Raw genomic sequence first — 144179 nt, 5'->3', positions numbered from 1 at the left:
AACTACACACTCAACTAAAAATTTGCCAACACTAAAACTAAACAACTCATCGACCTTATAAACAAATCAACTAGGTCGGTAACACAAAAAAAAGCCTAATTCACATAGAGATTACAAACAAGTCAGTTCAAGTATGATCGTTGGATTACATAACAATCTCTACACATCATTCAAGAAAGCCTCAACCACTCCTTGATCACTACTTCATCAAACTTAGTAACTCATCGCGTGCTTTGAATTACATTCAATATACTTGCTCATTCCCAAGACAAAAAATTGTTACCTCAACGCGCCAAAAACACTTTGAAACTCTCTTCATATAATATGCATACATGTCATAATCATTACTGCTCATCATTAGATCATAAACCAATATAACCAATTCACTAGACTTAATCGGTTAGGGTTTATCAAATCAACAGGTAGAGTTTACCGGTTCAACTCTCCAATACTTAGCAATACCGGTTCACTCCACAAACTTACCTACCAGTTACAGTTTCCTTTCACTAGCTCTTCCTACCTATTACAAAACAACATTACAACAATAGCATTACCGATTAATTGACATCAATGACAACATAATATTTCATTAATGTAATCTTCATGTAAATGCCAACAATCTCCCCTTTTGGCATTGATGGAAATACAAATATCAATACCATTGATTGTTGTGATTATGTATAGGAATCCTAGTTTACATTCTACCATGTACTCTCCTTGTCTTCAGCTTGTCACTGGTTCTTCTCCCATGATCACATAGTTATTCTCCCCCTTTGACAACAATGCCAAATTGAAAGTAAAACATGCAATGTAAAACTTCACTATTCAGCATCAACAATCCTGCAACTTGATGCTCCCCCTGTGGAATAACTCCACTCCTACATCAATCCAGCTGTAAAATTCTGCAAGTAGCTCTGGGACTGATGTACTCTACATCATATGCTCAATTCACCTCATGAATGGGTACAACCCCTAGCTGACTTCTAAGATACTCAAAAGTAGTCTTAGGAAGAGGTTTAGTAAAGATATATGCAAGTTTCTCCTTGGTAGAAATATGCTCTAAGATCACATCTTTACTGTACACTTTTTCCCTCAAGAATTGATACTTTAATTCAATATGCTTGGTTTGTGCGTGCAAGACATGGTTCTTTGAAATATTTATGGCACTGGTATTGTCACATAAGATCTTTACAGGTTCTGTAAACTTCATCTTGAAACCTTCTAAAATGTGCCACATCTAGATAGCCTGGGTACAATTCATATAAGCTGCATCATACTCAGCTTCAGCAGTAGACTATGAAATACAACTCTGCTTCTTGCTACTCCATGAAACAATTCTTCCTCCCAGAAAGAATGCTCCACCTGTTGTGCTTTTTCTATCATTAAGATTACCTGCCTAGTCTGCATCTCTGTGCACCTTCAATTTAAATCTTCCTTCATATGGATACCATAATTCATAGTCAACAGTGCCTTTCAAATATTTGAATAGCCTCTTGGTTGCTATCAAATGTGTTTCATTCGGATACTTCTGAAATCTAGCAACTAGACCAACTGCATGAGCTATATACGATCTGTTGTGAATAATATAGTGAAATTTTCCAATCATTGACTTGTACTCCTTCTCATCAACACATGTGGCCTCATCTTCCTTAGAAAACTTACAACCTGTAACCATTGATGTCCCAACTGGTTTATAGTCACTCATACCAAATGTCTTTAACAACTCCTTCACATACTTATATTGTGTGATGAAAATACCACTCTTCATTTGTTGTATTTGCAAACCTATGAAAAATTTTATCTCTCCCACTAGAGACATTTCAAACTCACTTTTCATTTCATTTGCAGAGTCATTTCTCATGTCATCACTACCTCAAAATATGATATAATCTACAAACACTTCACTAACCAATATTTTATCTCCTTCAGATTTGAGATATATGTTTCTATCTTCACTAGTTCTCTGAAAACCTATCTTCATCAGGTGTGAATGAAGCCTTTCATACCATGCTCTTGGTGCTTTCTTTAATCCATATAATTTTTTATGCAACTTACATACCATGTCTTTCTCATTAGTCAAAGCATAACCATCTAGTTGCTCAATGTATACTTCTTCTTCCAGTATTCCATTCAAAAATGTTGACTTTACATCCATCTGATATACTTTGAATCCCTTGTGTGCTGCAAATGCAAGTAAAGTTTTGACACCTTCCAATTTAGCCACTAGTGCAAAAGTCTCACCATAATCTTCTCCTTCTTCTTGTGCATAACCTTTGCAAACCAATCTAGCTTTATTGCGAACTACAACACCATCTTCATTCAGCTTGTTCCTGAAAAACCCACTTAGTACCTATCACATTTTTATTTATCGATCGGGATATTAGGATCCATGTGTTATTCTTCTCAATTTTCCAAGCTCCTCCTCCATAGCTTTAACCCACTGATAATCTCCAAATGCTTCTTTAGCAGTTCTAGGCTCAGTAGTGGAGATCATGCAAGAATTCTCTCTAATTCTTCTTTGGTTAATACTCTCTCATCCTTATCTCCGATAATCTGCTCAAGATTGTGATTGAGTCTCACATACCTCAAAATAACATGATCATTATCTCCAGGTTCTTTTTCATTGTTATCATTATCTTCTTCTGAATCGACCTGTTCTAGTTGAACTAGTACAATAGCATTCTCTTTACCGGTTTCAAATTTCACAGGTTCTGGTTCCAAAAACAAAATGCAAGGATCTTCATCCTTTTTCTCCACACTGATTTAGACTTTAGGATACTCATCCACTTGAACATCAGCACTCTCAATGATTCTTTGTGTCTAGTTGTTATAGCATTTGTAGGCCTTACTCTTGGTGGAATAACCAAGAAATATACCTTCATCACTTTTAGCCTCAAACTTGCTAACATAGTCACTTCTCTTAATAAAACATTTACTACCAAATATCTTGAAATAACTAACATTAGGTGATCTACCATACCAGTATTCATAAGGAGTCTTGTCCTTGCCTCTTTTTACCAAAATCTTGTTCATAGTGTAGACATTGTGCTGGCAGCTTCTCTCCAGAAAGTCTTCACTACACCTCCTTGTATCAACATCGTCCTAGCAGCTTCAATAGTTGACCAAATATTTCTCTCTACAATACCATTCTATTGTGGTGTACTAGGTGCAGAAAGTTGTCATTTGATACCATTTTCTTCACAATATCTAGTGAATTCCTCAAAAGTGAATTCTCTGCCTTGATCATTCCTCAAACACTTTATCTTCTTTCCACTCTCCTTTTCAGCTAAGGCTGTGAATGCCTTGAACTTAGAAAATGCCTCTATTTTATCTTTCAAGAATGTGACCCACATCATTCTTGAGAAATCATCAGTGAAGATCATGAAATATCTGTTACCTTGAATACTTTTAGTCCGCATTGGTCCACAGAGGTCTGTATGAACCAAATCTAATAGATGTTCCGCTGAAAAAAAATTTCTCTTGAAAGTTGAGGGTGTCATCTTTCCCAACTGGTATTCCTTACATAGAGCATTAACCATTTTGTCCAAGTGAGGAAAACCTCTCACTGTCTTTGACTTACTCACTTTAACAATGTTATCAAAATTTATATGACAAAATCTCCTATGCCAAAGCCAACTATCATCTACTATAGAAATTAAACAGTTGTTAACTTTAGGATTCAGGTGAAACAAGTTACCTTTAGTCTACTTGCTAGTTGCAATCAGTTCACTTTTGCTCCCATAGACTATGCACATACCATTCTTGAACTCCAATGGATATCCTTTGTCATTGAGTTGAGAAACACTCAAAAGATTGTGCTTTATACCTTCAACCCAGTACACATCATCTGTACTACTCTTTCCATTAAGATAAATAGTTCCCTTATCTTTAACCATGCAGGGTGAGTCACTACCAAATCTTACAACTCCGCCATCAAATTCCTTCAAAGAAAGAAATTTTCTCTAGTCACTGGTCATGTGATGTGACCAACCACTATCAATGATCCAATCATCAGAAATATCCATTCGTGAAACTAAAGCCTTTTGATCAGATGTTTCCTCTTTAATGGTTACAAACACAATGTCTTTATTAGCATCACCATCAGATTCATCATCAGTGATACCACCATCAACTACAATAAGACAATTTCTTTTGCCTTTTCCTTTGTACTTCTTGAATTTCTCTCACTTGTGCTCATTATCACCATTGGGATAGTTAGCAGCTATGTGTCCAATCTTGTTGCATGCAAAACATTTCAAAGGTAATTTACCACTATATTTACCGGTACCTCCGGGCAACTGCTTGGCCAACAATGCTTCAAGCTCAACCAAACTGTCTTCATCATCAACTTCTCTGCTAGATCTAGATTCATAACCATGACTGACATCTCTACTTTTCCTCATAGATGGGTTAGAAACAGAAGCTCTAAATGTTGATTCAAAATTATGAATACTACCATCATAACCATTTAATTCAAAAGCAGTAAGCTTACCAATGATGGAGTCAATGGTTACCTTAGTTTTGTCAATAGATTTCAACTCATGAATGGCTGCAACTCCGATAGCATAGACCGGTAGCAGGGTTCTCAATACCTTACTAACCACTGTGGCATCTTCCACTTTACCACTAGCACTCTTGATCTCACCAACTATCTCTTTTATCCTCTGACCATATTGTTGGATATTCTCACCTTCAGCCATCCGCATGTCATCAAACTTTCCTCTTAGAATCTCTTCATTGGCAATCTTCACATGTTCATCACCGCTATAAATCTCTTCAAGTTTCTTCCATACCTCATATACAGTCTCTAGACCATGGATGTCTACATACTCTACATCAGACAAAGAACTAATAATAGCCTCAAGTGCTTGATTGTTTTCTTGTTGCTCTTCCTTCTGATCATCTGTCATAATCCCACTAGGTGCAACATATTGAGTACCAACATTTTCCCAGTATTGATTTCCAAGACTCTTGATATAAATTTTCATTCTTTCACTCCATATACTATAGTTCTCTCTATTAAACTCCAGACCTTCCTTCTTCATCATATTCTACAAGATCTTTACCTCAAGTTGTTAGGCTTAGACCTTAGAGGACCTAAGATGATCTGATACCAATTGATGGTATGATGAAAGAACAAGGATCCAGTCAACTACTGAGAGGGAGGGGGGTGAATCAATAGATAGAAAAACTGATAAACTTCACCAATCTCAAAATCAATCTCTCAAAGTAAACTTAGAACTATCAATGCAATATCATTGTCAAGATAAAACTATCAAGCTAAACCGGTTGACTGTTACAACAGATTAACAATAAACAACTTGAAAATCACAAACATCCAAATACTTTTATTGACATAAGTAAAACTTCATTTCATGTTGTTGTCGGTTATCATGACTTATCAAAGTGGATTAAGTAGTTAAGCAAATCAACCATAGAAAACATAACCTCAAAAACATTCACCACTTGACACAATATTTTTGACGTGGAAACCCAAATGGGAAAAACCACAGTGAGATGAGACTCATGAGATAACTATCTGAACTCTTCTGAAGTTCACCCTGTTAGGAGCCAAGCCTGTTAAATCTTTTACAAAAAGTCTTGTTAAGAACAAATCTTGTTAGGGACCACCCGGTTAAGGGATTGACTATAATTCCTTGTTAGAAGCAATACCCTATCAGGAGTAACCTTTGTAAAGAATTTAGAATCCAAGATAATGGATCACCTTGTTATAAGACTTTAATAGCACCAAGCTTGTTAGAGCTTACCCAGTTAGGGGATTTAACTATTGTAATTGTTAGAAAACAACATGAGTTTGCTGATCTGTTTGAATAGCACTACACTTGCTTGTTCAGATCCTTTTCATGCTCCTATCTTCCTTTACTCAAACTGTAGATATATCATCTAGTTTGGCAACCACACACTCAACTAAAAATTTGCCAACTTTGAAACTAAACCTTATAAACAAATCAACTAGGTCGGTAACACAAAAAAAACCTAATTCACATAGAGATTACAAAGAAGTTGGTTCAAGTATGGCTGTTGGATTACATAACAATCTCTACACATCATTCAAGAAAGCCTCAACCGCTCCTTGATCACTTCTTCATCAAACTTAGTAACTCATCATGCGCTTTGCATTACATGCAATATACTTTCTCATTTCCAAGACAAAAAATTGTTACCTGAATGCACCAAAAATACTTTGAAACTCTCTTCATACAATATGCATACATGTCCTAATCATTACTTCTCATCATTAGATCATAAACCAATATAACCAATTCACCAGACTTAATTGGTTAGGGTTTGTCAAATCAATAGGTAGGGTTTACTGGTTCAACTCTCCAATACTTAGCAATACCGGTTCGCTCCACAAACTTACCTACCGGTTACAGTTTCCTTTCACTAGCTCTTCCTACCAGTTACAAAACAACATTACAACAATAGCATTACCGGTTAATTGACATCAATGACAACATAACATTTCATTAATGCAATCTTCATGCAAATACCAACAGGTACATGGCTCCAATTGAGACTTAGATTGTACACATTTGTGCATGGCTCCCATGAGACTTTGATTGTACTAGTATTTATACTATTTATGAGTATTTAGTTGATGCTCAAAGTAGGTTGTCTCCATGTCTGATCTTGATCATGTTGCAGCGATTGATTCATCATTATCGACATTGGTACCTAGTTTTGTCACACTTTGACATTATTGGTGCAGCATTGGCTCTTTTTCTTCCTAATGGGAAGGTATTTTGGTCAACATCATTGGACCATATTTGTAGGAGATTTTAGATTGAGGGGGGGCTTCATGGTCTCTTCTTCTCTCTTATTCATCATCTCTCTTTTGGGAGGAGTTTTTCCCATGTGGTTTTTCTCTCTTTCCCCGCTTTATTGCAGATTGCATTTGCATTTGTACATGGGTACCAAACATGGCCTTGTAATCGGGACCCATCTTGCATTGCTTAGTTGCATTGTAGACTTAAGTGTATTCCCCTAAGTTGCACTTAAGGGGGGGTGTTGGTGTAATTATTTATTCATCTTGTATATAATTACACTTTACTTAAGTTTACTTAGGTACATGCATTACATTGTAGCTTTCATATGAGACACTTAGGGAGATGGGATACATTGGGAGTGTGTATGTAGGAGAATTTCCACCTTTTATGGTGTGATCTTGTTGTTACTTTATCATATCCACTTATTGTGGAGTGACAATTCCACCTTTGATGGGTGATCCACCTCATGTGGAGTATTTTACTATTTCTCCTACCTATCCCTACCTACCCTTGCATCTCATTGAGCCACATGTCATAATTGTATGCTCTCTTGTCTCTTAGTCTTGCCTTTATAAGCAGGCTCATCTACATTGATTGTAATAATCTTGATGATCTAGTTAATCTCTTTTGCATCATTGATAGGAATAGAGTTTATTCTTGTCATATTTTGTTCTCTCTTATTTTTTCTTTACATTGCCTCTAGATCTTGGCAAATTCTCTCAATGTTATTGCATCAAAACATGGAGCACTTATCCTAAGAGCATTCCATCACATATTGAATGTTTATCATCCATATTTAAGTATTTCAATTTCAAATCAAGTCTTTCCCTCAAAAGGAAAGCTTTCCAATTCAATTCTATTTAAATTTATATTTAAATCAAGGTTAATGCAAAACCTAAGGTTTGACCTAAGCAAAATTTTATTCGCAACACTCTTTCTCTCCTCTTATTTGCAGCTATAGATCGTCAAAAAATACATGGTGATCAAGAGACCTTCACCAAGCAAATATAGACCTATCCTCATTATTTGGACCTGCTTTTCTATGACCAAGGCACTTAAGGTGCTCCTATCTAGACTACGGCACTTGGGGCACCCCTTTCCTTAGGGTTTCCCTTTGGATTTTGTAGGTAGCTCAGTCTCAATCTCAGAAAGTAGATTTCTAGAAACTAGATATAGGGAAAAATACCAAGGCATTTGGGTCATCCTAATCCCACAGATTTAGGTCCAAATCACTATCACGGGTGCAAACTAATATTTCCTCTATTGCAAATCCTTTTGTTTATATGTCTTTTTCAACATTCTAAGTTCTCATTTACTTCATATATTGATCATAATTTAACATTGTCTCAAACTTATTCATCTTTTGAACATTGTAAGGAACTAAGATCCCTAAGATCTAATGTGATTCTCTTTGAGAATATTTAGTCAAATATTATCACATCTTCATGTGGTTTTGTGTTCTTAATGTGAGGCCATTGGAAAGTTATTCTTGATACTATCTCACCTTGGTCTCATTTTCCAAACCTTACAACTTGTATAAGTTTAAGGTTTGAGACATAATAGAGGATTTTTATTCAAATCTCAAAATAATACATCAATCAACTATTTTAATTGAACAAAAAAGTGTATAAAGAAGGGAAAATAAATATATAAGGTGTAACCAATTAGTACTAATTTGATAAATATTTGATCTTTATTGAAAATGAGTATTAACATACAAATTTCAATATTCCAAAATTGGGTTTGAGATGCAATAAAAATCTTGCTAGAAGAACCTCTCAAAAATTACCACACTTAGCATGATTTTTCAAGAACTAACTAAAATTGAGTCCTAAGAGCCTATATTTCCTACAATGATCTCATAAATTTTTGCAACGTGTGCAATAAAGAGGAGAAGACATGTCTCTTTCCTTGTTGGTTGTTGGTGTCCCCAGATGCTTGGAAATGGTTTTCGACTACTACCAACTTCCTCCTAGATTCTTTGGTGATGATGTAACTATGTAAAAATCTCTTCAAACTACCCTGCATTTGTGTTTCCCCTTGCTGATGCAGGAGCATCCTCGGTTCTTGGCAATCTTGCATCAACAAGAAATATTTTCTTTATGTTTTGCATACTATTTCGCAATTTCAGCATTCATTCTGCATTTTATGGCATTGGCTCACTGGATCTCGAGGAGTTGGATTTTTGCTTGAGGACTTGATCATCTACCTTATTCCCAAACCACAGAGCATTTGGATCATTTTCCAGAAAGTTATCGCTACCGGTTTCCAAGACAGTTTTCTGGTACCGATTGCCTGGACCTATTTGCATTTGTAATCTACCAGAATCTTTTGGATCCCTTTCATAGCTTGCAGAGCCCTAAGTGTTGATTTCGATGTTCCTTGGTGTGTGGTCGACCTTCCCTTTGATCTACACTTCATCCTTTGGATTTTTTGGAGGAATTTCTTTAGTGGAGACCAACCTTGTTTTTTTTACACATTAGGTCTTGTTCTTTGGCATTTGATCCTTTTTGGGGCCGACCAGATCCCCTTGGATCATATAAATAATTATAATTTAGTATTAGAATGATATTAGTTAGGATATAGAACATATAAGATAGATCTGAAGATTTGAGGTTTCGGTTGCGACCTGTTCTATAAATAAGCATGTTTTAGTAGGCCAATGCATCGGTTTCTGTAACCCAGTTGTTACCAGTTGATTGTAAACATTTTTCATGATATAATACATTCAGTTATCCATTGCCTCCATCATATCCATGTGTTTCCATTGTTTTTTATCTTTCTAACCAGTCCAGATTGATCTCTTTGAGGTCCCTCCTAATCGATGACTGCATCAAGTGGTATCAGAGTGAGATTTCATTCTGGAGATTGTGTTGTCCTGAGAAATTTTGTTGTAGGGTGGCAGACTGTGGATCCAACCTACAGCTGCAGAGGACTAGCGTGAAGATGGCGCGAAGAGGAAATAGGAATGGTGGAGCGCATGGGAATGCAAACCCTATTTGTATGGAAATGTTCTGAGGAATTGCAGCCCGATTGGAAGCCGTTGAGATAGCCCAGAGAAGAGGCTGACATATTGAAGATGTGAGTGAAGATGAAGGAGAAGAAGCCCCGGCAGAACAAGTAAACTCACCGACGATTGATCCTGGTGAAGAAAGGTTTTTGAGGGTTTTGGGTAGTTTGAATACTAAACCTCATTTTATCCCACCTAAATATGATGGAAAGTTGGATTCGGTTGAATTGATGGATTCGATCTCGAAGATGGAGAAATATTTTGATTTTGAGAACACCGCGGAAGAAAGAAAGGTGAAATATGCATGTACCCAGTTGAAAGATCATGCATCTCTTTGGTGGGAGCATTTGCAGGTTGATAGACAGAGAAGAGGTAAAGAGAAGATCAAGACATGGGATCAGATGGTTGCTAAGTTGAAATCAAAATTTATGTCAATTGATTATCAAGTGAATCTGTTCCGAAAGTTACAGAATTTGAGGCTGAAGGAATCCAGTGTGAATGAGCACACCAAAGCATTTTACAAGTTGAATGTCATATCTAGACATGTTGATGATGAAGTTGAACAAGTTGCAATATATTTGAATGGATTGTGGATGTCTATACAAGATGAACTCGGTTTGATCAAATTGTAGAGTGTTGAAAAAGCTTACCAGTATGCCCTGAAAGATGAAGAGAAGTTGAACAAAATACATGAGAACAAATAGAGAGGTAGAGGTGGAAGGTTTTGTGAAGGAATATTTCAAGGAGGAAGAGGATTTACCAAAGGTATAAGAACCTATACTGATCAGAACAAGGACAAGGAAGTAAGCAAAGAAGGTAATTTGTACCGAAAGGATGATAGAAATTTCTACTGGAGGAGAGAACCGGATGGCTACCGGAATGAGAATTTTGGAAAATATGACAGAAGACAAGACAAGAGAGTGTTTAGAGGAATTTTCTATAAGTCTGGAGGAGAAGGAAATTGTTCTTTCAAATGTAAGAAGAATGAGAATACCAGAAGAACAGCAGTGGTGGAAGTAAGCCCCACCATATTAGCTAATAAACTATAGGATGGAGAACTGTTGATGATGAGGAGAGATTTGTGTCATACAGAAGAAGATGAAGAGCACTTGTAGAGGAATAATTTGATCAAGACCATATGTAAGGTATCCAATAAGTTTTATAAAGTTGTTATTCATAGCGATAATTCTGATAATCTTGTTTCAGAAGAGATGGTGAATAAGTTGAATTTGGAAAGATTGAAACACCTGAAGCCTTATCAGATAGCATGGATTCAGGATGATCATAAGTTGTTAGTAAGTGAGAAATGTTAGGTGAAATTGAAAATTGGGAATTATCATGATGAAGTCTTGTGTGATATTATGACTATGGATATTTGTCACCTTTTGTTGGGTAGACCTTGGCAATTTGATAGACATGCAATACATGATGGGAGAAAGAATGCATACACTATTGTGGCCAATGGGAAGAAGAAAACCTTGTTGCCCTTGGAGGAACCTTTGAAGAGCGAAGTTTGTACAAATGCTACAATCTATTTGGTGGATGGAATGAGACATGAGAATGTGTGTTTTGCTTTGTTCCTAAGAAGACTGAGAATCTGGAGCATGAAGAAGAAGAACCAGAAGAGATAAAAGAGTTGTTGATAGAGTATGAAGACATCATTTCAAATAATGTGCCTGATGGATTACCACCTGTGATAAGTATCAGTCACTGCATGGACTTGGTTCCCGGAGCTAGTTTGCCTAACAAAGTTGCACACAAGATGACACCAGCATAGAATGAAGAATTGAATAGAAAAGTGAAGGAATTGTTGAAGAAAGGTTTGATCAGATAAATTTTGAGTCCTTGTGCAGTACCAGCGATATTAGCACCTAATAAGAATGGAGAATGGAGGATGTGTATCGATTCCAGAGCAATAAACAAGATCACAGTGAAATATCGGTTTCCTTTGCCTACGATGGATGACAATGTTTAAGTCGAGCCAAATGCTTTACAAAGATAGACTCGAAGAGTGGATATTATTAGATCACGATCAGAGAAGGAGATGAGTGGAAGATGGCATTCAAGACAAATGAAGGACTATATGAGTGGTTGGTGATGTCTTTTGGGTTAACTAATGCATCGAGTACTTTCATGACGTTGATGAATGAGGTATTGAAGAAATTATTGGATAAGTTTGTTATTGTATATTTGGATGACAGTCTCATTTCCAGTAGGACAAAAGAGGAGCATTTGTTGCATTTAAGATAATTTTTACAGAGGTTGAGAGAAGAAAAGTTGTTAATAAATATTAAGAAGTGTACTTTCATGAAGGAAGAATTAGTCTATTTGGGATTTGTGATATCTGAGGATGGTTAGAAGATGGACCCTGAGAAAGTAAAAGCAAACCATGAATGGCCTACACCAGAAATCATTGGAGAGGTAAGATCATTTCATGGATTGGCTAGTTTCTACAGAAAGTTCAACAAAAATTTTAGTTCAGTTTGTATCCCTGTGACTGAGACAATGAGGGGAGATAGGAAGGAGTTCAAGTGGACCACTGGAGCAAACAAAAGTTTTGAACTATTGAAACAGAAATTCACTGAGAAGCCTATGTTAGCTTTACCGGATTTCAAAAAAGTATTTCAAGTGGATTGTGATGCAAGTGGAACTACAATTGGAGTTGTATTAAGTCAGGAAGGGAGAGAAATAGCTTATTTCAATGAGAACTTGAATGATGCCCGATGGAGATATTCAATGTATGATCAAAAATTTTATGTCATAGTTCAAGCCTTGAAGAAGTGGAGACATTACTTTTTGCCTAAGGAGTTTTTGTTGTATATTAATCATCAAGATTTGCAGTATTTGAACAGTTAGAGTAAGTTGAATCAGAGACATATGAGATGGGTAGAATTTTTGCAAAGTTACACCTTTGTGTTGAAGCATAGAAGTGGGAAATCTAACAAAGTTGTTGATGCATTGAGTAGAAGAAGGAATTTGTCGACAGAGATGAGAGTGATAGTATTAGGATTTGAGGAGTTGAAGACCTTGTATGATGATGACTTGGATTTTGCAGAACCTTGGAGAGCATGTAGAGAACCGGTTATGGTAGATAGAAGTAAGTGATTGGACTAATTCATTCAGGATGGGATTTTATTTAGAGGAGTTCAATTGTGAATACCTAAGATTTCTATGAGGGAGAATCTAATAAAGTAGAAACATAGTGGAGGATTAGTTCACTTTGGTGTTGATAAAACAATAGCAGTGGTGAGTGAGCATTACTTTTGGCCCCACATTCATAAGGATGTTAGGAAATATATGCAAAGTTATAGAGTTTGTCAAGTAGCAAAGGGTAGTAGTTAGAATGTGGGATTGTATAAAGCTTTGACAGTACTAGAGAGACCTTGGGAAGATATCAGCATGGATTTCATACTTGGATTGCCTAAAACATAGAGAGGGAATGATTCTATATTTGTAGTGGTGGGTAGATTCTCAAAGATAGATCGTTTCATACCTTGTAAGAAGACATCAGATGCAATGCATATAGCTAACCTATTTTTCAAGCGGTGAGATTGCATGGATTATCTAAGAGCATAGTTTCAGATAGAGATACTAAGTTTGTTGGTTATTTTTGGAGAACACTTTGGAAGAAGATGAAGACAGATTTGAAGTTCAGTTCTACTTTTCACCCATAGACTGATGGATAGACAGAAGTAGTTAACCAGAGCTTGGGAAATTTTTTAAGATGCTTAGTTGGAGACAAAATTGGAAGTTGGGATTTGATTCTTGCACAATCAAAGTTTACCTACAATAATTCAGTAAATAGGAGTACTGGAAACACGCCTTTTGAGATTTTTACTGGAGCACACCCCAGAGGTATATTAGAATTAAGAGATATTAGCAATGAAGACCAGAGAAGTGCAGAAGGAGAAGAATTTGCAGATCACATAAAGGACTTACATATTCAAGTTAAGCAGCATTTGGAGGACATGAATAGCAAGTATAAGGAGAAAGTAGATGAGAAGAGGAGACATAAGGAATTTGAAGTTGGAGATGAAGTGATGTTGTATCTGAGAAAAGAAAGATTCTCGGTTGGAATTTTTAACAAGTTACAGATGAGGAAGTTTGGACCTTGCAAGATTTTGAGAAAGTTCAGTTCCAGAAATGCATATGAAGTGGAGTTACCGGATAGTCTGAGTATTTCACCTATATTTAACATTGCAGACCTACATCAGTATCATGAACCAGAATTCAATGAGGACGGTATTGCAGACTTGGAGAAACAGTTTCCCTAGAAGGAACCAGATCAGATTGAAGACATTTTGGACAATAGGATTGAGTGTAGTACCCAGAGTAGTCAATATAAGGAGTATCTAGTAAAGTGGAAAGGCAAACCAGTTGAAGATTCATCTTGGATTTCTCAGGAAGAGGTAGAGTGCCTTGGTTTTCCTCTAACCCCAGCAAAAAGGGATACTCGCTTTTTTTCAACAACCCTGGATGTCTAATGCAGGAGCATCTGCTGTTCTTGGAAATCTTGCATCAACCAAAAATATTTGCTTTCTGTTTTGCTTACTGTTTTGTAGTTTCAGCATTTCATTTTGCATTTTCTAGCATTGGCTCACCGGATCTTTAGGAGTTGGATTTTTTTTTGAGGACTTGATCATCTACCTTATTCCCAAACCATGGAGCAATTGGATCATTTTCTAGCAAGTTATCTCTACTGGTTTCTGAGACAGTTTTCTGGTACCGGATGCCTAGACTTATTTGTATTTGTAATCTACCAGAATCTACCAAATCCCTTATGTAGCTTGCAGAGCCCTGAGCATTTGTTCTGATGTTCCTTGGCACGTGGTCAACCTTCCCTTTGATCTACACTTCATCCTTTAGATTTTTTGAATGAATTTCTTTGGCTGAGGTCGACCTTGTTGTTTTCACATGTTAGGTCTTGTTCTTTGGTAGTTGATCCTTTTTTGGGCTGACCGGATCCCCTTGGATCGTATAAATCATTTTAATTGAGCATTAGAATGAGATCAGTCAAGATATAGAACATAGAAGATATATTTGAAGATTTGAGGTCCCGGTTGCGACTTGTTCTATAATTAAGCATGTTTTAACAAACCAGTGAGCCGATTTATGTAACTCAATTTTTACTGGTTGATTGTAATCAGTTTTCATGATATAATACATTTAGTTCTGCATTACCTCCATCATATCCATTTGTTTCCATTCTATTTAATCTTGTTGACCTGTCCAGATTGATCTCTTTGAGGTCCCTCCTAACCGGTGACTGCATCACTTGCCTATACTCAATCAACTCTCAAAATAGTGGGACAAATGATTGTTGCATTCCTTTGTTAAATTGATATTTCCTTAGGTTAGATAAAAATTAAAATGGGCATTCAAGACCCTAACTACTACAAACTAAAATCATAAAGGATTCAAACTATTGTCCACATGTGCCCCTATCCTTGAGATGTCTTTATGTAGGAAAAATAAACCCTAAATTAATCATAAATCCTTTTTACCATGCTACTTTTTCTTTTGTTATTTATATAGATACCCACCCTAGCTAAAACTAGACTAATACCACGTACCACCGTATTGATCTTCAAGCACTACTATTCTAAGGGCCCTACTATTCATATCTTCTTTGCCCTGTACTTCTACCCTATGATAACATCTACAACTTGCCACTTGAATCTCAAATGTCATGTCTACTCTTAAAAGACATTTCCATACTTCTTAGGACTATCATCATTATGTTTAGGTCTCCTTGATTTTCATCCTTTGAACATATTGTCATGTATCTATCTCTCATGCTTTTTAAGAGATTTGTCATTATTGTAGAAGCAAATTTAAAATCATGTTTGTCTTCATACAATCTTTGATTGCCATTGCAATGCCCCACGAAGGAACCCTAGAGGATAAGAGCTAAATAGACAAGAAATGCATGAAAATATTTTTTTAAGATAAAAATTGTAATGCTCAAATTCAAGATAAAGTCAGTTAATCATTAACTATCTATGCACAAGTGAAAGACTAAACTCTCAAACTTCTATTGATTACTCAACTCATCTAAGGTTCCCTTGACGTCTCTACCTTAGCAATGCATCTAAAACTAGCCAAGAAACTTGAGATCATCTAGGTGATGACTAAATAAACCTCCAATGCTATAAGAGACACATCTATGTTTATTTCAAGGTACCAATAGAATGTTCCTATGATAACCACGTCTTATATCATAAATTAGAAACATGCAAGATCATGCTTGAGGCTGATTCCAACACTAATCCATATAAATATATATCAATTCATTATATTGAGTTAAAATTATATTCAACTCCTCAAGAAGTGTTCAACATACCAATCATCCATGATTACAATACTTGATACAATATACAAGATTACAATTTTACAAAAAATTAAAGGAAAAATAACAAGTGTTGAGGAAGGAGGAAGAACTCATCAAGCCCCTCATGGTCCAAGTTCTCTTGTCCCCAATAGTGGTTGGTAATACCACCTGACCGTGTGGTTCCCTTAGGTTGATCCCACCATTCTCATGGAGATAATCACATGACCCAAACAATAATACACACATGCAAGGGGAGTAACAGGCTCATACAAGAGAAAACATAGAGAAACACTCAACGTGAATCACATCAACAATGTAAGGATCACAATGCCACAACAAGATTGAAGCATTAACAATGCATCACTTGCAACATATAGAAATAGTCAAATATGAATAGGTCCCCAAGTAATAATAAGAAACATCAAAAGAGGGATCATTCTCAATTGACAATAAGGAAGTCAAGAAGGCACCATCAAGAGAAACACCAAACTTCCCATCTAACATATAACTCAACGAGATAACCAATTTCTTGACAACAATAATTGCATAAGGAACTAATCATATCTATAAGGCTAGGTACATAGAGAAAAAGAGAAGGGGGTGTCATAGCGTATCTTGAAGGGATGGTTCACGTGAAACCAAGCATTCTCTCATATAGATAAGAATGACAATCATGCAAGTCCAATCACTACATCTATGGGAATGCCTCTTTGAACAAATCCCAATTGTTCCATGTGCAGGAAAGCCTTCACAAAACACCCTTGGCTTTATGGTAGCACTCAAGACATGCTTGGGAAATCCATTATCTTATTAGTGTTTAATTTTTAACCCAAATTTTTAATTAATGTTTCCACTTGATTACGAAAATTCCCAATGAGTTACCCTGGTAACCCCTTTGTACCCCCACCCCCACTGGACACCACTCCAATTATTGACCCTATTACCTACCCTAGGCTCAAAGAAGTAAAAAACATTAAAATAATTTCAAAAGCTAATTACTATCATAAATTGAGCCCCAACATTATCAATACACATTAGATACTCATTTTACATTGTTATTTTCACATGCAACAATAGCATACTCAATTGGCCATAATGCCAAGAAAATAGATCTGAATCGATCTCATAATGAAATTTACTTATATAATATTAAGAATATACAAAATAAAACCATATTTAAAACATAAAATTCATTAAAACCAATATTTTTAAATTTGAAAGCATACAAATTCAAAATTTGAATAATGCAATCCAATTACTTATTTTAAAGTTGAATTGAAACAATGGGAATATTCTAAATCATCTCAAGAATCATTCCAAATAATATTTAAAGATTTAAATTAAGAAAGAAGGAAGAAATTTAAGATTCATACCTTCAAATGAAAGAAATCTTCAAAATTAAAGTGAAAGTCAAACACACCAAAAAAAACCATGAAAACCAAACAGATTATAGAGCTCACCCACACAAATCTTTTGAGCCTCTACCCATAAAATTCCATCAAGAAAATCTCCCCCAAATCATCACTTCAAAATCTCAAGTGTAGCATTTTTTTTGTTGAGAGCCAAATGTGGAGAAAAATAACAATTTTAAAAATTAAACACTTTCCCATATAAAATCCAATTGGCTTTGTGAATTTAAAAAGATAAAATAAACTAAAAATTAAATAAAACTAAAAATTCCCACATTCATAAACTCGCCCTAATAAATTACATAAAAAATGAGCATAAATAAGCCCCGTAAAAATATTTCAAAAATATCAAATAACCATTAAACAATTAAAAGTCATATCAACATAAAATAAATTTAAATTCTCCAAAAGTCCAAATTTAATCCCCAAAAGTCATCCATACACCCAATTGGGTAAATGCCAATTAAAAGAAATACTTGCAAGACATATCTCACAATTTATATTAAATCAACATAATAATATTAAAATACCATTAATATATGCACATTAAATGATGATAATTCACATATGATCGACTCTGCACAAACAGTCTTTACTGGTCATTCTCAAATATGAATTGGGGTAACCAGACATTAACAAAATGGTAATTGGAGGTATAAACACAAATTAAGGAAAATCATTCAAATTATGAATAATGGCTATGGTTGGGTAATATTAATGGCCAATGTGCTATCTTCTATAACTATTGTCAGGAAAATGGGCATACTTAGACCTTTGTAGCCAGGTGGAGTTGATGCCTTGTATATGTAGTCACTAAACCATTCACACATCAAGTGTACCTACTCATGCATTTACACATATTTATATAAAACAATTAATCAAAGTAACTAAAATTATCGAAAGGAGATTTTAACATTGGATGCATTCTAATATATTTGAATAATAGTCTCTTCTAATTAATTGCATTAAATTACAACTTCAATATTCTTTCATTGCAAGTAAAAACATATAATTATTTTTTGAACAAATAACATCTTAACATCATCTTCATCATATACATCCACTAAACCTAACATGAATATCATCAATTATATCAATAAGAATTTAAATCTTTTTAACATAATAAAGTAACATAAAGATAATTTACTACTCTTAGTTCAACCAATTAGGTTAGTCTCACTTGTTACATTCAAATCACTATTTAATCAATATCCATATGAACATCTTAGATAAGGGAGTTTTGAATCACTATATTAGTCCATCATAATCATCAAAGGCAAATTGATTATGACATGTCTTAATGCAACTGCATAATCACATCATGGGTCTAGAAAAATCATGGAACACATATATCAAACAAAGCATCAAATAAGAACTCATGGTCATACACTACAACAAATGAGGTATTCGGAATAAAATCAAAGCAAAATAGAATGATTTACATCCAAATTGCCAATGGCACAACCACATGCACACAACCAAATCCACATTAAGAAGCATGAATGTAGAAAAGAAAACCAAAGTGGCATTACATCCTCCCCCTTAGTTTTAGGCTTACTCTCAAGATCCTACAAATAAAAGAAATGCATCATCAACATACAAACCAACAATCACATCAAACATACCAAAGATGACCATTCAACTCACCCACAAGTCTAGGTCATGTTACACAACTCTCTTACCACAACTAAAGAAATTGAGAACTAGACCTATTATTTGGTCCACAAGAGCATCAACAACTCACTAACTTTGATAATGAGTCACAACACAATGCTAGGAACTCCATCTATCCACCTACTCTATCTAAAGCAACACAAAGTCAAAGAACTTTACCTCATCTCAAGGCAACCAAGCATAAAACTATACCCTCAATGACCTCTCCTTAGACCACAACACAAAAATTTTAGGGCTACAACCTAAAATAAGGGTAAAAGATTGTCCTAGAAGTCTGATAAAACACCATTATTCTCATCTAGAGCTCACTTATACCAATCACAATTCTGTAAAAGAAAGGATTCCTTACATTATCCACTTCTTCTCTGAAAATTAAGACTAGAAAAAGGGTACATAGAGGAACGAACACAAATAAATTTACCTTTCATGACTAAGGATTCCCAAATAATGGTGCCTCAAAAACCCATAAGAACTACAAGAAAGGTCTCAAGAATACCCACTAATTGCAAGGCATAGGAGCTAAGAAAATTTTCTCTTTTGTCAAATACTCAACTATAGCCAAACAAGGGTTACTCAACCCAATCTTGATCATGTTTTCACAATGAATTCTAGGTAACTCTGAACTTATCGCTAGGGTCAATGTCCCGCACTCACAACTCCAACCAAGATCAAAATGGCCAATTCCATTTAACAAAATTGCATCATCTTCCAACCTTGGGCTATAAATATCACAAACCACTAAGGAGAACTCCATCTCACACCAACCTCCAACATGGAGTCTATCAAAAATATACATATAAATATATTAGATATACATATAATCATTAGGTATCAAAGCACTAACTAAGGGTACTTCTTGTCCCTACATTATGTCAACCATACATATAATTAGGGGATTCACATCTAAAGTGACATCTTGAGTACCCATAAGAAATAAAATAACAAGATCAATGGTGCATTAAACACCTATACAGTCACACCAAGAACTTCAGCCATGATGCAAGACATGGTCTCAAGCCACACAAGAAGGATTATCCATCAGAGATGGATTACATCACACCAATTCATGCCTCGACAATCGGGATCAACACAATAAATGCACATGATTCTACCATCAACAGCATGAGCTTATGCAAGAATACAACAAGTAGAATAAAATAACCAATTTGTACATTTCATTCATAATCCATCAAATGGGCATCCATGTTTAACCATTATTACATAAAGAATGCATTATCATTCACTAAAGATAAAGAATCTGCAATTTCATTATGATTTTAACTAATGCAATATAATGGAATTCACATTTTTCCAATCATGTATCTCTAAATCATTTCATTTATCATTAAGAATTTTTAATCACATTTTATCATGTAAGACATCTTTTAATTCTTTTATTGAACTACTATTCTAACTAATCAAAAATCACATGTGGTACATTCTTCGTAATGCTCTCCCTTGTGCATACTATCAGATATTCACAGTGAAGGTGATAAAAAAACAACACTTAACACTACATGGGGCCAACATTGTCAAAAATTCAAAATAGTCACCATGAGATTCGAAAAGACAAAACCAAAGTGGGGGAATTGTCCAATTCAACATTAAATTATAGATACATACACAATTTCAACAATAAATAAAGTGTGACAAGTGTCACAAAATAGATAGATAAGAGAGTTTGGTGACTGATTCCAAACATAATAAAGTCCAAAAATTCAATGCTAGCCCATACAACACATAAACAATTTACTAATAACCAAAATAATCATCAATCACATAACATGTCCACTCAATAAAGTGACTATTATTAGCCACACTAAAGGGAGTAACTGTTACACAACACTCAAGGATGAAATATCCTAGATGTTTTAGAGAATGTACCAAGACACAATAGACAATAGAGTCATTTATATCTCATTATATACAACTATATATGTAATTATAATTGTTGGTAAGAGACATTGTGCAGATCATCCAATGTTGTCATTGATGGAAAATCTAGTCAGAGATCCTATCTGCGAAGTGTGACCTGATCCTATCGGAATCCAGTATGAAGATTTGATTAAGTCTGGTGAGTTAGAACAGAGTATCCAATAGAATGTAGTGTTTTGGTTGGCATTTCATTTCAGTTGAATATTTTGTGTTGCGGAGCTAGAGGAAGATATTTATATGTCTGGAGTACCTTATTCAAGAATCTTAGCCTCTGATGATGATTATCGTGTGAGTTAGAAGATTCGGTGTACAGGTTTTTGGGTTGAACAGTGTGGTGTGGTCATTTTGAGTAGTTGATCATTGTGCGGAATTGGTGGAGCAATTTTGGTGATTGATTTTGTGTTCGAGGATGTTTGGCTGACATCTAGGAAGCGTGTGGACAATTATTTTTGGTTCACATGTGCATTGGAGTTCAGATTGATCTGACTATGTATGTGCATTCATTATTTGGATAGTGTTCTTGAAGTCGACATGTAGAAGGCCTAATTTCATGTTGCGTATATAAAATACCGATGGGTATGGTCATTTTGGATATCAATGGAAGTGTGGAAAGTGTTTGTGATTGATTATGTGCAGTTTCATGTGTGCAAGTGAAGGATTTATGCTCTGAAATAAAGCAGAGCAGTGTAACAGAGCAGAGAGAGAATGAGTATTTTGTGCTTAACAGGAATTGTACTTGGCATTTGTAGATTCTTTTTTTTAGTTTAGACATTCCGATGATCTTTTGTAAAAAATTTGTAAAGCAATGAGCCTTTCAGGGTTGTTGCCCTTCTTTCTTTTGAGCGGTGAGCTCTAAGCAGTGTGCCTAAATGCATATGCATTCCTAGTGTAATATTTTTATACTTCTAACAGAGTATATTTATATTGTGGGTCTCATCCCCATCATGGTTTTCCACATATAAATCTTGGTGTTATGGTGTTTTTGCTTATTACTTTCTATTTTCGTATCTTTCTTTTGTTTATCTGCATTCAGTGGCTAAAAGAACAAGTTAATAAGGTTAAAAATTGCAGAACATCGATTCACCCCCCCCCCCTCCCCTCCTCAGTGTTCCTTGATTCCAATAATTGGTATTAGATCCTAGTCCCTCGTAAGAATACTAACAACTTGAGGAGGATCCAGGAAGGTGTTTTGATGGATTCTGGTGGTCTTCAACATCATCTTATTGTTGCACTTGAGAATATTGATCAGTCCCAAGATGAAGTCCAAAAATTGAAGATGAATTTTAGAGATGTTGAAAACTTCATTCAGTCACTAAAAGATCAATTGAACAAATCTAGGTAGAAGAGAAAATAACTTGTTGATAAACTAAAGGAGAAAGAGAACCAAAGAAGAGATGACCAAGCATTGAAAGAGAAGATAGAGGAATGTGAGAAGCTTGCAAGAGAGAATGTAGCCCTGAAAAATGAGATGGAATCCATAGTAATTAAATCAACCAAGGAGATTGAGGGAAGAAAGAAGAATGAAGAGAATCTTAATTGTTCCTTGAAAGAAATATATGATGAATGCAGCAAACTTGGTTGTGACGTTGGCCAGCTAGAGCATGATCTGCATGAAACCAAAGAAGAACTTGGAAAGAAGATCTTTCTTCCTAGATATGATCTTGAAGCTGAAAATGAGTACAAGGAGAAGTTCAACCAAATTTAATGAGATGCTTGAAAGACAGAAGAGTGAAGATGACAAGCGAGGACTTGGATTTGAAAAGGTGAAAGCTCTAGATCTAGTCAAAAGTCTCAACATCACAATAACAAAGTTAAAAGGTCTCTGGTAAGGCAACATAATGCTCATAATTTCAATGGTAGTTGTTTTATTTGCAATAAATTTGGCCATATGGCTAGTCAATGCAAAAATAGAATGAATTAAAATGGTCCATCTTTCTCTGGTCAATATTTTAAATGCAACAAGTATGGGCATAAGGAAAATAAATGTAGAAGTATGATGAATAACTTTCAAAATAGAAGGAATGTCAGATGTTATGCATGTGGTAGGTTTGGCCATATTGCTAACCAATGCAAATCAAGAGGAAATCAAGGGAACTTCTGGCCTAGACAATAAAATATTGTTTTCTCTAATTGCAACAAATTCGGTCACATTGCAAAATACTACAGAAGCAAGAATGTGAATAGAAAGGGTCCGACAGACAAGAATAAGAATGTGCAGGCAGATGTAAAAGGGAAAGAAAAAGTGGAGGAGATCAGAGATTAGATGAAGAAGATATGGGTTAAGAAGAGTGATTTAGATGTAGGGAATGGATACGCACCTGAATTTGGTGCTGGAAATTCCTTCGGGAATTAAGTTAAGGCCTTTGGCCTAGTGAAGCTTTCATGAAAATCTTATGCACCCCTGTAGTAGATGGTACCTGAATCCGACAGGTTGGTAGATGTTGTGATAGGTTATTGCAGATGATCTTCAGAAGAATCTGAGCAACAATAGAGGTTCATAGATGATTATTTGTGAGCTATTTGTGTATACAGGATATCTGAAAGTATTAGGGCAAAGTGCATTTATTACTCCAAAAATTTGGGTATGTGGATGATTAAAAGGTGACTTTTTTTCTTTCATTTCTCACTTTGCATTTGTGAGAAGAAGAAGAAGAAAGCGCTATGTGAGAAGATCAACAAAGAGACCAAAGCCTGAAAGAGATTTCTCAAGCGAAAACCTAATCATGTGGTCAAGGTATTTATCAGTGAAACCTTTCAAGTTTGAAGTTTGAAATTTCTGAAATGGCTGCCTCTAGAACTACAACCCCACTAGTCATGGATATCACTGAGAGAGCTCAGACAAATTTTAAGAAGCACCCATTTATTTCCATGAAAGATGATCCAAAGAGTGCATTTTCATCAGTTCCACATGGTGTTTTGCATATTGAGGACATTAGGGTTTACATGCATTGCAACATCGAGGAGTTGGGAAGCTCCCATCTATTGAATCTCTACAGCAAGAAATTGATTGATGGTAATTTCAGGCTAAAACCAGAATTCCAAGTGTTGGAGGATAAGGGTTTTGTTCAGTTTACCAAATTTTTGATGTTCAATGTGTTGGCAGCAACAACAAAGGAAAACTGAGAGGGGGGTGAATCAGTTTTCACTGGATTACTTAAATTAAGCACAATCTCATATCTAAACAACTGCAATAGGAATAAAGATAAACACAATAGTAGCAACACACATAATACCAATATTTTGACATTGAAAACCTGGTAAAGGGAAAAACCATGGTGGGAACCTACCCACAATAAGATGATACTTTGTAGTAGTATGTGTAAATATTACAATGGGGAATGCACATGCATTCAGGCACACTACCTAGAGATCACCGTTCAAAATACAATGACCTAGAAGGCTCCAACCCTTAGGGAAGGTTCACTACCTTACAATAATGATCGGACTACAATTTGAAATATATGAACTACAAAGATAGAATCTAATAATGCTTGATGACAGTTTCGGTTAATCTCAAATGTCTTCCCTTCACCAATATATGCTCAATACACCACACCGAAGGATGAATTCGCTTATGCACACACACACCCTCTTTGATAATGCAGACACCACATCGACACCCAAATTACATGAATCTAACACCTATTTATATAATTCATCAACCTTAACTACAAGGTCAGCCAAACCCTCAACCCTCAATTACAAAATTACATCATACGATACATAAATAAACCATCAGACCAATATAATTCCATAGATGACATAACATGGACCTAAACCAAATCTTCAAACACACATCACCACTAGAAATCTCGCCAAGATCAACCGCAACACGTTACACCACCAGAAATACCGCATAACATGAAGAATATCATCGGATCAGCAATATCACCAAGAACATGCATAAGGATCAATGCGGACCACCAAAACAAATAGAACATGATCAGGAAACACCAACAAGCACATTATAACCATCTGCAATAGCTGCACCAAAACCACTTATTCAAAACTTCATCAATCAACATGCTAATACTCAAGAACACTCATCAGCAGCAATTCGGACTAGAAAGATAGCTTGCAAAGAACCAAATCATGAACCATCTAAAAAGAAGATACACATGAACATCCAAAACACTCTCCCAAATCCGCAACCAAAGATATGATCATTCCAGAGCACATCTGATCAAATACCAAACTCTACCAACCACTAAACAGAAAGTCTAAAATCCAAACCGGATCAAATGATATGATCAAGTAAACTTTCAAATCACTAAAACCAACAAGGAATGAAGTATTTCAGCATCCTAAATAGATAAACCAACCATATCAACTCAATTAAAACACTAGATCACCAAATAGCTCTCAAAAACACCACAACATGGGAATATGTTGACATCAATGACAACAACATATCCTAGCAACAACAATACCCAACACAATGAACAAGAATGGGTCCAATACATTCTTAACAGAATGAATGACAATTTCATGTGGTTAATCAAGCCTTTCAATATCACCAAGAATGCTATTACGATCGTAATAGGGTTGTTTTCATCCAATGAGCTACCCTCATTGAAGTCGGTAAAGAACCAGAGCACATCTGACGCAACCGGTTCGAGGTTCGATAAAAGAGCCATGACAACCAATGAAATTTTGGAGTATGATGTCAGATTTTCCTCAATGGTGATTAGATATAAGATTTACTACTCTAGAAGAGAGAACTTTGTATCCGAAACAACCATATATGTTTCCTATGAGATGATCTAGGAGAATAAGAAATATGACTTGTGTGAATTTCTCTAAAGTGAGATAATGAAGAATTTGGCAAAAATTAAGCAAGACAAGAAACACCTATTCAACTACAAAACTCTAATTGTGTGTCTATTCTTCTACTTCATTAATGAATTTTGGGAGTTGGACAAGTCCAATGGGCTTATGATAGACATGTGGGAGTACAAATCTGAGAGTTACTATGCAATGTTGGTGACACTAAGGCCACTCTCTGGGGTTATTTCAAGAACTTTCAGAGTGAGATGCATGATAGGGAGAGGATCCCTAAGGCTATATTTGAGAAGTATCAAGACACCATTTTCTTCATGGTGGACACTAACCAATGTTTGATGGAAGCATTTGAACCCAGGATTCTTTGGATCATGCCCATGGGGTATGAGGTTGATGAGAAAATATTGGATCTATATGCTCAACACATTAATAAAATCGATGGATCCCACGGAAGAGAGATTTTGTACCTATGTTGAGAAGATCTTGAGGCTACACAAGCAATTCAAAAAGCCAAAAATTCTGAGAAAAGTAAGGAAGGAAGTATAAGCATATGTAGAAAGTATTGGGATCACAAAGGAGGCAGTTTGGGAAGCAAGAAAGAGGAACATTCTACCTGTAGAGGATCTTGCTAAAGAGAAGAAAGCTAAATCGGAAGCCTCTGCTCCAAATCCTAGACAATCAAGGAGCTTTGCACCCTCCTCCAGTCCTCATAAGCCTACAAGAACAACTAAATCTCAAGTCAAGTCATCTAGTGGTGAAGAAAAGAGGAAGAAAGTAAGATTTGTGATTATGAAGGATAATGAGGAGACAGATTCAGATGAAGCTATGAAAGAAGTAAAGAAAAAGCGGACTAAAGTTGTTAAAGTTACCAAGGAGAAGCCCTCTAGTATTGAGAAGTCCAATAAGAAGCTAAAGACTCATTCAGATCAATCCGGTATGACCATCAAAAAGGTGAAGGAAGCCATCACTGAACAAGGTAATCTCAAGCCACTTTCTGAGTATTATGAGTTGCTCAATGATGCTGGTAAAAGGTCATTGAAAGAAGCAACTATAGAATATTTGAATAAATTAAATAGGGCTCTTGTAGAGATAATGTCAGAAAATCCTAAAAGCTTATATGATGTCCTAGAAATGAGGAGAGTAAGTGCTCAAGTTGAGGATGAAAGATTAAGAGAGCTTATCTTGGTTAATATATGTTCGGTAATATCTAAGGAAGAAATTAATAGAATTATTAAAGAAGACAAGAAGAAATTCCAAATCAAAAAGAGGGTTAATAAGCTCATGATTAGGTAGACTAAATAAGTCATGAAAGATACAGAGAGGATCTTGATATCAGTTTTTCTCAAAATCCAAAATGAAGTTGTTCTTGAGAAAGCCCATGATGATACCGCTAAGTCATCTATTCCAGAAGCTCAAAGTGAGTAGACCAAAGTAGATACTCATTTTGTTCCAGAATTGCAAGCAGTATGTGAACAAGTTATGGTAGATGCTACCCTTATCCTAGAAGAGGTTAAAAAAGAAGATGATTTGAATAAAGGTGGAGATGAGACGGGTAATGATAATAAGGATGAGGATCCATAGAATCCTTTGAATCAGCCCATGGATACAACACCCTCGATTGAGAACCAATCTTTGGTTGTTGATAATATAGAACTTGAAGAGGTCAAGATATAAATGGATGCAGAAGATAAAAGTGATGCAGCAAGAGATACTACAGATGATGTAAAGGATTTTCTTAAAAAAGACAAGCAAATTTTGGATGATCCAACACTATCACAAGGTCCAATTAAATTTGATTCTCTCTCTGACCTAGAAGCTAAAGCTAGCATCATTTGCATAGGCTAAGGCAAGAGAAGAGACCTTAAAACCTCACATAGAGGATAGTAAGCTTGTAAGTCTTGCATCTGGTATTCCAGAGAAAATGGTTCCTACATTTCAAAAGGATACATCTAATTCCCATTCTAGCTAGTTGAAAAGTTTGATCAATTTGGTGAGCATTCATTTTGAGTCATTGGAGAAGTCAGCTAAGGTAAAGGTTCGTAGTGAATTTAATACTAAAAGGCTCCAAACATTGACAAGAATGATTGTTGATGATAAAGTTACATTAGATACCCGTATTAAGAGTGTTCAAGATGCATTGTCTGAAGGTGGTAACATTTACAAATCATGTCTATCATTGTCTAAGCTCACTGAGAATATTGAGAAGCATTCCAAGGAGCATGAAAAGCAATTAGCTGGAATATCTCAGTCATTTCATCCCCTGTCAATTTTTGTGAGCATTCAAAAAGATCGAGTAATATCCTTGCTTGACAAAATCAAAAGTTTGAGCCATGACAAGGAGATGATTATTGGTAGAGTTGGTGAGTTTTGGAGCCATATCACTCCCAAGTTTGACACATTTCTCAGTGCCTTAAAAGATGCTCAGGATGCTCAGGCTGCCAGTGAACCTTCAGATCTTAAGTCGGCAAAGATGCAAGCCTACCTATTCAGTGGTCTTATATCTATTTTAGAGTGCCTCAAGAAGGGCTGGGATAGCCATTTGGATTCACTGAAGAACAATTTTGCAGATATCTTCAAGTTTTTGTAAGGCAGTAAAGTCTGTGTATATATTGTTGGTATTATGGATGACTTCATCATGTGTTGCATTGGTTTTGTCATTGATGTCAGCACTTATCTTTCTGGAGGTCTACATTGTTGATTTGGCACTCTGGTTATATTGGTTTGTTGTTGAACCAGCACATTGTGGTCCCGACATGGATGTTAGCTTATGCACAGTCATCGGTATATGTTTCACTGGCAGCTCAAGAAGTTGATGATGACTTGTTATCATCTGGAGATCATTTGGTTATGTCGAAGACATGGATTGGATGTTTGCATTTGGTGTTTTTCTTATTGGTCTGATCGGGTTCACATATTTGCCTTAACAGGCAGATAGGTCTAGGTTATGGACCGGTACAAGATATCATGTTCCAAATCAGCACAACACATTTTGGAAATGGTTTATTGATTGGATAATGTGTAAATGTATTGAGGTCGACATATTGTATTACACTAAGGCTTATTTTATGATTGATTTAAATGTAATATCTTTAGGGAGCCGACCTAATCATGAGGTCTTAGGTTTTGTATAAATAATTGTAAGATCTTATTGAAGATCATTGTGAGTGTGTGTGAATATTGAAGATCATTGTGAAGAGTGAGAATAAGTAGATCCTTGTGCAAATCATGCAGATATCATCTAGAGGTTGAAGGAAGGTTATGAAGGTATTTGGTCCTCATACGCAGAACTTAAACCGGTATTGAATCCAGCATTTAATATTCTTTATTGAATCAATACATTGTTATTGGATTTAACCATCCAACTGTGTAGTCAGTGTGACTCCTATTTTGTGATTGAGTAATGAGCTCTAGGTGGTTGGCCTTTCTTCATATGCAAACCCCATTATTGTATTCACTTACTATTAGCAGTAGTATCATCTGATTGTGGGTAAGGTTTCCCATCATGGTTTTTCCCCTTACAGGGTTTCCACGTCAAAATCTTTGTGTCATGTGTTGTGGATGTTGTTTCTCTTTCTGTTTCATGCATTAAGTTATACCGGTATTAATATAATTGTTAATCTATTTTACCAGCACTAGGTTTTAAGTTGGAATATTTTTTTTTGGGTTATAATTTATTGACAACCGATTCACCCCCCCCCCCCCCCTCTCATTGTCCTTCCCGATTCCTAACATATATCTGGTCTATATATAGAATTTTGGATTGAATTTTAGCATCTGGATCCCTACCTTTTCCAATGATGTCAAAGGGGGAGTGTAGAATAGTGAAAAATGTTGTATTCATCTTAGGGGAGTTTTGAAATTTTAAAATTTTGAAATTTTGAGATTTTGATTTTTGCAGTGTACATATGTCAGTACTGATTCTGACACTTAGTCATTTTTCACCAAGTGTTCCCATCAATGCCAAAGGGGAAGATTGTTGGCAAGAGATATTGTATAGAGAATGCGATGTTGTCATTGATGGAAACTCTAGTTAGAGATCCTATCCATAGAGTGTGATATGATCCTACTAGAAGTCAAAATGAAGATTTGGTTAAGTCTGGTGAGTTAGAATAGTATCTGACATAATGTAGCATTTTGGTTTGCATTTCATTTCGGTTGAATATTTTGTGTTGCAGAGATACTGGAAGATAGTTAGATGTCTGGAGTACCTTATTCCAAAATCTTAGCCTTCGACGATGATTTTTCATGTGATTAGAAGATCCGATGTACAAGTTTTTGGGTTGAACAGTGTGGTATGGATGTTTTGAATAGTTAATCATTGTGCAAAATTGGACTAATTGTTGTGATTGATTTTGTGTTTGAGGATGTTTAGCTGACATATAAGAAGCATGTGGATGATTCTTTTTGGTCCGCATGTGCATTGGAGTTTGGAGTGAGCCGACTATGTATGCATGTTTCATTATTTGGATAGTGTTCTTGAAGCCGACATGTAGAAGGCCTAGTTTCATGTTCTGGATATAAAAGACTGATGGATATGATCATTTTGGATATCGGTGGAAGTGTGGAAAGTGTTTATGATCGATTATGCACAGTTTCACATGCACGAGTGAAGAATTTATTCTTCGGACTAAAGCAGAGAAGTTGAACAGAGCAATGTAACAAAGTAGCGAGAGAATAAGTATTTTGTGCTTAACCGAGACTCTACTCAGCATTTGTAGATGATGTTTTTTAGTTCAGACATTCCAATTATCTTTTGTAAAAGATATTGTAAGGTAGTGAGCCTTCCAGGGTTGTTTTCCTTCTTTCTTTTGAGCAGTGAGATCTAGGAAGTGTGCCTAAATGCATATGCATTTGCAATGTAATATTTTTATACTTCTAACAGAGTATATTCATATTGTGGGTCTCATCCCCACCGTATTTTTTCCCTTAACCGGTTTTTCCACGGATAAATCATGGTGTTATGATGTTGTTGTTGATTACTTTGTGTTTCAGCATCTTTATTTTTTTCATCTACATTCAGTGGCTAAAAGAACAAGTTAATAAGGTTAAAAATTGCAAAACACGGTTTCACCCCCCCCCTCAGTGCTCCTTGATTGCAATAATAATTTATACTTAATGCAACCATTTACTATTTTAATGCAATGCAATTTCCTTTCTTAGACAAGAAAACTTATATAGTTTGTTTCTTTGTGTAAGAAAATATATTTAGGAGAATATAATGCCATGTTCACAGGACAATACATTAATACATAGATCAACTTCACTTATCAAGTCACATTCACAAGGTAATTACAATCGCAAGGATTCATTACACGAGATCCACTTTACTCACGTATCACAACACAAGGCCACTCCAAGGTACACCATGGTTTCATTACCATAGTAATTTACTCATATACACTAGGAGGGTCACAATAAAAACATTATTACCATAATAGGGCCTAATGAGGATACGTATAATCACATAACACAAAAGTACTTTACAATTTGCATATACAAGGGTGAGTAACAATTGTTCACATAAGGATTTCCCTCATAAGGGTATGTATAACCTCACAACACAATTCACTATCACACAAGGGTATGTTGGTTCTCAAAATTGTAGGTTGTCAAACCCTAAAAGTATGTCAATCTTTATGATCAAATTCAACACTAGATTTGGCCAACGAAAGAGAATCAATCCATGAAAGGATCAATTACTCCTGCACTTCTGGTTTTTCTATACTGAGGTGGGTGTACCTTTAATATGTTCAAGCATATTATAATTTTGATTCACTTTGTCTTCCTTTGTTCTATCCCTCACTCGTATAAGGTGATAAATATGAAGTTGGATTAAAACCTCTCCTACACCTACTCCTACGACTGAAAATAAAAGAAGCCTATAATTGAAATATGTTTATATTTATGGGATAAAAATTAGATGGGTACCTTGATCTAGGGAAACAAATTCAAATATTGTTGGAAACCAATAACATTGAGAGGGGGGGTGAACCAGTGTTATACTAGACTAGTAGATTTTAGCTTTAACAAAAGATGCATACACCAACCGGTATACTGGTATAAACAAAATTGAAATAAGTAAAGAAACCAATAAGCCAAACACATAAATGAGAACCATAACACACATATTTATACGTGGAAAACCTCAATGAGGAAAAACCACAATGGGATTCGTGACCCACAATATCAATCCACTGGCCATATGAAGAGATATTACAATAAATGATAGGCTTGCACTTGCAGGAAGGCTTACAGCCTAGAGCACACTGCTCAATCACAATAGGAGCCTCACTAACTACATAAAATTTGAGACAACAATCCAGAGAAGTGTGAACTGCTAAGATAGCATCTTCTATGCCAGAATACAATTCTGGTTTAAGCTTTGTTTGTTCAGGTCTGAAAGCCTAAACCCTTTACCAGAATAACCCTTACAATAAATTCCTCACATACATAATCTCTCTGAGTAATTACATTTTCACATCCATTCCATTACATCCATATATTCTATCAAAATGATCTAATCAAACTGACCTATATACCCTATACAAATTTATGCCTTATGTCAGCTTACAAAGTTATATACAATATCAGATTACATGTCGGCTTACAAAGATATATACAATATCAGATTACATGTCGGCCAGAAATCACAAATGTATAAACATTAAAACAAATTGTCAATGTCGGATCCAAGATATGTCAGCCTCCAATATAGATAACCTTTTCTATACCATGTCGGCCTGCATTGATGGTGACCAAAGAAATCCTTCTGACCTACCAGTGCCAGTGCTGATGTAGAATTTGTAAAGTACTTGTCGGTAAACCATATGAAGCCAGAACACAAAATCATGTTGTCATCAATGACAACATAGAGAAACCAACCAATAGAGTGTCAATTGCCAATAATCTCCCCCTTTGGCATTGATGGCAACACTCATATGAAAAATGGTCAAGATTTCATCTGTCGGTTGCATCCTGCCATGCTCCCCCCGAGCTGAATATGCAAAATACTCCATATCTCCAAAAACTCCAAAATTTTGTAACTCCCTCTAATGTATGCAACCCTTTATTCTTTTTCACATCCATAATACTCCCCCTTTGACATCAATGCCCAAAAAAAATGTCAAAGAATAAGAGTTGTACAATGAATACCTCCAAAAATGTCTTACCGGAGCTTGACCAACTTCAAAATTTCCGGATAAGCCTTCTCCAGCAACTCCACATAAGTATCCCAACCAGTTTTGAATGTGCCAGAAATAGATACAAGTCCACTCAACAAATGTGCGAAAGACTATTTTTTTATTTACCTCTGTCGGTGTGGGCTTTCCCACCATATCCATGCATTATTTCTTATGTACACAGAGTGAATCCAATCTTGGAATCACCAAGCCTCTCAGAATTCTGGCTCTTCAAATTATTTTATCTCTTTCCTTCTCAAGAGCATAAATTTGATTCTCCAAAGTCAAAATTTGACCATCAATTGATGTAGTCAATGAAATTAATCCTTCAAAAGAGTTATCAATACTAGCAATTTTCTCCTGAATCTCTTTTATCTTTTTATCTATATTTGACGTAAGTATTTCAGTATTGCAACATACCCTATATATATTTGTATATTGTTTCAAATAATTTTCTATTAGAATTAGCTTCTCCTCAATCTTTTTCTTCTCTGTCTCACTGATCAAAAGCAGCTCTCTTAGCCTGAGAAAATATTTCTAATGCTTGTCGGTTAGAGATTTGTTGTAAGGATTGAAAGTCTTTTGAAATGTGCTCAGTGATTACCTTAAGCTTGTCGGAAGGGCTCGCTTCATTTTCAATCTTACACTCTGGGACCAATCGGTGTAGAACAGTGATTGATTGATCTATAATCCCCTTGTCTGTAGTTCCCTCCCTCATTAATTTCTGAGCAGCCATCATCATTAGTTCAGTAGGACTCACCTCTGTGATGTTTTTCTTTTCTACCTAAGAAGTGTCAATTGTCAATAATGATGGGCCAACAACTAGTTCCCTGTCGAATTCCCTTGTTTTCTCCTCTGATGTTTTATCCTTTATAATCTTCTCACTTGCACCGGTGGCTTTGCCACTTGGTGCAGTCTATGTAACTGTTGGTTCCTCTGCAGGAACAGTATCCTCAACCTGTACATTAGTATCCGGAGGACCATTGTCCTCAATGTTATTATCTTGTACAACATTCTCTGTATTGGCCGGTGTCTCTGTATTTGTTTGTACATCTTTATTTATTGGTGGCTCAATTTCCACTATCTTGATATTTTTTTAAAATTGATGGTGAAGTACCCATAATCCTTTTTCCTTTTCCTTCAATTAGGGTGTCTACAATATTTGTCTTGGTCTACGGTGAAGTAAAGAATCCTCTATGTTCTCCCAAAAATTTAATCCATTGCTTCTGAGTTCCCTTTATTACTTCATTTACTCTCCCTAGCATCAGACTAGTTATTCTATGTTTGCTATTAAAATCTTTTCTATCTGTCGCCTCAATTATCTTTTCCATTTCATCTAGAGCTATAGTAACACATATAGCTAGTAGTTCTTGCATTTTAATATGTTTATCCTCTTGCATAGAAGATAATCTTCTAGCATCTAATATGTTATATAACTCAGCCAGTATTTGATTTTCTATCTCTATTAAGGCTTTCTTATAGATGTCCAAGTATAGTAGGACTTCTTCTTCTACCTCTCTCTGTTCATCATCCTCTAAGTTTTCATAATAAAAATTTAACATTATTCAACATGCCATATTTAGTGATTTCATCTACAATTTATGCACAAGTTTTAAGTGTAACCTTACCAAAATCAGTGTCATCCTTCCTCTTCCTCTTCACAGTACTAGATGCAATTGTAGGTGTAGCCTTAGGTTCTTGCTTTTGTTCCAGTAGCTTGATTGTGACCTTCTTAACTAGTTGCTTCTTTGCTTCCACCTTTGTTTCCTCCGTTTTCTTCCTAACAACCCTCTTAAATGCTAAATATGTGTTATCCTCTGATTCAGAATCTGCAGTAACAGGTTCAATATGAACTTTCGGATCCTTCCTCTTTCTACCTTTCTCTGGGACAGCATCAATTAGTGCCTTGATCTCCTTTGAGACCTTCTGCACAATCTTACTTGCTTTTCCTTCCTGCTTCTCCCTTTTATTCTGGTTGAACTCTATTTCAACCTCTAGAGTCTTCTGTTGTGTAGTACCACAGGGTTTCTCTGCCTCATCTATTGGTGCAACAATTAGCATTTTTGCATAGGCATCAAGAATCTGAGCATCTACCTCATAGCCCATTTCCTCAATCCAAATCTTTTGTGGCTTAACTACTTCCATGAGAGTCTCATCCTTCTTTACCATGAAACATATGTCGGTAGAGTATTTCTCTACTATATGCTCAGTTACCCTTACCCTAGACCTCATAGATTTTTGAAATGCCTTGAAATAACCCCATATCTTATCATCTCTTTGACTTCCTAATGCAACAATTGACTATTTCAATTGTCTTCCTACCGGAATGTCAAAAGCCCATTTTTTCCTACCAGAACTGGGTGTATCATTCAAAAAATATAGCATCAAGCAGACTAAAAAGTTCCCATACTGTAAAGTGCCCTTTTTCTCTCCCTTAATCTTTCCTAAGTTGATTAACAACTCATCAAGCATCCAACCGCAAATATCTAACTTTGCATTGTCTCCCATTATTTTATATGTAGCCAAAATGCATGAACTAGAAAAAGAATTCAGTCGGTTTGACTAAGTTACCTTATATCCGATAATCATGCTAGAAAATTTGATGTGGGTGTCGGTGATCGTGCTCACTTTCATGGATCTCTTGTCAGATATAGCACCAGTGATCTTCCTCACGAAGTCGTCTAAAAAATTCTTATCTGGATGTTGTCCTACCGATGACAAACCAGTAATTGTCTGGATGGCTTCCTTAGTGATTTTGTAAGGTCTATCCAGCCATATGAATTCCCCATGTACTCTGCTAAGTACATATCTGATTATTTCATCCTCAAACTTCGGAATATCCATAATGTCTGTATCCCTAGTTCTTCAATATGTTTATATGTCGGTTTGATCTTTCCATATTCTCTCATTAGCTCACTCATAAACATTCCCTTGATCTATGAAGTTCCTAAGTCCTCTATATGACAGTGAATGTATGCCCTAACATCCTCTACATACACAACTCCCTCCAGAATGCGAGAAAATGCTACAACAGAATCTTCCTAGGTAGCCACATGTGGATACCTCTTGAAAATTGGCCTGGGGCGGTCCTTGACCTCCACTACAGTTGAGTTTGCAACAAAAAAGGGAATAAAAGATGATCTTGCTTCCATGTTTAAAGAAAAATACCTCTTGTTTTCTCTCAGTGAAAACCTCCAGCAAATTCTTCCAAACGTCGGTGAAATCGCTCAAGAAGAAATCCGATTGCCTCTAAATAGCCTTTGATCGCACTTAGTTGCTCTGAATCGCTCTGAAATCGCTCTGAATGCAGGGTGATTAACAATGAAGTGTATTCAACCTTTTATCCTTCGATAAAAACCGTAATCATCCATTGACATAAATGATTGTCGGTGAAAGATACTGGATTTCTCTCAGAACATATCCATGCTGGATAATCCTCTCCAATATCTGGAACATCTTCTAGAACCTCTTCCCAGGGCATATGCAGCATCTTCATGAATTTTGCCTACCCCTAAGGCATTTGCCTTAGTTACCATATGAGCTCACTATCAATGCAGGAGCAGCCTTTTCTGTCGAATATGTAACTGGGACATTCCCATCTGATGTTTTTTCTTCAGTCTTCCTAACCCATCTCTGAGTATGATCTTGTCAGATTTCACTAACCTTCTCTTTTCCTTTTTCATTTGATCCTCCATTACTAACTGGTGGATTTCTACTTCTACAGAACTTAGCAATATGTCCAATTTCATTACATGCATAACACGTAACATTGTTCTTTTAAATTGCTTTGCTAAAACTGGTGAAATTGCTTGACCTGCACTGATTAGCCATGTGTCCAAATTTTCCACAAGCATAGCATTTAACATTCATTATGCAATCTTCTATCTTATGACCACTTTTATTGCATTTAGAACATTTACCGGGAGTAGAATCAGGGTTCCGATTTGCTCTGTTTCTACATTGCCTAGCCATGTGACCAAATCTATTGCAAACAAAACATCTACCATTGAATTTATAAGAATTGAATTGTCTTACCAGTGCCTTATGGTTTTGATCTTCATTAGCAGTATCGGAACTCTATCCTTGCTCAAATCCAGGTCCACTGGAATCTCCAATCTGCCTCTATCTCTTCAATAACTCATCAAATTGTGTTGAGTTGATCTTGAATTTTTCTTTGTACTCACTTGCAGTAGTTAAATCTTCTCTTAGTATTATCATTTGTCTCTCAAGCTCTTGCTCATTACTTTAGGATTGTACCAAATCAATTCTTAGCATATCATTTTCACGAACCAACCTACCACATTCTTCAAATTTGTTTTTCAAGGATACCGCAAGATTTTCTTCCTTTTTATTTTTGTCCTCAATCTCCTTAGACATCCTCATAGTTATAACTTGCATTTCATTCTTCATAACCATGTTCTCCTAACTCAATTTCTGACATTGTTCCTTAAGTGCATTTTTCTCTTCATCATCCTGATTTTGCAAAAGTTCTTTCCTCCTAGCTTGAACAAATGATAGCCTCTCTTTTAGGACAAGAATGAATTCCTTAGCATAATTCAATTCATCTTGTAGCTTTAAGTTCTTCAACCTTTCAGCATCATAATCTTCAAGTGCCATCTCAAGATGCTTCTCTAAAGCCATAATGAATGATTCTAATTTTAGGATCTTCCTCAAGCTCTTAAACTTCCTCTGAGGCACAAGGCTCTGATATCAATTGTTGGAAACCAATAACACTGAGAGGGGGGTGTGAATCACTGTTATACTAGAATAGTAGATTTTAGCTTTAACAAAAGATGCATACACCAACCAGTATACAGGTATAAACAGAATTGAAAGAAGTAAAGCAATCAATAAGCCAAACACATAAATGAGAACCATAAAACATAGATTTATAAGTGGAAAACCTCAATGAGGAAAAACCACAGTGGGATTTGTGACCCACAATATCAATCCACTAGCCATATGAAGAGATATTACAATATATGATGGCCATGCACTTGCAGGAAAGCTTACAGCCTAGAGAACACTGCTCAATCAAAATAGGAGCCTCACTGACTACATAAAATTCCAGATAACAATCCAGAGAAGTGTGAACTACTAAGATAGCATCTTCTGTGCCAGAATACAGTTCTGGTTTAAGCTCTATCTATTTCGGTTTGAAAGCCTAAACCCTTTACCGGAATAACCCTAACAATAAATTCCTCACATACATAATCTCTCTAAGTCATTAAATTCGCATATCCATTCCATTACATCCATATATTCTATCAAAATGATCTAATCAAACTAACCTATATACCCTATACAAATTTATGCCTTATGTCGGCTTACAAAGATATATACAACATCAAATTACATGTCAGCCATATATCACAAATGTATAAACATTAAAACAAATTGCCGATGCCGGATCCAAGATATGTCAGCCTCCAATTCTGTTAACCTTTTCTATACCATGTCGGTCTGCATTGCAAGTGACCAAAGAAATCCTTCTGACTTGTCGATGCCGGTGTCAATGTAGAATCTGTGAAGTGCCTGTCGGTACACCATATGAAGTCGGAACACAAAATCATGTTTCCATCAATGACAACATAGAGAAACCAACCAATTGAGTGTCAATTTCCAACAAAATATAAGGTTTCAATGCAAATCCAAACTTAATACCAATTAGTGGGCATGTAGTATTAATGTCTGACATTGATTTGACCCCTTATGTCAATACATAATCATTCTAATTAATCCACATTGTACTCTCCAACTCACTGCAACATTCACACAGAATTTTAATCCTTTCCTAGAAAGAAACCCATCCACAAATCCGCACAATTACAGGAAAAATGTAATGACAAATTAAAAAACATCCTTGATATTAATAATTTGTGTAAAATTGGAAAGTACAATAAGGAGACAATTCTCAAACATTATGATTATACTCATGAAATAATAGATACCTGGTTATACATTTATCCTTTATGAGAAAACTGCTCCTCGACCAAAAACACCCCCTTTTTTATACTTTCTTAACAAGTCTATGATCATTTGTTTGATCTTCGGATCCCTGTAAACTTGGGCATAGACAATGCCCCAAAGAAAGTATACATTGGTAGGAAGATTATTTTGAAGATCAAATAAATAATCATAGACTTGTTAAGAAATTATAAACATGTGTTTTCTTGGTCGTATGATAATCTCAAAGCATATAGGGAAGATTTGTTCCAAGATGAAATCCCATTAAATCATGATGCTAAGCCTTTTAGATAAAAGAAGAGCCCCATAAACCCCACATTGGCCCCAAAGATGAAGGAAGAATTGCAGAAGTTAAGGGAAGGTGGCATAATTAAACCTATCATGCATTCATCATGGGTTTCAAATTTAGTGCCCGTAAGGAAGAAGAATGGTGATATACGGTTGTGTGTAGAATTCAAGAATCTGAATATATCATCATTAAAAGATAACTATCCTTCACCAAACATGGAGGTCTTGTTGCAAAGGGTGACTGGATGTGAGTTGTTATCCATGATGGATGGCTTCTCAGGATATAATCAAGTTAAATTCAATGAATTTGAACAGTATAAGACTGCATTCACCATTCCTTGGGGAACCTATGTCTACGTTCGGATGCCATTTTGCCTCACCAATGCTAGTGCAACATTTCAAAGGGTGATGGACGTAGCTTTTGTTGACTTGATAAATATCATAATGGTGATCTATCAGGATGATTTGACAACATACTCAAAGAAGGCTAAAGATCATTGGATCCACTTGGAAAAGATCTTCATCAAAGGATTGGAATATGGTATTTCACTAAACCCAAAAAAGTGTCACTTTGCAGTCATTGAAGGTAAATTGTTGGGCCATATAGTCTCTAAGGAAGGAATCTGAATCGATCTTGAGAGAGTTGAAGCCATAGACAAGATTCCTATTCCTAAAACAATGTAAGGCATCTAGTCTTTCTTTGGTTAGATTAATTTTGTTAGGAGATTTATTTCTAACTTTGTTAAGTTGATTTCAAAGATGTAGAAGAAAGGATCTAAACTGGATTGGACACTTGAAGCAATATATGCCTTTGCAGCTATAAAGAAGGCTATTAAAGAAGTTCCTATGTTGAAATCGCCAAACTTTACTAAGCCTTTTAAGATCTTTTCATTTGCATCCTTTCATACTGTTGTTTTGTGATGTTGCAGAAGAATCATGAAGGGCATGAGAAACCAATCTCATTCTTTAGAAACTTGTCACTTCAAGTAGTTGAGTTGAAGTATGATATCGCTGAAACGAAAACCGATTCTTTGGTGAAAGTTGTGAAGAATTTCAGGCCATAATTGGTAGGAGTACAAATAATTTCATATGTGCCAAATGACCAGTAAAAGATGTATTCGTTCAATTGGAAGTTACAGGTAGAAGATGTAGATGGATAACAAGATCCAAGAGTTCAACATTCACATTCAAATTGCCAAATTGGTGAGGGGACAAGGTCTAGCAAAGTTAATGATAGAATCAAATTATGAAGCAGCTCAGGTAAATAGTGTTGGCACAAGGAAGGATGCAGTCTACAGCATTGAACGTACTTCTTGGTATACTAATTTAGTATACTTCCTTAAAAATATGAGATGCCCAAATGGTATGAATGAAATCAAAAGAGAACACTAAAGCTTCAAGCATCTAACTATGTTATTATAGTGCCACCCTAAGTAAAATTCATGGAGTGTGTGGAGGGCATTTCTCAACAAAGACTACAACCCACAAGATATTGAGGGCTAGTTATTATTGGCTAACGGTATTTATTGATTCTCATCAGTATGTCAAAAAGTGTGAAGCATGCCAAAAGTTTTTTGGCAAATTAAAGTACCAAGGTGCATTACCTTTGAGACCAATGTAGGTAGAAGCGCCATTTCATCAATGGGGGGTTCACTTTATAGGGGAATATAAAATAAATCTAGTAGACATAATTGGATTTTGGTAGCCATGGATTACTTCACAAAATGGGTGGAAGCAATTCCTACATAACAAGCTACAAGTAAAGTGGTGATAAACATCTTGATGGAAAATATCGTTACATGTTTTGGGGTTCTTGTCAAGCTTATCATGGACAATGGGATGTGCTTCCGATCAAAGGAATTTAAAGAATTTTTAGGATCGTATTGCATAACATTTCCATACTCCTCACCTTATCATCTACAAGGTAATGGACAGGCTGAGTCAAGAAATAAAAGTATACTAAATATAATCAAAAGGATTTTTTAAAATAATAAGAAGGCTTGGGATTCTAAGTTAAGACTGGCTATATGGGCTGATAGGATCACAGTAAAAAAGGCTACTAGAAAGTCCCCATTTGAGTTAGTATATGGAACCTAGGCTAGAATACCAATGCACAACTTGTTTCTTGTGTATAAATTCACTATGTGGGAGGACTTGGATATTCCTTAACCTATGGAAGAAAGATTGGAGCAGTTGGCAAAGTTGGATGAAATCAGGTTTAAAGCTCAAAAACAAAATTCCAAGATACAACAATAAGCAAAATATTTGCATGATAAAAGAGCTAAGGATGGAAAATTGAAAATTGATGACATTATCCTCATGTGGAACACTAGAAGTCAAGACAAAGGAAAGCATGGGACGTTTGAAGCTTTATGGTTGGGCCCTTTTGTCATCATGGATAAGTGTGGTGAAGATTCTTACTATTTACAAAATATGGTAGGTGAACATTAGGAATTGCCAGTGCATGGAAAAATTTTGAAATACCTATTTTGCTAAAGAAGTTATTTTACATGCACAGTAGTTTAGGTTTCTCCCTTTCCTTTGTTCCCTAATATTTTTGGTGTGTATCTCGGAGTTGTTTTGGTTTCTTGCAATGAATAGGATAGTCATTCATCCCCAACTGGAGCCACTATTAGAACCCCTCAAACAAAATTAGAAATCATGATTTTCAAGCTTGCATTTTACCCCTTCTCATTCCAAGGTATTAACCATCTGTGAAAATCCTCTATGACTTAAAACTTCACATTGCCATAACTCATAAAATCCTAATTTTTCTCCTTTGACTGCAATCTTTTCATTACATTATCTAAATCATTCCTTTCCATAGGCTACCGCAATACCACAGGTACCATCTCCCATGATTGCAAAGGGGTCATGGGACAGCGATAAGGTAAACAAATGTTAACATAGTATACCGCAGTATTGCGAGAGATAAACCCTAAAATAATTAAGAGGTTGCGGGATGGCGATAACTACAGTGTTTTAATTTGATACACCACCATCCCATAGGTCATTGGAAGTGGCTTATTAAACATTCAGCAATATGGTGGTAGGAAAGAAAGGACGTAATGGTTACCACACTATCGTAGACTTGAAGTTATAATTCTTTGGAAGGACTGTGGGGTAGTGACAACAAGTTGAATAGTGTTTTAATTTGATACACCACCATCCCATAAGTCATTGGAAGTGGCTTATTAAACATTCAGCAATATGGTGGTAGGAAAGAAAGGACGTAATGGTTACCACACTATCGTAGACTTGAAGTTATAATTCTTTGGAAGGACTGTGGGGTAGTGATATTAATACCTCTACAATCCCACAAAGGTGATACATTCAATGTTTGTAAGCTCTAAAGTAGAGCGATGACATAATAAGTTACCGCTATATTGCAAGGTGTTGGTAACTAGGTGAAAATAGCCTTGTGATAAGGCTATAAGAGGAAATTGCCAATACCGCACCACCGCAGAAGGAGAAAGTGTAACATAAAAAGGCATTGCGGCAACCCAGTGACTGTTAGAGCAATATCGCAGCAGTCAAGGCAAGTGCATGAGAAAATTTGGTGATACAACGGTAGAAGAATGCGACATGTTAACCCCACAATGGTCAAGATAAGTGCTTGGAGACAAACTGTGTAATAGCCATGAACGGGAAAATGAAAAAGACATGTGGATAATGACATCAACATGTTATAGCTAACTTTTTTTTTGGAAAGGGTGGCCGAGGTAAATCGGCACACATGAATTAAATGTTGAGGTGAAAATCATAGACCCTCATTAAAACCAAAACTCCCACTTGAAAATTTCATTCTATACCCGAAGCGATTGATGATTTGAGCTTTGTGATGGCAAAGGGAGATACAGGAGCAACTACACAGTCACAAGTAAGTACTGTAATCCTTAAAGCTCAGTGAATTGTGAAAACTTTGAAAGATAGCTAGTTAGATGTAAAGTAGAGACAATGTCGAGAAAAGGAAAAATTTCTAAACAAAAAGGCAAATCTTCTAACCCTAAACCAGAGAAGAGACCACTTCAAAAATCTATGTTAGATATTATACCATAGTCTCAAGACACTGGGTATAGAAAAGTATTTAATGATAACATGAAAGGATGTAGAGATTCTCTCATTTCAATAGCTGGCAGAGATTTATTCTAGTATTTCTATAGGAGTCGAGATGGGAAGGTTCTAGTTTCAAAACCTTGGACCTTGGATTTGGCCAAATTGATAGTGCCAAATATATTTGTTGATGTTGAGATCATTCAAGTACTAGTTTAGAACTATCACCCTGCCACTAGGATAGTAAGGATTCCAAGTGGAAACCCTTTGTTGGAGGTAACCGGGTCATCCATTATAGAATGCTTCATGTTAAATAAACAGGCCATTACCAAAATTGAACTACAAAATTTTGAGCAAGATTACAATAGGTTAAGAAAAACATATAGGAAGGATGAGCTCATGTTGTATCACAAAAGAGGTTTCAATAACGATAATGTGGAAATTGTGGCAAATGAGCCTTTTCTGTTGATGAATTCTAAGTCTACTTTCAGAGAACTTATTTTGGTTTGTTCCAAATATTGGGTGAAGATGTTAAAGACAAGATACCAATTGTCATGATATGCATGGCTATGAGAATTCATAATTCTAAACTAAATTTGAAGTTTGATTTTGCTTAGAAACTTGAGAGGAGGACCCATGTGCAATTTGTGTCCTTAAAAGAGAAAAAATACACCTTTTTAACTTTCACCATTATTAATTATTGTTCCATTTAATATTGTAATCAAAACAGGCAAGTGTTGCAAGATAGATTAAAGTTTGGCATTGTTGATAAGATGGGAAACAAGGTACCGGTGTAGTTGTGGTGCAACTTGTGGGATAAAAAATATGTCAACAATAATAAAAAGACATTCCATGATGTTGTTGTTGTGTCAATTTTGTGTTCTTTCAATCAGCAAGTGAATAGACTACCATCACAAATAATGGAACTAATAAGACCCTTGGCTAAGAAGCTAGAAGCAGGGAACGCTCATAATTTTGGTGACTAGTTTTACATACTTGACCACACCTTGATTAGGGTATATAGATGCCCAGTGGCCCCCACCAATTGCCAATATTTGTTTCTCACAGAGTTTCCTTCTTGGAGATCATGTGGCAAATAATGTGGATTGAAAAGGAAGTCATGGAGAGAATGAAGAAGGGGACCTTTTTGCCCCATCTGGCTAGATGCGCAAGATTCTCTATTGGATATGATGTACTTGAAGAACTCCAGGATTACTTCAAAACTTGGCAAGGAAAGACTGTGTGACCCTAAGGGTCACATCAATCATGTGAAAAGAAAAATATTGACTAGCCTAGGTGTTGATCTTGAAGTGTTGCTAGATAAATATGATATTATAAATTGTGAAACCTTTGATGAAGTTTTTCAAAGAAAACGGAAATGGAATATATTGGTAAATTTGGAGGAGAATAGAAAGAAAGACCCAAGTTTTCCGAGGTTCTATTCAGAAGAACCAAATATTCTTAGAAGGATTGAATTGTATATAGCTATTTTTAAAAAATTGTATGGTAAGTTAGTTATTGATGAACCCTCACAACAAAAGGCAAAATTGCCTATGAGAAAGCCCCAAGGGGTTGTGATTTTTTATGCTCCAAACATTTTTTTTGTTCAAGAATCTTCACATATTCCCCCTCCAACAAAGAAGTAGAGAAGAGATGACCTTGTGCCATTAGTGCCTTATGATGATACTGAGGGTGTGGGAGATACTTATTAAGTTGTCAGTGCTCTGAGAGCTCTAAAGGATGATGATGGATTTGATTTGCCTCAAATATCACCTTCTAGAAATGAAGAAGAGGCACAAGGGCAAGAGGTTAGGACTGAGGAGAATGTAATACCAGAGGAACATGAAGATGAGAGGAATGCAATTTATTTAAGATTCATTGAAGATGATGAATTCATTAAGACCCCTGAATTTAAATATTTTTTGATAAATATGAAAATGAAGGAGTTTGAAGAAAAGAAACAAATGAATATGATGGGTGCAGATGAATCTCAGCATGATGAGATTGCAAGAAAAACTTTTAAAGATTTAATATTTGATGAAATAAATGTCACCCTAGAAGAAGCTAGAGAGATGGTACTAAAGAGCAATATGTTGATCATTCCAGGGATGTCTATGAAGAAGATGTTCTTGCTAGATTATGTTATTCATCAAGAGGACCCAATGCTAGTGGTAGAATTTGATTCAGACCAAGGAGTAAGTGGAATGGGGTATGACCCCAAAACAAAAACTTTAGCAACATGGGTGAGATTTAAAATCACAGGTAAACCAGAGTTAGTTGATATGGTTCAGGAGAGAAAGGTTACTACTATATTGAAAACAATCAAGGATGCCTCCCCATTGGAGTTGGCCACCATGACAATGCACAATAAAACACTCAAGGATACCTCCCATTGGAGGTGGTTGTCGTGACAATGCACTATGCCATGTTTACTAGATGTCAAAAATATGTAGTGAAAGTTAACTGAACATGAAAAAATTCAAGTTGACATGAATGAGGAGATCAATAAGTTATACATTGAAAATGTTAAATTGAAATATCAATTGACAAGTGGAGAAGTCATTTAGAGTAGGGCACTTGTCATTCACAAACATGCACCACCAAAGCTAGTTGACAAAACTGTTGATACTAAAAAATGGGTTGAGGAGAAGAAAAAGTATGAAAGAGAATTGTTGGCAATTAGCACTCATCCGGTGACTTTCGATGCCTGATTTATGGTCTAGGGTTGTCATTGATGGCAACTCTTCTTGGTGATTCAACCTGGCAATCATGATTCATCTTATCCGGAACTAGAGCTAACCGTTAGGTAGTTAACCGGTATAACAAGGTATTTCGGTAATGTTTTGGTCCAGAATGATTTCCAATGATTGCAGTGTTTTTGGTGATTTTTTTTGTGATCTCGGTGATTGGGAAGACCCTTAGGAAGCATGTGATCATAATCTTTTGGTCCGGTGCTATGTTTTTTTCAATATTTAAGTCGAATTGGAGCTACATGTTACACTTATTGAAGTTGACTTGAAGGAGATTGCTTTTGTGTTAAGACCGGATATATAAGATCAATTTGGTGATTGATTTTCGGTGTGTTAGTGGTGTGGTGATCCATTTTGGTGTGATTGAGCACATTTTCACATGCATACTTTTCTTTCAGACCAACTGGTAGGTGACTGAGACAAAAACAGAGTATTCAATAAAGCAAAGAAAGTCAGAGATTCAGTGCTTAATCAGAACTCATTCTTGCATAGTCAGATGCTAATTGAGAGTTCATTTCATTGTATTTTCTCATTGTAATCAAATTGTAAGTCAGTGAGACTTCCTTGAAGGTTGCAACCTTTCGAGAAACTATATTTGAGCAGTGAGCTCTATGAAATGAGCCTGAATGCAAGTACATACCCCATCTATGTAATATTTTTGTACTCTTGGCCATAGTATATGAATATTGTGGGTTCCAACCCCACCATGGTTTTTCCCTTTCCGGGTTTCCAAGTAAAAATTCTGGTGTTGTGGATTTGTGTATTCTTTGTTGCATTTTTATGTTCTTTTTTGTTATGAATTGCTAACCAGTGGATAAATAATAACTTTGAGGATTTGATTTCCTGTAGATCATTGATTCACCCCCTCTCCTCTCTCAGTGATCTCTAATTCTAACACATTCATTGTACTATTGTGATAGAAGTATTCATCGAGGGCTCACATTGAGTCCTCCTTATTTCTTTATTTCTGTAGTATAGTTATTATATTTTCTCTCTTTTGGAGAGGAGTTATTTTTCCACCGAATTTTTTTCCTTTCACCTCCTTTCATGGAGTTACTTATGCCTTAGCTAGTTGATTGTGCTCATGTTGTTGTATCATTGACTTCTACATGGTATAAAAGCACAATATCCACTCTTACATTGTATTGTAGCGCAATATTTGTGTAAGGGATTTAAGTAGCGAAATAAATTCCTACACTAACCTTGAGAGGAGGGTAATACAAAAAAAAATGCATACCACAACATTGTAATGCCCACCATGAATACCCTAGAGAAACTAACCAACTAACTAGGAAATAGGGATTATTTTTTTTAAATAACTATTACAACACACATATCTCAAGATAACATGTACACTAACTAAACCAAATCTCGTGGAACATAAATGCAAAAGCGGAATTAACTTAAATCATTTACAACACATTCCCTATGGTAACTCAACATCATTGCTCAAGTACAACATGAGAATATGACAACATTAACTAGCAATAAAACATCTATCAACGAGAACATGATAATCCTCCACTTAACATAATTATCCTCATAGCATCTCATCCTCATAATCTTCATAGCATCTGATTTGAAACGTTGATGATAAAAATCTTGCACACAATCGAATCCAGAAGCATTATAAGAATTTTTATAAAGATTTCACAAAAAAATTTATTGATAATTTGTGGTTAAAGCAAAGGGGTGGAAAAAGTCTCTAACCTGCAATCTATACCAACATGTACTCTACTATGTAGGTGCTTACCAATGTTGACAACATCCCAACATTTGGAAACTTTTTTGGCAGTCAAACTAAAATTAGCGCTTTGCTAATTATAGTGATGTCTTCCTATTTTTAATGCTCGGGGGAATCCTGAATAATTCAATCAACAATGGGGGAGAATTTTTTCCAATGAGGGGAGTATTCCCTGATGTCAATAGTATAGGCACATGCAAGCTCCCTTTCAATCTCACTTTCCCCTAATAACCTAGGTGTGTTTTTCTTACCATAACTTGGATATACAAGCTCAAAATATTGAAAACAAGATGTTGGAAAGATAGTTTCAGCATCAAACCAAATCTATAGGCGGTTTTATCAGATTCTACTCCAATTTTCCATACTAGGCCTCCAAATTCAGCCTTGAATTTTGTGCTTCTAGGGCCATACCTTGCACATCCAAACCATTTTTCAAAAACCAGATATTGTTGGAAAGTTATCAGAGTCCTCTATCCAAATCTTGGGCCCATTTTTTTAAAATCCTAGGCAAATTTTATTCAAAAAAAAAATCACTATCTAGTCAATTACTTGGATGTTTTAGCACTTGAAATGGGTATGTTTGTTGGAGAGTGTTTTATTTGATGTTCTTTATATGTGCTGATATTTTTGGGGTTTGCTTATTTCATTTGAGGATGTGTCGTGGGTTTTTTTGTTCATCCTTATGTTATCGGCCTAGCAAAGGGCAATAATGAGTCTTGGCAACATGGCATCCTAACACATTTCAGGTGCTAGATGTTCAACCTTACTTGTATAGACTCGTACTTGAACCAGTTAATCAAAGAGGTAAAACAACTTGGGGTAATATCACAGACCATGTTGTATGAGTGATTTGTTCTAGTGTTGATCATTACAATGTGTGCTATATCAAACTTTAAGTGTCCCCTCGCATTTTGGAATAGAATTTGGGAGATGTATGGAGACCCTCATATCTCTCTATTCCTAGAGGATCCTACAATAGATTGTCTTCTTCCCCTCGCACATGTAGATTGTATGCCCTTGGATAATGATACTTTAGAGGAGCTTGAGCATATCATGGGTCTTACATGTTCCAATGGATCAAAGGCCTGTCTTCATGTTCATATTCCTTGCATTGAGATCCCATCTTAATCCTCGTCATCTTTTGTTATTTCTAATCATATTGACAGTGGCTCATGCATAGCCCCCATTGTTTTAGTGCGAGAGGAAATTATTCTTCTAGATATGGCTACCTGGGATTTGTATCTTGTAGACATATCATGCTTTCTTATGGATTCTCACACTAGAGATTCGGAGGATTAATTTGAAAACATTCATCTCCTCTTTATTGACAACTTCATCAATATTTTCAACCCATATTCATCACCCATGGAGCATGTCTTCATCATTTTTTGTAGAGTCCTGATTTGTCACCTCCTACATTGATTGGGTATGTACCTGATTGGTTTGTGGCATCATCATCTATCATGGACATAGAAACATATGAGAAATTTCCAGAGGCACATAGTCTAGATTTGGATTCCTACATCTTCCTATTTATGTTAGTGGCTTTTCATATCTCCAATGGATTTGTTTCTTCTTAAGTGGAGAAATGTTGTTTGCAGACAATAGATCATGTTATATCTTCAAACTTTGACCATTGGATCAAGAGCTACTTCTTCACTAGGGATCCTATCCTCATTTTCTCTCTCTTATGGGGGGATATTCATTGCACTATTGTAATAGAAGCAGTCCTTGGGGGGTCACATTGAGTCCTCCCTCTTTCTTTCTTTCTCTAGTACAATTATTGAATTTTCTCTCTTTAGGTGATGATTTTTTCCCAATGGGTTTTTCTCCTTTTCTCCAGTTGTGAGAGTTGTATTAATTTGCATTGGTTTGAACATTAATACCTAATCAAGCCTTTGTTGCCAGGTTTCATTCATGCATGCATTTCACATTCACCGTTATCTCTTTAGCTTATCCCTAAGTTAATCTTAAGGGGGGTATAGGAATAATTAGGACAATTATCTAATTACTTAATTAATTAGACCCTTTAATTATTTTTTCACTTAAGATGAACTTAGGTGTTTTTTTATTTAGAGTTATGCTTTTCTAGCTTAAGTTCACTTAGTGATACTTTAGTTAGCTTTAGTTGAGATTTATTTAGCTCCTTCATGCTTTACTTTAGTTCTCCTAATTTTATGATTAGAGAATTTATTTCTTTCTATAAAAGGCAAGCCTTCATTGTAATTGTATCTCCAATATTCTTATGTGCAATAATACAGAATTCTCAGTTTGTTATGGAGCATATTATATTTTCTTGACCTCTTTTGTGTGTCAGGTGTTTTGTTTGCAGATGATTTTTGGCTCTTGTGGTGGTATCATCAACTTTTATATGGCTATGCATGAGCCAATTCCAATTAGATGAAGAACAACAGACATAGGTGATTGAGATGGGATCTTAATGTGACGAATAGGAACATGAAGATAGGCCTCTGATCCATCTAAACATGCAAGACTTGTGATATACTCAATATCCTCTAAAGTATCATTATATAAGGGTATTAAATCTGTATGTACAAGGAAAGAAGACAATCTATTGCAATATCCTCTAGAAATAGAGAGATATGAGGGTCTCCATGTATCTTCCAAAGTCTATTTCAAAGTGTGCAGGGACATTCAAGGTCCGATATACTACATATAGTGTCATGATCAACACTATAACAAATAACTCGTACAATATAGTCTATGATATTACCCTAAGCTAATCTACCTCCTAGAGTCACTAGTTTAGATATGATTCCATACAAATAAGGAAAAATATCTAGCCATCTAAGATGTGTTAAGATTGCATGTCACCGAGACTCATAATTTCCCTTTGTCAAGGTCATGCCATTTGGATTTGGATTCCTACATCTTCTAGTTTATGGGAGTGACTTCTCATATCTATGGTGGATTTGTTTCTTTCTAAGAGAATAAATTTTGTTTGCAGGTAGCAGATAATGTTCTAACTTCAAGCATTCATCATTGGCACAGGAGCTACATTCCAAACCTCATTCTCTCTCTTATGGGGGGGCATTGATTGTACTTTTGTGACTGGTTCAACACTCATGGGGTATCTTGAGTACTTTATGTTTGTGACGTGTACATTCTTTTTCATTTATTTCTCTCTTTTAGAGAATGGTTTTTTTCCATTGAGTTTTTCTCCTTTTCTCCACTTTTGAGAGTTCCATTGATTTGCATTGATTTGTACATGAGTACTTGATCAAGCCTTTGTTGTTGAGACTCATTCATGCATGCATTTGTGTTAGTTCTTTAGCTTATCCCTAAGTTATTCTTATGGGGGGTGTTGGAGTAATTAGGACAATTGTCTAATTATTTATTAATGAAGTCATTTAATTACATTTTCACTTAAGCTAAACTTAGGTGCTTTTTTCATCTAGAGTTATGGTTTTCTAGCTTTAGTTCAATTGTAGTTGAGCTTTATTTAGCTCCTCTTTTCTTTTCTTTACTTTTCCTAATTTTAGGATTAGAGCATATCTTGCTTTCTATAAATCAAGTCATTCATTCATTCATTGTATCTTCAATATTTGTGTGTAATAATACAAAATTCTCAAGTTCTCATGGAGCATATTATCCTTGTTTGATCTCTTTTGTGTGACAAGAGTTTTGCTTGTAGATGATTCTTGGCTCCTATGGTTGTATCATCAACTACATGGTATTAGAGCACAATCTTTGCTTCTACAAACATGGCCAAAGCTTATGATAGTGTTAAATAGGATTTCCTGCATAAGGTTTTGGCGGCTTTTGAGTTTGACAGTGACTAGATCAAGTGGGTCATGAGTTTTGTCACTTCCTTCTCTTTCTCAATTCTCATCAATAGCGAGTCCTCTAAGCTTTTTGGAGCTTCTTTAGGTCTTCAACAAGGTGATTCCCTTTCACCTTATTTATTTACTTTAATGGTTGGAGGCTTGGAGAGATTTATCAAGTCTTGTGTGAGGAGAGGTCTAATTCAAGGATGAATTGAGGTAACAAGTTGTCTCTACACTCTCATTTATAGTTTATGGATGACATAGGTCTAGTGGGCTTAGTCAAAGTTAATGAGATAGTCAATCTAAGAAAGTATTTGTCTATTTACTTGGCAGCCTCGAGGCAAAGGATTAATGAGGACAAGTCCTTCACATTCTTCTTTAATACTCCTAAGATTATTTAGATCAAGATTGCTCAAATTGTAAAATTTCAAATAGGCTCCCTTCCTTTTTTCATCTTGGGATTCCCATTGTTGTGGGCCCTCTGCCTAGAAGATTATGGCAGGATGTTTTAGATAAGTTTTGTGGAAGAGTTAGTCATTGGACCTACAAATGGCTTTCAACTGTTGGAAGAATGACTTGTAAAGTTGGTGGTTCAAACTTTCCCTTTATACAGGATATTTGTGCAAGTGGCTCCTTCAAGCTTTGCTTATGAGTTTGATGCTCTCTCCCTTCAATTCTTATGGGTTGGTAATTTTCTCTTTAAAAAGTGGATTTTGGTTAATTGGGAATCTATTTGTAGGTCAAAACAAGAAGGTGGTCTTGGTCTTCGATAGACAAATCTTAGTGGTCAATTTTTGGTCGCTAAGCTCTATTGGAAGTGGTGCATTAATCAAAACCTACATTAGGCTAGGATCCTAACTTCTAGGTATTTAAAAAGAGTAAATAGTAATATTATTCCTCAGTGTAGCCTTATGGATAAAGGTTCTATGATTTGGGGCACTTACAAAAGAGTTGCTAAGTTAATCAATTAGGGGCTATTTTGGATTTGTAATAGAAGTCTTGAGGCTTTATTTTGGTTTGACTCCTAGGATGGACTCTCACCTATCATTTCAATGTTCCCACATTAGCAATCTTTATGTGACAATTTTCTTGAGGCAAGTTGGAATAAGGTAGCAAATTTCAAAAAAATAGGTTTTGGGTCCAATGGAAGTGTTTAATAGAAAGAACCTCCACTGGGCTCTGAGGAGGACCATCAAGCTTGTCAAGATTTGGGTATGCAAAGTTTATAATTCCTTTGAGGGGAGAGATATTCTTGCATGGGGCCCTAATCCGAATGGAAAGGTTACCATGAATTGGACAGTCAAATTCATAGGAGAATGGGTGTTCCTTGGAGGACAAAGGAGGGGAACAAGTTTACTTGACCTAAATGTAACCTTTTCATGTGGTTGATTATGCAAAATAGGTGCCTCACATGGGATAATTTACAAAGGAGGGGACTTTAGGGTCCTCCTATGTGTATTTTGAATAATAACAATGAGGAATGTTTCTTGTATATTTTTTTTGTGTCCCTTCTCTAGGAAAACTTGGCATTTCCAGTGGGGGCTTGAAATAAAGCTTGTGTTCATGCCTCCTCTTTGGTCAAGTTCTAGGGTCTTCTAGGTAATCACCTAGATAATACTTCCTTGAAATTGCTTGGAACATAATTAGCTGGAAAGAAACCAAAAATGGTAGAAAAATATTGAGACTTCCTTCAAATTGCTTGGAACATTGGATATAATTAGTTGGAAAGAAACTGAAAAGAATAGAAAAATATTGAGTCATCAAATTGTGAATGAGAATCATTAGTGTTCTTCAAGAGATCTTATTAGCAAATTGTGATCAGTCCACCCCTGTGGGTTCGAGTGATTTGGACATAATTCAAAATTTGGGATTAGCTAAATGTGGCGTGAGGTTCCCCTTTTCCAGGGCGAGTTGGCATGCCAAGAGCAAGGCTCGTCATGATGTTTGTTGATCGCTCCCTCCTCATGATATGTTGAAGATTAATACTAAAGTTTCTTCCAGAGTAAATCCTGAGAATGCTAGGATTAGTGGAATAGGTAAAGATAGTTTGGGGTTGTCAATTTCTTCTTTCCTTTGTAGAAAGGGCAACATACTAACAATTTTATGGAAGCTCATCTGTAAATTTGATTAACAAAAAGTGGTTGAGATGTTGAATAAGCGACGGGTGGAGGGAATGAATTGAAAATTGGCCTTGGTGGTCAATCAAATTTGTAGACTTTGTAGTTCTTTGGATTATGTTACATTTTGTCACATTCCTCGATAGTAGAACAAAGTAGCGAGTTGTTTGGCAAAATAGGCTTCTGAGCAAATGGAAATGTAGAACGTTGGAGATTGGGAATATTTGTCCTCAAAGTATTCTCGAACATTAAAAGAGTTAGTTATGGAGTACATGAGAGATTATTTGGGGGCTTTAAGAGGGCCTTGATTGGTTGATTGTATTCTTTCTTGTCTTGTGGCTTCTTTTTTATCTTATTAGCTCTTTCTGCTTTGTATTGATTGTTGTTGATTAATAAATTTGTACCCCTCCTTTTCCAAAAAAAACAAAAACTATCATACAAATAAATCCAAATGCTACAACATAAAAAAAATCTTAATCATAAGAATAACAAATTCACAAAGCAAACACAATGGAAGTGGAAAGTGGAGAAAAAAGCAAATTGGGAACATTTGAAACCCTAGGCGAGGGCAGTGATGCAATTGATGAGGATGATGGTGATGACGATGTTGTGGTTGTGGGTCAATCTATAGGTTGGCTATTATGTGGCTGGCTCTTTTTGTCTATTTTGGTTTCTTCATGGCAGGTTTTCCTTGGCAGAGCGGGTTCTTTCTTGTGTTGTGGGTTGGGGAAGTTGTTCCTCCGTTTGGCTCTTGATCCGCTCTACATCGAGTGGATCTACTTAGCGATGACTTTTGGGATCATTGTTCTCACCTAGTTGGTCCATTTTCTTTGGTTGGAGGTTGTGGCCATGAGTGGTTCCTTTGTCTCCTGTGGTGATTGGTTCATTCCTGATGCTATTTTTGGGAGCAGTGTTTGTGGAGGATGTTGTGGTGTGTCAGAGCTTGTTTTTTATTGGGGTGCTTCTCTTCATGTTGTCATTTGTTTTTTGGAGTCTCCATCCTCCCCGTGGACGTGTTGGCTTGTTTTGCTAGCTTTTCCCTCTTTTCTTTTGTCTGGGAGGTACTTGCTTATTTCTGGGTGGTGGGAGGTGACAGTGCTACTCTTTTGGGCCCTATGGAGTGTTATTGTTTCCTCTTCCTCACTCAATTTGTGGTTTTGTTCATGGTGAGGGCTTTATTTTGTGCTCTCTCCATGTGCCGAGATCTCTCTATCCCACAGTAGGACTTGGGGGCTTGGCTCTTTTCTCTTGTGTGAATCTTCATGCTCCTCTTAGTGGTGAGCTTGGTTGGTTTGTTGTGGTTGAGGGGTTTGATTTTGTTGCCCCGTCTGATTTTTCCACTTTTGGTGGCTCTTTGTTGGGCAATTCTATTAGAGTTTGGTTCTTGGCTAGTTTGGCTTCTCGGATCTTTTTCGGTGGAGATCTTTTGGTCAAGATTTTCGCTAAGTTGGGTGTGCTTTTTCTCTTCCTATCTTCTAGCACTCCCTTTCTCTTTTTTTGGTTTCGACCTGTGTCTCTTTCCCTCAAGGGCCTGTCTCTTGTTTTTGGTTAGGGGTTTTTGCTACTAGGGGGTTTTTTGCTCCTATACTATGGTTTTGTTCTTTGGAGGCTCTTGCTGCCCTTTCTTGCTCTCATACCTTTATTGCTCCCATTGAGGGGGAGTGGGAGGTGATGGGTGGTTCTATTCTTTATATCTATCCTATAAAGGTGGATGTTTAGTTTGTAGCAAATGGTGAGAGATGTTGTAAGGGGGTGGTTGTTGCCCTTCTTTAGATTGACATTCTGTGTATCCTATTGAGGTGGATTTCAAGGGTGTTCCTTTTCCGATTGTTGCAAATTTATCCTATTAATGTAAAGGTGTCTTCTATTGAGGTGGAGACTTGGTCTCCAACAGATGGTGGGAGTTGTTGTAAGGGGGTTGTGGTTGCCCTTCCTTTGGTTGACACTTTTCCTATCCTATTGTGGTGGATTCCAAAGGTGTCTTATCTCAATGCTTGTGATGAGGACTTTGAGGATGGTAATATTTGCTTGGACCTACATCGTAAAGTTATGGGAGTCTTTCAAAACCCATCTTTTGTGTTTGTTGGCTTAGGCCACTTATTGTTTCAGTAGGGTCTCTTTGGTTCATCTGCTTATTTAATATTGTTTTTAAGTTGCGAGTAATTTGCGTCTTGCTTGTTGCAGCATTTGTTAAGGTTATGGGAGCCTTCTTAAAACCCATGATGGATCTCATGAGTTAAGTTTGTCGGTGGCTTCAGCCTTTTTCTCTAGCAAACAGATCTTTGATATTGTTAACTTTTTGGTATGTTGTTGTTGGGTTGCTGTTTACCTTTGTCTATCCTTTGACAGCTTTCAATTTGTGGGTTCCAAATCCCCATAAAATCTGCTTGTAAAGGATTTCGGGGCCGCTTCAAAACCTATTTTACCTAATCAAAAACAATCACAAAACACTTCGACCTTACAAAGACCATAATCTCCATTTTACCTCTCATATCACATGCATCTTAAAAACAAACACAACTGCCCATTGTTACCTATGGTCTTAAATAAATAATGGTAAAGTTCTTTCCTTCTTCAAAGTGATATATTGTAGTTAACTAATTGTCCTCATACCCTAAAAAATCTAAATGGTGTAGATATTTTCACTAAATAGCCTCTAATATTAGACTATGCACTATGCATCATGATAATTGTTAAACAACTCTCAGTTTGAAATGTTAATCAAGATAACGAATTTTTTAGATATTAAATTCCATTTTTTGTGTTGTATTGTAAAACCCAATCCATTACCATCGTCCGCATTATAGAAAGCAATATCCTAAACAACAAAACTAGTTCTCCAGTTTCTATCAAATTTGTAATCAACTACAACTTAAATCTGTGTACTGTGTGATCTGATTAAACTTACCAAAAGTACTACTGTAGTTGCAAATATTACAAAGAGACAAACAACTAAACATGTAGAGTAGAGTCATACTGGTACAAGGTCAAAAAAAAACCTTGTCTAGTAGACAAACCCTTCTAATCAAATAGCAACTTCTGGTACATGTTCTCTTAAGTCAGTGAAGTTAAATTGACAGTCTATGACCTTGTACAATCCTCAGTCGTCAGAAGCTTAAGCAGAACTTTGCCGATAATTAGTTGCGGATAAACTGAGTGTTGTGTTTGTGTCCCTGCATGGTGTGTCTATCATATCCCTTGACCTCTACTTCACTAAAGGAATAACCGTTGTATGCACTCCATAACTCACCAGAGATTTTTTTCTTTTTAAAAAACAACTCTCTTAACTTCTAACACAATAAAATAATCAAATTATTTTCAGTCAGCCTTACAAATAGCATCACAATATTTACCAAGTAATATTTTAAGCATTTCCAATACGATGTATATTTTCCATGTCAGCACATATATAGTAGGTGTTCCATGCAAATTGATGGTTGTCATTTTGAATCGAAAAGTATTTTTTTGTTAGATAAGAGTATGGGGTTCTCTTATGGTGTCCCGGCCTGAAAAGCTAACTAAGAAACGAAGTTGCAAAACAAAACATTTAACGATGATGGCCTACATAAACAACCCACAAAGGGGCGTAGCAGGCAAAAAACGTGAGAGAAAACAAAAACATCCCTACACTTTGTTACACTAGAATTTGAGAAATTGAATTGAGGCACCGACAAAGACAAAAGGTGTGTAATAAAAAAAATGGAATTTGACATAGCAATTTTATTGAGAATTGTGACGAAAAACTGTGGCATCATACCAAAAATTTTAAATGATAATTATAAAAGATTAAAAGATAAAATCCTTGTAATATGACCGGGCCACGATACAAATTTGGCCTGTGAAACATCATTGGAGAAGCCAGTAACAAGATTTCTTTCCATTTACCTTGGACATTTTGATGGTATTCTGCCCTAATATCTTTATGTTCAACTGTAATTACATCTCAACAAATTGAAAACTAATCAACGGCTATAATAGAGGCAGCTAAATTAAGTCCACCCATCTGCCACGGGACTGAAAAAAACTTATATTTTGTTTATTCTTATCTCATTTAGAAAAGACCTTGAAATGAGAAATGATCTAGTCAGCATGATGATGGAAGCCAGGCAAAAGAGACATCACAAAGCCTACAACGATCATCTGAACCTCCTTCATAAATCCCCACCAATTAAGCCCTTGTGGATCTCCAGCTCCCTGATTGACTCTGTCAGCAGGTCCATCAAGACCGTTACCAACCTCTTGAATGTCCACATCTTGAGGACCCTGCCTTTCAACATTTTGTGCATTAGGCTCATTTCCAGCCTCTTGGAGTCCCTCTGCAAAACACATATAGTTATCATTAGGGAACAATTCAAAATTATCAAAGGCATTGTATATATGGTAAGACTAAACTGTAACTGTTAACAAGTTCCCTCTGCAGGCTTACCAGCCCTAGCAACATGCTGAGGGTTTACAACTCGAGCAGGAGGCTGAGGTGGTAGCCTAACTCGTTGAGCACTCTCTGAAATCCATTGTAAGAGAGGAGCAAGAGCTCCAGTTTGATACCTGCAATCCTCAAAAATGTTGTTCCCATAATAACAGATTTCCATCAATAAGTTATAAAAAATGGGGTGAATTGTGATAAATATATTTGCACAGAAAAGATGGTCTCAGCTGTGATGATGAAAATGCCATTCACTTACAAGTAAACCAAGGTTGCAAGGGACAGCAAAAGAAACAATCTCTCCTTAGATCCATCTTGATTGAAAACAAATACCACAATAGCAAGCTTGAGAATGAGCAACAAATCCAATTGGAATCCCACTTGAAACCTTCTCACCATCTGCCTTTGGTTGTCATTTCTCTGTCCCTGTGCATCTCTGGCAGGGGCTCCATGATGTTCATGTAATCCTTCTGGAGGAGCTTCACGAGCTTCAGCAAGAGAATCTCTTCCAGAGTCTGATTGAGCATTCTCTATGCCTGTAGCAAAACTGTTGGAAAGTAATAACAAATTTAGAAAAAAAAGAATAGCTTGCAAAGAACCCTTTATAAACATTAAAATTAATTCCACTCAAACAATTCCATGCAACCCGCAATCGTGGGCATCAAAAGCTCAACTTGCAATTCAAAACATGATCGATCCGGTTCATGTGAAGAAAAAGCAGAAAAAATACTCAGCAAATATAAACTTGAAATATTTCAAAATAGGTTGTAGAATTTAAAAATAGCATCAATCAGAAGAATTGTCTTACATATTTGTAGTAAGTAGCCTTTTTTATTTGAAAATCCTCGCAAGCATTATAGCTAAATTTCAATTTACATTTAATGTCGAAATTTTGAACCTCTAGTCCCCTACACCTTGCTTGCATCAAAGATGAAAAACTCTTACTCGGCAATAACTCTTTTGGCTCAAAATTTTTGAAAAGTCGGGAAAAAAACAGCAAAAACTCATTGAACATTTGAAAATATATAATTCTTAAAATATTCTTGAAAAACAAACATATACACTGAATTTGTAGAGCATATTATTGTTTTTCATCATATATAAACCAAAGTTTGAGTTAAATACATATCATATACCAAAAAATAAGTGCAACCTCTAAATGAATTTGAGTTCAATACATATTACAAAGGATTTGCATTGCTTTAATCTCCTTTCTGTAGAATTAAAGTTCTCCTCTACTTCACATCTTCCATAATAAAAATACTTTGTAGTTTGTTCAATAGCTGGCATTAGCATGTGCACACAAAGCCTTTCAAATTTTCAGCTCGGATCATCTCATACACATTGATGAACTTTGTCAGCGTTCACAACATACCTTCAGCATCAAGAACATGGTTCAAGAAGCATGAGACTTCCATATGAAACTACCATATCATTCAAAAACACCACACTGAAGTTTTCCTCACACATACACCCAAAGGATTGAAATTCTTCCCACAGAGACGCCACATCCCTTGAAGGCACCTATTTTTTAACTTGTTGTGGATAGGTACACAATTACACTAATTGATTCACAAATGGTAAGGTGCAAGGTTATGTAATCAATTGCATGATGGTAATCAGTAAAAGAATACCCGACAAATCATTATTGCAGATTTATTTGAGTTCTCCCGATTTTTTGCAATTTTTTTCAATAAATCGCCCTATTTTTTTTGCGATTTTTTTCAATAGATCGCCCTATTTTTTTTGCAGATTAAATTGTTGCCATAAATGACTCGCAAAAAATTGAGAGTTAAAAGATTTTTTGCAGATTTTTTCATCTATGCCTTGCATGATGTGTTTGAACAAAGATTCCAAAAATGCATATGCTATTATTCTCAGAATCCATTCAAAAGCTTCTATAGCATTAGCATAACCTTTATACAAGGCAAAAATGATATGCAATTCATAAAAGCAAGTGATTTAAGCCAACCATAGTTAATTCTATTTCTCGAATCCTTATGAGCATATTTGAATTGAGCGGTCAAGTTATAGGACTAGCTCTCTCTATATCTTAGATCATTGCAAGCCTTGACCTACATGAGGCCTTTTTGTGAATCATTTCTCATTGCTATCATTTTGTTTGGCACATCTGAAGTTCTAATAGCATGTAAGGAACCACTACCAAATCATTTGCAAGTTGCAAATGACTAGTTTGGAGCAAAAAGCTCACCCAAGTAAAACCATGAAACTTGTCCCAAAAGAAGTTATGTTCCTGAGATTTTTTTTGCTGTTCCCATAACAAGGAGGTTCTAGGGACACCCCAGAAATGTTCCCCAGCTGTCCCCAAATTCTGAAAGAAAAACCCTAGCCATCTTGGAAATGTTCCTAAAAGATGGGGACCCTGGATGACCCTAAGACAGTTGGGTATGTCTCAGATGTTGGGTATGTCTCAGATGTCCCCTAGCCATCCTACAGCAAAGCAGTCAATTATTTTTTAAAAAGTACAAACTAAAAAACCATTATTTTAATATTTTTGGTGGGACCCCACACCACACTTAGCCCTAATGAGCAAAAAGAAGCCTCGCTCTTTCATTCTAATTCATTTTTACATGTCAAAAAAATGCAGCCAAGTTAAGAGGTTAAAAAAATCATTTTGAACAGAGTTTGAAGATACGATTAGAGAAATCAACATTAGTGAGTAATGAGGAGTGAGATAGCAAGAGAAGTAGAAAAGGTAAGCAATTCTACCTTTTTGTGGGGAGGGGTGAGTACAAGTAGAGAGGATTTTTTTTTCATAATTTTAAGAAAGAAATGCATGATTTTCTTATTTTCAATTTGTGCTTGCCTTATTGTTTCACAAAACGTGAGTAGCAATAGTGAGAGTACTGAATATAAAATGGAAGAAATAAATGTGTGAGTTTCAACATTGACAGGGAGTTTATTAGGGTGTGTGAGTGCTATAGGTGAAGAAGAACCACAAAACCCATTTGAGTGCCCTTCTTTCATTTTAAAAACTTATGCAAATAACCTTTTTAATTCCAAAAAACCTCTTCTCCAATTTGTGATAGCCCTATGCAAAGACAAAAAGAAAGATTCGAGGTGTAGTAGAGTGTGGTTGTGTCACATTTGCAAAAAAAGATTTTAGTGTTCTTGGGTTTTATAGGACATGGAATTAAGGTGTGTCTAGATATAAAGGAGGATGAAAAGGTAGAGGTTGATAGATTGCATATAGATGCTGAAGCAAAGTCTAAGGGTGTGCCAATACCAACACAATCAGCTATGCCTATGCCCTCCATGGTTGCTAGTGGTAGTGATGATATTTCTACAAGAGAAAAGAGAAAGACTAGTGTTAGTCAAAAGGCAGAGGCATTTGCAAGTATGTTCAATAAGTAAGTACAAGATGCGATAGATTCTTCCATTGCCAATTTTTGCTATGGCTATGCCATTCCATTTCATATAACACATTCTCCTTACTTCAAACAAATGTTCAAAGATGTAGCTTTTGTTGAACCCTCATTCACCCCCCTTGGAAAGCATAAACTATGCACTACCCTCCTTGACAAATAATACTCTTAAGGTGAGGATGGTGATGGAGGATATGAGACAGACTTGGATTAATAACTGCTTTATTGTCATGAATGATGTAAAGACCTTTACGATCTATATGATCTGAAATTCTGAATCTCTTGCTCTTATTAAGCTGTTAAATTCAAAAACGGACTTGCCAACACAATATAGATATAAGAAAAGAAACTGAACCTCAAAATTATTTTATAGATCATTCAAACATTTAATCGTGCTACATAGATTTACTTAGAAACTGCAAATTCTAGAATTCTCATTTATTCATAGAAAACAGGAACAAAACTCTTAACAGCAGCAGTTTGCTTACATAACACCGAATCCTCTAACAACAGACTTCCAGCTACAGATATTGCAGACCCAAAATGGAGTTTGAGCAATACACAGCAGAGCATGGATGATTCGTGGGGGTTTCGTCCCTTCACCCAGGCATGCACAACAGCATACAAATTAGCCAGCATACCCCAAAATCAAACTGAGACTGCAATATATAATAACATAGGGCAGTTTAGGGAACCACCTTCACAAGAAACCCTAAGGCGGTTTGCTACTAGAGACAAGACAGATCTAATTTCCCTTCTAGGATACAGCTGTCACTACAAGACAAAACGGATACAGTTGTCACTACAAAACAAAAGTAGGCTTCTTCAAGAAGTCGATGGTTCTAACTAGAAGATTCAAGACCAAATCTGATTTTTTTTTCCTACAAAAGATAAGACTAACAGCTGGCAGTAATCTAATTTCTTCCTCTGATTTTTCTGGAAGGAGACAAACTTGCATAGTTGTCCAAGCCAGGTGGTCTTATCTTTCACCGGTTCATCACAAATGAGTAGACTAATATTAGGCATCGACCACTCATTAACATCATAGTCACATGTGCAACTAGCTCTTAATTTCTTAGAGCTATTGATTGTTCAAGTACAAGAATACAAACTCTCAATTACATATTTTGAGAGAGGCAATAGAGAAGTTTGAAGCCTCAAATTTTGTACAAGTGTCATTGATTCAACACATGTGCAAATTAATTGGCATGATGATGAAGGGTGCTTACAAGCACATCTTATTGGAACCCACGTTGTATTCATGCATTGAACCACATTGAAAGACATAAGGAAGATAGATTGGATGCAGCAAGTGATGACAAAAGTTCCCGATATTTAGATGTTCATTTGCAACCACCACACCTAACTTACCCACTTCAGAGCTTTTTTCAAGAAAGAATTCCTAGGACCTATGGAGACTAGGTATGTAAATTAATTTGTTTTAATAGAAAGGATGTTTGAAATGTTTTGAAATGTAGGAGGCTCTACAATTGATGATGATTAATTCAGAGAGGAGTAGATGGCTTACTACAAACATACTATTGAAGGAAAAACATCAAACAAAAAGAGCCTTGATGATGACTAGTGGCCCACTATGAGGTAAGAAATTGTTGATTTTATTGTTTCTAATTTTCTAAATTGTCGTTTTTGAATTTTTTGTTTGCAAATATGTTTGCTCTTTCAACTTACCTAGTGTAGATGTCATTAAATATGTCAATATGAACTCTCCTAGTCTTGGAGAGATTTGTGAGACAATTGTCTGCAGGATTGGACAAATGAAGCCAGCACTTTGTAATAGAGATCCTAATTTGAGATTATACGAGCAGCATATTAAGCCCATTGTGATGCAACAACAGAACAGTATTAACACCCCATTTTCTATGGCAGCCTTTGCTCTAAATCTCAAATGGTATGCATCAAATTTTGGGAGACTTCTTCCTTGTGATGATGAAGAGGTGAAAGAAAGGTTAATAAAAGCCCTTCAAAAGATTTATTCAAGCAAGGAGTCAATTGTAATTCGTACACAATGGTTTGCCTTTACTAATTTTCACAATCCAACATTCAACAAATTAGAGGCAAAAATAGATAGAACTACATTAGTTCAAACTGATCCTATTGGATGGTGGAAAAAGCAATACAAAGATACACCAAAGTTGAGGTTCTCACCATTTGCCTCCTTTCACAAGTTGTTAATTCTTCTATTGTAGAGGAATTGATACATATACAGCTTCATCCACTCTATCAAGAGGAATAAGCTTACCTTTGGATGAGTAAGGAAGTTGGTGGTCATACATAGTGTTTTGCAACTTCAGGATTGCCAGGCTTCAAAGTATTGGCAGACTCCAGCTTTATGATGGGATGTTGATTCCAAAGACACCACCCAAATCAATGAGGAGGAGACACAGAGGGATTGGTTTGAGTTCCATTGGATGAGATGGTCCCTCATAGTGGAAATGACTCAAAATTAGACTCTGATTTTGATGCAATGTTGGTGAATGCCAATTAGGGGCAGCATCATACTTTCTATATCTTTCTCATTTTGTAGTTGACAATTGCAGATTTTGGGCATTTTGCTGTATTTTTTATTTTATATAATATATTAATATACCTACCATATGTGCAAATTGACAATGAATTATAAAAGCAAATAAATTTTGACATTTGTTAATTTGTTCAACTCACATGTTAACTTTCAATTCAACTCTACTGTTGTGTATTAAAGACCTATAATGTATATAATGAAGGCCTTACCAATGTTATAATATGAATAGTTGAAATTTTCTCTATAGTTTTTAAATTTTCCCTATTTTTCATATAGCCATCCATTTTGCCATCGCCTAAAATTGTCTCAAAATAATCCACCTCGAAAACACATCCCCCCAACCCTTGCCATCTCCATCCTAAAAACTTGGTAGAACATAGATTAAATGAGGATTGAGTAAACAGCAATAAATGCCTTTGTACTGGCTTTCAATTAGATTGAGAGGATGAAGGCTCTTGTATTGTATTATTTAGCAATGAATAGTGGTATAACTCAGAGTGTGACTGAACCAAGTGATTGTAAGCAATCCATTTTGTATTGAATATGATCACATCTGGCTAGCGTAAGACAATCTAATCTATTTACTTTGTTCATATAAAAAGGTTTTGATTAGCTAGCCTCACTTCATCATGAATAACAACCCATTGCAAAAACATCAGGAACTGCAATCCCAAAGTTGATCGTACTTCATGGCAGTTAGCCTCATTGGCTTTGCCTACTTTGCATTACTTCATAGCTAAGTTGTCGGTTTGGGTTCGAGCACTGGTTCGAGTTCAAGAACCTAGTATGCTGGTATGACAATTTTGAAAAGGGATTTGGGTTTGTTAGTTGAAATATACCCCTTAATTTTATTTTTTTTTATTTTTCCCCAATTACAATCAACACAAACACCTGTTAGGGTTAGATAATAATAATCAAACACTGCTGAAAGTAACCCTTCCACTTTTTGATCACCAAGAGCCCAATATGGGAAGGTGAGAGCATACGGTGCTAAGGGGATCGTTAGCACAATAAACTGCTAGAAATTACAATGCAAGTACAATACTGGGCGACAAGCCAGCTCCTTCCGCTTGTCGAGCGGGTGGAAGAACTTATACAACAATTTGGCAGTGCAACCAGCCAATTTACGATATTCCAAGGAATTAAGAATAACAACAATCACTCGACCACTTATCCAGAGGGAGGACTGAAAACGAAATTGCAATCAACTCGACCGCTTATTCAGCGAGAGGACAGCATTACAATAAATAAGAAAGGCGGCAAGTCAACGTCTTCCACTTATGCAGTGGGACTAAGAGCAACAATCTAAAATAGATAGTTGTTAGTACTACTAATCAGCTTTACAATGCACAATATGGATTTCCAGATTATGAGATATCACTGCCCAAAGATAGGCGGCAGAGCCAACCTCTTCCACTTATGCAGTGGGACTAAGAGCAAACAAGGAACTTGTTGTTAGTACCATAGAAGCAATAGTCTGCAAAAAATCACGATTATACCTGATTAATCTTGACTCCTGGAACCAGCCAATTTATTCCCCGAAAAAATCATTGAACCAATTTTCAATGATTTTTTGCATTTAAATCACGTTAAAATCATGTTAAAAATCAAAAAAAAAGGCAAGAAAAGTGAAAAAAAATCATTGTAAAAACTTGCAAAACCCTAGAAAAACTTGTGAAATTACTAAATTGCTTAAAAATAGGGTTTATCTAAAGACAAAATCAAATTCAATGTGGAATCAACGTTAAAAAAATTTGTTATTTTGTCCATTTTTGGGGGGTTCATCATTCCCCACACTTCACTTGTTCAAATCTACGAGCTCAATGACCCAACAAAGGCAAAAAAGCCAGCGAGCTCAATGGCCCAATATGGGGTTTGAACCTTGGTGGTTGCCTCACCAATGGAGTGTTTCTACCACAACACTAAACGACCGAAGACATAATATATATAGATATAGATATATAATTTTAAATTTATAATTGATATAGTTAATTTTTGCTCAAACAAATATAGTTAATTTTTGCTCAAACAAAGACATACAACTCATTACGTGAGCAATATATCCAAAGTGATCCATGAAATAAATCTAAATGACAACAAACAAGCTTACATAGTTGTAATAAAAGAGCTTCCAGCACACAATCATTAAAATTTTTCCACAATCATTAAGATTTGTCTTCACCTAAACTAGTAGTTGCAAGATAGGCATTGCCAAAACCAATGGCTTGCTAATCTTTTACTTCAGCTAAACAAATGCCTTTTGTTCAATTCTACCCCATATAAAAGACTTACCAATTGTCATCAGGGAATATGATTTGATAAGATTTCTCAAATATTGAACTACCCCTAGAAAACTCTTTGCCTCAATCACAATGATAGTCTTGGATCACTTCAAAATGGCTTCCACTTTTACTAAATTCCTAACAATAGCTGGATCTCTACCTGATAAATTTTGATCTCAGCTACTTCATAGACTTAGCTAATCTTTGATCTTTGACTTAAACAACTATTTGGTGTATTTGGTGATTGCCCTTTTAAAAAGTTAAATGAATATTTGCCTATGTAATCAGCAAATATGAATATAAACAACAAAATCTATTTTCTACAATTCATGGGTTAAACTCTATTTTATTTACTCTTTGTATCTATATGCTATGGAAATGCCCTTAAATTTTTGTAAAAAGTAGTTTGTGTCTATTTTTCGACAATTTTTTACAATTTTTTAAAATCAAAAATTTTACCCATTTATTCAAATACTCTTATACTTTTGGTTTGCCAATTTTTTCCCCAAACAATTTTTGTTGCTATGATATAAAGCATTGCAATTGTGGAATATGATTTGATAAGCTTTCTAAAATATTGAATTAACCCTACAAAACTCCTTACCTTAATCACAAAAAATTAATCGCAATGAAATTCTTGGATCTCTTCAAAATGGCTTCCACTTTTACTATTTGTTTGTTTACTTTTGATCTCAATTACTTCATAGACTTAGCTAATATTTGATCTCAGACTTAGACAACTATTTGGTGAGTGCCCTCTTAACTAAATATTTGCCTATGTAATCAGCAATATGAATATAAACAACAAAAATTAATTTTCTACAATTCATGGATTAAACTCTATTTTATTTGCTCTTTATATCTCTATGCTATGGAAATGCCCTTAAGTTTTTTAAAAATATAGTTTTTCTCTCTTTTTCTACAGCTTTTTAATTTTTTTTTAAATCTAAATTTTTCCCGATTTTTTCAAAAAATCATATACTTTTGATTTGCCTATTTTTTTCCCAAACGGTTTTTGCTACTATGGTTAGTACTACTAACCAGCATTACAAGATGAATTAAAATGGATATTCAAGTGCTAATAACCAGACCAACAGCTGCAACTAATTACCAAGACCTTTCTCACCACACCAAAGAACTTACACACCTGAAAAAACAACTCCAACCTCGAAAACCAGAATCTGATTATATGAACAGCAGGCTGGAAATGCAAACCAGCAACACTAAACCACCACAAAACTCCTCTATCTCACTCAAATCACAACCAAACAACTCCAAAACACGACCAAAAGGACCCAAGGCATAAAGTGACTAAGGGAGAACTGAGAAATAGCACTAACAATGCTCAACCGCATAACACGCAACCCCAAACACCTCCCAGCATAGGGTGTACACAGCAGAAAGTTCGACTTGCAAGATAAAATTCATTACTCCAAAATAATCATTGAAAACTTACATGAAGCATCGCCCAAGGCAGAGGGAAAGGACAAGCAAATACCCAGAACCATCAGAGAACTACGTAGAAATTTATGAGCAACATACAACTTCAGCTACACTAGCAAACAGCAACCTGGAAATACTAACAGCACTCCAAAAATCAGAAAACCACCAAAATCTTCATCTTCGTTGAGCTCAATTTGCTCCTCTGGATGAGAAATAGTCACAAGTTTAAAACAAATGCAGAAGCATATGGATTTCAAAAGAATTGATGTATTAACAGAATGAGCAAGACACTCATAAATAATACAAGGATATTTACAAGAATAGCAAGTTTCTAATAAGAAACTGCTGAGAAGATCGAAGACGATCTAACTATAATAGAATATACACTATTGAGCATTAATACTAAAAATAACAGTATTTTAATATTCTAATACCCTCCCTTAATGCTCAATCTATTAACTACACCTATAGACCCCCTAAATTTTACAAATTTATCAGGACCAAGGGACCCAAGGGGCTTGGTGAAGATGTCTGCTGGCTGCTCCGAGGTAGGAACATACAGCAACTGGATGGATCTGTCTTCAACCAGCTGTCGAATATAGTGACAATGAGTTTCCACATGCTTGGTTCTTTCATGGAAGACTGGATTCTTGGCGAGTTTGAGCACTCCCTGATTATCACAGAACAAGGGAGTAGGACCTGCCTGGGAGACATGCATATCCGCAAGCATTCGTCAAAGCCAAACCGCCTCACAAGATGCCTTAACTGCTCCCCGATACTTTGCTTCTGTCGAGGAGAGAGCCACAGCCTGCTGCTTCTTACTAGTCCATGTGACAGCACCAGATCCAAAACTAAACACATACCCTGCTGTAGACTTACGGTCATCAACCGAACCTGCCCAGTCAGAATTTGTGTAGCCACTGAGTATAGGATCAGAACTCCGAGTGTACAGAAGTCCATAATCAGGAGTGCCACTCACATAACGCAGCACACGCTTCGCTGCTATCCAATGATCAGCCTTGGGAGCTGTCATGAAGCGTGAAATGTAGCTCACTACAAAACTAATGTCAGGTCTAGTGGCAGTAAGATAGATGAGGCTGCCCACTAGTTGCCTGAACAAAGATTCATCCACAACTGGTGAAGATGACTGAGCTGAAAGTTTGAGCCCGGGTTCCATAGGAGTAGAGGCAGGTTTGCAATCCTGCATTCTGAACCTGTCCACAAGACTTCTGGCATACTTGGACTGAGAGAGAAAGATACTGTTCTCAGTCTGCCAGACTTCAACTCCTAAGCAATAATGTAGAAGTCCCAAATCTGTCATATCAAAGGTGCGGCACAAATCCTGTTTGATCCCAGTGATCAAATGTGCTGAACTGCCAGTAATGATTAAGTCATCCACATAGACAACCACAAACAGAATATCATTACTAGTATGCTTGATATACAGGTTTGCATCAGATGGACTCCGCTGAAAATCATGATCTGTCAGGTACTTATCAATTTTCATGTACCAAGCCCGAGGAGCTTGTTTCAGACCATAGAGTGCTTTGACTAGTCTACAGACCTTCTGTTCTTAACCAGCAACCTTGAATCCTGGGGGTTGCGTCATGTAGACTTCTTCCTGTAAGTCACCATTCAAAAAAGCACTCTTGACGTCCATCTGATGGACTTTCCAACTGAACTGGGCTGCCAAGGCAAGAACGAGCCGTATGGTGCTCATTTTGGCTGTAGGAGCAAAGGTCTCCTCATAGTCAATGCCTTCTTTCTGTGAGAACCCACAAGCAACAAGACGAGCCTTATACTTGTCTAGGGTTCCATCAGCTTTGTATTTTACTTTGTACACCCATTTGCAGCTAATGGGCTTCTTCCTGAAGGAAGATCAAAAAGGGCCCAAGTGTGATTCTTCTAAAGACTCTGGAACTCGGCTGCCATAGCCTATTCCCATTCAAGTATACCTTTAGCCTCTGAGTATGTCTGAGGCTCAAAAACACTGTGTATGTTAGCCATGAGAGCAAAATTGACTGTATGCTGCTGTTTGCTCTTATTACGGGAGGTTCTACCCTCAATGAGCTCAGTATCCCTGAGATCACCAATGGTCTTGGCCCACCATTTAGGCTGGAGAGTAGATGTGCTAACATCTAGAGGAGCTGGAAGAGGCTCAGGATCAGGAACAGGAGCAGCAGGAGGAGGATTATTCTCCGGAGGGAACTCAGGTAGTGCATCATCGAAAATAGATTCTGCATCATCCCTCCCATCAGGCGAACCTAATGGAATAAGAACACTGTGAGGCTGATCCTCAGAACTCTGCTCAGAAGAAGGGGACTGAAAGAATCCGTTGTCTTCATCAAATACAACATCACAACTGAAGATAAGGCGTTCAGTGTCGATATCTATCAGTCTGTAGGCCTTATGGTGATCACTATATCCTGTCATCATGAGTTTCTAACTTTTGGAATCCAACTTGGAGCGCTTAGCATCTGGAATCCAAACATAGGCAACAGAGCCAAAAACCTTCAGGTGGCTGATCTTAGGCTTCCGACCAGACCAAACCTCTTCTGGAGTCTTCCCCTTAACAACCTGAGTAGGAGAACGGTTAAGTAGGTAGACAGCAGTAAACACTGCTTCAGCCCAATACTTATTCGGAACACTCCTGTGTTGTAACATAGAGCGAGCCATCTCAACAACCGTACGATTGCGACGCTCGACAACACTGTTTTGCTGAGGAGTGTAGGGTGTAGTCAACTGGCGTTTGATGCCATGGGTATCACAGAAGTTGGAGAATGCAAAAGAACAAAATTCCCCCCCGTTATCTGTCCTAAGAGTAATGATACTATGTCCAGACTCTTTTTCAACAAAGGACTTAAACTTCTGAAAGATACTAAATACATCTGATTTATGTTTAAGAAAGTACACCCACATCTTTCTACTAAAATCATCTACAATAAGCAAAAAATATTTGCAACCAGTAACAGAAGATGTATTCATAGGACCACAAATATCAACATGAAGTAATTGAAGTACCTTAGATGCGTGCCAAGACTTTCCATGTGTGAATGAAGTCCGATGCTGTTTGCCAGCTTGACAGGCGCCACATACTCCAAGATGCTGAGTCTGAATATCAGGTAACCCTGAAACAAGTCCCTCCCGAGATAGCTGAGAGAGATACTGAATGTTGAGATGTCCATATCTCTGATGCCACAAAGTGCTGAGAGGAGAAATACGAGCTGCCAGAGCCACTTCAGGAGAATCACCAGTGTCAAGAAGCCTATATAGGCCATGATCCTCTAGACCAACAGCAACAGTAAGACGAGTCTCCCGATCAATGATGGAACACTTGTGAGCACTGAACACCACATCTAGCTGAGGAGAATTCCTCATAATCTGGCTGACAGAGAACAGATTAAGTTCCATTCCAGGAACATAGTACACATTCAAAAAAAGGAGAGTCCTGCCACCAGACTGTATCTGAACAGTGCCTCTGCCAACAACTGTATACTCCTCACCTCCGCCAAATACAACGGAATCACTAAAAGGTGAGAAGTCTGTAAACCAGTCACGCCGATGAGAAAAGTGACGTGATGCACCAGAGTCGATGTACCAAGCAGAAGACCTGGCATGATCTGAAGACCTCTTAGCCATAAAGGCATAAAAGGCAGACTCTTTCTGCTCGGAATGTTCAACAACATGCGCCTTTTGGTGTGACCCTCCCTGCTTCTTTTGTTCAGAAGCGAGCCTCTGACGGCAATCTTTCTTCATATGGCCGTACTTGTGACAGTAATTGCACTGCACATTCTTCTTCTTAGCTCCATCCTGTGTCTAAGAAGAGCCTTTCTGCTGAGAAGACTGAGAGGACTGAAATTTGCCTTTATCCTTGTGAAAGGATTGGGCTGTGAAGGCATTTTCCGAGGAGGCTGATGTAGTACCACTACCAAACTGTTGTTTCCAGCGATCCTGCTGTAGAAGTTTGGTGCACAATTCTGAAAACTTCAGATCAACATTAGTGGAAGTAATATTGAGGGTCTCAATGAAGTGTTCATACGATTTCGGAAGACTTTTCAGAGTGATTACTACCATGTCTTCTTCCTCCATAGTCCGACCAATAGCTTCGAGCTGATCTCGAATGTCCTTAATCCTCGTGAGGTGTTCCTGTAAGGACATACGTTCGTCCATCATTATGGAGAACAGCTGATTCTTTAGAAAGAATGCTCGGCTCTTGTCAGATGTCTCATGCAATTCCTTCAGATGCTTCTAGATGTCGAAAGCTGTCTTGCCGGAAGGAATCTGCGGTAACTGATCATCAGTCACTAAGAGTTTGACAAGCATAATTGCCTCCCGATTGCGTTCATCAAACTTATCTTGATCTGCACCAGGTGTACCAGGACTGAGCTCTTTTCCCAAAACAAGCTGGTCAAGACGCCTATATTCAAAAATGGTCAACATACGTTGTTTCCAGATGTTGTAATTGTGGCCATTAAAGCATTGACTGCCTTCTAACATCAGGTTGGTGAGAGAAGCCATTTGCACGTTTCCCAAAAAAAATTCCCGACTGACCCAAAAAAAACCAAAGACAACCCACAAATTCGTGCGAAAAAACCCAGAAGGAATCTGCTGTCAGAATCTGGATCCGCGGGCTCGAAAATCGAGGCACAAAAATCGAGACACCCAGAAAAAACGGACAACTACCCAGATTGGTGTTCGAAAAAACCACCAAGAATCTGCAAGAAAAATTGATTTTCGATAAAAAACTGGAAGGTTAACACCTAAATCGAAAATTGCAGAGGGTTGTGGAATCCATGATTTGTTTCAGAAAAAATGGCGTCGCCGAAGGTGCAGGTCGCGAGTTGCAGGGCGCGGGTTGCAGGTCGCGCGTTGCAAAGGGTTGCAGGTCACGACGCTTGGAGGTGGCGACACCGAAGTTTGCAGACGCGCGACGCCGGAGGTTGCAGACGCACGACGCCGAAGGTTGCAGACGCACGAAGGTCGCGGACAGGCGGAGCACCACGACGACGCTGCAGATCGCGCACCAGCACGAACACCGCCGAACACAGGTTGCGACGGCTCTGCAGGTCGCGCACCAACACGACCACCGCCGAACACAGGTCGCGAAAAACAAAACGCGACTGTACAAACCCGAGATATTTCACAAGAGCTAGGCAACCGAAAAATCCTAGATGGATTTTTTTGAAAAAACCAGAAATAATTTCGAAAATTTCCACTAATTGGAAACTAGAATTAAAAAAATTTCGAAAAAATTTCTCCTATAGCTCTGATACCATAAAACAAATGCAGAAGCATATGGATTTCAAAAGAATTGATGTATTAACAAAATGAGCAAGACGCTCATAAATAATACAAGGATATTTACAAGAATAGCAAGTTTCTAATAAGAAACTGCTGAGAAGATCGAAGACGATCTAACTATAATAGAATATACACTATTGAGCATTAATACTAAAAATAACAGTATTTTAATATTCTAATAAAGTTCAGCTAGGCACTATCTCTCAAGCACGAAACTGAAGGCACTAGGAGGTATGCATTCCTCGAAGCAAGAGTCTAATAGTGTTTCAACAGCACTTCGTTATCATAGCAAATGGATGATCCAAATGAGAGCCCAAGGCCTCTATTTATAACTTTTTGCCAACTAAATTCAAATTCAAATTCCACTCAAATGGCACCCAAATTCCATCAACATTTCATTTCACCTCCCTAGGCGTTGCATTTCATATTGTTCCCTTAGCATATGTTATCAAAAACATGACCCCCTTAAGTCGAACTTTTGGAATAACATAAGTTTATAAAACAATATTAATGAATTTGCACTTTGGCGTCCATAAAGAAAGTGAAATAATTCGCCCAAGCAGACTTAGGATAAAAATTAATATTTTCTCCCTTCCTAAGATACATAAAATTATCAAATATTAAAACCTCATGCCTAAGGTAATAATATATTAAAAATACCTTCTTCTCAAATACTGATTATTGTTAAAAATAGAACCAGAATGCTAAAAACACAAATAATAGATCCTGAGAAAGCTTAAGAGAACAAGAACATAACAAATTATCCTGGGAAAACCCTCCACCTGAGGGTGAAAAACCCAGCCACACCAAAAAATAGATTTTATTGAAGTCTCAAAATAAGTACATATCTCTCACACTTAGAAGGCAATCATTTTAACAATGATTGATAATACTCGAAAAGAAGTTGACTATAAGAAATCTGCTTACAAAATAATGTAGAAGAAGATGCAATAGAATGAATCTGCACACCCAAATGTTCACTGCTGAACATAAATGATCAACTCAGGAAATAAGAGCAGATACAAAGTCGCAGCAGAAGACCTTTCAAAGAATGTCGATCATCTTCTAAATGACCCACGGCACATGAATAAACAGCATGTTTCAAAAACCTGATAAACTCCTCAAGAAGAAGGCGAAAGACAAATCATAAAGAACGGTGTCAGTTACACACCGACATACACAATGAGCTGATGAACTTTAAGAAAGGAACTGATTTCCAGATAATACAAGTCTATGACAGTTATGAAGAATACGAAACAAGAAGAAGAAAACGGATACATTTCCAATTGAAGATGGCAACCTGAATATGAAGAGCAAGAGAATTACATTAATACGGCAGCATGATATCTGCTGAAGTTATAATCTTTAACACTCTTTCTTAACAAAGGAGATATCATTTATAGATATACAAGTCATGGAGTCTCTCAACATGACAAACAAAATATGAAAACAACAAAAATAATCACGGATTCTCTCAACGTGATAGGCATCATGGATTCACTCAACATGATGTTCATCATGGCTACTCCCATGGATGAAATAACACAAGCTCTCATCATGGAGTCACTCAACGTGATGTTGTCATGGGGTCTCTCAACATGACATCCACTATGGCTACCCCCATAAGTGGAAAGAGCCTCAAGGGCTTTCACCTCAAATTTTTTCATCATGGAGAAAAAATGCATTACAAGGGATTTCACCTTAAACTTCTCTCTCACAGAGAAGAACTCATTAACAACATATAGAAATTCATTGAAGTTGAGATTCCCTCTCAGCAAGAGCATCATTCTCTACAATACCATGGTTATCTCGAAAATAAAAAAACTTCATTCTAGGAAGTGGCTTGGTAAGAATGTATGTTGTTTGCTCTTCTGTGCAAATATATATGAGCTCCCCTGCTTTCCTTTGAACCATATCTCTCAAGTGATAATATTTAATTTCCACATGCTTGGTTCTATCATGAAAAACAGAATTTACCGAAAGCTTCACACAACTTTGGTTATCACAATGAATTACTGTAGGTTCCAAATGCTGTCCAAACAATCCTGCAAGTAATTTATGAAGCCACATTGCCTCTCTTGCTGCTGTAGCAGCTACAACATATTCAGCTTCAACTATATTTTGAGCCACACATGATTGCTTCCTGCTGCACCAGGAAATCATAGCTAAACCTAAGGTAAAACAACAACCGGAAGTGCTCTTCCTATCAGATGCACATCCTCCCCAGTCTGAATTAGAAAAACCTTGCAATTTTAGACCTTCACAAGAAGTATATTACAAACCATATCCCACTGTACCACGTACATATCTCAATATATGTTTAGCTGCAACAAAATGAAACTGTCTAGGCTCACTCATAAACTGACTGAGAGTGTTAATAGCATAACATATATCAGGCCTTGTATTGACTAAATACATCAAAGATCCAATCAATTGCCTATACATAGTAAGATCAACTAAATCTGAACTAGCTGCAACTTCATGTAACTTTTTCAGATTTGCTTCCACGGGAGTTGCCATAGACTTGCAATCTAACATACCAAATCTTTTCAAAATGTCAATGGCATATTTCCCTTGACTCAAAATGACTTCATTTGGTCTTTGCCATACTTCTAAAGCAAGAAAATAATGCATCAAACCAAGATCTTTCATCTCGAATTCAGAAGTTAACTCTTTCTTACATCTAGCAATGAGATCATCCTCTCCAATAAGAAATAAATCATCAACATATAGAACTAAAATTAAGGCTTTATCATCAATTACCTTGAAATAGATATTTGAATCTGCATCATTTTTTAGAAAACCCAAGCTCAACAAATATCGATCAATTCTTTCATACCAAGCACATGGAGCTTGCTTAAGGCCATACAAGGCCTTTTTCAATCTGCATACATGAGATTCTTTCTCATGAATCACAAATCCATCTGGTTGCTCAATAAAAACTACTTCTTCAATTACGCCATTCAAGAATGTTGTCTTTACATCCATCTGATGCAATTTCCACCCTTTAACAACTGCAATAGCAATAATAGTTCTAATAGAAGTATAACATGCTGCAGGTGCAAAATTCTCTTCATAGTCTATGCCTTCCTTTTGTGAAAAACCTCTAGCTACAAATCTAGCCTTATATTTTTCTACACTCCCATCAGCTGCATATTTAATTTTAAACAACCACTTTGAAGAAACAACAGATTTACCTTTGGGCCTAGGAACAATATCCCACACGTCATTTTTTATAATGGATTGATACTCCTCCATCATGGCATCCTTCCACACTTGCTGATTTGAGGCTTCTTCAAAATTAGAAGGCTCGGATGCTATAAAGTGACTCACCAAAGCTACATATCCTGCAAACTTATGAGGCCTTTTACTCTCTCTACAGGTGCCATGAGGGGCTGCATATTTTTCAGCCTCTTCCATAGTGTTTTGAGCCCACAAAGGTCTTTTCTTATTAGCTGGAATATTCCTGGGACCTGCAGAAGTATCTACAGAATCAATTGGATCAACAGGATCAGCAGAGTCTTCTAAATTTGTATTCTCCCTCTGAATCTCTGAAGGTGAATCCAGATCAGCCATATCTATGTCTTGAGGAGACTCAAAGTCTTCTCTATCAGATTCCATGTTAGACTCTTTGGATTTCTTGCAAGCTACATCTTCGTCAACACATCCCTGCTGATTTCAATTTGCTTTTGACCTGGAATGTAGATTTTGTATGCTTTTGAAGATTCACTATAACCAACAAATATGCCTTTCTTCCCTGAAGGTTCTAACTTAGTTCTTTTCTCTTTTGGAACATGAATATAGACAGGACATCCAAAAATCCTGGGATGACTAATGTCTGGTTTGATACCTGAAAAAGCTTCTTTTGGAGTCATGTTGTCTAGAATTTGATGAGGACTACGATTTTAAATGTATATTGTTGTCCTGCAAGCCTCTGCCCATAAAAAAGTTTGAAGACTTTGATCATAGATCATAGCCTTCGCTGCTTCAACAATTGTCCCGTTCTTTCTTTCAACTACACCATTTTGTTGAGAATTATAAGGGACACAGAACTCCCTCTTAATCCCAGCTTCAACACAAAAGTTATGAAATAAACCATAAACATATTCTCCCCCATTATCAGATCTTAGAATCTTTATCTTCTTGTTAGATAAATTTTCAACAAGTGCTTTATATTCTTTAAATCTAGACAGCACTTCATCAAATTCTTTAGACAAGAAAATAAATTCAACACTTACGAGAAAAGTCATCAATGACGGAACATAATACCAAGAACCACTAAGGGAAGCAACTGACATAGGGCCACACAAATCAGAGTGAATTAAATCTAGAATATCCTTTGCTCTATTTTCACTACAACGAAAAGTACTCTTAACATTCTTACCTAGAGCACATCCCTTGCAGACACCTTCATGGTTTTGATTTAGCTTTGGAAGACCAGCAACTACCTTCTCCATTGAAGACAAAGTTCTGAAATTTAGGTGACCAAATCTTTTACGCCACAACTCACTTGAGCTTGTAGAATTGTGAGCTAATGCTTGGATAGGACGAGTTGAAAGCTTGTAAAGACTATCATGGCAAACACCAATCTCACGTGCAGACTGAATGTTGGTGTTGTTTTTCCATGCAAGAAATTTTCTATCAACAAAAGCAACATGATAACCCTTGTCTTCTAATGCTGAAATAGAAATCAGATTCCTCTTAATACCAAGAACAAATAGAATATCACTCAGAAGAAGAGGAATACCAGAATCCAACTGAAAAGAAGTAGAACCAGCACCCTTCACAGAATAACAAGCATCATCACCAATGATAACTTGAAGATGCGAATCTTTTTCCTTCAAGTTGGAGAGGTGTTCGCAATAACCAGTGATATGAAAGGACCACTATCAATAAGCCATGTATCACTATCAGTAAGAATGTTACTGGAGAGAGCAGAAATAAATAAGAACCCTTCTGAATTTTCACTAGACTCTCCATGAGGAGAAACATTTTCAACATTTGTTGCAGCAGCTTGAGGCTTGGGTCTAGGACATTCTCTAGCAAAATGACCAAATTTGTCACATCTGAAGCATTGTACCCTAGAGAGATCTTTTCTTTTCTTAGATTCAAGAGCTGAATCATAATTTCTATCTCCATTCCTTTTGAAGTTTCCTCTCCTTCCTTTTCTTCTAGATGTATGGGCAGCAAGAACATGATCTTCTTCATGATGAGATTTGCGTCCAATTCTTCTTGCCTCCAATCTGCATTCCTCTTGAATGCAATCAGCCCTCAATCGATCAAACTTGGGTAATTCATTTCTTCCACTAATACCTTGAATGAAAGATTCGCAAGAGTGAGGAAGACCATTCATGGCCAGCATAACCAGATCTTTATCCTCAATAGAATCACCAATAGCATTAAGTTGATCCTTTAATTCAGTAATCTTCATAAAGAAAGAAACAACAAATTCACCTCTACTCATTTTAATATGAAGGAGTTGATGTCTCAATGCTAGAGCTCTACTAGTACTATTGAATTCATACAAGCTTTGAAGACACTCAAACATCTCTTTGGCTGAATTCAACTTGGATATAACAGGTACTAGATGATCCTTAACAAAATCAATTAGAATCTTTTTAGCCATGAGATTATTCTTCCTCCATTGAGCTTTCTCGGTATCATCTGAAGGTTCATCTACAACAGACTTCACATAGTTAAGAAGATCATTCTCTTCTAGCACAATAAGAATCCTAAATTTCCATGAAGTAAAATTGGCTGTGCCATCCAATCTGTCTTCAACTTTGAGTCCATTCACCATGATGAAAACCTTGAAATCAACCGAGTAAGGCTCCAAATAAAGAGAATTTCAAAATTAAGCAATCTGACTCTGGATCTTATTTTTATACCCGCTCTGATACCATGTTAAAAATAGAACCAGAATGCTAAAAACACAGATAATAGATCCTGAGAAAGCTTAAGAGAACAAGAACACAACAAATTATCCTGGGAAAACCCTCCACCTGAGGGTGAAAACCCCAGCCACACTGAAAAAATAGATTTTATTGAAGTCCCAAAATAAGTACATATCTCTCACACTTAGAAGGCAATCATTTTAACAATGATTGATAATACTAAAATAGAAGTTGACTATCAAAAATCTGCTTACAAAATAATGTAGAAGAAGATGCAATAGAATGAATCTGCACACCCAAATGTTCACCGCTGAACATAAATGATCAACTCAAAACATAAGAGCAGATACAAAGTTACAGCAGAAGACCTTTCAATGAATGTTGATCATCTTCTGAATGACCCATGGCACATGAATAAATAACATGTTTTGAAAACCCGATAAACTCCTCAAGAAGAAGGCGAAAGACAGATCATAAAGAACAGTGTCAGTTACACACCGACATACACAATGAGCTGGCGAACTTTAAGAAAGGAACCGATTTCCAAATAATACAAGTCAGTGACAGTTATGAAGAATATGAAACAAGAAGAAGAAAACGGATACATTTCCAGCTGAAGATGGCAACCCCAATATGAAGAGCACGAGAATTACATTAATACGGCAGCATGATATCTACTGAAGTTATAATCTTTAACAATTATTGTTAAATTGAGCCGAGAACTGAAGTACTGGAAATCACCAAAACTGAACTGAGTTGGAGCTCTGGACTGAACTGCTAAAAATAGTATTGTCGGATATAGTACTTACTAAAAATAGTAAGTCCTAAAAACATTACCAAAAAGATTGCTCTTCGAACCCCGTGGGTGAACTCAAAAAACCTAGAAAAACCCAGAAATCCTAATGGTTGCCTCCAACTTAATAAAAATAGTAAGTTCGAAAAACTTCTCTGGACTAAATGCATGTCACACCCCTAAGAAGCTCTCTGAAAACCCAAAAGGAATCAACAGTCTGAATTGTAAAATTCCAATTCGTCAATCATTAAACAGCTCCTGCAAACCTCCACAAAAGTTGGAAACCCTGAATTCTGCTTCCAGTTAGCCTACGGGTCCAAGAAATAGGCTAATGACCAACTGAACTTCTCACCATTGAGAAGGGGACATTACATTAGTCAAAAAAAACTGTAAAAATTATATATATATGCAGCCTAGAAGCATGAATTAAGATTGGAATGTCACATAGCATCATATAAACAATAAAACCAACATAAACTTGTAATCATAGCATCATGATCATACCATCATAGCATCATATACATCAAGTTCAATATCAAAATGACAAAATAATAATATCGAGTTCAAGTATCATTGTTTCAACAATTAAAACTATAATTTTAATTTTTAAAGTTTAATCATCAAATGGATTCTCTAAATCATCAACATCATCATTCTCATCCTCCTCATCATTGACATTGACATTAGATGAACCAATGCCAATGCCACTTGCACTTGCACTTGCATTATAAGTTTGCTCGTTTTTCAAGTCATCAAATGCAACAAGCTAAGAAGTAGAAGCATCCAAATCAATATGCTCTGGCTCTATATCCTACATCTTGGTCTCCCCTTACTTGTAGTCATGTTGCTTGTGTGAAAGAAGGCGTAGGTTGGAATGCATATATACTAAATTCTCAGCTCTTTTTTATTGCAATCTATTGTGCTTTACTGAGTGGATGAAAGAGTATGTGATCCAATTTCTTTTTGATGCACGTGAACTAGCAACCTATGAAAACAACGTAAACAATTAAAGTTATAATTTTATAAAATTAAAAGTTACTACCAACCTATGAAGACAAAGTAAACTATAAATAAAACAAACTTGTGATAAATTTTTAATTAAAATTACTTGTGATGAAACTTTGACTACGAAGGGTTGTAAGTTTTGGAAGCATGTGCCATGAAAGTAACACCAACTACGAGCATCCTCCTTGAATCTATGACGAAGAGGGTCAACACAACCATTTCTGTTTGCAAATTCTATGAACTCATTTATAATCACATCTTGCACATCATCTTCACCATAGAGTCTAAGGAATGTTGCCTTGTACCCATCAGACACTCTAAATCTCTCCATGGTGCAAGTCTTCCTAGTTGATCAATAAATTGATTGCTATAGTATTTTGGTGTCAAGACATAGGCAAGAAGATGCAAAAGAGTGGTCATCTTATCCCACCTTTCTACAACAATTGCTTCTACTTGTTTGAAGAATTTCTCCTCGGGGTCTTGCTCTTTTTCATTTATAATGCACTTCATTTTTTCAAGCATTGAGTCAAATGCCATCATAAATCTCTCCAATGCAAGGCCTATCCATGTCACCATAGTGAATCATGCTCAAAATAGGCTCAATAAAACTGAGATATGTCACAAGATCCCACCATGACTCATCCAATATCCTGACCCTTATTCTTGCTGCCCTCTTAGTGCTGCTCTGTTTCCATATAGCCCAATTTTGGCTGATCACCATATTGCAAAATGCCACTTTTACTTTCACAAGTTGTCTCAAGACAATTGTGTTCGATGCAAAATGGGTCTCAACAACCTATAACAGAAATTAATGCCAAAATGATTAAAAAATAAAGACAAACTTTAAAGTAGAATACACATTATAGCTTACAAATCAAATTATGAACATTGAAAATTAAAAAATCAAAAAATGTACAATTAAATTACTATTATCAAGAGAATAATTGGTGAGGATACTTTATTTCCACAGTCTAGGAGAATTCTATTCCCCTCTCAATTAGTTTCAGTCTTTCTTTCAAATGCTTTAGTCATGCTGCAGTCATTTACATTGCTTGACAAAGTAGCTCGAAAGACCATTATGCCTCAGATGTTGGGAGATAATAAATTCTTGAGAGCAATTCAGAATTATGATTTCTGGAAAGGTCATGCCCATATTGGAGGATTGTTCCCCAGAAAGTTCTTATTAAATGGGCATGCATATATGGCTGTTTATGATGGCATTAAGAAATCGCTGGAGAGGCAAAGCTTCAGACATGTGAAACATGCCTTGCAATGTAATGGCAGGGTACTTGGTGATGAGTTAATTGTGCAAATTCAGCAAAAGGTTAATGCCCTGCTAGTTATTTTAGAACATGATCCGCATGATGAGGGAAGAAATACTCAAGTTCAAGTTCAACCCCTCATTCCAAACGTGAACATAGCAGTTGGGCAAAATGTTGGCGGAAATGCAATTCCAGACAACGCAAGCTCCACTCACTCCCCTGTTCGTGAGCATTCAAAAATTTGTATGAGGAAAGGCATGGGGCTGAAGATGGAAACCCAGTAGCAATGGAAGAATAAGCTAACTTTACTTTCAAATTTTGATATGGTTGGGAACTTTGTATAGCACAGACTCGGGGATATATTTTTGTTATGGTCTAGATTTCTCAATTTGTATTGGGAATAGTAATAGGTTATAAATTGATGTTGTAAATGTATGGCTTCCAATTCTTAAGCCATTTTGATTCTATAGTTCTAGATCACAGTCAATCTAGTATAGCATTTTTTATCAAATTGGGAATGTAATGAAGAATCATGGCTGTATAGAGCCATCAGGCATATGTTACTTTGTATTTATTTTCATAATATTAATGTATTTATATAAGTTTCTCGCCTTTTATCTTAAAAAAAAATTAAATTACTATTTCACTTGCCTTCAATAGCTCCAAATTCGAAAAAGATCTAAAAATCCCTTGAGACATGTGGTGGTTTGTGATGAACATCTAGATGTCCTCAGCCTCTGCAGACATTTGTTTGATCCAATCAATTTTATTCCCAATCTTTTGTAGCATAAGATTGAGTGAATGGACCGCACAAGGTGTCCAAAAGATGTGATAATAGCATTTCTCAACCAACAAAACAACAGCTCCACAATTTTTTGCATTGTCCATTATGACTTGAACATTACGGGGTCACACTGTCTCAATGGCAAAGATGAGAATATCTACAATAAATTGCCCATCTTTTACATAGCCCTCACAATCCACAACTTTCAAAAACATTGCCCCTTTAGGGGACACCACTATGGCATTGATCAAGGGACAATTTTTAGAGTCTTTCCACCCATTTGAAACAATTAATACACTTGTCTCAGCCCATGAATCCCTTATGGGCTTCAATGCATCTTCAACCTTCTTCACCTCTCTTTCCAACAAGGTTCCACGTACCTTCTCATAACTCGGGCCCTTGTACACTCTTGGAGCTTCATTAACACTTTTCAACATTTGTTTCCAATATGGAGAGCGAACAACATTGAAAGCCAACCCATTTGCATATATACATCTTGCTACATCTTGGCCAACAATGTCTCGACTCTCATTTTTAAATGCAGTTTCTAAAGGCCCCTTTGATCTTTTGCATACAATGGATGCTTCACTTTCAGACTCGGTTGTGGAAAAGAAGGGGTGGTTTTCTCTTACAATATTGGGAATAGATGGGGGCTGCATTCCCTTTGTCTTTTTGGAGCGGTTTGATTTAATATGCGGCCTTCTCTCTCTTCTACTTCTTCATGCTCCCTAATATATTTCAACACAGTCTCTTGTGGTGTAGGCACACCATTTTTCCAGGGCATTTTTTGATGCCTCTTCCCGATATTCCACATATATGACCTACCACCCAATAATATGAACTATTACATTCTACATCACATCCTTTGCATTTCCAACAAAATCCCCCAGCTCCCGAAAGCGGTCTTGTAATGTCAACATACTTCCATAATGAAGAATTTGGATCTGATTTTTGTTTTGATTGTTCATTTGTGCCTATGGAGGAAGAGGTAAATGCCATTCTAGTTCCTATGGCAAGAAATTATATGAACACATTCAAAAACAAAAACAAAATAATGAGAAAAAAAAAGAGGTAAACTAAACAAATAAATTATGAAACAAAAATGGTTGAAAAAAAATTTTAAATGTACAAAAAGCTACCTCTTTCAGCCAATGGAAGCTTGAAAATGTGTAGAAATGATGCTACAACACTTGTTCAAGCTTCAAAAATCAACCTTCAACTCCTCCTATTTGCTCAAGCTGCAATGAAACAACTGATGTTTGCAAAACAAATGAGGAGAAATGAACTATATTTATGTTTTAAATGTCACTTTTAGGGTTTTAATTTTGTTTTCCACGTGGCAGACTTCAAAAAACTCTTAAATTTTGCAAAAAACAAATGACTTTTTTGGACCATCGGACATTCGGGTTTGCCCAAGCTGAACTAGTCTGTGCGGGCGTGAACCCTGGCTGGACCCACAAGTGGACCGAACCAGGATCCACACCCAAACCAGACCGGTACCAGGGGCCTGCATAGGCGAACCCTACAACTTAGCTTCATAGCATGACATTTGTAGTTAGTTTGTAGTTTGTAGTTTGTATTACTTCATAGCTTTGTAGGTTTTGATTAGCTAGCCTCACTTCATCATGAATAACCCATTGCAAAAACACGAGGAACTGCAATCCCATAGTTGATTGTACTTACAGTAGTTAGCCCCATTGGCTCTGCCTGCTTTGGATTACTTCATAGCTTGACATTTGTAGCTAATGATTTTGTAAGGGTTCAAACTTTGAAGATGAATTATGTACTAATGTACTGTGCAGTGTGCACTGTAATCAGCAATCTCAAAATCAATGAGGAAAATCCATATATTAATATTTGTGGTATGGATCCTCATTTACTTTCACTCTCTCACTTTTATGCTATTAGGATGGCTTTAAATGTAAAAAAACCCAATTATTACTTTTTGTCCTGCATTTATTGGGTTCCCAATATTTTCTCTTTTTCTCCAATGATATACCGACAAATTGAAAATATCTTTTATCTTTTGGATTGCCAAGATATTGGGAAGAAAGATAGTTGCTTCTATGCCTCATACAACTCATTATTCTTCCAAAATTCACCTCCAATAATGGGTGTCGAGTAATACAGAAACTCCAAGATTTGTAGAAAAGTGAGTTGGGATATATAAAAGGCATGACAATAATCACTTGAATCGATTTCCAAAAATCTTTAATGGCTCCGAAGTGGATAATCTCAAACATCTAAAACCAAAGAACACAATGACAAAATGGCACAATCTACAAAATATTGCATACAGAATTCTAATAACAAGTTCGGTGCGCTCCGAATATCAATTGTTAGTAACTAGAGACTTCATTCACATTAGAGAGGAAAAACCACAAGAAGTGTCAAATTAAGATGGAACACGCAGTCTAGAATAGTATGTTGAACAGCATTCAAATATTTAACGTCTAGAGCATAGAGAAACTCGTATAAGAAAATATGGTTTCATACACTTAAAACTACTGGAGGTTAATATGAGTTTTTAGACAAAAGATATCAGAAAAAAGGTGTATGTAAATTGTGCTATAATTATGTGTTAGCCAGTTGACAGGCTATTCATAATATGGCATATGAGCCAACTTGAATTCCGTTAGAATTAGCCACAAGCGATGCCATACGCTTCACTGTCAGTTGATTGATTCCAATTTCACTGAAGTGATTGATTCGGGACTAAACCGACTGAAGTGACCGGAAAGGGGAAATGGCATTCATCGTGCTGATGCCTACTGGTATTATCAGTCAGAGTCTTGCCAGGGCAGGCAGATGTATGTAATGTATACAGACCATTGACTTGACGGACCAGTTGATTTCCCACCAAGGCTCAACCAACGGGACGGCATCGAGTTATCCGTCATCTATTTGATGAATTATATCTTAAATTTGCAAAGATCTTTGAATAAAAACTGTGTATATCTGTTTGCATCAACCTTTTGGATCACACTTTGTGATCCACCATGAGATGAGCAGAAAATTGTGATCGCACTTTCTATCTTTTAATCTATAAGAAGCCTACTGCTCTAGTATTCTGTTGCATTTGTTTTGTTCAGGCATAACTAGTACAATAATGTATTGATATGGGGATCGCGTGTGGCTTTGATATCATCTGAATTTCGTAGAGAAGCCAAATATTGTTCTACGGCATGAATTTAAGGCGAAGAAAGAACAAATCTGAAATGACAAAGAGTACTTACGTGGGCATATTATAGGTCAAGGGAATAAGGGTTCCGACACCGCCGCCGAATGGCAGATAAGGCACGGCATAGATCCCCCCACTTTGATGATGAAACGGTGGATACATCTGAAATGGCAGCACCTGCAAGTAGCCTAAATAAATCAACGACAATTCCTACACGGATGTAAAAACGTCCTGATTTTGCAGTCATACCTCAGGAAAGGCCCTTGCCTGCTCTGCGGGAGAAGAAGTGCTGGCACTGGATGTTTGTCCCTGCTCTTCGTCGCTCATTTTGCCCTCACTCCTTTCAATCGAGCAAGGAATTAAAGGATGCTAAATTCTCGCTTCAATCAAAACGAGCAGATATTAAAACGCTTTGAATGTCGGCTGTATTTCCATCTCAACTGTTTTATACAATCAAATTTTGTCGCTCCTGTGTGTTGATAACCTCTAACGCGTAATACCATGCTCTCCTGCCCCATTTTGGGACCCCCCTTTATGGATCTTGATGTGAAATAATAAATGAAGGAATTTAAATGTTTGAGTTGAGTTAAATATATTTTTATGATAAAATTTATATTTGGCTTTGGATTTCGTTTGAGGAAATGATTTAATAGATTTATATCAATAATTTGTATTTTTATGTAAAGTTAAATTTATTTTTTTATATCATATTAAATTGTGTTTACACATTCTTTTATATTTGTATCTATTTTATTCATATATTTGTATATGTATACATATCAAGACATTTATTCCCTTCCAAGATCTTATCATTTTGGTGTCTTTAATCAATCTTGTGAGTATAGAATGATCTCACACCCATAAATCTGATCTCAAATTTTAAAAAATTTAATTTCAAACTTTGACCAAGTCATGCCCATTCATTTTAAGCTTTGAGATGACTAGTACATGCTCAATGTGATTTGTTGCTATGTCTTTTTTTTAAAGTCAATCAATTGCATTCGTTTTGGACATCTAGTTACATCCTTTAAACACTTAAATTTTGTCATTTTGTCAATTAAATTTCTCATCATCCTAATCAACTAATTGTGTCATTATAGCTAATCATTTATATTGTTATTTGTTAATCAACTCATTGTGTTGCCTTTATTGTCTCATCACATTGATGATTTATCACATTTGTCATGTTGATTATGTTAGAAAAAGGGCGTTGTACACCTTGCACAAGAAATAATTATTTTAATCATGTAAAATAAATTTGAGGATATTTAGGATATGTGTTTAGCGACATTAAATATTTATTTGGGTCGATATGTAAAGTTGTATACAATATTGGTTAAATATTCCATGTGTGGATTGCACATGAAAAAAATATTTGAATGGAAAAAAATATTTAATATTTCAAAAAATTAGTATCAAAAAGTAAATATCAAGGTCAATGATTTTGTTGCCTAGTTGATTGTTTGGTTTAGTTGTCATTTGTATTGAGCCCTTTTGTTAGGTACATATGTGAAGCATGGAATGGGATGTGTGGTTACATGCTTGGACACATGGAAGATGCATTGAAGGAGCTTGATGTTTTGAAAGTATTTGTGGAGACTATATAGTTGCATTATAACATTTCATTGTTGAATAATACATTGAGTGTAGATGTTTTTGGAGGCCAAACTTTTTCTTCTTGAGAGATTTTCTAGGGTGTATTTTGTGTAATATAAGGGTGTGTCTATGATCTTTGTATTATGGTTATTATTTAAGTTTATATGCATGATTTTCTCTCATAGGATTATGTAGGAAATAGTTTGATTGGAATGGTAATTTTTCTAACAATGTTCTTAGCCAACTACAAGGAACTCAAAATTAAACCTAGTTTAATTCCTTTGTCAAGTTTGAAAGAGATTGGAATTTTCGTAAAAATTAAATAATTTTAAAAACCAATTGAAGTTAGTCACTCAAACCTAACTTGATTGTCACCAATGTAATACCATCATTGTTACACCACCAACCCACCACTCAGTTACAACCTATCCATGACTTCCACCAATGGTGCCACCTGTAGACACCTAAAAATGTCTCATTAATCATGTACTAATTATTCGTCTAATTGATCAAATAATTCTTTAATTATTTAATTAAATTAATTAATCTTATTCTTCTAAATTCACATTTCTTCATCATAGTACTAATTATCATGTTTCTATTATATCCTCATCAATTAATCATTTAACATTTTCTAAATATTAATTAAATTTAATTAATTAATTAATTGTGATTTAATTCCTTTAGTTAAATAATCTTTATTATTTAATTAAATTCAATTTTTAAATAATTAAATAATTTCTTTAAATTAATTAATTAATTCTTCTAATTCAAATTCAAAATCCAAATCCCCAAATTCTATTTTCTTTTAATTTCATTAATTCTTCTAATTCAAATTCAAATTCATATTCTCCCAATTTCATTACATGTACATTTCAATTTCATGATTTCAAAAATCAAATTGAATTCTTAAACCAGGTTTGCATGAATTCAAAGATCAAGTTGAATTTAAATAAAATCAAATTGAAATTTCTAAGTCAAGTTCTAAATATATTCAAAGATTAAATTGAATTATGAGAATTCAATATCATGCAAAGATTAAATTAAAAATCTAAATCAAGTTCAAAAGCATGCAAAATGGAATTGAATTTCAATAAAAAAAATCATATAGCACATGCTAATGTAGCGTCGTAAAATTACGACACTTGCAATTTCGACTGCATTTGGGTCTTCACGATGGCGGCGCAACGTTGAACCTGAATGGAGACCCCGAAACCTGTTTATGACATCAAAAACTGCATCTTTCTACACCTTGGCCTGATCCTCCTTGCACCCTGCTGTCCCGAGAGGTGGGACCTTGGCGCCCAGCGCCCTGGTCCTTCAGGACCATGGCGCCCAGCGCCCCGGTCCTTCAGGACCATGGCGCCTAGCGCCCTGGTCCCTCAGGACCATGGCGCCCAGCGCCCTAGTCCCTGGCCCTATTTTGGGCCCAGTCTCTTGTTGGGCATCGGGTCTTCAGGTTTGCAATTTGGAAAATAATGTTCCTAGGTCGGCCTAAGGTCGGAAAAATCAGTCTCCTAACCCTAATTGACAAGTATATAAACTACATTTCCCCTCTCGGAAAAGAGGAGGGAAAATATATGTGTGCAAGAGGCGGAAGCGATAGGCAAACATTCAAACATTCAAGCATTCAAGCATTCCTTCAAGCAATTGAGCATTCTAAGTCTCCATTCAAGGCTAGGTGTTGCATTCAAGACAAGGATTCAACCATTGAAGAGGAGATCACCTACAACATACAACATACAACATCATTACACCTTCGCATGTAAGAATACAAACATTCTTACAACAAGGTATCAGTACTTGATTACATTACAAACACTTACATTTACAGCATTCTCATTTATTGGTTAATTCCAAAACCGGGGTTTGACCTAAAGGCAAACCCCTAATCCCTAACCCCCCAATCGTCCTCTCTTTTCTGTGTGTAGGTTGCAGGTACGCGGCTATAATTGAAGATCTGGAATCCTTGTGCAGAGACGAACAAATCCCCCTTCGTTTTGCGGATTTTTCGGAGGACCGTGTGCACTCTGGGCGCCATCGTCCCGTCAACTTTCGCTCAAATTTGCAGGACAGCATCGTCTCAACATTTTACTGCTAATTTTAGGTCCGTAGCTTCATCTCGTGTCCCTATCTCCGTCTGCAAGCGAATCTTTCTTACTTTTACATACACTCCTAGTTCAATCCTTCTATCTACATTCTTTACAGAAGAGGGTATCCTTGATGTCTCAACCCTTGAAACTCATTTAGAATTCAATCTTGCATTGTGTGGGATTGGATCTTGTGAGTTTGAACCCCTCTTTTGAATGTAAAGTCTCTCCTAAGTGAAAACCGTCAATCCTAGTGACCTCCTTTCTCTCTCCTTGGAGTGGGGGAACACCCAGGGTTCGATTTTTCGCTTTACATTTTGGTGAACCCGACGTGAACATCCTAATTCTGATTATTCATGGTTAGATCTGAAAAAATTTTGCTTCCTTAATTACATTTCCATGTTTGATCTTTTGCAAATTTTAGAGGGTAATTGCATAAAAACCCTAAATTTTCTTTTTAGTAATTGAGCTTGTGAAATGTTTAATTATTAATGCTTGTTTCAGATCTACCCTTCTATTGCAAATTGTCAAATCATATTTGTGCTTTAATTCTGAAAATCAAGAGGTTAAGTGTCAAAACCCTAATTTTTAAAACCCTCTTGATTCAACCTTTGACTGATGATTTCACTGATCAAAACACCTCCAAATCGGCTGTAACTTTGGATTCCGCAACAAAATCATAATATCTCTCATCCCTGAAAATTTTGAAAAACGTTGCGAGGACCGTGTGCACCCCGAGCGCCATCGTCCCCGACATTTTTTCTGAAATTTCGGGAGCTAGATCTTACTGTATTTTTCTGCTAGAATCCAGAATCTTGGCTGATTTCATCAATTCTAACACTTTCAAAATTAAAGTCAAAGTTGGTCTAGTGATTGCTTGGATTAAGGCTTTTAATCATTCAAAAATTGTTGAAATTGAAATTTTGTGTTAAAATTGTGTTTCTTACTATCCTAAATCTGAAAAGTGTGTTGGCATTCATTCGAAGTTTCAGTGCTTTGTTCAAATTCTTGCAGTTTGTGACTTTTGAAATTAAGTGCTTAATTACAACAACTTTGATTTCCGCTTTCAAATTTGAATTTTGCATGAAATTGAGTCAACTTTTAAATTTCAAAGCTTGCATTGCTTTTAGTATTCCCTCTAAAATCATAAAATTCAAAAGTTCAGTTTCCCTCTCTTTTTCAAAATTCAAATTTTGCATTTTTCAACAATCTTGGTAGGGTTCAATTTTGAGATTGCAACTTTAATTTGGCCTATCTACAGATCGTAAAATCACTCAATTTTTTCAGATTGGCTTTAAAATCATCATAACTTTCATCCCTGAAAATTTCAAAAAAAGTTGTGAGGACCGTGTGCACTCCGTTCGCCATGGTCCCCGACATTTTTTCTGAAACTTCAGGAGATTGTCATGATTGCATTTAACAGCTTAAATCTAGGAGATTGGCTGATTTTATTGAAATTTGCTACCTCTAAATTCGAAAATAAATTCAAAATTCAAGATCTCAATTTTCAAGATAACAATTAAAATTAAGTGCTACCCCCTTGGCCCTAATTTTCAATTGTGCCTACCTTTCTTGGAAGTTGTGTTTCCCTCTTCTTTCACAAAGTTCAAATTGGATGATCATTATCTCATTGTTCAATTTTGTCAACTTTATTTTCAAAATCTTCTCTCTCTCTCTCTAGTGCATGAGTTTTACAACAATAAGCCCTACTTACACTATTCCCGTTAGACGAAGCCTTAGAATTAAGTCTTTCCAAGGTTTAATTACCAAGGAGATGGAACCTAATTTGAATGGCCTTTTTAACGAGGACATGGGAAATTCCTCTAATCCTCTTAATGATGAAGAAGCTCTCCATGAGGTTCCTATAGAACAACTTTCAAAATTGGATAACCAATTTGATGATTTTCAGCAATGGATGTCTCAAGAATATCCCGATAGTCAAGCTCTTTCATTAATTGAGGGTCTAAAACGTCTGGTTCAAAGTGATAAGAATGGAATTGATATTTTACATAGTATTGCACACATCGTGGATTTGAATGTGATGCCTATGAAGAGTTGTGCCGAAACTTTAGGTTATACACAACCTCCTACTCAAGTCAATCATTCTATTCCTTTGACAACTTCTATTGCTATTATACCTACTTTTACATCAAACATAATGACTACTTCAATACAAAACATTCCACCTATGATCACCAGTCATGGGGGCAATCCTTCTTCTTCAATCAACCCTCTTCCTTCATTCAATCCGACTTCCTCATTCATTCCTTCAATGAGTGTCCCTATTACATCTCCACAAATGAACATGACGCAAGGGGGCAATTCATTTAACCATTCCATTCCTCCTTGTAGTGTTCCTTCTTTCCAATCATCTCCTATGACTAACTATCATAGTGTCCCGCCACCTTACTCTCAATCAATACCTTCTTTCAATAACATAATACCTGCATTACAATCTTCGACTGAAGCGACCATTAACAATCTTGCACAAACTGTCTCTTCTTTACAGCAACAAATTGCCTCTATGAATCAATCTAAGTTTAGTGTGCCCACATTTGATGTTGTGAGCCCACTTTCTCTTGACATTGTTCGAGCTATCCCCCCTAAACATGTTGAAATCCCGCAATTGGAGCTTTATAATGGTAAAGGTGATCCTCTAACACATGTTAAGACATTTCAAACAATATGTACCGATTTTGCTTATGACCAAAGGTTGCTTGCAAAAATGTTTACTAGAACATTAAGAGATAAGGCTCTACAATGGTATTGCTCGTTGCCTTCCTATTCTATTACTTCTTTCCAACAACTTGCAAATGCTTTTATTCAACAATTTCAAAACAATATAAGTCCTAAATTTACTTTGATTGATTTAATGCATTGTAAACAAGGTGTTAAAGAAAAAGTGACTGATTTCATTGGTAGATATAAGCATTTGTGTGCTCAAATTTCTTTTCCAGTACCTGACAATGATATTCAAAGAATTTTTATTTCTAATTTACAAAAAGATATTAGAGAAAAACTTCTGTTTGCTGAGTTTACTTCTTTCCAACAGTTGTGTGCAACTCTTCACAATTATCAACTGACTGTGAGTCAAATGGAACAAGCAAATCCTATGGCTCCGAGTGATAAGGGTGATAGTAGTCAACAACCATTTGGGAAGTTTAAACCGAACAGAGGGTTCATTAAGTTCAATGAAAACATCATAAACTACAATGTGAATGCAGCATCAGGTGTGCCTCCTATTTCTAAGTTTTTTAAGAAAGAAAAAAAGTTTACTCCTTTGAATGAATCATTGCATAGTATTATGAATAAGTTATTGGAACAAAATGTGCTTACTCTCCCTCCTATAAAGCAAATAGATCCTGCAAAGATTAATTCACCCTATTTTGATAACAAATCTTTTTGTCAATTTCATTGTCAACCTGGGCATGATACTAAAAAATGTTTTGCTTTAAAGGGTAAAATTCAAGATTTGATTGATAATAATACTATCTCTGTTTTAGGTGTGAATGATAAAGGCAACACATCTGTAGCTCTTCCTAACCAAAATCTTAAGATTTTTTACTGATCCATTACCTTCTCATACCTCTAATGTGATTGAGACTAATGATTCCTCTTTCTCACCTGATGGTCTTGTGTCTATGACTCCGAATGTGATTAACTTTGTGGAGCAGCAGAAAATCCCTAAAGAACCTTCCATCACATTTGATTCCACTGAAACTATCAGGCCACCTGATGGTCCTTTATATATAGTTGCAAAAGTCAAAAATACACCTTGTCGTGGAGTGCTTATTGATCCTTCTTGTATGGTTAATGTCATTACTGAAGAATTTCTTTTTACTTTGCAATTGAATCAAGTGATTTATGACAAAACAAATGTGGTTGTGAAATTATTTGATGCATTTTCTTCTCCTGCAATTGGTTCTACTACATTACCTATTGAGGTCCATAACAAATCCCTTAATGTGAGCTTTGCTATTATTCCATCATCCGAACAATTTTGTGTGAAGCTAGGCTATCCTTGGTTATCTTCCATGAAAGCTATTGCTTCTCCTATTCACAAGTGTTTGAAGTTTCCCCATAATGGTGAAGTTGTTACTGTCAATCATAGTCTCTTTAAACCAGCTGAAAGAACTTCTAGTGTTCCTATTGATTATTTTTGGCCTAAACAATTTCAATCTCTTCCACCGCGAAGTGATCACCTTTTCAAATCTTATCAAAAGTGGAAAAAAGATATGATCCTATCTCTAAGTGAACCTAGAACACCCAAACTTGATATTCCTATCATTCTTGAGAAGGAAGTTCTTCCTTTGAAAGATAAAACTAATGTCTTTCCTCAAGAAGATTCCCAACCCATCCCTATGGATGTGACTATGTCTATGTCTAATAAACTTTCTAAAGGTAGACCTATACCTCCTCATCATGATGGACTTGGTCTCCTTCCTAAACCAGATATCCCTCCTTTATATGGAGCAGTTCCTCCTCCTTTCTCTTATAGAGAGAAGAGACCTTCCTCTTCTCCTATTGTCCAACCTAAGAGACCACAACCTAAACACCCAAGTGATAAGGATGAGAACATTCCTCCTCCTCAATCTTCTCAACTTCCTACTAAGACTAGATGAAATCGTTCTGCGCGTGAACGCCGACGAAAGCGTCGTCTTAGAGCTCGTGCAGTTGTTTCCCAAACTTTGCAATCCCCAAAAACACCTTCAGCTAGTATTATTCCATTTTCTCCTCAGCCGAAAATTGAGCCAAAATCTCCTAAACATAAGATGCATGATGGTTTTGATCCTGTGCGAGTTAAACATCCTATTTTTATAAATCTTGATGATGATATAGATGAAAATGTTATTCATGATGAAAATGTTACTCCTCTTTCTTCTGATAGTGAATATAAATATGTTGATATTGATAACCATTTATCTAACGAATTTTCTAAAGCACTTATCCTAGCTCCTAGACAAGAACAACGTGGCTTGGAACATGAACATAGCCCTTGTTTGGATCTTGTGATAGCTCCATCAGTTGTGTTGGATTTTCCTCCTCTAGCATGTTTCCTGCCTTCCCGAAATATTGATCAGCAAGATCGGGGGGTGGATGACGTGCTAGACTAGTTCATTAGCATAGCAGACTCTCTCCTCCTCTCTTGACATCTTTTGTTACTTCTTCTATGTGTTATTCCCATTCTTCTATTTGTTGTCCTTAGTGTTGTCTACTTGAGGACGATGCAAAGCATTGAGATCTCTTTTGGTCTCTCTCATGTTGACTCAAAAGACACATGTGTTCCCTTTTTCTAGGTGACCTTCCTTGATTGGGGAATGAAGAACAATTATGCATACATACATATGATATACATGAATTATCATACAGCATACTGACCCCAAGGAAAGCGAAGTCACCTCGTGCTTTGTGTTTTGTGTCTATTATCCTTGGGTTTATCTCACACTTGGGGGCTAAATCTTTGTGATAACATGCTCCTTTCCTTTCTCATTTCTTATGTGTATCACTACCTTAAAGCAATCACCCCCGATGAGGCATGTGCGATCGCTTTAACGTAGGGGGCATACACTCCGTTCATATCTCTTCAAGATACTTGAGAATTTCTTGGCGAACTGAGCTTTGCCTTGAAAATTTTTGGTATGTTTCTTGCATGACTCATAGTGAGGGAACCTTACTACTGACAGTCATGGTTCCCCCTCATGATCTTCCCTTTTACTTTGTCAATCGAAGTCGTAAGATCCTTAGTCCACTGGGGGCTTGGTGTATCTTGCCTCCTTGACGTGGTGAAAGTCTTTCAATGTTGTTTCCTTGTACTTTACCGGAAGTATGGGCGTACACTTATACTCCCGCTAAAGTGGGGGCTAAATGTAGCATCGTAAAATTGTGACACTTGCAATTTCGATTGCATTTGGGTCTTCACGATGGTGGCGCAATGTTGAACCTGAATGGAGACCCCGAAACCTGTTTATGACATCAAAAACTGCATCTTTCTGCACCTTGGCCTAATCCTCCTTGCACCCTGCTGTCCCGGGAGGTGGGACCTTGGCGCCCAGCGCCCCGGTCCTTCAAGACCATGGTGCCTAACGCCCTGGTCCCTCAGGACCATGGCGCCCAGCGCCCTGGTCCCTGGCCCTATTTTGGGCCCGGTCTCTTGTTGGGCATCGGGTCTTCAAGTTTGCAATTTGGAAAATAATGTTCCTAGGTCGGCCTAAGGTCGGAAAAATCAGTCTCCTAACCCTAATTGACAAGTATATAAGCTACATTTCCCCTCCCGGAAAAGAGGAGGAAAAATATATGTGTGCAAGAGGCGGAAGCGATAGGCAAACATTCAAACATTCAAGCATTCAAGCATTCCTTCAAGCAATTGAGCATTCTAAGTCTCCATTCAAGGCTAGGTGTTGCATTCAAGACAAGGATTCAACCATTGAAGAGGAGATCACCTACAACATACAACATACAACATCATTACACCTTCGCATGTAAGAATACAAACATTCTTACAACAAGGTATCAGTACTTGATTACATTACAAACACTTACATTTACAACATTCTCATTTCTTGGTTAATTCTAAAACCGGGGTTTGACCTAAAGGCAAACCCCTAATCCCTAACCCCCCAATCGTCCTCTCTTTTCTGTGTGTAGGTTGCAGGTACGCGGCTGTAATTGAAGATCTGGAATCTTTGTGCAGAGACGAACAGATCCCCCTTTGTTTCGCGGATTTTTCGGAGGACCGTGTGCACTCCGGGCGCCATCGTCCCGTCAAATTTCGCTCAAATTTGCAGGACAGCATCGTCTCGACATTTTACTGCTAATTTCAGGTCCGTATCTTCATCCCGTGTCCCTATCTCCGTCTGCAAGCGAATCTTTCTTACTTTTACATACACTCCTAGTTCAATCCTTCTATCTACATTCTTTACAAAAGAGGGTATCCTTGATGTCTCAACCCTTGAAACTCATTTAGAAATCAATCTTGCATTGTGTGGGATTGGATCTTGTGAGTTTCAACCCCTCTTTTGAATGTAAAGTCTCTCCTAAGTGAAAACCGTCAACCCTAGTGACCTCCTTTCTCTCTCCTTGGAGTGGGGGAACACTTAGGGTTTGATTTTCCGCTTTACAGCTAAATTAATAATTAATTGATAAATTCAATTAATTGATTAATTAAATCACCTTCAAATTATATTCAATCATTAATTTCTATCTTCTAATTTTTTTTTTTCATAAAAGCATTCAATCACTCATCTTCAGTTAACAATTCAATCTATTTAATTGATCATTTCAATTAAATGATTAATTAGATCATTTCCTCAATTTCCTCCAATTATTCTTTTTCATCTTTCAATCAACTTTTTTCTCAATCAGTTAACTCATTAATCTATTCAATTAATTGAGTTCCACCTCTCAATCATCTATTCTGCCTACAAATCAGCAGTTTAACTATGAATCAACATGTGAGCTCACTTGAGTTCCACCTCTCATTCAATCTCACCCAAAATTCTATAAATTCAACCTCATTTTTTCATTTCAATCGAATCATGAACTTTGAATCTTTGTGCCATTTGCAGGTTAGCAGATATCTAAGAGCCAACAGTCATCAAGGAAGAGAAGGACAATGGAAGCTATATGCAGTCATGGAATAGGGAATTTTGATTGAATATTATACATCTTTGTTGTCTTGTTTACATTATTCTATTGATATTTATTAGAATTAATAGCTAGAATAGGGATTCGTGATTTCCTTATTATTTCTAGTTATACAATGATGAATTTTACCGAGTTACATATGATGAACCCGACGTGAATCAACAACACTCTGATTTGAAATTTTGTGTATGCCTACAGGTTTCTATTTTTGGCAAGTTTCTATTTTTTATAGGTTTCTAGTTTTGGCAAGTTTCCAGTTTTGGCAAGTTTTTGTTTTTGGCAGGTTTTTGTTTTTGGCAAATTTTCGGTTTTGGCAGGTTTCTATTTTTGGTAGGTTTCTAGTTTTGGCAGGTTTTTGTTTTTGGTAGGTTTTCGTTTTTGGTAGGTTTCTATGTTTGGTAGGTTTCCATTTTTGGCAGGTTTCTAGTTTTGGAAGGTTTCTATTTTTAGTAGGTTTCCATTTTTTAGCAAATTTTTTATTTTTTAGTAAATTTTTAAAATAAATATATAAAAATAAAAGTTTCTCTTTTTTAGCAAGTTTTTTCCTAAACTAAAAAACTTTTTTTTATATGTTGTAATTTTGATTTATGTTACTTACAGTTTGTCTGTAGCATGTGGCAAGGGTAACAGAGACAATTCGATCTGTCAAAAACTTCATTTAAATTATTGACTTGTGTGATTGCAGGATCTTTCTTGTTTTTAAATTCACACTTCATATTTGGTGCTTAAAATTGACATGCATGAATTCACTTTTAGATTTGGTGCTTAAATTGACATGCATGAACTCACTTTTGGACTTGGTGCTTAAAATTGACATGCATGAACTCACTTTTGGATTTGGTGTTTAAAATTGACATGCCTGATTTCACACTTCATTTTGGTGCTTAAAATTGACATGCATGACTTCACACTTCATTTTGGTGTTTAAAATAGACATGCACATGTGTATCTCACACCTCATTTTGGGCTTTAAAATTGATGTGAATCTGGCTTATCAATAGAGTAAATCACACATTGTTATATCTTAAAGGAAAAATTCAAGCGCTTGCTCTCTGTCTAGAGTGATCTTATTGTTAACACGCACTATCCTCTCCCCTGGCTTTCGTGGACCTGGGTGCAAGAGAAAAGTGTTAACGATGCTCAATTTTTTTATTTTTAGAAATTAGGACCTGTATTTTGGAACCTCTCTAGTTCTAGAAGGGAACTACCCAAGCGGTACTCTCTTTTGGTCCACTATATAAATATTTATGATTTTAGTGAAAATCATAAATCAATTGGTGCTGATGTGGTATACCGATGGTTTCCCTCAGTATCGACATGCAACTACCTTTGTGGTCTTGATGAAAGTCAAAATCCCTTGGTGCTTGTTTGTTAGATGTGTAAAAACATGTGTTCTATAGGTTGGGATATCTCTTAAATGAGCTAGCCACCACATGTATATCCACTTGATTTACCCTGAAAGTTCCCCCACTACGAACCAAATTAAGTAGCCAAAAATCCTACATTCATAGTTTTGGGAGTGTAGATTGTACCCCATAGATACCCTTCATGTACCTTACACGATGAGACAGAAATTCCCCGACGATAAGATCTCAAGATCTTTGAGGTAAGAGAGACCGGCATGCCCAAGAAGTGTGTGTCATGGAGTGGAGCCAGTGTTGCCAGACTCTTTAGTTGTTCATTTTATTTTGGTATTTTATTGTAAGGGCCTCATCGAATGGTTTCCAATATCCAGCCTAAGAAGTGTCCGCTATGCTTTTACATGTATCATTGTGCTAGACTAGTATTGAGTCAGTCTTGACTATGGGCTATTTCAGACCCTTCTTTGCGTGACTCTAGATTCTCAATGTGTTGGATAAAAGTTCATTTAGACATACTTGTTTTCAAACAGTCAGAAAAACTAGTCACGGACAAAATTGTCTAGACAAAGTTCTTCTTGAAACATCAACAAAGGTCCAAAACTCTCATAGCAGAAATGTCTTACATACTTGTGATCATAGGTTTTCCTAGAATCCATAGATTTTGCATCAGTCCTTTGCACTATCGTCCTCATTATAGTCCTCATTTATGTCCTTACTTTGCATAGTCCTCACTATCGTCCCCATTATAGTCCTCATTTGCGTCCTTACATTGCATAAGTCCTTGCATAGTCCTCACTATCGTCCTCATATATTCTTACATCAGTCCTTATATAGTGTTCACCTACATCCTTATATAGTCTCCATATACATCCCTGTAGAGTTCCCATATACATCATCATAATCTTCCCATAAGTCCTTGCATTATCTTGCATAGTCCTTATAGAGTCCTCATTTACATCTCATTTACGTCCTCATAATCATCGCATAAGTCCTCATTTTTGCATCCTCATAATCTCCATTTTAGTCCTTGTCTAATCTCCATATACATTTGTCACAGTCCATCATCATTTACACAATCATCTTAGAAGGTCATAGCATGAGTCATAATGGGTCTACCAGGTGATGGTTTTCTCCCCTTTGAGCAACCTAATCTAGTGTCGAACGATGGTCAATGAGAAATCCTTGATGGCTTAGATAACTTGCCTTGGGAATTAAAGAAAGTGCACCTCAATACATAGGAGTCGAGTTTGAAATATATCGAGAATATAAGATTGCCTGTAGAATTGATAGAGAAATTGTGGAAGAACTCCTTCAACAAGAACTTGAGAGACTTACATTACAAACACCTCAACAATGTCCTCAACAAATTCCACGTCCTAATCCCCGATAGAGATTTAGGTCTAGTTTGCATGCATTATAGTCCTTTTGTCTCAGGTCTTGCACTCATATCCTACTATCATAGTCATTCATAGGTTTTAGTGTCCTCATATAACATTCGTAAATGCCCATCACAAGGTCACAAAAAGAAAAGATGGATCCTAACAATGACTTGTTGATCAACCCTACTTGGAACATGGATGTATCAAATAGTCAACCTCACAAACAATTGAACTTCAACAACATACTAAAGATACAAGAAACTCAATAGAATTTGACACAGGAAGAACTAGAGGTCACTCAACAAGACCTACATGTCCTTATGATACTTAACACACTAATCAATCATGACAAGAGTCGGTATCTCTCCTCATTATTGCAAAACGATGCCAAGCTACCTCAAGATTTTGACATCACAATGATCTTACCATCAAGGATAACCTTGAGTTAGGATATCAGTCAAATAACTAATGTAACACAAACACAAGCTATGGCTTCAGGTTCTTCCTAAAGTGCACCAACATCGTCAACTCAAGCAGCTTTGCTTTCAAACACAAGTTCCCAAACTAGCATGTCATCATCAACTATAAACGTCAACACACAAACGCATGCTAACGTAACCTCCCAAACTACACCAACAATATCAAGTACCTCCACACAAAATCAAACACAAACATCATAGGTTTCAAATCCAACAAGTACAACACAACCTTTGGTTTCTCATTCAATGGGTTCCACGCATAGTCATCAGAACATTAATCTAGGTTCCGCTAATATGTTTGGTACGACTCAACCAAATACTGGTTCACAGTTTGCTTACTTCACACCACCCAACAGAAACCAAAATACACAAGGTTACAGTTATGGTACATACCAACAACCTCCCATATATACTACCACTAGTCCATTTGTGGGAAATATGTACACACAGAATGCACCATTAACTCAAACAGAAATTCTCGCCCAACAAGTACAAAATCTCCAACAATATATGAAAACTATAGAAACCGACAATGACAAGAAGAATTACACAATGTAAGACTTACGTTTGTATCCCTTTGATCATACATTATACATACTTGCTTTCCCTCCTCACTTTGAAACACTGAAATTCGACAAATAACAAGGGAAAGGTGATCCTAGAGATCACATCAGAGAATTCTTCACTGCATGTATAGAAGTTGCATATGAGGATACCTATTTGATGAGGTTATTTCCCAAGAGTCTTGGAGGTTCTACTTTGGAATAGTTTTCACACCTCCCACCAAAGATCACATCATGGGGTGAACTAGCTGAATAGTTCATAGCAAACTTCTCACATAACATTGATACCCCAATTACTTTGATGGATCTATGCACTACAAAACAAAAGGAAAATGAAACCTTTCCACCCTTTTTACAACAATTGATATCCCTCTACCGTAGATGCCCAAGTCATATTCCAGAAACTGAGCAAGTCAATTGTAGAGCCCCTCCCCGATCAAGCTCTGCTTAACTTAGTTGACCATGGTTGATCGTATTAATAAATGCTAAAATTCAATAGGATGGGCTATGTTAGACAGATAGATTAGTGGGAAAAATAATTGAACCAGGTTATGGAATCATTTTACCTTGCGGTGCATATTTTGATGTGTTATGGATTTAGATCCTATATGATCCACTGATTTGATAATCTTGATATGACGTATGTCAGCTATCTCAGAATTTGCAGTACTTCATTATGATATTAAAAAACATGGATACATGTTGTATTAATGATTGAGTTTCATGACGATTATGATGATGTCTTTTGAGTAAATTGCTTTATGTGGATTTTATTGAATAAATGATAAATTGATCGTTATGATTGAAATTGTATGCGTAGTGTCTGAATTGTATTCTTTTCATATGTTGATATTAAATGTGATTATTTGGGGTTACTAATGTGCAAAGTGAGATGTGCAGGAAAACTAATCCATGTGACCATGGAAATTATTTGAAGAGCCAATCCTAAACCTATGTGTGTTGGTGAAGCCAAGGGTTGTCTATTTGGAGAGACAACACCTCGTGTGTAAATGTGTTTTAATTTGTAAATGTTTATGCTTGGATGTGTGTTTAATTTGAAAATTGTTTAATTTATTAATTCCAAAAAAAGGGACACTGCCATGTGTATTTAAGTGGCGTAATTTTGTGGTGTCACTTGACACGTGTTGTAAAGTGAGTTGGCAGTGACATGTCCCTTGGAAGGAATTTGTTTTACCAATGCATTTTTCAAATATCCTAGTATGGTCCTAAGAAAGTCTTGGATAGGGAGCTGTTAGGAAGGTCAACTCAGGGTTGACCCGTAGGTAAACTTTGGGTGAGTTTCTAGAGGGTTAAACTAACTCCTAAGGTCAAGTTGGGGGATTTTTTAATGGGCCATATGATGTACTCCCTAGGGACTGTTTAGTCACCCCAAAACTTGAGTTTTTCAAGATGACCGAATTTGAACTTTTGAGGATCTTACCTAGGTTAGACAACCTTCCTCATGAGTGACTTTTCTCTTCCCCATTCTCTTTTACCTTTTTGAGGTGCCTTGGCTAGAGAGCTTGTAAGGTGTTGGGAAGACCAACCTATGAACATCCCTCACCCTTTCCAAGAGGATTGGAAAGAGTGAGGAGTGTCTTCTTAGGGAATGGTTTGGGAGGGAGAAGTTTGATCACCCACTCTCCATTTTTGGAGACATAGATTTTCTTGAGAAATTGTTTTTTTTTGGATTTTAGAAGTTCTGGCTAAGTCTTGTGAAGGAAAAGATAGTGGATTTGGGCAGCTATCCTACAAACTTTTATTCATCCATTGGCAGTTTGAAGGTTGGTTGAATACTTCCTCATGTATGTTGTTTTGTAAATTTGAAAAGATTGTTTGTTGTTTTCTTAGTAACTTAGGAAGATGTTGAGTTCTTCCTTGTAAGTTTTTATTGCATGTATTTGTGTTATTGTTTTGGGTGTTCAAGGCCATACTCATCCTTGGGAGGGTAGAGTGGCCTTGGGGTGAAGGGTTGTTTGATAGCCTAAGAGTGTAGAGGCTCTCTTTGGAAGAGAGTGATACACAAGGGTTTATGGGACCCTTGCTGCATAGTGTTTTGTTTATGCAATGGGGGTCATAAGAGGAGTTTGATGGCTTGTATGCCTTGGGGGACATAAAGATTTGTTGGGACAAGTTTGGAACTTGTGGTTATTCTACTTGGTAGCCTTGCACTGGCATTTTATTCTCTTACTTGCAAATTTATGTTCTAGGTATTTGGTCCACCTTCACCCCACAAGTTGAAGTCACTAAGTGACTATGTTCATCCTTGGGTTGGGAGTGTTTGTGTTGTGTTTTTTCTTCTTGCTTATGTGTTTATGCTTGAGTGTAACCCGTTTAGCCTTGGTTCTCCTAGCTTGGAGGTGGCTTCTTATAAGCCTAGGTTGGGAGGTGAGCCTCCATGGTCACAACCTACAAGTTTTTATTGCAGGTTTGCTTGGGAAATAGATTGGAAGGGAAGCTATGGCATGATCATATTGTTTAATTGTATTTAGTTGCAAAAGAAAATACATGTATTTGGCAAGCCCTCATTTAGTAGAAATGAGAGGCTTGATTTTGTTATTTACCTATTTACATATAAAAGAAACTATGATGTACTAAATGTAGTTGTTGGATTAGTTTTACCATGTAATAAAGATGTATTTTAATTTGAAGTATATATTCTTGCAAAGAGAAGAATGCATTGTTGAAATTATTTCTTTAATGATATAGTTACTAGAAAAAGATTAAGAATCAAATTCATATTCTATCCTTACTGCTATTAAAAAGGAAATGCAAAGCTAAATGTTAATAGAGTGGTCACTTTTAAATAGAAATAAAATATTTTCTTACATCTATAGTTCAAACTCAAAGGAAGAATAAATAGATATTTTAAGAGTTAATATTGATAATACATTATATCTTGTTGTTTATTGATTTAGAGGATTTTTGAAATAGTTAGTTGCAGTTGTAAATAAAAATATTACTGTCATATTTTTCATTTTCTAAAAGCATGTATAGTAGAAAGTAAATAAACCTAGTTATGGTTATTTAAATCAAAAGTTAACTGCATGTATTGATGGGAAACAAATTTATTCTATTCTGTTATTTAAAAATGTCCTACTATAATACTTTGAAAAGAAACAAACTTAAACAAAGAAACACACACACACACACACACACACACACACACACACACACACACACACACACACATATATATTTTGTAAAGGTTATGCTTAATGTTTTAAACCTTACATCTAAATTGTTGTATTTATTCTTTAGAAAAAGAAAAAAGAATAATACATATGTTGCATTTAATGAAATATTAATATGCTGGAAATAAAAGAAATACATTTTTATTTTGGTTATTTAATATGTGAACCTGATGCATTTTTCTGTCAAAAAAAAAATAAAAAAAAATATATATATATATATATATATATATTAATATATATTATGTGTTTTTAAAACAATTTCATTTTATATAAAAATATATATATACCAATGTTGAAGAATCGGGATGGGGGAGCCAAGAGCTCTACCCCACCCCACCTCCTTTAGGGTAGCCGCAGTGCAGCATAGCCGCCACTGCGGGTTAACCGCAGTGGACGACTCGAGCGCCACTATGGTTAAACCGCAGTGGACGCCTAGGGCCGCCACTGTGATTAACCACAATGGACTGTGCGGCTCGACCCTCTCAAAGCTTGCGCCCCCCCCCCCCCCCCCCCCTTGTTAAACATTTCGCCTCCCCTTCATTTTCTCGGTCGCCATGGCCGCACCTGCACACACACACAATCAACAACAAAAAAAATAACATGTTAGAACAAAGAAAGCCCTAACCCAATTTTGGGTTAGGGTTAGCTTTGATAAGAAAAGAAAAAAAGAAAAAAAAGGAGTTTAGTTATAGAAATTATTCAACCCTAGTTAGGGTTCGAAATATTATAATTATATAAATGAAAAGAGGGGGAAACCCTTTTTAAATTTGAAATGCGTAACCCCATTTGCGACTTAGTTATTTGTTTAGCATAATTGTTTTTGCAATTATTATTGGGTTAATATTTCTAAATATAATATATATTTAGGTATTTATAGTTATGAATAAATATATATATGCTAGAAATCATATATATATATATATATATATATATATATATATATATTGTTTAAGTTAAATTTATTTTGTAAATTTTAATATTGGAATCTATAAAAAATTAAAATGTTTATTTTAACCTATAAGGTCAGTATTGGCCGAATATTAAATACTTGATATTTAATATCTAAAGGGGGATTAAAATTCAACTTAATTGTGAAATGAATTTATATTTGATTTGGTTAACTTTATTAGTTAAATTTAAATGCGTTATTCGTGTTTGCTCAATTAATCATTTTAATATGAGTTAACGTTATTTTATTTAGTCCTTGAGTATTTAAATACTATTGAGATAATTAATATCTCTTAGTTCATTATTGGAGAATTTAGATTAGGGGAAATTAATTAAGTTGTGACGACAGGATTTACTTCGACAATAATGTGGAGTTAATTGTTAGTTAATTATTGTGTTGTTTTTAATTAACTTTATTAGTCGAATCTAATAACATTTTATTTTTATTTTTTGTTCAGTAATTGGTCAAAGGCTAAATAGCTTTTGACTGGAGCTATGAACCAGTGGGGACACAGTAGGGGGCCCCATCCCCATTACATATCTTTGAATTATTATTATTATTATTATTATGTTTGATTAGATTGACCCAAGACCTTCCCCATCCTATGGAAGGCCAAGAGTCATAGCTTAGAATTCCATTTCAGATGTCCCTATTGGGAATTGAACTTGGGTCTCCACAATGAGAACCTAGTGTTTTAACCAGTTGAGCTCAACCACTTGGACTTCGAATCTAATAACATTATTTACACTTGCTCAATTAATTATTTTATCATTTTAAATTCAATAAATTAAGAGAGAACATTATTTTAATTATTCCTAGTGCAATTAAATACCAGTTGAGATAATTAATATCACTTGATTGAAATTAAAGGATTATTTGGTTAAATTAATTTATTGATTAATAAAGTGGTAAAGACACTTTCTTTTGGAGAATTATTTCCGCGTAATAATGTTAACGCTTGCGTGGTTAAGTTAATTAAATTAACTCTAGGAACCCATTCATTTAATGCATGAGTTATCCTTTACTTAAGACAAAACTTATTTATCCCCCCTTTAACGTAGAATATTTAGTATTTTATGTTGTTTAAAAAAAAAAAATTGTTGTTCCGTTTTTGCCCAAAAGTTTGGGTATAACATTTTGGTATCAGAGCAAGGTTTCCAACACTAGGAACCTTTCTCCACTACGTTTCGCTTTAAATATTATTTTTCTTTAAAAAAAATTGTTTTTTATTTAATTATTTATTTTATTTTATTCTATTGATCATTAAGGATGCCGCCAATTACGCGACAAGCTCGTAAGCACGGTAGGGGCCCTAGACGTACTCGCATGGCACACGAAGACGTTGTGCGAGACAAGCCGGATCCAGAAGGGGATCGAGAGGCTCCTCCCAATCAATCGATTTACCCCAACCGAGACATTTTGGTTGCACTTCAAAACCTGATAGGAATAGTTCAGGATAGACTCCCAGCAGTAGATTGTCAGGCAGAGCACCAGAATTTTGAGAGTCATAGATCTGCAGCTAGGGAGCGGAGTAGGAGTCCACCTCCTAGCCGTATAGAGGCCTAGGCTGAGCATGAGCCCGAGTCGGTCCATCTACCCGAGGCACCTCCAGTTGTGGCACGAGTAATTTTTGAGAGAGCACCATGTGATCCCGGGGATCAGATCAGAGAGATTTTACGTCTTCAGCCACCATCATTTGCAAGATCTACCGATTGGGTAGAGGCTGAGGCTTGGCTATTGAGTCTATAGAGGTGCTTCGAATTGCATCCCTATGAGATAAATTTGAAGGCATGGATTACTATTCACCTTTACGGAGAGATTTAGGGACAAATGCCTATCAGAGCCCTAGGTTCACACACTGGAGAACATGGGCTGCATTCATAACTTAGTCAATCCGAACTATGTCTTCAGAATTTAGCACCTAGGTGAAAACTTGCAAAATAATTAAGTGAGACTTAAGTGAAATTCTTTTGGAAGGATCAACATATATCAATTCAGGGGGTTCCAAGGGTCACCAAAAGCCCTGAAATTTGAAACTTATTAGTCATAAGGGTTATGGCTTAGTAGGACCCCAAAGACTAGGGAAATTTTATATATATATATATATATGAAAATATTTCCGATGTTTAATAACGAAATTTAGATCATTAGTACATATGAGGTTACCAGTCAATTGGAACCTAGATGCAGCAATTGCCCTAATCAAATCAAGTATGAGGAGTTAATTCTATGATAGAATACCTCTGATGGTAACTAAGGCAATACCATCCGTCAAGATATGTTCTTGACATGGCAAGTCAAGCAAGCTAGATAGACATGAGATGAAGGCACAATAAACAAGTCAATTGAGGCAGAGACAGTTCTAGTTAACATCTAAACTATGTGAAATTATGGTGGTTTGAAAACCATGACCGTCATTTGAGGCACCAATGTAGAAGAGTTAAGAGGTACTCTTACAAATCTTGAGAAGAAGCATTAACCTATCCTAATGGATAGGTACCTTAAGCATGTGTCCATGCTAGATTGCTTATTGAGAACATTTGTTAGAGAATTCTCGTATCAATGCAGATAAGCTAGTGATGGATAGCCTTGAAGATGAGGACTGAAATGGTGAATGATAATCTCCTTGATAAGTGAACCCTAGTAATACTCTAGATAAATTGAAATAAGAAGAAAGGAGACATAAACCTCTTTGGGTTAAATCATGTAATTGCAATAAATCCTAAACACCTTTCGTAGTTATGTCCTATAATTGGGGAATCAAGCAAAGTGAAGTCACAACTAGTTCCTTTATGGGAAGATAATCTTGAAAGGACTAAGTAAATGGCGAAAAGAGTAGAGATGATTTGGGAATCATGCAAAATTCTTATTAGAGTACAAGGAGTGTAGAAGAATCATGATCTAATAATCAAGGAATGAATAACTTATATCCCTTCAGAACCTAAGGAGAAAAGTGCAACCCAATCATGACTAGTAACTAGATACAAGACAGTTTGGAATATTCTTACTACTCTGGCACCATTGAAGGAGGTTTGCAAAATTATGGCACTTAAGTGTAAAAGTATGCAAAACATTAGGTATGGATGAGTCAACATGAAAATTTGGTTAAGGCATATGGAAGGAGATAGTATGACAGTATATTTAATACCAAAGTTTTAATGAGAATTAGTTGGCAATGTAATATGTTGTTCTAATACAAGGATTTATGAGTACAACGATAAGGAGCCGAATTATGTGGTTAGCTAAGGGAGAACTTGGAAATTATGGGTCTTAAGACATTGGTAATTATTGTACACCTTTATGTTATGTTGTAATGGGTTAACTTGATATTGTGATAATAAGGTGATTTTATTGGATTGAAGGTAATCGAAAGTTGTGATATGTCATGATCAGCTAGCAAGTAAATATAAAATAAGTAATATGGAAAATGATAATTTCTTTTCATTTTATTTTATCAAAATTTAAATTAAAAGGTGGGTGTTGGTTTCTATGCTTGTCACTTCTCGAGTGCGCACCCCTTGTTTTTCATAGTTGCATAAGTGGCATAGGTGAGAATAAGTCATTCTCCACGTCATTTGAGAATAGTCATAGTGTGTAGGGAGTAGGAATTAGTTGTCAAGCGTTATTATTCCACCCTTAATTGTTCTTAACCATAAATGTTAGTAATTTGGCAACATGCTCCTACCTGATGGGAACAAATCGATGATTAGATATGAAGATGCAAGGAGCTAACAAAAGGTGCGAAGGGAACAAATGACGTCCCTAATAAAATTATATGATTGCATTATACCAAACCTAAGTGGTTCTAAGTATACAAGTATCGATATTGTACTATCGGTCCCATTAGTAAGTGAGACATAAAAGTGTCGATGCATGTGTTACCATGTATCATTGAACCAAAATTTATTATATCAAGATATTTAATGTAAATCCAAGAAGAATGGACGAAGGATGGTAGAATTAGTACATCCATTCGTTAGAATATAACTATGGTTGTTAATAACCCTAAATGGATAGCGGATTATATTGGAAAGTGATGCTTGTAATAGTAATCACGTGAAGGTTAAATGGGACATGATCTCTAAAATGATTGCAATCTCTTGTGTATAAGATATTCATAATAATAAAGGAATATAAATGATCTAAAAACCTTAAGAGTCTAACAATCACTTCCTAACGCACTCATGACGTGTGATCTTGGGTGATGTGTTGCGATTACTCCCTATAGTGTCACTAAAATGGTCACCTTGTTTTGAGTTTTTTTTTTTATTTGACAGTGTTTCGACTTCCTTTGAATAGTATATTGTGACCTTGGGGCTAGTACTTTCTTTAAAAAAAAAATTATTATGATGGAAGGACCACTAAATTTATGTTTCTGTTCATTTGAGCTATGGCGCTTGCCATGTTGCCAATTTTAAAACTTTTCGATTGCCGACATTTTTCTTCTTTAGATTAGACTTGGCAAATATAACTTTTACTTTGATCTTTTAAAGTGTCAAGTGGTCATTTTGAATGTTGATATAGCTAGCCCTAGTAATGTGATTAGAGTAATGTCTATCATGTTCATTGAACCATTGATAGTGTGTCAAGGGAGAATACTGCATGGAGTGAAATTAGGCACAATGAATAAATAAAAAAGTATTATATCAAATTAAGATAATGGAAGGAATATCCTCTTAAATGAAAAGTCTTTGCAATTAATCTAAGGAAGAAAATTAATAACAAAAGTGTGAAGGAATTGTGAAAGTGCTGATAATTGCAAACTTGTTAATTTGACATGTGTATGGAGATGACTGCATGGATGATATCTAAATTAAGTATAATTATTTTTCATCAATCCCTTAGAATGAGATTGTTATATACCTTAATATTTGGGTTTGCGATTAGTGTAACCTATGTAACTTAACCTTGGTGCCTAGAAGTCTAAACATTGTAAGCCCGAGAGGTAGAAACTACCCTATCTATGGGCGGATTTTTAAAAAAAACCTAGACTTGATTACACCTTGTTGCCCTATGATGTGGGAAGAAATCATGCACCTAGGGTGGTTTAACAAATATGCTATTAACACCCTTATGAGGCACCTTGATGTAAAATAAGCAGATTCACTTTGGATAAAGTAAGTTATGATGTCAATTATCTTTGGTAACATGCAATGGATGAAAATTGCAGGGGGATAAACATGTTTTAAACAAATCCTTAACAAAATATGACTCCTCGAAAATTTAATAAGTAAACTAATATGTGTAACCTGGATAATGGAAGATGATGATGTGTTGTATTGATACGATTTGGATGGTGCATTAACTTAAAGTAATTACATAATGTGTAAGTAGAACTTAGGAAAAAGTAATAAAAATGCTAAGATTTGTACCATATGAAGGTAGTAAGCTATTACGTTAGTAAATTGGTTTTAGTATTGCATCTTTCTAGTAGGCAAGATAAGATTTAGAGGAATTTAGTAAAATTGTGGGAAATGTTATATTTTGTATCCTAGTCATGTGACTTCCAGGAGCAAGTCAAACTCTAGGGAGGGAGGATGTAGAGCCCTTCCTCGATCAAGCTCTGCTTAACTTAGTTGACCATGGTTGACCGTATTAATAAATGCTAAAATTCAATAGGATGGGCTATGTTAGATAGATAGATTAGTGGGAAAAATAATTGAACCAGGTTATGGAATCATTTTACCTTGCGGTGCACATTTTGATGTGTTATGGATTTAGATCCTATATGATCCATTGATTTGATAATCTTGATATGACGTATGTCAGCTAACTCAGAATTTGCAGTACTTCATTATGATATTAGAAAACATGGATGCATGTCGTATTAATGATTGAGTTTCATGAGGATTATGATGATGCCTTTTGAGTAAATTGCTTTATGTGGATTTTATTGGATAAATGATAAATTGATCGTTATAATTGAAATTGTATGCAAAGTGTCTGAATTGTATTATTTTCATATGTTGATATTAAATGTGATTATTTGGGGTTACTAATGTGCAAAGTGAGATGTGCAGGAAAACTAATCCATGTGACCATGGAAACTATTCGGAGAGCCAAGCCTAAACCTATGTGCGTTGGTGAAGCCAAGGGTTGTCTATTTGGAGAGACAACACCTCGTGTGTAAATGTGTTTTAATTTGTGAATGTTTATGCTTGGATGTGTGTTTAATTTGAAAATTCCCAAAAAAGGGACATTGCCATGTGTATTTAAGTGATGTGTAATTTTGTGGTGTCACTTGACACATGTTGTAAAGTGAGTTGGCAGTGACATTTCTTTTGGAAGGAATTTGTTTTACCAATGCATTTTTCAAATATCCTAGTATGGTCCCAAGAAAGTCTTGGATAAGGAGCCATTAGGAAGGTCAACTCAGGGTTGACCCAGGTTAAACTAACTCCTAAGGTCAAGTTAGGGGCATTTTTTATGGGGCATATACTGTACCTATGGATGAAGGCCAATTTTAGCCATGTGTCCACTCCCTAGGGACTGTTTAGTCACCCCAAAAGTTGAATCTTTCAAGATGGCTGAATTTCAACTTTTGAGGATCTTACCTAGGTTAGACAACCTTCCTCATGAGTGACTTTGATCTTCCCCATTCTCTTTTACCTTTTTGAGGTGCCTTGGCTAGAGAGCTTGTAAGGTGTTGGGAAGACCAACCTATGAACATCCCTCACCCTTCCCAAGAGGATTGGAAAGAGTGAGGAGTGTCTTCTTAGGGAATGGTTTGGGAGGGAGAAGTTTGATCACCCACTCTCCATTTTTGGAGACATGGATTTTCTTGAGAAATTGTTTTTTTTTGGATTTTATAAGTTTTGGCTAAGTCTTGTGAAGGAAAAGATAGTGGATTTGGGCAGCTCTCCTACAAACTTTTATTCACCCATTGGCAGTTTTAAGGTTGGTTGAATACTTCCTCATGTATGTTGTTTTGTAAATTTGAAAAGATTGTTTGTTGTTTTTCCATTGTTGTTCTCTTAGTAAGCTTAGGAAGATGTTGAGTTCTTCCTTGTGAGTTTTTATTGCATGTATTTGTGTTATTGTTTTGGGTGTTCAAGGCCATACTCACCCTTGGGAGGGTAGAGTGGCCTTGGGGTGAAGGGTTGTTTGACAGCCTAAGAGTATAGAGGCTCTCTTTGGAAGAGAGTGATACACAAGGGATTATGGGACCCTTGCTGCATAGTGTTTTGTTTATGCAATGGGGGTCATAAGGGGAGTTTGATGGCTTGTATTCCTTGGGGGACATAAAGATTTGTTGGGACAAGTTTGGAACTTGTGGTTATTATACTTGGTAGCCTTGCAATGGCATTTTGTTCTCCTACTTGCAGATTTATCGTCTAGGTATTTTGTCCACCTTCACCCCACAAGTTAAAGTCACTAAGTGACTATGTTCATCCTTGGGTTGGGAGTGTTTGTGTTGTGTTTTTTCCTCTTGCTTATGTGTTTATGCTTGAGTGTAACCCATTTAGCCTTGGTTCTCCTAGCTCGGGGGTGGCTTCTTGTAAGCCTAGGTTGGGAGGTGAGCCTCCATGGTCACAACATACAAGTTTTTATTGCATGTTTGCTTGGGAAACAGATTGGAAGGGAAGCTATGGCATGATCCTATTGTTTATTTGTATTTAGTTGCAAAAGAAAATACGTGTATTTGGAAAGCCCTTAGTTAGTAGAAATGAGAGGCTTGATTTTGTTATTTACCTATTGTATAAAAGAAACTATGATGTACTAAATGTAACTGTTGGATTAGTTTTACCATGTAATAAAGATGTATTTTAATTTGAAGTATATATTCTTGCAAAGAGAATAATGCATTGTTGGAATTATTTCTTTAATGATATAGTTACTAGAAAAAGATTAAGAATGGAATTCATATTCTATCCTTACTGCTATTGAAAAGGAAATGCAAAGCTAAATGTTAATAGTGTAGTCACTTTTAAATAAAAATAAAATATTTGCTTACATCTATAGTTCAAACTCAAAGGAAGAATAAATAGATATTTTAAGAGTTAATATTGATAATGCATTATATCTTGTTGTTTATTTTTATTTTTTATTTTTTTTAAGGTAAGTACTATCATTATGGGGATAGCGCCCTATATTAATTTAAAAAGAAAATTACATAAAGTTTTCAAGCATCCAGCTAAATACCACTGTGCCAGCAAGACATGATTGTCATATGACCATAGATTCCATACAAAAGAAAACAAAAGTCCCTAGGCCACCGAGCCAAATTACATATTTCCACTTAATGCTTGGTAAATCACAGCCGCATATTCTCCAATACTAATGACGTTGTTGGTGGACCGCTCAGGAAGCCACCACTCCATAGCTTCAGTCAATTTTTTGAAGGGCGCCATGTTTCCATTGAACACCGCACACCGGAACACTTCCCATGCGTTCTCCCCAAACACCTTCAGACGGTTGCGCTCCTCTAGCCACACTTCCCGCCTGGTATCACTATCCTCATCAGATTCCTTAGGGTCATCCTCCAGTTCCAAGGATAGGTAATCCTCAACCTGGAAATACACCTTTAATATGCTCACTTTAGTTCCCTCATCAAGGCTTAGGATGTCATTAGCCACATTGTCTGCGATGAATGGTTTCACAAAGCCATAAAAAATTTCCACTGCACGCTCCCCTGATTCTATGACATCGACCAAGGGCATAAGAACCGCCTCCAGAATAGTAGCATCACACTAGTGTCGTTCGAAATTGAGACTGATGCCAATTAATCCCCGGATAGCATCATATATAAAGTCTTCAGTGATAAATAGATTCCTTAGTTGTGCTCCCAACGCATTGCTACAATTGACACAACTAACATCTCCGAAATGAACCATTTACTACCACAACACAGACAACACTGTGTAACATATCCTCTGGCAAGTATTTATAGAAAGGAGCATGAACCGGATCCCAATTACCATCATTCAGCCAAAATCCACTAGATTTTAAATCTGAACTAAAGCAATCTCATAGTGAAGATGTGTCCCAAACTGCATCCAGTACTTCCCAAGTGCACATGCCGAGCCATATCCATGTGATGTACCAATCTGCCGTCAATTTTAGATATCGAGATCAAAGCATAGATACTCTACCTCTTTTAATCAGATTCGTAATCATCTACATGTTACAGAGGCATATATCACTGCCACCTATAACCCAAGATCGGGTGCGAATCCAATTAAAGATGGTTTGTTATCCAATACCTTGTTGTCGGAAACACAATAGTCCTTCAAGCAATGTCTTATGATATCATTGGCAACTGAGACATGACTGAAAGTGACGAGACCATCATTCTTCTCAATCCCAAGGTTTGCCAAAAATTCTGCTACTTGATCGCCCTCTCTATACACATGAGTTATTTCATAGCTATTGATTGATTTGAGGTGATCGATTATTATTGGCAGCCACATTTTGAGTTTCTAGTTATGAAAATTTGACTTAATAACCCCATTTATAATAATCTGCGAGTCTCCTTCGATGATGACATGAGTGATCTTCTACTGAATACAGAGTCGTAAACCTTCCTCCAAAGCTCGGATCTCAGCTTCATTGCTTGTTGTAGATCCAATCCCTTCATAGAGTCCACTAATAATATTACCATGTTCATCTTGGATTATGGCACCGATAACGGATTCCCCAGGGTTCCCTCTACTAGCTCCATCAAAATTGAGTTTTGTCCAATCCTTAGGAGGGGCCTTCCATCTTACAGAGTTTTTATGGACAGACTTCAAAGGGGAGGCAAAATTATCTAATCTTATAAGAGACCAATGTTTTTCCATTTGGCTGTCCCAGTTATTGTATTTTTTTGGACCGCCATTTAGTATCTTACCATTTATCACTTCCTCGATTGCACCTTTTATTTTGTCCATCAACATAATATTTGATAGTGATGTTTCTTTCAAATTTATTCTATTTCTTTCCATCCAAATGTGCCAAACGATCATAGATGGACCAATCAACCATAAATCCCTCCATCTCGACTTTTGCCTGATTGGCCAGGAAAGCAGGAAGTCCAAGAGCATTTCATTATTAGCCATAGTCTAATTTATCTGGGCGAGGAACCAGTTCCAACAAATTTCTGCCACTGGACAACTAAAGAGTAAGTGGTTGGCAGTCTCATTGTCTGCACAACACATCACACATCGATTGGGACCCGAGATGCCTATAGTTTTAAGTCTATCACCAGTGAGGATTCTACCATGTAGTGCAATCCACAGGAATGCCCCAATTTTTGGCATTATTTTATTACTCCAGCATAGTTTATGAGGCCACGCATCATAGGTACCCCTTTGTCTTTGTATTTCATATCCAAGTTTGACACTATACTCTCCGGACTTTGAGGCGCACCAAAATATGCTATCATCTTCTCTAGAGGTTGGAATTTTCCTATCTTTTATAACTTCCCAAAGTTTCACACACAATGCTAGGTTACCAATATTGATTCTTTTTCATTTTCTTAGACCATTTGTGTCCTCATGATTTTCCATATAATTGCATACATGGCGCCCAATGCAATCCTCGACTAGATTTATCCACTCCTTATCTTCAAATGTTTTAGAGAGAGATGGAAATCCATTCCATGAGTCTCTCCAAAACATTGTGGATCTGCCATTCTCCATTTGCCATGAAATATGCTCAGTGATAACGTGTCTGCAATCCCATAGGAAGTTCCACGTAGCTGAGCCCCGACCCGAATTGGCCATTGTGAGAATTCAGTTGGGGTCATCCGAGTCTAGATATTTCTTTCGAAACAATCTAATCCAGAGTTTTTGAGGTTCTTTACACATTTTCTAGGAGAGCTTAGCACCAAGGGCAGAATTTTGAAGCTCCATTTTCCTTAAGTCGGATCCTCCATCTTCCTTAATTAAGTGCAGTGTGTCCCAATTGATTGGTGGTATTTTCTTGTTGTCTTTGGCACCATCCCAAACAAATTTCTTGAGCAGATTGTTCAGACTTTTTCCAATAGCGAATGACATTTTGAAGCAGGACATACCGTATATTGGAATGGTAGATAAAACTGATTTAATCATGGTTAATTTGCTCGCTTGGGACAACCACCTATTCTTCCAATTCTCTGATTTTACCTGGCATGTTTTTATAACATCATCCCAAATTTGGGATTGTCTACATCCTTTGTCAATCCGAATCCCCAAGTATTTGATCGAGAGCTCAACAACTTTTATATTCAAGTGTTGTGCAATTCTCATCTGAACCATCTTATTAGTATTAAAGAAGAGCGATTGAGACTTCTCTCTATTCATAACTTGTCCTGATGCCATTGTATATTCCTCCAGTGTGTTCTTGATACCAATTACTTCCTGGATGGAGGCCTCTCCAAATACAATTGTATCATCTATGAATTGGGAGTGCGTAATGGCCTCAAATTGATCTTGAACTTTGATAAATGCCTTCACTATGTCTTTTTCTAATTAACCTCCCCAAAACTTCCGCCATAAGAATGAAGAGTGAAAGGAATAATGGATCTCCTTGTCACAGATCATTTGTGGCACCAAAAAAACCATTCAAATTGCCATTGACAAGAATGGAAAAGCTCATAGTGCTAATGCAGAATTTTATACATTCGAGCCACTTAGCAGGGAAACCAAATCTGGCAAGGACTTGTATAAGAAAATTCCAAATCACCTTATCATATGCTTTGGCGAAATTGAGTTTGATAACCATACCTTTCATTTTTTCTTTATGGAGTGAGTGTATGACTTCAAATACCAGAATGATGTTGTCCACAATTTCACGGCCCGGAGTAAAACCATTCTGATTTTTAGACACAAGTTTTGGTAGCAGTTTTTTCAATCTTTCTGCCATGGCCTTGGATATTATTTTGTAGATAGTGTTGCATAATGATATTGAGTGGAAATCAGACATGGAGTCACAATCCTGCTTTTTGGGGATAAGTGTGATAATAGTGTGGTTGATCTCTTTCAAAAATTTATGCTATTTCCGAAATTCCTCAACCACGTTCCAAATATCCTTGCCCATGAAATCCTAGCATTTTTGAAAAAGCTCAGCCGTTATGCCATCATGTTCGGGTGCCTTATGGGGATGCAAAGAAAATATGGCAAGTTTTATTTCTTCCAAAGAATAAGGAGCAAGTAACATATCACAATAAGAGTCAGAAAACTGAGGGTTAATGACTTCCTCAATCATTGGTATCAAGCTCGAATCTTTCTCAAAACAACCCAATATATCTGTGTAGTATCCGAGAGCAATTAGCTTAATGTCATTGGCCGAATTTATCAAAATCCCATTCTCATCTTTGATCAAACATATCTTATTGTTGATCCTTATAGCCTTGGAAGAGGCATGAAAGAATTTAGTATTGAGATTGCCCTCAGCAATCCAAAGCTCCCTAGCCTTATCTTTCCAGTACAGTTCCTCCCACTTCAAAATTTCCATATACTGGGTTTTAAGTATTTTCTCCAATTCTAATTCTACATTGGTCATACCGAATCGCATAATCCGATTGCCAATTTCTTCTAGTTCATCCTCAATTCTACTTTTCTCAACAAAAACATTTTTGAAGGACACCTTGTTCCAATCTTTTATTTTATTTTTCAGGAATTGAATTCTTTTAACAAATTTAAAGCTAGGGGAACGAGAATAGATGTTACCTTCTTTCCACCATTCTTTCAGATTGTCAAGAAACTTCTCATCTCGCCACCACATGCTTAAGAATTTGAAGTAATTATTCATGCTGCGAGTGACCTGAGCAATGGATAGGGATAGTGGCAGGTGATCCGATCCAATTTGGGGAACAATTTTAGTTTCCAATGAGTAATTGTAACTAATCCACCACTCACCAACCAGAAATTGGTCCAGTCTTTCAGATATATTGGCAAAATTTAGCCTCCTATTAGTCCATGTTAATTTACCATTCTTAGGAATGATATCGATCAGCTTACAATTAGATACAAAATCTCTAAAATCCTCCATGACTGTCGAAGGTTTCTGAAGACTTCCCACCTTCTCATCAATGTCCAAAAGGGCGTTGAAGTCTCTAGCAGCTATGACCTTGCCCATTTCCAACAACTTAGCTTGGTTGGTGATTTCATTCCAAACTTTCAATTTTTCCTTAGTTTTGGTAGGTCCATAAATATTAAATAACGGATAGGAAAGATTTGATTATTTGCAGACAATGATGCAATCCATCCAATGATCGAATGAAGCTATTAGATGTAATTCAATTTTGGAGGGGTTCCACATGATTCCCAAACCCCCTGCTGCACCTCTGGCATCCTAAAAAATGCCTTCCCATTTAAAATAGTACTTGATGAACTCAACCGCCTTATCCTTCCTTAGCTTTGTTTCCTGTAGAATGTATATATCTGAATCAAGCTTGGCCAAGGTCCTCTTGACCAAGCATTTTTTGTCAGGGGCTGACATTCCATGAAATGATCCTCATCTTCCCCCAAGGGAGGGCTTTCCTCCCTTGGAGTGATTCAAAAATTTCAACATACTTACAATACCCTTCTCATTTTCCCTCTGCTCCCTAACTATTTTATGACTTTTCCTTCCTCTTGTGCTTATCGCTCTTCCAAGGATGGTATTAGCAGACTGACTGATACATCTAGGATCAACCATATTCAACCCATCTCCATCATTATCTGACTCAGATGTTTCTGATTTAGATTCCTACAATGCAACCTCTACTGGGGGGATTTCAATTGGGCTCCTTTTCTTGTCAGTGTTATTATCGAATGGTTCGTCTTGTGCAGGAGTCTCCGTGCTTGCACCTTGTTTTGGTTCAACGTTGGCGGGTTTAGGGCCATCTAAGAGCAGGGTTTCAGGTTCCAGATTTTCCTCTTTTTCCTTCCATACTTGTTTTGGTTTTCTGGGATGGTGGTCGAAGGCCTTTCTAACAAATAATCTGCATTTGTCAGCATTGTGAAGTAAACTTCCACATCTTGAACAAGCCCTAATTTCATTTTCCACTCACCATTCGCAGAGAGTAACAACACCGAAGAGGGAATTGTCTTCATGACTGTGATTTTGAGTCTGGCATAAGTATATAGATCTCCCTCAATTACACCTTCATCAATTTCTAGTAAAGTTCCAAGGGTTCTTCCAATCTTTTCCAAACTTCTCTCGCTCCAATATTCAATTGGTAGGTTGTACAAAAAGATCCATACAGGTTTTTCATATACTGCTAGTGATGTGGGATCAAAATTCGGAGACCAGGGCTGCATATACAATGGGTGATTGTCCAAAAACCAGTTTTTAAGACACAAAATGTTGTTTCATTCTTTTTCTTTGGGAAAAACGACAACGAAGAAGCCCTTGGGTAGAAATTTAATCATTATGTGCTTCCCCCAATTGTCCTCGATCTAGGCATGAATAGTTTTCCTTGGTAATTTTGGCCCCACAATTTTTGCGATGATCACATGTCGTTCAAAGATCAATTTTTCTTTATCCATGTCTTCGGTTAGGTCAATTTTAATGCCGTCGGATGACCTCCCATTTTCTATAAGAGGGCGATGGATTAAACTATCTCCATAGTTGTTTGCGCCTCCCTCTGATTTTGTCTGCTCATCGCATGGAAATTCAGAGTTATCCCAATCTACTTCCAATATTCGCCATTTCGTAGGTCTTCGCAATCCCGTGTTCGCAACATCTCCATTCTGCCATTCGTATGCACTCTTCTGCTTTTCTCTTCTCTGCCTATCGCTCTCCATTTTTTTTATCCATATCTTGTTGTTTATTGATTTAGAGGATTTTTGAAATAGTTAGTTGTAGCTGTAAATAAAAATATTACCGTCATATTTTCCATTTTCTAAAAGCATGTATAGTAGGAAGTAAATAAATCTAGTTATGGTTATTTAAATCAAAAGTTAGCTGCATGTATTGATGGGAAATGAATTTATTCTATTCTGTTATTTAAAATATCCTACTATAATACTTTGAAAAGAAACAAATTTAAACAAAGAAATATATATATATATATATATATATATATATATATATATATTGTAAAGTTTATGCCTAATGTTTTAAACCTTACATCTAAACTGTTGTATTTATTCTTTAGAAGAAAAAAAAGAATAATACATATGCTGCATTTAATGAAATATTAATATGCTGGAAATAAAAGAAATACATTTTTATTCTGGTTATTTAATATGTGAACCTGATGCATTTTTCTGTCAAATATATATATATATATATATATATATATATCATTTTATATTAAAAAAAAATATATTTATACCAATGTTGAAGAATCGGGATGGGGGAGCCGAGAGCTCTACCCCACCCCGCCTCCTGTAGGGTAGTCGTAGTGCAACGTGGCTGCCACTGCGGGTTAATCGCAGTGGACGGCTACGACTGCCACTGTGGTTAACCATAGTGGATGGCCATGGCCGCCACTGTGCGGCTCGACCCTCTCAAAGTTCGGCTCCCCCCTCGCTGTTAAACATTTCACCTCCCCTTCCTTTGCTCGGCCGCCATGGCCGCACCTGCACACACACACAATCAACAACCAAAAAAAAATAACATGTTAGAACAAAGAAAGCCCTAACCCAATTTCGGGTTAGGGTTAGCTTTGATAAGAAATAAAAAAAGGAGTTTAGTTATAGAAATTATTCAACCCTAGTTAGGGTTTGAAATATAATAATTATATAAATGAAAAGAGGGGGAAACCCTTTTTAAATTTGAAATGGGTAACCCCATTTGCAACTTAGTTATTTGTTTAGCATAATTGTTTCTGCAATTGTTATTGGGTTAATATTTCTAAATATAATATATATTTAGGTATTGTAAAGCGGAAAAATCGAACCCTAGTTGTTCTCCCCTCCCCAACTCCAAGGAGAGAGAAGGGAGAGTCACTAGGGTTGATGGTTTTCACTTAGGAGAGAATTTACATTCAAAAGAGGGGTTGAAACCCACAAGATCCAATCCCATGCAATGCAAGATTGGATTCTAAATGAGTTTCAAGGGTTGTGACATCAAGGATACCCTCTTTTGTAAAGAATATAGATAGGATGATTGAACTAGGAATGTATGTAAAATAGGAAAGATTCGCTTATAAACAGAGATAGGGATATAGGATGAAGCTGCGGACCTGGAATTAGCAGTAAAATGTCGAGATGGTGTTGTTCTGCAAATTTGAGCAAAAGTTGACGGGACGATGGCGCCCGGCGTGCACACGGTCCTCTGAAAAATCCGCGAAATGAAGGGTGATCTATTCATCTCTGCACAAGGATTCCAGATCTTCAATTACAGCCACGTACCTGCAACCTACACACAGAAAAGAGAGGACGATTGGGGGGTTAGGGATGAGGGGTTTGCCTTTAGGTCAAACCCCGATTTTGGAATTAACCAAGAAATGAGAATGCTGTAAATGTAAATGTTTGTAATGTAAACAAGTACTGATACCTTGTTGTAAGAATGTTTGTATTCTTACATGCGAAGGTGTAATGTACGTAGTATGTTGTATGTTGTATGTGATCTCCTCTTCAATGGTTGAATCCTTGTCTTGAATGCAACACTTAGCCTTGAATGGAGACTTAGAATGATCAATTGCTTGAAGGAATGCTTGAATGCTTGAATGCTTGAATGTTTGAATATCGCTTTCGCGCCTTGCTCACATATGTCCTCCTCCCTTTTTGAGAGAGGAAATGTAGTTTATATACTTGTCAATTAGGGCTGATAGACTGATTTTCCCGACCTTAGGCCGACCAGGAAACATTATTTTCCAATTTGCAAACTTAAAGACCTGATGCCCAAAAGAGACCGGGCCTAAAATAGGGCCAAGGACCAAGGTGCTGGGCGCCATGGTCCTGGGGGACCAGGGCGCCCTAGTCCTGAAGGACCAGGGCGCTAGGCACCATGGTCCCACCTCCCCGGACAGCAGGGTGCAAGGAGGATCAGGCCAGGGTGCTGAGAAATGCAGTTTTTGATGTCATGAACAAGTTTTGGGGTCTCCATTTAGGTTCCGTGTTGCATCGCCATCGTGAAGACCCAAATGCAGTCGAAATTGCAAGTGTCACAATTTTAGGACGCTACATTTAGCCCCCACTTTAGTGGGAGTATAAGCGTACGCCAATACTTCCGGTAAAGTACAAGGAAACAACATTGAAAGACTTTCACCACGTCAAGGAGGCAAGATACACCAAGCCCCCAGTGGACTAAGGATCTTACGACTTCGATTGACAAAGTAAAAGGGAAGATCACGAGGGAGAACCATGACTATCAGTAGTAAGGTTCCCTCACTATGAGTTATGCAAGAAAGATATCAAAAATTTTCAAGGCAAAGCTAAATTTGTCAAGAAATTTTCAAGTATCTTGAAAAGATATGAATGGGATGTATGCCCCCCTATGTTAAAGCGATCGCACATGCCTCACCGGGGGTGATTGATTTAAGGTAGTGTTACATATAAGGAATGAGAAGGGAAAGGAGCACGTTATCACAAGGATTTAGCCCCCAAGTGTGAGATAAGCCCAAGGATAATAGACACAAAACACAAAGCACAAGGTGACTTCGCTTTCCTTGGGGTCAGTATGCTGTATGATAATTCATGTATATCATATGTATGTATGCATAATTGTTCTTTGTTCCCCAATGAAGGAAGGTCACCTAGAAGAAGGGAACACATGTGTCTTTTGAGTCAACATGAGAGAGACCAAAAGAGATCTCAATGCTTTGCATCGTCCTCAAATAGGCAACACTAAGGACAACAAATAGAAGAATGAGAATAACACATAGAAGAAGTAACAAAAGAGATCAAGAGAGGAGGAGAGAATCTGCTGTGCTAATGAAACTAGTCTAGCACGTCATCTACCCCCCGATCTTGCTGATCAATATTTCAGGAAGGTAGGAAACACGCTAGAGGAGGAACATCCAACACAACAGATGGAGCTATCACAAGATCCAAACAAGGGCTATGTTCATGTTCCGAGCCACGTTGTTCTTGTCTAGGAGCTAGAATAAGTGCTTTAGAAAATTCATTAGATAAATGGTTATCAACATCAACATATTCATATTCACTATCAGAATGAACAGGAGTAACATTTTCATCATGAATAACATTTTCATCTATATCATCATCAAGATTTATAAAAATAGGATCTTTAACTCGCACAGGATCAAGACCATCATGCATCTTATGTTTAGGAGATTTTGGCTCAATTGTCGGCTGAGGAGAAAATGGAATAATACTAGCTGAAGGTGTTTCTGGGGATTGCGAAGTTTGAGAAGCAGCTGCCTGAGCTCTAAGACGATGCTTTCGTCGGCGTTCACGTGCAGAACGATTTCGTCTAGTCTTAGTAGGAAGTTGAGAAGATTGAGGAGGAGGAATGTTCTCATCCTTATCACTTGGGTGTTTAGGTTGTGGTCTCTTAGGTTGGATAATAGGAGAAGAGGAAGGTCTCTTCTCTCCATAAGAGGAAGGAGGAGGAACTGCTCCATATAAGGGAGGAATATTTGGTTTAGGAAGGAGACCAAGTCCATCATGATGAGGAGGTATAGGTCTACTTTTAGAAAGTTTATTAGATATAGGCATAGTCACATCCATAGGGATGGGTTGGGAATCTTCTTGAGGAAAGACATTAATTTTATCTTTCAAAGGAAGAACTTCCTTCTCAAGAACGATAGGAATGTCAAGTTTGGGTGTTCTAGGTTCACTTAGAGAAAGGATCATATCTTTTTTCCACTTTTGATAAGATTTGAAAAGATGATCACTTCGCGGGAGAAGAGATTGGAATTGTTTAGGCCAAAAGTAATCAATAGGAACACTAGAAGTTCTTTCAGCTGGTTTAAAGAGACTATGATTGACAGTAACAACTTCACCATTATGGGGAAATTTCAAACACTTGTGAATAGGAGACGCAATAGCTTTCATGGAAGACAACCAAGGATAGCCTAGCTTCACACGAAATTGTTCGGACGATGGAATAATAGCAAAGTCCACATCAAGGGATTTGTTATGGACCTCAATAGGTAATGTAATAGAACCAATTGCAGGAGAAGAAAATGCATCAAATAATTTCACAACCACATTTGTTTTGTCATAGATCACTTGATTCAATTGCAAAGTAAAAAGAAATTCTTCAGTAATGACATTAATCATACAAGAAGGATCAATAAGCACTCCAGGGCAAGGTGTATTCTTGACTTTTGCAACTATATATAAAGGACCATCAGGTGCCCTGATAGTTTCACTAGAATCAAAGGTGATGGAAGGTTCTTTAGGGATTTTCTGCTGCTCTACAAAGTTAATCACATTCGGAGTCATAGACACAAGATCATCAGGTGAGATAGAGGAATCATTAGTATCAATCGCATTAGAGGTATGAGAAGGCAATGGATCAGTAAAAATTTGAAGATTTTGGTTTGGAGGAGCTACAGATGTGTTGCCTTTATCATTCACACCAGAAACAGAGATAGTATTATTATCAATCAAATCTTGAATTTTACCCTTTAAAGCAAAACATTTTTCAGTATCATGCCCAGGATGACGATGAAATTGACAAAAAGATTTGTTATCAAAATAGGGTGAATTAATCTTTGTAGGATCTATTTGCCTTATAGGAGGAAGAGTAAGCACATTTTGTTCCAATAACTTATTCATAATACTATGCAATGATTCATTCAAAGGAGTAAACTTTCTTTCTTTCTTGAAAAATTTAGAAATAGGAGGCACACCTGATGCTGCATTCACATTGTTGTTGATGATGTTTTCATTGAATTTAATTGACTCTCTGTTCGGTTTAAACTTCCCAAATGGTTGTTGACTACTATCACCCTTATCACTCGGAGCCATAGGATTTGCTTGTTCCATTTGACTCACAGTCAGTTGATAATTGTGAAGAGTTGCGCACAACTGTTGGAAAGAAGTAAACTCAAAAAATAGGAGTTTTTCTCTAATATCTTTTTGTAAATTAGAAATAAAGATTCTTTGAATATCATTGTCAGGCACTGGAAAGGAAACTTGAGCATACAAATGCTTATATCTACCAATGAAATCAGTCACTCTTTCTTTAACACCTTGTTTACAATGCATTAAATCAATCAAAGTAACTTTAGGACTTATATTGTTTTGAAATTGTTGAATAAAAGCATTTGCAAGTTGTTCAAAAGAAGAAATAGAATAAGAAGGCAACGAGCAATACCATTGTAGGGCTTTATCTCTTAATGTTCTAGTAAACAGTTTTGCAAACAATCTTTGGTCATAAGCAAAATCGGTACATATTGTTTGAAAGGTCTTAACATGTGTTAGAGGATCACCCTTACCATTATAAAGCTCCAAATGCGGAATTTCAACATGTTTAGGGGGGATAGCTCGAACAATGTCAAGAGAAAGTGGGCTCGCAACATCAAATGTGGGCACACTAAACTTAGATTGATTCATAGAGGCAATTTGTTGCTGCAAAGAAGAGATAGTTTGTGCAAGATTGTTAATGGTCGCTTCAGTCGAAGAGTTCATTTTAGACGTGTTAGATTGTGATGGAGGTGTTATGTTATTGAAAGAAGGTAGAGAGTAAGGTGGTGGGACACTATGATAGTTAGTCATAAGAGATGATTGGAAAGGAGGAACACTACAAGGAGGAATGGAAGGGTTAAATGAATTGCCCCCTTGTGTCATGTTTATTTGTGGAGATATAATAGGAACACTCATTGAAGGAATGAATGAAGAAGTCAGATTGAATGAAGGAAGAGGGTTGATTGAAGAAGAGGGATTGCCCCCATGACTGGTGATCATAGGAGGAATGTCTTGTATTGAAGTAGTCATTATGTTTGATGTAAAAGTAGGTATACTAGCAATAGAAGTTGTCAAAGGAATAGAATGATTAACTTGAGTAGAAGGTTGTGTATAACCTAAGGTTTCGGCACAACTTTTCATCGGCATCACATTCGAATCCACAATATGTGCAATACCACGCAAAATATCAATTCCATTCTTATCACTTTGAACCATATGTTTTAGACCCTCAATTAATGAAAGAGCTTCGCTATCGGGGTATTCTTGAGACATCCATTGTCGAAAATCATCAAATTGGTTATCCAATTTCGAAAGTTGTTCTACAGAAACCTCATGGAGAGCTTCTTCATCATTAAGAGGATTAGAGGAATTACCCATGTCCTCGTTAAAAAGGCCATTCAAATTAGGTTCCATCTCCTCGGTAATTACACCTTGGAAAGACTTAATTCTAAGGCTTCGTCTAACGGGAATAGTGTAAGTAGGGCTTATTGTTGTAAAACTCATGCACTAAAGAGAGAGAGAAGATTTTGAATTTTAGAGGTAGCAAATTTCAATAAAATCAGCCAATCTCCTAGATTTAAGCTGTTAAATACAATCAGGACAATCTCCCGAAATTTCAAAAAAATTGTCCGGGACCGTGGCGAACGGAGTGCACACGGTCCTCGCAACTTTTTTCGAAATTTTCAGGGATGAAAGTTATGATGATTTTAAAGCTAATCTGAAAAAATTGAGTGATTTTACGATCTGTAGATAGGCCAAATTAAAGTTGCAATCTCAAAATTGAACCCTACCAAGATTGTTGAAAAATGCAAAATTTGAATTTTGAAAAAGAGAGGGAAACTGAAATTTTGAATTTTATGATTTTAGAAGGAATACTAAAAGCAATGCAAGTTTTGAAATTTAAAAATTGACTCGATTTCATGCAAAATTCGAATTTGAAAGTGGAAATCAAAGTTGCTGCAATTAAACACTTAATTTCAAAAGTCACAAACTGCAAAAATTTGAATAAAACACTGAAATTTCGAATGAATGCTAACACACTTTTCAGATTTAGGACTGTAAGAAACACAATTTTGATACAAATTTCAATTTCCACAATTTTTGAATGATTAGAAGCCTCAATCCAAGCAATTGCTAGACCAACTTTGACTGTAATTTTGAAAGTGTTAGAATTGATAAAATCAGCCAAAATTCTGGATTTTAGCAGAAAAATACAGTAAGATCTAGCTCCCGAAATTTCGAAAAAAATGTCGGGGACGATGGCGCTCGGGGTGCACACGGTCCTCGCAACTTTTTTCCAAATTTTTAGGGATGAGAGATATTGTGATTTTATTGTGGAATCCAAAGTTACAGCCGATTTGGAGGTGTTTTGATTAGTGAAATTATCAGTCAAAGGTTGAATCAAGAAGGTTTTAAAAATTAGGGTTTTGACATTTAACCTCTTAATTTTTAGAATTAAAGCACAAATATGAATTGACAATTTGCAATAGAAGGGTAGATCTGAAACAAGCATTAACAATTAAACATTTCACAAGTTTAATTACTCAAAAAGAAAATTTTAGGGTTTTTATGCAATTAGCCTCTAAAATTTGCAAAAGATCAAACATGGAAATGTAATTAAGGAAACAAAATTTTCAGATCTAACCATGAATAATCAGAATGAGGATGTTCACGTCGGGTTCACCAAAATGTAAAGCGGAAAAATCGAACCCTAGTTGTTCTCCCCTCCCCAACTCCAAGGAGAGAGAAGGGAGAGTCACTAGGGTTGATGGTTTTCACTTAGGAGAGACTTTACATTCAAAAGAGGGGTTGAAACCCACAAGATCCAATCCCACACAATGCAAGATTGGATTCTAAATGAGTTTCAAGGGTTGTGACATCAAGGATACCCTCTTTTGTAAAGAATATAGATAGGATGATTGAATTAGGAATGTATGTAAAATAGGAAAGATTCGCTTATAAACAGAGATAGGGATACAGGATGAAGCTGCAGACCTGGAATTAGCAGTAAAATGTCGAGACGGTGTTGTTCTGCAAATTTGAGTGAAAGTTGACGGGACGATGGTGCCTGACGTGCACACGGTCCTCTGAAAAATCCGCGAAATGAAGGGTGATCTGTTCGTCTCTGCACAAGGATTCCAGATCTTCAATTAGAGTCGCGTACCTGCAACCTACACACAGAAAAGAGAGGACGATTGGGGGGTTAGGGATGAGGGGTTTGCCTTTAGGTCAAACCCCGGTTTTGGAATTAACCAAGAAATGAGAATGCTGTAAATGTAAATGTTTGTAATGTAAACAAGTACTGATACCTTGTTGTAAGAATGTTTGTATTCTTACATGTGAAGATGTAATGTATGTAGTATGTTGTATGTTGTATGTGACCTCCTCTTCAATGGTTGAATCCTTGTCTTGAATGCAACACTTAGCCTTGAATGGAGACTTAGAATGATCAATTGCTTGAAGGAATACTTGAATGCTTGAATGCTTGAATGTTTGAATATCGCTTTCGCGCCTTGCTCACATATGTCCTCCTCCCTTTTTGAGAGAGGAAATGTAGTTTATATACTTGTCAATTAGGGCTGATAGACTGATTTTCCCGACCTTAGGCCGGCCAGGAAACATTATTTTCCAATTTGCAAACTTAAAGACCCGATGCCCAAAAGAGACTGGGCCCAAAATAGGGCCAAGGACCAGGGCGCTAGGTGCCATGGTCCCACCTCCCGGGACAGCAGGGTGCAAGGAGGATCAGGCCAGGGTGCTGAGAAATGCAGTTTTTGATGTCATGAACAAGTTTCGGGGTCTCCATTCAGGTTCCGTGTTGCATCGCCATCGTGAAGACCCAAATGCAGTCAAAATTGCAAGTGTCGCAATTTATTACGCTACAGGTATTTATAGTAATGAATAAATATATATATTTTTCATTTAAGATAAATTTCCTTCATAAATTTTAATATTGAAATCTATAAAAAAAGTAAAATGTTTATTTTAACCTATAAGGTCAGTATTGGCCGAATATTAAATACTTGATATTTAATATCTAAAGGGGGATTAAAATTCGACTTAATTGTAAAATGAATTTATATTTGATTCAGTTAACTTTATTAGTTAAATTTAAATGCGTTATTCACGTTTGCTCAATTAATCATTTTAGTGTTTGCTCAATTAATCATTTTAATATAGTTAACGTTATTTTATTTAGTCCTTAAATACTATTGAGATAATTAATATCTCTTAGTTCATTATTGGAGAATTTAGATTAGGGGAAATTAATTAAATTAGTTAAATTAATTAATTAAGTTGTGACGATGGGATTTACTTTGACAATAATGTGGAGTTAATTGTTAGTTAATTATTATATTGTTTTTAATTAACTTTATTAGTCGAATCTAATAACATTATTTACACTTGCCCAATTAATTATTTTATTATTTTAAATTCAATAAATTAAGAGATAACATTATTTTAATTATTCCTAGCGCAATTAAATACCAGTTGAGATAGTTAATATCTCTTGATTGAAATTAGAGGATTATTTGGTTAAATTAATTTATTGAATAATAAAGTGATAAAGACACTTTCTTTTGGAAAATTATTTCTACGTAATAATGTTAACGCTTGCGTGGTTAAGTTAATTAAATTAACTCTAGGAACCCATTCATTTAATGCATGAGTTATCCTTTAATTAAGACAAAACTTATTTATCTCCCCTTTAACCTAGAATATTTAGTATTTTATGTTGTTTTAAAAAAATGAAATTGTTGTTTAGTTTTTACCCAAAAGTTTGGGCATGACATCAACATGTTCACATAAAACTTGATACCACAGATTAAATACCCAATACAAATGCAGTGTTTGACCTCATTCAAACAATTTTAAAAAAAGCCTTAAAATGTGAGAAACGACTTATAGAGCAAGGTATTATAAAATATGGAGGTTTCACAAACAACACAAACAATGATAAACCTAAATTTTGGTCAAGAAACAAGAATCTGACCAATGGTAGTGTGTGGATGCACGTATAGTCAACTGGGCTCAACCAGCTTTATCTCTACAAGGACCAATTCAATCATCCTTTAAAAACAAAAGTCAAAATCAGGAAAACAACACAGTGTCAACAAATGCAAATGTTGTACCATCTACAAATACAAGGTTTCCAAGAATGAACACCCTAAGAAGGAACTACACACCGTTGGGAGAACCTATTGAATCAGCATTATAGAAATCGATTCAAATAAGCATGATTACTTTGTCAAAAATTAGAGTATATGAACCAGGTCCTTTCAAGCCAAGTTGGTGGAATGACAATGACTTATGTGAGTACCATCGTACAAAGGGTCATAAAATGACAAGTTGCTACAAGTTGAAGAACATAATTCAGGATTTGATAGACCAAGGCGATATCACAATAGATACAAACAAAGGTTCGACAAACACAAATCACACCATTTTCAAAGACCATTTTGTCAAGAACGACAAAGGTAAGGCATCAAATTTAGGAACACAAGACAAAAAAACCAACTATACAAAGGTCTCATATGACTATACCATCAATGCAGGAAATGCAGTAGTCACTACAATCATAGAATATTCAGGTGCCTATGATATCAGAAGCACCACGGTATGATGAAGATAAGAATCTATACCTTATGGAATGGGGGCATGAAGAACCACCATGTCCAGATTGGTTTAAAAATAATGAAGCTATAGGAGATTTCATGAGTATCAGTTTCCCAAAAAATGATTATGAGATAGGCTATGAAACAAACCTAGATTACACAACATACCTTGAAGAAACAAATTCCTTTATTGAAGATAACATAGTCACCACTATCACAATAAATCCAAGGGACAGAGATTGTGCAGTAATCACACAAAGATCAAAAGTGACCTTACAAGTTATACCATCCAATCCTCCTCCAACAACAGGAAACTATAATGTGGTTGAACAATTAAAGAAAACCCCCACACAAATATCCCTTTTTGAGTTAGTGCACATATCACCAAATCATAGAGTTATCCTATATAAATCTTTTCAAGACTCAGTGGTTGCCAAGGATATATATGAAAATACCTTCCAATCCATGGTAGGGAATTTGACTGCTTCTACCCATATTGCTTTTACAGAATGGGATGTTCCTACTGACATAATTTTTCACAATGATCCATTGCATTTAGAAGCTTACATACATGAGAAGAAAGTTAGAAGGGTACTTATAGATGGAGGAGCTAGTCTAAATATATGTACACTCAAATTGGTCAAAGCATTGGGCTATTCTGAACTACACATTGATCCCACAGAGAGAATAAACATAAAGGAATATGATGATGAAGAATGCTCGTCCAAAGGTGTGGTTACATTACCAGTACAAGTGGGACCAATTACAACTGAGGTTACTTTTCAAGTCCTGGATAGAGAGTTAGGCTATAACATGTTTCTAGGTCACCCATGGATTCATGCCATAAAGGTTGTACCATCGACATTCCACCAATGTGTCAAATTTCCATACAATGGCAGTGAAATTACCATACATGGTGATCCAAATCCATTTCAACATTGTAATTATCTAAGGGCTAGTGTCGGTACTTGGCTAGTGTCCATAACCAAGTACCTATTAATCAGGCAGCTCCGTCGGCAACACAAATGGACTTATTGGTAGTCACGGATACACAAGTTGTTGCACCTTGTACACTTATGACACCCTCTTTACAAATTAAAGAAGTTGGATGTGGGGAATATTCCATTGCGGATACATCAACAGTTAGACAATTATCTCTTTCTCTCAGATCTTTTGGGAGGCCTTAATCTACTTTGACTAGCAAGATAAAGGAAAAGAGATTGTCAAGTACTCAGATTCATGCTCATTCATTAGTTGAGGAGACTTGTATGATGAATCCCTAGATGAAGATGTTAATCAATGGATTTACAAAGAAGAGGATGACATGACAGTAATCAGGCTACCCTTAGATCAATATGGGAATGGTTTCAAGATGCTACAAAAACATGGTTATGACGGGACTACAGGTTTGGGAGCACACAAGCAAGGGATAATATAATCTGTCTTACCTCTGGAGATCCCAAAGAATCAAGGTCTAGGGTACAAACATACAACAAAGATAACAAAGGCTAGATAATAAACATTGGATATATTAAATAGACCTACACAAGATCTGAAGTCAATATCTCAAAGCAATTCTTCAATGAAGGTATTTGCTCCTTCATCCCATAGGAGTGAATTAACTAAAATGTACCCTATTAACGAATGAAGTGGTGATGATCTCAAACTTCTTTTTCAAGAAACTAGTATGGTACCATCCAGCAACATTGAACCTATAGTATCTTCATAGGCAAACATGGTGATAGAAATTAGATTAGCACCTTCAAGTGAGTCTACTACATGGATTGTACCAACAACAACAATAAGTCTGCCAAGGGAAATAAATCTAGCTCTGGTTGGGGCGACTAAGGGTAACCCTAGGCCAACTGGATGTGGGGGAGTGTTGAGAGATCATAGTTGCATGCTTATATCAATGATGGCGCTCCCCTTGGGAACTCAGTCTAACCACCTAGCTGAAGCCATTGGGGCTTTTCAAGGCCTTAATATTGCCAAGCGACATAATTTCAAGAATGTATGGATTGAGGGTGATTCTAAAAATCTAATATAATATCTTAAAGGTATATCTAAGCCCTCTTGGAATGTGGAATTATGAATTAATAAAGCGAGGGATATTATTAACTCTTTCAATAATTGTATTATATCCCATATCTATAGGGAGTCTAATGTTGTTCCTGACTACCTTGCTAACAAAGGGGTTAGTAGTGAATGCCAAGTCACGTGGACCAACGAGGATAGGGTGGAGACTAAATTCTACAAGCTAATTCTTCATGACAAAATTCGAGGCAGTAAGGATAGTGAGTAAGATTGTTTTTATTATTTGTAGTGATTCTAGAAAGATTGCCTTTGTTATCTTTATGAGTTGTGTTGGCCACAAGTGATGTAATTACGGTTCTATTATTTCACATGCTTTGTGGGTGCTTTCCCCTTCTGCCTGTTATTTTTCCTACAGGGTTATAGCAATGTTTTATGTTTTTCCACTGAGCATCATGGGGGGAGCTAGGAAGCGGGTTGAGCCTCCAAGATGTGAGCAATTGAAGAAGAACCATAAGATATGGAAGTTGTTGGTGAAAGGGAATGTCACCTCTTATATTGAGAAGTTGCAGGGGGTTAACAAGGATGTCACTTCTTATTTTGATAAGCACTGGAAGGATGGTACCAATGTTTTACATGGGAGAAAAATCATTGTGGATGAGATTTTGATCACTAAGGTCACTAGCCTTTTCTCTGATGGCATGAAATATTATAGAGATAGGACTTATATTGACATTGAAGTGCAAAATTTCTCAAAATCGGACAAGGAAAAGGGTAAGTTGGTGAAGAAGACGGCCAATTTTTATGATATCAGTGTTCTCAAGGACATATGGGCCCAACTCCTTAAGGTAATTATGGATTACTTTACTCTTGATGGGCGTTTCACAAGGGTTTATGGCCACCATTTTGTATTGTTAAATCACTTCCACCATGATGTTAGGGTTTCTTTTACATTTTTCTTGATGTCTTCCCTTCGGGCTAGCTTCAGAGATCATAGGAAGAACCCTGCTAAATACTCTATTCTTCATGAAATTTGTTGGTGTTAATTGATAAGTATGCTCGAGCCCTTCCTGCCCCTTCTTCCTATATCCCTACTTCGTCTGATGATAATACCAGTGCTAGGAATTTTGAGGATGGGGACTCCTCCTCAGAGTTGGAGGATGAGACTTTCTCTACTCCTAAAAAAGCTAAGATTGAGATTTCCCCTAAAGCTAAATTTGTTAAGTGCAAGGGCAAGAAGGGTTTGAAACAAGTTGTTATATCCTCTTCCTCTACCTTTGTTATTAATGATGCCTCCGATTCTGATGGTCATAAAGGGAATTTTGAAGATAATTATGCCAAACAGAGAGTCAGCCCAGAGCCTAGTAGCCAAAAATTTGAAATTCCCTCCTTGTTTTGCAATTTGGAGGCTAATACAATAGGGGATGTTGCTCAGAAGGACCTTCATCCTAAGAGCGCCGAGTTGAGTGATAAGAGGGATGACTATGAGAATATCCTAGACTTGGCTAGAGATCATGTTATTGATTCTTGCAACCTTTTCAAGTGGCTCTTCCATGAACTCAAAGAGGTCAAACTTAACCAAAGGGCTTTGGGGAGCAAGCTGGAAGCTATACCTATTCCTACCTATCAAGATAAAAAACATGGTGATGGTCAGTGCACTGAGGAACAAAAGAAATCTATGGTGGACTATATTAACAGAGTTGTTGCTGGCATTGATCACATGAAAAAGGGTTTGAGGATCTATTCTCCATTATTGAGGAGAATTACAAGAAAATCCAGGCTATTCTCAGGACCATTATGGCCAACAGTCACAAAATTGTCAAGTAGACTGCAGATTCCATGAACATAATGGTCAATAATCTTGATGGTGAGGACAAGGTGCTGGTCAGTTTGGATGAGGACAAAGAAAACACTCAGGAGGAATCTGGTCCTTACAAGTGGACTAGAGGGAACCTGAAGAAGAAAGTTGTTGCTCAAACTTTGGACTACAAAGGACTTAGGTCTGCTGCTGACAATATGAGTCTTTTGGAGGTTGAGGTCGTTGAGACCATTAAGAGCCTCATGTAATTCCTATTCCCCATTTTTTCTATTTTGCTGGTTTGTGGGTCTTTGCTAGTTTTTTGTAGTTAGTTTGGTTTTTTTGCTGGCTCTTTGGATGCTTAATGTATTGCTTTATCTTCTACAACCTATTTGGTTTTGGTATTTGTATGGTGTGTTGATTCTAAACCTTATAGAATCTTTGTTGTAAAGGGTTTCAAGGCCCCTTCAAAACCTGTTTTTGCCTTAATCCAAAACAAATCTAGCTCTGGCAAATGATTCAGATGAAGAAAGACTAGAGCGTCTCATACCAAGACTAAGGATACTCTCCACTACAAAAAGAGGGTCTACAAGTCATGAACAGGTTCCACTATTTATTACTACCGTTGAAACTTCTCTATCTCCCATTGAGGAAGGTGATGAAATAAATGTAGAAGGATCAAACATTAAGACATACATTGACAACATGACTGACTCTCATGATTATGAATTCCTGTATACTCATAATTGTAGCACATATTCAACATTTAAAGCTTATGAAGATCAACGACCTATGGATGATGGCATCAGATATGAAGACATTGAACTAGATCCCGTGTCAATTAAGTATGTTTATGATAGTAGAGCATGCATGATATCAACAACATCTCATACAAAAGAAAATAAATATTTATTCCTTATCCATCCATACTTAATTGATTGGGGGCAAGAAGAATCATCACGTTTGGACTGGTTTGAAAATGACGAGGCTATAATTGAATTCTTGGGGGTTAGAGATGGATTTCCTTATGGTAATCATAAAGTCGAGTTTGCAATAGACTTAGATCGAACAACATACTTTGGAGAGGCAAGTTTATCTCCTTCACAAGATCCTGATAAGAATGATAACACTGGTAAAAACAAATTAGACAATCTCCCCATTGAGCAGGAAAGTTCTACATTACTGGTTTAGAATACTAAAGAAGTCAATATAGGAGAAGATGACATCATACATAAGATACACTTGGCTGAATTGTTAAATCCTAAAGAGAAAGACAACTTTCTCCAATTCTTCAAACAAAGACCAATCAACTTTGCTTGGTCATATGTCGATATGCCAGGTTTAGACCCAGAATTGGTACTGCATCACTTACCATTGTTGCCAGGGATAAAACCATACAAATAAATGCTCAGAAATATGCATCCACAAATCGCCTTGTTAGTAAAGGTAGAACTAAAAAAATTACTTGATGTGGGCTTCATAAGACCCATTGATTATGCAGAGTGGATATCCAACTTGGTACTGGTAACAAAACCCACTAGGGGCATAAGAATCTGCATGGATTTCAAAGATTTGGATAAAGCTTGTCTTAAAGATGATTTCCCATTACCCAACATAGATATGATCGTTGACCTAACTGTCGAGAATGAGATTCTCTCACTTATGGATGGCTTCTCAGGATATAACCAAATGAGGATTGCACTAGAGGACCAACACAAGATGACATTCACTTATCCATGGGGAACATATTGCTGTAACATCGTGCCTTTTCATCTCAAGAATGCTGGAGCAACATATCAAAGAGCCATGACCACATTGTTTCATGACATGATCTATCACTAGCACATTTGGAGTAGTTTTCCGACGCCGTCAAAATTTAGACAACTAAACGTCAAAATTCTCACGTATTTATTCCTCACTATTTTTTTGTCAACGATTCCGATGATGGGATTCACGTCGAAATTTAGACGACACCACGTTGGAAATTTCTATGCACCCGCAATATATTTTTTTGATGAGGAGACGTGGAAATTATTACCTCGTTGCATCCTTTATCGTCATAACCTTTTCCAATGATCCTTTATTTATCGTCGTAACCTTTGCTGATGCATTTTTACTTTGGTAGTGTCCATCGGGATAAGTCTTACCAATAGCATCATCGACTGTCGGCAGGACAAGATTTCTCCATTGCCGCTAGGCGACATGTTTGTTTGGTGAGGGCATGTCAAAATTCTAACCTCGTTGCATCCTTTATCGCCCTAACCTTTGTCGATGACCCTTTAACATCGTAACCTTTGTCGATGCATTTTACTTTTGCCAGTTTCCGTCGGGATAAGTCTTATCGATAGCCTCATTGGCTATCAACAAGACATGATTTCTCCATTGCCACTAGTGTGTGTTCTGCTGATGGAGCATCTTCAAGGAGATGTCAGAATTTTGACAATTAAGATGACGAATGAGGCTACATCCTATGAAATTTTTGTCGTCATAGGTATGGCAACATCGTCGGTTGTCTTGTGGTGTTTGTCGGAATTCCAACCTTCTCCAAGACTTTTTAAAAAAAAAATCTCGACTGCTTTTGTCTACATCGATGACCCTTTATTGTCGTAACCTTTGCCGATGCATTTTACTTTTTTCCAGTTTCCATCGGGATAAGTCGTACTGATAGCCTCATCGACTATCGACAAGACAAGATTTCTCCATTGTCGCTAGTGTGTGTTATGTTGATGGACTTAAACGGTGTATTCTATCTCGATCACATGCTTCTACTTGTCGGTGTTACCATTGGGTTGACTTTTGCCGATTACAAAGGATTAATATCAACAACATTAATATCAGTGAGCTTACAAAGGATTAAGCGCAGTAGGTAATGATAACTTAATGATGAACTGATAGTACTAACCCAGTACTGAGAGGGGGGGTGAATCAGTACAGACAAAAATACAGTCCTAAATCGGTCTGATAGTAGACACTTCAAATGACTGGCAAACAGTGACACCGGTTTGAAACAGAGTGCAACCGGTAAAGCTAAGAATGACTGAGACAAGCATTAACTGGTTACTCACTTAGATTTTCACTCAACTCAAGACTACCCTACCATTTCACCCTTATGCATAAATAGGTAATCTATCATCAGATCATAATAACAGCTAGTTCAACATGTTTTATTGATAGGCATAAAACACAGAACCATCATATGCTTGATAGACAATAGCAAAGCATCACAAGTTAAAAGCATCACACATATTTTTCATGTGGAAACCCAACTGGGAAAAACTACGGTGGGGATGAATACCCACAAGCTATTTTTGAACTCTTTAGAAGTCCACTCTGTTAGGAGCCTTGTCCGGTTAGAGACATTACAATAGGTTCTGCTAGGAACCGATCCTATTAGAGATCACCCGGTTAAGGGATGACTAGAATACCCAGTTAAGGGTTAAACCCTGTTAAAGGTTACCTTGTTAGAGGATTTCAAGAACTCAATAGCTAAAGGATTTTGAACTTAATAGCTTTGAATTACCCTGTTAAAGGATTTACAACAAGCCAGTTAAGGCTACCCTATTAAGGGATTTTCCAACTATTGAGGTGGTTAGAGATCAACAGGTATTACAATGATCTGGTAACAACACTCAATGCCAATGCAGATCCGCTTAAGCGCCTCTTCACCTTCTGTACTTACACTCTATAGGTATCACTTCTCTCCTTTAGGTCTGGAAAGAATCACGTATCCCTTCTCTTGGATACACACACACAACTTTTGCCAACAACCTCAGAAAGAGACACAACATCGACCTTATAGGAAAACAGATAGGTCAGTAGCATAAACCCTAAACCCTAAACCTTTTAGGTTAAGGAATTCAAACGGTTCAATCCTAACCATTGAGCACACTGTATTAAATGCAAAAGTTCTTTATCTAATCTCAAGACATTCTCCATCGTCCATTTCCATCAATTTTATGGCGGCTGATAACCCATCACATGTTATCACCATTTTACAGACTTCTCACATTCCTGAGGTAGATAGGAACAATCTCCTTCATGCAAGATCCTTCACGCGCACAAGGCTTACATGGCAACACGATCTGTTCTTTGTTATCATGCTAACTCATCACACAAAGTCATCGGTTGAGCCACACAGGCTTGAAGCAGTTCAACCGGAAACCCTGAAATTGAGACTACCAACCGATAGTCATACAACGCTTCCATGTGCCAGTTCCCATAACCATATGCTGGTTCACCTTGAACAAGCACACCACTTCACTTTGGCACAAATGCCGGTTCACAATGTTATATCGGTTCTCTCATATGCCAGTTCTCACCTCTTCAACATATTGACATCAATGGCAACATACAATGTCATTATGTCCTCATACCGGTTCACATAATGCCAACAATCTCCCCCTTTGGCATTGATGGCAATATACAAAGATATCTCTCTGCTTCACATCTTCTCCCCCAATTTTTGCAGATATCTTCTCCGCTTCACATCTTCTCCCCCTTTGACAACAATGCCAAAGTGGAGGCACAAGCTTCCCTATTCCATTATGCTGCTCCCCCTGAGGAGTAGCATCCTTCAACACATCAATCCAAAATAAATTTGACTATGCAATACCTGATTGATGTGGAGCATATGATTTTAGTTTACCTCCTGAAGGGGCAACACCCCTAATTCACCTCTTAAGTACATAAATGTAGTCTTTGGGAGAGGCTTGGTGAATATGTCTACTAACTGCTCCTTACTAGAAACATGTTCTAGTGCAATCTCTTTGTTCAAAACCTTTTCCCTTAAGAAATGATACTTAAGCTCAAAGTGCTTGGTTCTAGAATGTAAAACCAGATTCTTGGAGATATTAATTGCACTAGTATTGTCACAAAATATACTTACTGGTTTAGCTACAAGAACTTTGAAGCCATTTAATACATGCTTCATCCAAATTGTCTGAGTGCAGTTCATGAAAGTTGCAACATACTCTGCTTCCATTGTAGACTGAGAGATACAACACTGCTTCTTACTCATCTATGAGACTAGTCTACCACCAAGAAAGAATGCACCACTGGTTGTGCTTTTCCAGTCATCTATATTGCCTGCCCAATCAGCATCTATGTATACTTTCAAGTTGAAATCCTTACTATAAGGATACCACAATCCATAGTCAACAGTTCCCTTCAGATACCTAAGAATCCGCTTGACTGCAACCAAGTGAGATTCTCTTGGGCTATTCTAGAATCTTGTAGTAATGCCAACTGCATGTGCAATATCTGGTCTGCTATGCACTACATAATGCAACTTACCAATCATTGATCAGTATTCCTTCTCATCAACCAATTCTGAGTCATCTTCTTTAGATAGTTTACAACCGGTCACCTTCGGAGTACCAACTGGTTTGCTATCTTCCTGTAAAGCGGAAAATCGCTGTCGAACCCTAGTTGTTCTCCCCTCTTCCAACTCCGAGGAGAGAGAAGGGAGGTTCGCTAGGATTCGATGGGTTTTCACTTAGGGGGAAGACTTTACATTCAAAAGAGGGGTTGAAACTCATAAGATCCAATCCCACACAAGGTAAGATTGGATGCTAGATGAATTTCAAGGGTTAGGAAAGCAAGGCTACCCTCTTTTGTAAAGAATGTTGATTAGGGAAATTAAGCTAAGGATGCATAGAAAGTCATAAAGATTTGCTTATAAACTGAGTTTAGGTTATAGGATGAAGCTGCGGACCTGGAATTAGCAGTAAAATGTCGATACGGCGCTGTCCTGCAAATTTGAGAAAAAGTTGTCGGGACAATGGCGCCCAGCGCCACGGTCCTCCGAAAAATCCGCGAAACGAAGGGGGATCGGTTCGTCTCTGCACAAGGATTCCAGATCTTCAATCTCAGCCGCGTACCTGCAACCTACACATAGAAAAGCGAAGACGATTTGGGGGTTAGGGATTAGGGGTTTGCCTTTAGGTCAAACCCCGGTTTTGGAATTAACCAAGAAATGAGCAAGAGCTGTAAATGTAAATGACTGTAATGTAAAACAAGTACTAATACCTTGTTCTAAGGATGTTTGTATCCTTATGTGCGAAGGTTTAGATGTTGTATGTTGTAGTATGTAGCATGTAATAAGTGATCTCCTCTTCAATGGTTGAATCCTTGACTTGAATGCAACACTTAGCCTTGAATGGAGACTTGAAATGATCAATTGCTTGAATGCTTGAATGCTTGAGTATAGTTTCCACGCTTTGTACACATATCCTTCTCATCTATATCTTCTCCCAAATGAGAGAAAAAAATGTAGTTTATATACTTGTCAATTAGGGCTGATAGACTGATTTTCCCGACCTTAGGCCGACTAGGGAAGTATATTTCCAAATTGCAATCAAAAAGACCCGATATCACTTAGGAAACCGGGCCCAAAATAGGACCCAGGGACCGGGGCGCTGGGCGCCATGGTCCTGAGGGACCAGGGCGCTGGGCGCTCTGGTCCCACCTCCGGGACAGCGGGGTGCAAAGGAGGTTCAGGCCAGGGTGCATGAAAAATGCAGTTTTCAGTGTCGTGAGCAAGTTTTGGGGTCTCCATTTAGGTTGCGTGTTGTGTCGCCATCGTGAAGACCGAAATGCAGTCGAAATTGCAAGTGTCACAATTTTAGGACGCTACATTTAGCCCCCACTTTAGCGGGAGTATGTATGCTCATACTTCCGGTAAAGTACAAGGAAACAACATTGAAAGACTTTCACCACGTCAAGGAGGCAAGATACACCAAGCCCCCAGTGGACTAAGGATCTTACGACTTCGATTGACAAAGTAAAAGGGAAGATCACGAGGGAGAACCATGACTGTCAGTAGTAAGGTTCCCTCACTATGAGTCATGTAAAAGAAATACCAAAAATTTTCAAGGCAAAGCTAAGTTCGCCAAGAAATTTTCAAGTATCGTTGAAAGGATAGACAGGGTGTATGCCCCCCTACGTTAAAGCGATCGCACACGCCTCAACGGGGGTGATTGTTTTAACGTAGTGATACACATAAGAAATGAGAAGGGAAAGGAGCACATTATCGCAAGGATTTAGCCCCCAAGTGTGAGATAAACCCAAGGATAATGAACACAAACACAAAGCACGAGGTGACTTCGCTTTCCTCAGGGTCAGTATGCTGTATGATAAGTCATGTATATATCATATGTATGTATGCATAATTGTTCTTCATTCCCCAATCAAGGAAGGTCACCTAGAAGAAGGGAACACATGTGTCTTTTGAGTCAACATGAGAGAGACCAAAGAGATCTCAATGCTTTGCATCGTCCTCAAGTAGACAACACTAAGGACAACAAATAGAAGAATGAGAATAACATATAGAAGAAGTAACAAAAGAGAGGGGGAGAGAATCTGCCATGCTAATGTAACTAGTCTAGCATGTCATCTACCCCCCGATCTTGCTGATCAATGTTTCGGGAAGGCAGGGAACACGCTAGAGGAGGAACATCCAACACAGCAGATGGAGCTATCACAAGATCCAAACAAGGGCTATGTTCATGTTCCAAGCCACATTGTTCTTGTCTAGGAGCTAGGATAAGTGTTTTAGAAAATTCATTAGATAAATGGTTATCAACATCAACAAGTTCATATTCACTGTCAGAAGCAAGAGGAGTAACATTTTCATCATGAATAACATTTTCATCTATATCATCATCAAGATTTATAAAAATAGGATCTTTAACTCGCACAGGATCAAGACCATCATGCATCTTATGTTTAGGAGATTTAGGCTCAATATCCGGCTGAGGAGAAAATGGAATAATGCTTGTTGAAGGTGTTTTTGGAGATTGCAAATTTTGAGAAGCAACTGCTTGAGCTCTAAGATGACGCTTTCGTCGACGTTCGCGTGCAGAACGATTACGTCTAGTCTTAGTAGGAAGTGTAGAAGATAGAGGAGGAGGAATGTTCTCATCCTTATCACTTGGGTGTTTAGGTTGTGGTCTCTTAGGCTGGATAATAGGAGAAGAAGAAGGTCTCTTCTCTCTATAAAAGGAAGGAGGAGGAACTGCTCCATATAAAGGAGGAATTTTTGGTTTAGGGAGAAGACCGAGTCCATCATGACGAGGAGGTATAGATCTACTCTTAGAAGATTTATTAGGCATAGACATAGTTACATCCATGGGGACGGGTTGGGCATCTTCTTGGGGAAAGACATTAGTTTTGTCTTTCAAAGGAAGAATTTCCTTCTCAAGAATGATAGGGATGTCAAGTTTAGGTGTTCTAGGTTCACTTAGAGATAGGATCATATCTGTTTTCCACTTTTGATAAGATTTAAAAAGATGATCACTTCGCGGAGGAAGAGATTGGAATTGTTTAGGCCAAAAGTAATCAATAGGAACACTAGAGGTTCTTTCAGATGGTTTAAAGAGACTATGATTGACAGTAACAATTTCACCATTATGGGGAAATTTTAAACACTTGTGAATAGGAGAAGCAATAGCCTTCATGGAAGATAGCCAAGGATAGCCAAGCTTCACACGAAATTGTTCGGAAGAATGAATAATAGCAAAGTTCACATCAAGAGATTTATTATGGACCTCAATAGGCAATGTAATAGAACCAATTGCAGGAGAAGAAAATGCATCAAATAATTTCACAATCACATCTGTTTTGTCATATATCACTTGATTCAATTGCAAAGTAAAAAGAAATTCTTCAGTAATAACATTAACCATGCACGAAGGATCAATAAGCACTCCACGGCAAGGTGTATTTTTGACTTTTGCAACTATGTATAAAGGACCATCAGGTGCTCTAATGGTTTCACTAGAATCAAATGTGATGGAAGGTTCTTTAGGGATTTCTTGCTGCTCTACAAAGTTAATCACATTCGGAGTCATAGACACAAGACCATCAGATGAGAAAGAGGAATCATTAGCCTCAATCGCATTAGAGGTATGAGAGGTATGAGAAGGTAATGGATCAGTAAAAATCTGAAGATTTTGGTTAGGAGGAGCTACAGATGTGTTGCCTTTATCATTCACTCCAGAAACAGAAATAGTATTATTATCAATCAAATCTTGAATTTTACCCTTTAAAGAAAAACATTTTTCAGTATCATGACCAGGCTGACGATGAAAATGACAAAAAGCTTTATTATCAAAATAAGGTGAAGTAATCTTTGCAAGATCAATTTGTCGTATAGGAGGAAGAGTAAGCACATTTTGTCCCAATAAATTATTCATAATATCATGCAATGATTCATTCAAAGGAGTATACTTTCTTTCTTTCCTGAAAAATTTAGAAATAGGAGGCACACCTGATGCTGCATTCACATTGTTGTTGATGATGTTTTCATTGAATTTGATGGAATCTCTGTTCGGTTTAAACTTCCCAAATGGTTGTTGACTGCTATCACCCTTATCACTCGGAGCCATAGGATGTGATTGTTCCATTTGACTCACAGTCAGTTGATAATTGTGAAGAGTGGCACACAACTGTTGGAAAGAAGTAAACTCAGAAAACAGAAGTTTGTCTCGAATATATTTTTGCAAATTAGAAATAAAGATTCTTTGAATATCATTATCAGGCACTGGAAAAGAAATTTGAGCATACAAATGCTTATATCTACCAATGAAATCAGTCACTTTTTCTTTAACACCTTGTTTACAATGCATTAAATCAATCAAAGTAACTTTAGGAC

The 144179-nt window shown here is 36.6% G+C and overlaps 1 protein-coding gene across 2 annotated transcripts; it reads right to left on the bottom strand.

Annotated features, from left to right (window-relative positions):
• Positions 1-57505: 57505 nt before the first annotated feature.
• LOC131064460 (uncharacterized) lies at positions 57506-86677 on the bottom strand. 2 transcript variants are annotated; one of them, XM_057998610.2, is made up of 5 exons: positions 86381-86677; positions 86169-86290; positions 58500-58787; positions 58244-58362; positions 57506-58133 (listed from the first exon to the last, which is right to left on the bottom strand). In XM_057998610.2, the coding sequence occupies exons 1-5, from the start codon at positions 86438-86440 to the stop codon at positions 57898-57900; spliced, it is 825 nt and encodes a 274-aa protein (XP_057854593.2). In that variant the 5' UTR covers positions 86441-86677; the 3' UTR covers positions 57506-57897. The 2 variants fall into 2 exon arrangements, with proteins under 2 accessions (XP_057854593.2, XP_057854592.2); XM_057998609.2 differs by having other exon boundaries at positions 86363-86628.
• Positions 86678-144179: the final 57502 nt, after the last annotated feature.

Source organism: Cryptomeria japonica, chromosome 2 (assembly GCF_030272615.1).
Source record: "Cryptomeria japonica chromosome 2, Sugi_1.0, whole genome shotgun sequence".
Taxonomy (NCBI): domain Eukaryota; kingdom Viridiplantae; phylum Streptophyta; class Pinopsida; order Cupressales; family Cupressaceae; genus Cryptomeria; species Cryptomeria japonica.
The sequence above is the reverse complement of the archived record's forward strand: the minus strand, read 5'-3'. Positions and strand labels throughout refer to the sequence as shown.

Coding starts and splice junctions, on each gene's coding strand:
- LOC131064460 (XM_057998609.2), bottom strand. CDS start 86,440: ATGAGCGACGAAGAGCAGGGACAAACATCCAGTGCCAGCACTTCTTCT. Junction 58,363..58,499: donor CTTGCAACCTTGGTTTACTT/GTAAGTGAATGG, acceptor TGAGGATTGCAG/GTATCAAACTGGAGCTCTTG. Junction 58,134..58,243: donor TCAGCATGTTGCTAGGGCTG/GTAAGCCTGCAG, acceptor TGTGTTTTGCAG/AGGGACTCCAAGAGGCTGGA.